Here is a 127,258-nt window from a genome sequence, read left to right as displayed (position 1 = left end):
CCGGTGTTTGAGACACTCGTAACAGATGGAGATGCAGTGAATTTGTCGGCGGACTGGAGCAGTCCAGCAGAGGGAGCCAGAGGAAGGTGTATGGGAACGATCCATTTTGGTTAACTTCTGCTCTTGATTCAAGACCATTAAGCAGATTGATGGAGGAGTGGATGGTGATATGGTTGCATGAAATATAGAAAAAAATACACCACGAAGAGTGATGAAAGGTATGATCTCTGAGATTTTATCTTTCAGACTACATTTATAGAGATGTTATTCTGGAATCCAAGTGATGGATGTCTAAGTGTTAAAAAGAGGTGTAAAGATAATGATGAGCTTTGATGATAATAATAACAATTCATTTTGTGTTGTTTTTAGGCACATTTCACAATTCTTTCCCCATATTTTTTCCCTGTTCTGAACAGGGAAAAAATACATCAGTATGTGTGTTCTCACTCATGAACATGTGACTTTCCTGGAATCTGTGAAGCTGTGAACTGTATCCAATCAAAGCTGTCAGTATGGACAGTAATATATTCTCCTGGTGACAGAGTGGTGAAGGAATGTGTTTATAATTTATTGCCAGCTGACCAGAGTGGACAGGAACACTGGCGCTAAATCAAGACAAATGTGCACATGTGCATCGTTGCATATGTGTGTTAATTTTACTTTGCATTTGTCTGAAAGTGTGTTCATGATTGAACTGTCGTTACGATGCAGGATTAGTTTTAATTTAACACTGTGTCTGTGGGAAGTCTCCAGGCTCTGATTAGAGATCAAAGGGCCTGTGTTTCAAAAAATGTTTCTTCATCTCGCAGGCAAGACAAGTTTAATAAAATGCACAATTAGATAGGAATTTTGGACATTTTCTGTCAACATATGACAACAAAATAGTACTTACGTGTTTTCATTTACGGCTTGAAATTTCACGTGAAATTCAACCACAGGGTTAGGGTTACCAGCACGTGTGCCTGGACCTCGCATGACTTTGGAGACATTATGTCTGTTCGATGGGCTGCAGCGCACCTGGGAAACAGACGAGAACAGGCAGCAGCAGCAGGAGGCGAAGGCAAAAGGCCACAGAAACATTTATATCCTGTTAGGTTGCACTCTCATATGAAATGTTCACTGGACCCACATGTAACAGTTTGTGTGCAGCATTCAGTCAAAACTGACGGGATAACCTATTATAAGACTGTACAGGCCGTTTTGGGGTCAGTGTTAATTTCCCTGCAGACCTGTCACTGTCAAACAGCATAAACAAAGTGAAAATAGTACTCAAATATAGCGGAAGGAAATACAAAACAGCAACTTTTAATAATGATTAGGCTGATATTGTCTATGTGTGTTAGTCCGTCTTTGCAAAATTTGATTTCAGTACCATTTCAACTGGACTAATATGCATTCAAGTCTTGTTTTAGTCAGATAAACATAATAATTAAGTGTTTCTGACATTAGTGTTTATTCCATTAACAGAATGATTGTTAACAGAATAAAAGGTTTTGAAATCAGACTATTAAAATTGCATTTCTCCAATTCAACAAAAATGTTTGTGGAGGGCAACCGATGCACCTGTCGATGCAGCTGTTTGTTCAAACTGCGAGTCTGATTCAAGTCAAACATAAATGTATCAAGCATAAATTGTGCCACTGGTGCCATTGATCGAGGTGTGGCTCAACTCAAATGAGCCTAATATCCATCCATCCAGTGACCCTGGACAGGACGCCGGTCCATCACATAGAGACAAATGAGACAAACAACCACACACGCTCACACTCCTAAGGACAATTTAGAGTCAATTAACCTAACATGCATGTTTTTGGACGGTGGGAGGAAGCCGGAGAACCTGGAGAGAACCCACGCATACATGGGAGAACATGCAAACTCCACACAGACAGGCCTCAGGCGGGGATCGAACCTGGAACCCTCTCACTGTGAGGACGGTGCTAACCACACCACTGTTCAAAAAGATGGTCAAATAAGAAAGTTCAGTCTTTTGAGTCAACATTTTGGTAACATTTGAGAAATCCCACACTGTAGGCCCGAATGTGCTTGCTGACGGCGAATTTCATACACTTGGATATGGCAACATACAGTATTTGATCCAAGAAGACTCATAGGTTAAAATGCATCTGCAGTTTCTGCCTATTCTTTTCTGTGGTCCTCTGGACATGTATCACATTCAGATCTCAAGTCAAGAAGAAGAAAAAAAAAGACTGACTGGAAAAAAAAAACTTAGCTAACAGCTCCAAAACTTTTCAGGTTCCAATGGATTCCAATTTTACTCTTTTGTGATAGAAAGTTATGCCATTTTCCACAAGTCTTTAGCTTTATTCTTTCCGTCTCTTGACAGTTCTGGTTGTGGTTTTGGTGCGACAGGGCAGGAGAATAATTTACTAGTCCAGGGCCTATTCTTTATTGGAACAAGAACAGTGACCTCTAAAATACAAACTGTCAGTTTAAGAATGGAAGTCCACAAGTCAGGAGGTGACACAACAATTTTTGTCTGAACTGGCCATATTTTTCACCAACTTGCAGACTTTGTGAGCACATTTAGCAAGGTAAAATTAAATCATGTTTGACAGCACTGCTGTTGAGAAAGTACATGTACCTCAGAGGTAATTACATGCCCATAACCTGCAGATTTATGATGCTTCAAGTCCTCAGTCATACCTTATCTCCAATATAAACTTTATTGTTATTTTTCTTTATTGTTGATTTGCAAGATTGGACCACTGGATAATTGAACAATAGGTGGATTTATCATGGGATCTTTGTACTTAGATTGTGAGACAAATAAAAAAAAAAAGACACTTTAAAATAGAATTATTTTCCCAGTCGTGATGTGGTTTAAGCACACGCTGGTTAGATTTAGACATGAAATTGATTTGATGACGCTGGGACTTAAATTTACATGACGTGATACAACCTCTTAAATCCATATTGACATATGTAAGGTGGTGTTTATGGAGATGTAGCAGCAAACCTGACTGAATGGTTGATGTTTGCAAGTCTTCTGTTTGGACGAATAAGATGACAAGATGCAATGTAGTTTTATTTATGGCAAGATGAGTCATTCATTGGCCTTAAGGTGGATTTTGGTGATGTCAGATATCATTACTTGGATAAAGTCTATCAAAACCTCAAGTTCATTAGCCGTAGCTCCACCGCTGGAATTACTCTTTTTCATTAAACCTTTAAGATTATCCAAGTCTGGCATCAACAGCCCGATGGCCTTGGCAGCTAAAGTTTTCCTTCCCATGGTCCTTTCATAAAGAACATAGGAACAGCTCTGCTGTACAGGGAAAACTATGGTTTAAAAATCTATGCAGTGCTGAGTAAGTGCTGGACGAGCTTGTGTGCATATTTGCTTTGACAAATACCCACACGGCCAATAGGAACAAGGCATCCAGCCAGACACAGAAGGCAACACACACGAAGAGCTGATAGTGTTGTTTCTGAATTAAATTAATAACATGACACACATTTGCATTTGAAATGAGACCTTTGGAGGAAAGCTGACTCTTGAAAACGTGTTTCCATCCAAATAGGCAGGTCAGGTGGGTTTTAACAGGAAGCTTGTTGTAAGTGAGTATGTAGAGCAATAAGAAGAGATGATGCAGTCCCCCTAGAGGTGCTTTTAGATAAGACTTACTGTCAAACCTAAATGGTGTGTGTCTTCAAAATGATCCAAAGTGTAATCCCCCAGTTTATGCCACTGCTGAGTTGGGAACAAATGTGTTCACATGCTATTGAGATGAATCATGCAGATGAGTATAGTCTGGAGATTATGCCAGTGTGGTCAGCCAGCAAGATGCACCCAATGCATGCGCTCTCACACAATATGACATCAGTTGTAAAGGTTGTTTGTTCATAATATTAATTACTAAGCTCCAAAAAGATTGGATCGTGCTCAAGTTGAAAAATGCAGATTGGTTTTCTTCTTTTCACTGATGCTTTTAACCTCTTATTGAACTAACTTCTCATTGCATGGCTAAACAAACAGCCTCATCTAATGAGTTGTGACTGAAAAGGAGACCAATGGGAGGTATGGAGGCTCAAGTTTGCTCTGCCTAATTTAATGGTGGGAAGAGCAGCTGTTCCATTTTGCCTCATATAGTTTGGCATTCGTGTGATTGTGCTTGTGTGAGTGTGCTTGTGCATCATTTTAAGTCTCAACGTTTCCTTCTCTCTCCTATCCCTTATCACCCTCTCACCATTCCTTCACCAGCTCTCTCTAATTATAAACCCTATCGGGATTTGTAACTATCCATCGTTTATTGCATCGCAGCTTAGATTCAAGGAAAGCTTGGTGTTTTCCAAGTTAAAAGTGACTGGGTGGCTAGGAATCTGCAACACTGAGAGATAAAACAAACTTGATTCATAAGGAAATAACTGTTCTAAGTAGAAATATAAGGAGATGAAAATCTATTTCATGCAATATGAGAAAAAGGTTACTGAATAATTTCATTCAAAACATATGTAGGACACTGCTGTTAGTTTAATCTACAAAATCTTACTTGTGTCTGTGGCTTATAAATCAATAGTAAATACTGAATTGAAGGCTGAGAGTTTAATGCTGGTCATCTCGGAACAATCTTTAAAGAAGGTGGGACCTAAACCACACAAAGTTATGTAGCTTCAAATTTAAACATGTTTATGCAAATGATAATTATGCGTTTTACAATAGAGATCTACTAAGTTGTAGCAATATTGTACAGCAAAATACTATTTCACAGTAGTGGCTCAAGACTGTTGTGAAAGAGCTTGGGATAAGGACAAAGACACGACACCATGCAAGTGATTATTAGACTAATCAAACATTTTCGAATCACTGGAAACAACAATTGAGCGTTCCGCCAGTCTGTTTGTGTTTGTGTGGAGTTACAAACTGATACACTTAGCTGTATCCCCCCCCCCCGTGATGACGACATTGAACGGAGGTCAGACAGACTTTGTATTTAGAATCTCCTGAGGCAGCAATTTGGAAGATAAACAGACCTTCTATCTGTTTATGCTGTGTGCAGGCCTGTGTCAGCCCAGTCAAAATGTGCCATATGCCATTTTGTCCAAATAGATCCACACAGTCTGTGCAAGCGATCGAGCTCTGGGGCAGTCCTGTATAATGAACACATATTACCACCAATTGTACTGTACTACTAAAATCATGGTCACACTCAAATGTAACTTCACTGCAGTTAAATCAGATCAATTCAAATCTCTTTGAATACCATGTGTAACACTAAATAAATTGCCTAATTGGATCATTGAAAAATGTTAGTGGGAGGTATCAGTGAGATGGTCTTCCAAGACATTACATAACCATGAAGGAATTTGCAAAGTTCCTGAAAATTTCAGATCTAAATGATCATGCTAATCATGCTGTGGAGTCAGCACTGATCGCAGAGTTTCCCCCACAGGCCCCTCAGACACCTCAAGCATGCTATCAGGCTCTCATTACTGGGCTGAATAATTCAGGGCTGACACTCCATCACTGATCCATTCACTTGACCCCAGAGGATACAAATCTCTGAGTATCTGGTTAGATATCAGGAGGTTTCTCAGTCCACATCACCTGAACACAGGGAGCTGTTTAATGGATGAGTGTTCTCACCTGTTCAGACTAAATAAATCATTTGTGGAGTTTTGGCTCCAAATGAGCCAGCATTTGATCAATACAGCGGGCAAAATAAAATTACATCCAGATAGAGTCCAAATTCTTCTCCCTCCCTCCTTTCAAAATTCCACCCTGCCTCCCTTTCTTTGTGAAGCTAAGCCAGTCACCAGGGAAAAGAAAGTTGGCTTTTTACTTTATTTGAGAACCAAAAATACATACAATGTCTGCGCTGCTTTACCCACCTCCTTTTCAAACTGTGGCTGGAAGAAAGTCACACTGTCCCCTTCTCTCTTTCGGTACCTTGCATAAATTATCATCTCATCAGCGTGCAATCCCTCTCTTCCCTATAAACAATTGAACGAGTGCATCTTCTGTGTCTCAGTGCTCACCTTTGAATCCCCCTCTATGGATGGGACTTCTTGGCTGCCCAGTGTTCCTAACTCTGGCTTTTTGGCTTATTCAGGCAGGAAATATACTTTCTAAGCTGTGAAGGACAAACAAACAGAAGTGTCACAAGATAATTGTCGGAGGCTTTTGGTGTTTCGGCATATTTGAAAGCAAATGGAAGCATTGGAGCACACGTGTCTGAATGGAAATCTATAAAAATATTCACACGCCTTATATAATCATAAAATTGACACAGGAAGCCTTAAATACTACTAATACTTAAAATACTATGTGTCTGGACTATGTCTGGACTGTCTACTGCAGCCTGGTGTCTGGGTTCTCAGAATGTTATACTTTACAAAAGGTGTAAATGAGAGTTTCTCCCACACCAGCCTGGAGTCATATGACACAAAGAATGGTGTTAAGAGTCTGAAGTGGTCCTAGAGAAGCATTAATATAGTGCTGAATCTGGTGCACGCTCTGATGATAAAAATGTATTTGTGTGTGTTCCCTCTGCACATTTCTATGTCTTAATTAACTGTTAATAAGTGTTAGTTTCAACAGTGTGTTTAAATACACACTCAATGCAGTGCTGCTTTTTATTGTATTTTCCCCTCTTCCTTATTAGTGTTCCTCCTGTTTCTGAGCTAATGCTGTATGTGTTTTCATTATTGTATGTATATTTTTATGTTAATTTCTTATATATATATATTTTTAGCACTTGTGTATTGTATTCAGCTATCATGTATTCAGTGTTTGTGCGTGTGTGTGTTATAGTGCATGCATTGTTGACACCCTGGCATGTTTGGCTCCCTCCTTTTAGGCCAGGGCAGGCTGTGACGAGACAAGGGAAACCAGGATCCAATTTCAGGCTGGATGAGGCTATAAGAGACCAGAGAGCACACTGCACAGACAAAAAGACAGACAGACGGAAAGAAGTAAAAGAAATTGAAAAAGAACATGAAAATCTACGAAGCAAATGCATGAGATTTCAAGAAGATAGCTAAAAGGTAGAAACAAGGGCTGCAAACCGTACACAGGACAGGATTAAAAAAAAAGAAAAAGAAAGTGGTCCTAAATTATCATTCTGTGAGACTGAGACCTATTCCAAAAAGGAGGTGAGGGGACTTGAGAGCATTTGGAAACCCAGAGTTGCTCCTCCTCACCTGAAACCTTATCTTGAGGGGAGGGGGCGACCACTTGGGCCATGCTTGCTGCTCGAAGCAGCGGAGGTGGTATTGGGGGGCCCGCCGGGGGTCACCAGCCACCCCACGTGCACCGAAAACAATCAGTTGCCTCTCTCAGCGGGTCAAGAGCCCACCGCAGCAACTCACAGGATGCAAAGCGGAATTCCATGTCCGGGAAGAAGGTATCACAGCAGCGACATAAAGCAGCGCTGATCAGAGAGATGGAAACCAACTGGTATCTGAAAATGTTCGGGCTGGGCAAAGAGGAGACTGTTGCACATAAAACTGGCATGCCCTACAGGTCAGTTAAACCTTGTAAGAGTGTGTGTCTGTTTGTCTGAGACAGGGCTTACATGGTGGCCATACAGACCTAATTGCTTCTTGTTGAGGCACAAAATATTTTGCTTCCACTGATAAATTAATCTCACAAGTTCTTTGGAGCAAACACTCAGAAGTGCCAAGTGCTTTTGTTCTCTACACATAATTAACACTGATATAAGTGAGTTTGCATGTGCAGCAGACAGCAAACATACAATATGTGTGCATGTGTGCTGACAGAGTATTGAAGAATTTTTGGACAGACTCTTCAGTGCTATATGATGACAAGTGGCTCCCCTTCTTCCAATCATTTCATTTGTGTGTCACAGGAGTCACGCTGGTCAGAATGACCTCCGGATTACACTTGAGTAACACGATCTGGTTGTAATGTTAACAGCCAGCATCTGTCCTGCTGAATTAGACTGTGTTGATATCCATGACCACCATGGTGACAAAACATATGAGGGTCCATGGGAATGTTTTGATTCTTTTGTGGGACTGACAGAGGATGGGACCATTTGCTCTATAATGAAGTTGACTCTTTGAGCTTTTACATACAACCATACAACCTAGAACAATGTTAGTTTTGTGCTGGCGACAGCTGCAGCTCTGTGTCGTGTGTCCTTGTGTGAAGCTGCTCTTGAGGGGAGGGGCTGTGTGTTCGCAGTGGAGCTGCAGAAGAAGTTGTCTGTCAGTGGAGGCGGCAAAGGAGGCGGAAAATGCAAATGAATATCTATTTAGATGATTTTTTGTCAACCTAAATTGAATGATAGGTTATTAAGCCCTAAAGGGAACTTATATAGCTGAAGTGGAAATTATTGAGGAAAAACAACCAACTAACTAACTAATTAACTAACTAAAAACAAAAAAAAATCAGATGGCAAATTGTTGAATAATTGAAAGTGTGGCAGAAAGAGAGGTGGGGTTAAAATCTCCAGAGATCACCAAGAAGACATTTGGGTGTTGTGTTGTGTTTGTACCTACCATGCAGCAGAGTAAACTAAATGAACTGAAGCTCACAGAAACAATTCAATATCTGGGGTGCAGTAACTTCCCTTCTCAGTGACACATTCAGAATGTGTCACTGAGTAGTAAACCATGTGTTGTTTATGAGCACTGCAGTACTTCCTTCAAAATCTTCCTGCTCTCACTGCCATCTCTGTCTGTCCCTGTAATCTGAGAGACATGTGCAAAGGCGTTGGAGTCAGGAATATGTTCCTGAGCCCGTGTCTCAGTGAAACACATAATACTGCATTACAGACATCGCTGCTATTTTATTGTCAGAGTGCGTAGTGTGTCCACTTTATTTGCTATTAAACACAGATTTCCAATGATGACTAGGAATGGTTTATACTTCCTCCTGCTTTCTTTCCGTTGTCCTCCTGCTCTACATCCTAAACATCTACTCTTAAGGTGCCTGGATTTGGGGTCATTTTCTGAGCCTTATTTTGACTTTGGAAAGCTCAATCAGGTGCTCACACATAACTCATCATAACGGATGTTAACAAGTATCTGAGGCACCAGAAGAAATGAGTCCTGCAGCACAACACATGATAGAAAAATCTTTTTGTGTTTTCACAGTAAAAAGTATTTAGTTCTACAGCTCATATTTACATAGAGATCATGCTAAGCTGTTTTTCAAGAAATGCAAAACAGAAGAATCTTTACATGAGATGCATCTCTGGTTTTTGGATGAAAAATATAGCTTATAAATATAAATGATATAGTGGCAAGTGGATTGGAGTCATATTGAAAGAGCTAGCATGATTATTTTGCCCAGTGTTGCCCAGTCTGTCAACATTTTCACAGATAAAGCAAAAAAAGGATGGCAACATGCTTCCACTGCACTGTACTTTGGACTATACCAGTTATAACAGTTTGAGGCATTATTTTTTACATTAATGGTACTAAAAACCTTTGAAAAGCTTGTGCAGTTATTGGGTTGTTGCTTGTTCCTGTTATTAGCTCCTTTTGAGTTAATTTTAGATTAAATAATTGAGGATAACGTTTGACTCTCTCCTAAAGACGAGTTAAATGCCACAAGGTTGTATTTTCAAACGCGGCTGTTAGATGTCATCCAAAAGTCTCCCTGCTGACATGTTAGTGGCCCACACACTTCACATGCTCTTTATCTAATAGCTCATAAAAATATGATGAGCGCTTGTCCTGACAGGTGTGCGAGGACTGAGAAGACGGTGTGAGTGTGTTTAGTAGCTATGCTTCCGAAGCGATGAGCTCAATGGACCGCCAATAAAAAGAACTACACTGTGTGAATTGCTACAAGATTAGCGCAAGCTTCAGACCATCACACATCCACCGCATGCACATCACGACTGATCATTTTGTCTGATCACTACAGGACCCCATTATCTTGATGTGGATTCAGTCTTCTACATTAAAGAACCACAAACAATTTGCTTTGACCTAGAAAAGACATGAGCATGAGCTGAGCCCCTCCAAAAGTTCCCTTCTTGCCAATCAGTCAACTCGTGCCTCACACACAAAGGCATTCGCTCCTCTGCCAGCTCTCCTTACTGATATGGATGCCAAACAGCATACGATGGCAGGACATCCTCTTTCATTTAAATCAGAACAATTGCTGCAATTTTTGGCTCTCAAGTGATTCTGCATAAAAACTGGGGCACAACATAACCACAGAAATGCTTGGTTTGTGCAACAACTCTATAAATAGCCCTTTCTTCACTTTAAATATGGAATATTTTCCCTATGACAAATGATTTGAATACTAATTTGTTTTTGACAAAGACTGACAATTTTCGCATTTATTTTCTTTTAGCTGCTATTGTGCACGTATTGGAGATCAAAATAACATATTCTATTGACAGATAAAGGCAACTTAAGTTAACTTCCTGTCATAGGCATTGTGCTTATGTTGGTTTGGGATCATGCTTTTTTCACATTGTTGCTTTTGTGGCATCAGCAATCCATGAAAATTAATTGGATAATGATGATCACAGAAAATGTTTTAATTAGATGAAAATGCAAGCTACTTGCTGTTATTGATTCACCATTTGCCCATCATCAGAATGCATCATCCAGGTGGTACTGCCTGTGCCAAACCAAGCAAAGAAAAAAAAAAGAAAAGAAAACAAGAGTCCACTTGTTGAAATTAATCAGATAAAACGACACAGACACTCAAATGACTCACGCTGTAACTCTGTAATCTCTTACGTCTGCCAGCAATTACTTAATTAGGCAATCTGAGAGCCAGGAGGTGATAAGCTTCAATAAAGGTACAGTCAGCACAAATAAATGGGCCACTTGCTGGCACACAGTACATAATGATACGTACAGGTTAGCCTAAAGTTTCCAGTGTTGCTGGAACCTCCCAGTGAGCTTGTGGAAGGAGCAAGTGCCCTGAGTGTGTGTTTATTTAAAGCTTAACTTGGAGCAATCTCAGATCTGTTTGGCTGCATAATTCCATAACTTTTTGAGTCAAAATAATCAAAGACAAATTTCTATTCTCAGTGATCAAATAGCCAGTGATCCAGTGAGTCTTGTGGCATTTGCCCAGTTTCCAGTTGGTTAATCTGTCACTGGAGCTAACAGTATCACTGCTCAACTCTGACCAGGTACTGCGATTACGTTTCCTAATACCATTGGTGGCAGGTGTGGCACTGCTGTGGTAACATGACTCTGCAGCGAGGAATTTGATGGATGAAACATAGGGGATGATGCCAAGATTAGCAAGTTTGATTCATTCACACAGTGGTTCTGCTTTAACACTTTTGAGTATGCGGTCCCTCAGCAAATGAAATATGCTAATATTCAGCTAAATAGCTGCATACAGTATTTACTGACAAAGCCAAACAACAAAATGAAATTGAACAGTGTTCTATTCTTGTGCCATTTTGTAAAACCTCCTCTGTGACTTTAGAAAAGAAGAAGAGTCTGCACGGTGGGGTATTGTTCCTTTGATGTGAACATGGAACATGATATCATTGCGCCTCACTCTACTCTCACTTCTCAGCATTAATCTCAGCGTTAATAACAATGGGATTTAGTGGATAATGTAGGTCGACACACTGGTGTTAAACAGGAGCAGGACAGTACCTAAGGGCTGGAGACCGATCACTGACATAATTATTGTTGCCATGGTGTCAGATGGCGAGGAACATGAATATTAAAAGACTACAAGAAGCTCCTTAACGTCAAGCTATCCTCTTCAAAATGTAAAGGGTATTCAGTGAAGTGGTGTGCTGCTGTGCTTGTCCTGTTCCTATCATACCGTACGCACAGGATAATTGTGAGACATATGCAACCATTATACAGGGACTTACTGTGGGGGTGGTGGGGGAAAAATGAAGGAATCAGAAAAAGACAGCTAATTAGTCTCAAGGAACAAGAAGCTGATTGTAAAAGTTCAAAGTGAGAATGTGTGAAATACTAAGTGAAGTGAAGAGGGAGACAGAATATGATTAGAAAAATTAATCATATTTGTGATGTGAAACTGAAAGGTAAGCTTTCTCTCTGCACTCCCCCCCGAACTGTCGGCTCCCCCTCCCTCTGCCCTTCTACCTTGCCTTTTTTGGGTGTTCTATTTAGTGACTCACCTGCCCACATAATGAGCAACTCAAAGGAGATTGTGACTGTTTTAAACACTGGGGACCAAAGTGGAAAAAAAAAAAAAAAAGAAACAAGAAAATCTACGAGAGATGCAGAGACAAGCGACAAAAGAACAAAATGAAAAGCAAATTTTGGCTAAACCGAGAGCCTTCAATGTTTACCCTGCAAGTATTTTGGTTTTTACTGAAACTTGTGAGCATGTTTAGGCTCCATGTGCGTATGGATCTAGTGTCTATAAATACATAATAAACACACTCAGGCGTTGCATAAGCTCAGCTGACATTCCTGCTGCCTGGCAGGATCAGTTTTTCCACCGACTGTGCTGGACTACAGGCACAGCTGCCCCTTTGCAACCTCCCTGCCCAATTTGTATGTGTTTGAGTTTGTACGTAATATCACCTTTGCAGCTTTGGAGAATATTTTGTGGTCTTCTCTGAAAAAAAAATGCAGATAATATTTTACACCCAAAGAAAACTTTTTGGGTGGAATATAGTGTGGCAATAAACAAACATTGGAAGAATAATAATAATAGGAAGAATAACCCCTTTTTTTTTAGGATGTACAATTGTTTCTTTTAATTACCAGAACAGGACTTACGTACACAGGCTTGGATCCAAAGTGTAAAGCAGGACTACCAGGCAGTTGTGTTTCCTGATTGCGGCATAAGAACAGAAAACAAAAATTCCCGAGAAATGTTTTCGTTGAATACCAAAGCAGCGTAAGAGTAGAATTCCTCCATCTGTTTGTGTGTATTTGTGCTCAAATTTCCTGATATGGGAGAATGGCATTCCTCATGATTCCCACAATCCACTGGAGGACCAGACGTGATGTCATTGAACACTCCCATGAGAAGGCCAGAGGTGTGTGTGTGTTTGTGTGTTGAGAGATGGAGGGAGAGGGGAGGGGGGTGGGGTGGTGGTGGATTTAAAGACCATTTTATTTTGTGCTTTACTTTGTTCCAAAAAACACTTTCGTTGAAGTTCGTTGCTGAAGTTGCTGGCTGTGTGCATTTGTGGACGAGTGTGTGTTCATTTTAGGTGTTTATACGGGCAAAACTCCAGAGTACACTTTGTGTGGAGTTAGAAAAAGAACGAGAAGGGAGGATGAGAAATGAAGAACAAAACAGATGATAAATCAGTGGAGATATGAGAGGAAGCGACAAACCAAACATTAGAATTGTATTGAAATAGTGTGAAACATGTTAAAGATGTGATGAAGAAACACTAATCGTAAGAGATTGAAACGTTGGTGCAGGGACAAGCGAGGAAATCAGGAGCATTGAGAGCACTTGTGATGTAGGAAATACTTGGAGACAAAGGAGGGGTGATGAGGAAATGAGAATAGGAGAGAGTATGAGAGGGAATTGGAGAGAAAAACTGGGTAAAAAGAAGAAGAGAGTGAGAGAAACAGACACAGACAGAGGGAGAGAGAGAGAATGAGAGAGAGAGAGAGGGGGAAAAAAAACGTCCCAGATTCCCAGGCCATTTAATAGGAAGCAAAACCAAACTGAGCTTATAATGTAGTCTGGCTGAGGAAGGGGCAAAGTGACAACATGAGTGTGTGTGTTGTGTGTGTGTGAGCAGAGAAGAGGAGGACAGAGTGGGGGTTACATGTGTGTGTTTATCTGTCTCTCAGTCTCTATGTGTGTATGTGTGCAGAGAACATATGTGGCACAGCACACGGAGATGTACATGTAAGGAAAAAAGCTTTTTTTCCTGTGTGGACGCACAGCAGCCTACGTGCAGGCTGGGCAAAGTACGGACTCTGCGACTTGGTGGATTTTTTACGGGTTGGATTTTCCTGCTTATTCTTTATCTTTTTAAAAAGAAAAATATACCTTAGTGGAGCTTGGTTTAGAGAGATACTTTCCTTCGCATTATGCTTTAATCAAATGTTCCCACACTCCCTCCTCAGCTGCTCTATGTAGCATTGTGTGGGCGAGGGGCCTACCTGATTTACTCCAAGCTTACATGTTTGTGGGACACACTAAGAGAAGACGGGTGAGACTGAAAGACGGAGTAAAGGGACGACGAAAGGAGGATGTACCTGTACAAAGCGACATGTCCGGAGATCCCCAACCCCAAGCAAAAGAGCAGCAGGGGTCAAGGTGGAGGTGGGGTCCAGGTTCAAGGCCCGGGTCAGGGAAGGCTGGTCAGGCAGGCCTCCATGGGACCAGGGTCGCGATCTTATGCTCCTCTGATGCTGTGGACGGCAACCAAATCCAACAGTGCAGTGCAGCTCAAACAGCTTGAGGAGTTTCTCAACTTTCACTCGTTGTCGCTGCACAGTACAGTGAGGAGTCAGACTGGCATGATCTACAGGTAACCTTACCTGAGTCTGTGTGTGCATCTGCATGTGACCTTTTTATGTTTGCTCTGCCACATTTTTACGATCAATCTCAGTATCTGCTGTTTTTTATGCCAGAGTTTGTAGACGTTATGTGTTGGAGGGACTTGTTAGTTGTTGCTGTTAGTTTTAACCAGTGGCTGTGCAAGATGTCATGCTTCTGTAACGAGTGGTTTGTCCAAGTTAGTCATACTTTATCTAAAGAAATGTTTGTATCTATTCCCAACACAAAACATTTTATGTGTAGTCAAAGATTTAAAAAAGTTTGTAGAGAGTTTTAAAAAAAATCTGCACTGTGAAGGAGCATTTGTCCAACATTGTGATTTAAAGGGAAACAAACAATTTTATAATATGTTATGCAACCCCATTTCATAATGGAGACTATTGATCTCTGTATGAAACCCGCCAGCCTACTGATCACTGACTGTTCAGAGCAGCTCCGATCTTATCCTACTTTATGTTTTTTGACAAATTCATACATACATGCATACATACATAAATTGATTGAGTGATTTTACTGGATTGAACCAGATTTAACTCATTCACATGGACACACATGTACTTACACACTAAAACATGAGGCAATACAATGAGCACAATACTTAATGTTACAAAACGTTAAAGCGTACATGTGCACATTGTCTTATTATTTTTCCTGATATTATTTACCTGTTTTTTCTTCCCATTTACTCAAACTTACTGTGGCTATAACATGTGCTCTAAAAGCTGCATTTTAAACACCAGCTAATGCATGATGATACAAGTGACGCATCAGTTTATGCACTGAAGTCATTGTATAATCTGAATGTGCACATGTGCAATACTGAATTGAGAACAGGGCTGAATCCTCCTCCAAATGAGTAATGTTGAATGTTAAAAGAAAATGTTGTATTGAAGGCGATCCATTTCATGTTCTTTAGAAGCTGGTGGAAACAGTTGACGCGTGTTCGTTGTTTTTCTTATTGCTTGCCATTTGTGAGTAAGCATCATGTTGGTGAGTGGTTTGTGTGAGTGTGAGCGGGACACTGTTGATCGCCCTCACCCCTCAGGCAAGAAAGCAGGCGGTAGCTGCCTTGGCTGCACTGTGTTGTCTGCAAAAGAACAAGGGAGAGAGATGGTCGTCAATGAAAGATTTTGTCCTTTCATCAAATTTCTGTTGTTGATGGTAGCTTTTTAATGAGCTTAAACCTCTCTGAAATCTGCATGAATGTGCGTGCGTTTTTTATACTTGCATTCACACTGTAAGAGATGCGCAGCAACTGCACCACAAGAACTGCAGAATATCGATAGCCAGGAGTTACATTATCTGTTTAACGTGAAGTACAGGATAAAATAACGAGTCATCGATTTACATTTATCAGTGCTTTTTTAGATTTACTTACAAAAACACTAGCAATGTCCATACTAAAATCTGCAGAGTGTGGTTTAAAAATGTGTGTCCATGCATGTGTTTGGAGAAGGTGCCGACTTTCCATTTCCATGAACTATATTTTGGTCATTCGAACAGGCCATTTGTTCCCCGGGGCTTTCTCATAATTGATTCTGTGCTAAATTCTGCCAACATAGTTACAGTCAGTGTAATAATAACATGCAGTAAACGTATTCTGTTGTTGTGGTGGTAGCAAAGAAGTGTCAAAATAGAGTGAGACTTTTCCATCACTGCCTTTTTTCTTTTTTCCATCAACGGGAAAAGAGAAAGCAGAATAAAGACGTCACTCTGTATCCCTGTGGGATCACTGTGGCTATGGGAGCTCATGCTGTGACCATTTTGCATTTTGAGGTTGGCATATTTCTGTGCATAGTCCTATGGTGACCCCAATATAACACCTCGCTGCTCAGGTTAGTGTGTCATTGGTCAAGATCCATGCGAGGCAGTTCGTCCAGATGTAAAAACTCACCGCGATGAGGAGTGTTATTGTTGTTGTCCTTAACTCTTTAAAGCCTTTTCTCTCATACCAATCACAAAATAAACAGCAAGCTGACTGCAAATTACACTGTTAAGTCAGTTTGTGAACACTCAAACAATGCAAAGTGTCCTTACTGCCCTTGTGTTTTCCTTTAAAACGCCTGTTGGCCATCTGTGACTTGATAGTCTGTAGAAGCATTACCTCATACAATCTTTTTAGCTTGTGGCCCCATGAAACAAGACGTGTTCTCATATGATCCCTTATCATAAGCTGTTGTGGCAAATCCACCACCTTTTTTTAAACTTTGTGGTCTGAAAATGTAAAAAGATTCAAGGTTTTCAAAAGTGAGAAAAAAGAGAATAAATTGCCCCACTAAAATCCTTCGATTTACAACCTGTGAAAAACAAAGATGCCTTTGGCAAATATCAACTCCTTTGACAACAAAAGGCAGCAAACAATCCCTCATTTTTCTTTTTCTATTCTTTTATTGGCATGTAGTCCTTCCCTAACACACATGAACACGGGAACACACAACAGCCATAGTCATGATTTCTATCCTTTCTTCCAAACTTTGATAAATTGTAAGCATTCTGGATATGCATTAAGCATTTTCTCTAAGCTAATGTGGCCAGTGTCAATACTAACTATCCACTCGTGAACTACTCTCTTTACATTCTTAGTGAAGCACGTTAGAAAAGCAGGGATCAGCCACTTTTTCCCAGAAAGTGTTTAAGTGAAGAAGCTTTAGAAAACAATTTTGACAGTCAGCCAGTGCACGGTCCTGAATGCCTCGCCACTGAATAAACATTCAACGCTGGTTTGCTCTGGTGTTCCCTCTGCCTTTGTCACGGTCCTGCTTTGATTCTTTTTTTGTGTAGGTATTTTCAACAGGTCATTGATGCAGTTTCCCCTTTTGTCATCTGGGTAGAAACACAAATGTTAAGCTGAAACAGTCAACCACAGACAAAAACCTTTTAACCTAAATGCCAGTGAGGCAAATGCACTCTGCTGATTCTTTTTATTACTCACACTGAATTAAAGGACATCAATTCAATCAGCCTAGTGGGGAGATTAATCAAAAGGCCATGATATTGTTGGCTACAGAACAGGGAAATGCCTGGCAAGGTAACAGGCAGTGAACAGGACATGTAAGCCTCCGGAGGGGGGCAGATGGAACCATTATGAGGCACATATGCCATGTGCTTTTGGGTGTGTCAGTGTGAATGTTTATATGTGTGTGTTCTTGTATTACTACGGTTGTGGAGACATGAGTCGATTTGCATGCTCACATTGTCCATTTAGGTTTGGTGACAGATGAGCCCATAATGTAAATCATTTGATTCCATTATAAAGAAAGATTCGAATAGAGGTCAACACATCTGAGTGTGTGAATGTGCAGGCAGGCTGGGTGTTTCACAGTCTATCTGATTAAAAGAGCTCTGCCTGCTGATACACTGTAGTGTGACGATGACTAAGACCCTACAGTTGTCTCTCTTTTCAACTATCACTTACTTCTTTCTTTATGCTGCCCTTTTTTGTCTGGTTTTGTTCACAAAACCCTTCATATTATTTGGGCCTCTGCTGTTGATCACATTGCATTTCAAAAACCTTACATTTAGATGTAAAGTCTGAAAAATGCAAAACTTTCGGATGGATTTGCAGTTTCTAGATACAAATATTCCCAAATTTGAAATGAATATTTTGATGTGAGAATTTGTTAAAATGATACATTTAGTACCATAAAGCTTCTGATAACTCTACTGAAGGCTCTCATGCATTACTGCTTTGCATTAAAATTGCATTAGATACACTCCGGCAAATGGGATTTTACACCACACCTGCCTAGACTTCCCAGCCAAAATTTATAGTTGTTTACTCCAAATTCACTCTCCAAATATGTAATATTTTGGCTGAGAAAAAAGTGATAACTAACCTCCAAATACCGTTGCTCTCTTCCACGTGACTTCACGGCAGAAACAAAGACAGAATATAATATGCTGGCTGGTCTAAAAAAATCAGTCACCAGTTGGATTTAACAAAGCAAACTGGTAAGAACCACCCTTTAAAAAGTAGTGCAGGAATTAATATTAATATTCATGTGTTTCAGCAACACGTTATCTGAACCTAACTGATGCAGTGAACAGGTGCTCATTCCCTAATTAACCATGTCAGGATACACATCCTGCGGTGGTAAAAAAGGTGTTACTCTGTCCCAGAAGGAACTTAATTTTTGATCTGCATGAGGAGAATTGCTGAACGTACAAAATTTGGGCTAAGAACTGTCCTATGTATTAATACAATCTGTAAAGTTAGTGACGAACCATCAATAAAAAGGAACAGCTGCACAATATCAAATTAAAATCCCTTCCTAAATTTTGAATAAAAATAGTCCTGTTCTTTTCTATTCGAAAATGCATTTGGTTTGAATTGGGAAAGCGTGCCTCAAATCAATACAAAACCTTGATGAAAAACCAGTACAACTCTTGGTGAATAAATGTTGTAATAATAGTTAATGTGTGCCATAATCAAAGCTAAAGGTTATCCAACAACCTTTTTTTTTTGCCTACAGTGTATAAAAGAGCTAAGATTGCACACTGTTACCAGCATAACCATTTATTAAACTACAGCCAGTCACAATTTCCTCTCACCTCTCATCTCAGTATGAGTGTTTAGACTCTGGTATCTGTCTATGTAAGGAGAAACTTTCCAGGCACGCCGTTTTATTTATGACAGTGTCAAAGGGAATAATTAGCGGGAGTAAGTAGAGATGAACAGTATATTGAAACAAAAACTAAAGAGGAATTCAAAGTGAAACATGTTGATAATATATTTTTGGCAAGTTTAATGTTGTGGTCCATTAGGTGGAGGCCATATTTCTCCCACTTTGTCTGTGTGTGTGTGTCTAGGAAGCTATAGTTGGTAACCAAGAGACTGATGCCAAACCTGTTGCCACTACAAGGGATTCGTAGAGCATAATTATGAGTGGACTCACACTGACATAACACAAACGCACAAACATGCACACGCTCATGCAGATAAATGCGTTGATAGCTCATCCTTTATTAATCTTGGAAAACAAGTGAATATTTAACAGATGAGCTGGTATCCTTTTTAAATACTTAATTGGTCACACAAACCTATGTGTGTGCTGTTTTTGCGTGTGCTTATATTGAGTTGTATATAGACTATACCCTTATTTACTTTTTTTTTGTAGGCATTTTTACTTCAAGATTGACAGTGCTGCATGGCTCAGAATATCTGTATCACTGTGATGAAATGACATGTCAGTCCTATATGTCACATATTAATTCATACAAAACACAAACTGAGTGTTGTGTTGTGGTACAAATTTACATGATGAAAAAATAATTTGCAGTTGGATTTTGTTTATTCTGTCTGTTTCAACTTCTGCCAACATGTTGGTATAGCGTGACTTGATTTAGAGCCTTTTCTGTTTGTAATAACAAAACTAGAAAGTCTAATCAGGGGTTTCATGGCACTGATTACTCACTTAAGTTGTAATTAAGTTACCACGTGTATTTATCCATGCTATTAAGCACAAAGTTGAAGTGCTCATACAACTAATTCCACATCTTAGACTGCTCTATTCCCTTATTTTGTTATGATTGAGAAATATTGGTAACTTTATCTGCTACAGAGAGGCAGACCCTGAGGAAGAGGGGGGCAGGGTGGAGGTGAGCAGGACTCTCCACCCCCTGAAATGAGATACTTGAATATAGGTGAAATATAGGTGTCACAGACATTTCCTTAAGACCTCAGGAAATTGTGTTAACTAGTGCATTGTATGTCTGCCGTAACATGGGCCCTCTCACATCTACAGCATGTTAAAAACACATGCTTACTGTGCAGCGAGTCCTGTCCTATCCCCAAAAGGCACAAACAGATGCAGGCACCAGAAAAATATCCTTTCGTGATACTTTTTAGGTTACGCTGGATGTCAGAAAAACAAGTGCCCAGTTCATGTCCGTTTGCATGAATACAGTGTTTCATTTTTCCCTATTTAATGACTTGCCAGTAGACTGTATTCTCTGCACATGCCATCTGCACCTGACAAGAGGAGATTGGTTTGTAAGGTGGCTTTTGATCCATACAAAGGAAACTCTTTGTTGCGATTTTCTAAATATTCCACAGCTGAATCTAATAGTATAATAACAGACTAAATGGTTCAAGTGAGAACATATATTTGTCGCTTAATTATAAAGATAAAAAGATGATAGAAGGATGATAAAAGACAGTGTAGTAGTATCACAGATACATATTTATTTTCAAAATGTTAGTCGATTAGGACACAGTATATGTTAAATTCTTACGTACAGTTATTTCATGTACCTTTATGCTAAATTTAAAAAGTGGTGACATTGCTGTTGCACAGAGGAGAGTTTTGAGAAAGATGCACAACCCAATAACATAAAAAAAGTGAGCATTTAATCTACGGCTGTCTTACTGTGAATCCTTGTTGGTAATAATGAACAAGTACAAGAGTTGAATCTGATGACATGAAAGAATGAGTGCGCCTGGGCTGAGTCTTTAATATTGATAGCTGATAGCTGATCATTTGTACAGCAGACATATGCTGTACATATAAAATCTGCCCTTATATCACATCATATGTCACTCAACAAACAATGTTTTGTAATTGAGGATTTACTCAGTTGAAAAAAACCAACAACACTAAAATCTTAAATGTTTTTGTAGATTATGGCACTGTGCGAGAAACTAAAAGGTTCACGAAAGAGAAGGATTGACTGTTGAGCATTAGGCAGAACTGCTTGAAGTTGATTACACTTTTAGTCGTCACCCCAGGGAGCTTTCATTGACATATGAATTGAGTAGTTTTTTTTTCGTGCTCCGACTCTTCAACAAACGAACAAAAAGCTGTATACACAACATAGGCGGACACAGTTTTTATTGCATTTTAAATGACAACAAAACTGTAACACATTTTCTGTCCCCAGTTACCGGTAATCATTACTGCTCCCATTGTCGGGCATAAACGGCAGTCCTTTCAACACCTTAGAACCAGTCAAACCTCTCCAGTTCATTTATCTGGTACAGAGTGAACTAATACACGCCGTTAACATGACTCTTGTCAATAAATCCTCCTCACATCTTGAGAAATCTGCTGAACTCTTAACATACTCAGCTATTTTCCCCAGCCACACACTCACTTGTGTCAGCACGAGCTGTGTGAATCGATAGAGACTCAGATTGACCTATTGACATGATCATTCATTCCAGGCAGGAGTGGACGGCTGTTGGGTTGGGCCAGGCTGTCACCATTGATCACTATGCTTTGCTGACCAATATCACTATGCTTTTCTCTGATACTCTCTAAGCTTCAAAAGTGATTGCAGCATTAGAAATTGTATTCCTTTTATACTGAGATAGACATTAACTGAGGCACAGATTTGAACAGGGGCATGTAAGGAAAAGTCTGATGAATATTATCAGTGTAGTGAAGTAAATGTTTGTAATCAGCTGTGAAAATAAGCCACCAAATCTCATGAAAAATCGTGAAATATCTGCATCGGTCCAGAGTACACAGTTTCACGATCAAGACTCAAATTATGTAGTTTTCCACAGTGATGCAGCTTAAATCTTGATTTTTCAGCACATCAACCTTCAACTACTCCACATCTCTGTCTCTACGTCACAACATCCACCTTCCACATCCGTCTAGTGTTCACCCCAGGTGAAGGAAGAAGGGGATGGCAGAAGGTGCTTGTCAATATACCTTCATACAATCTCCTTATGCAAGAGATTGTGAGTTTGAGACTTGTCTGGCACCACAGTCCTTGCGCTTTTCTACTTCTGCTCCCCTCCTAAGTTCCCTAACTGCTTTCACTGTGTGTACACAGTTAATGGACTTGATTTGGTCTTCATGTCTTACTGTTCGTAGGTTATTATTCCCAGCATGTCCTGTGAATGCTGCCTGACAGAAAACAACAGCCTAGGGTTTTGTAGCCACCTCAAAACTTATAACCATGGATTTTAACAGTGCTATGTTTTTGACAAGTGGACAAATGTACTCATGACATGGTTTCTGGTTATACTGGGCTGTAATAAGATAGGCCATTGCTCTCTGTTTTTGGTTCCCTCTTGGTTCTTTCCTTCAGCTCTGGTCTTTAGGTATCACTCCTTGCTCCTCCCATCTCTTGGCATTTATCCATTATTGATGAGAGCTGATAAGCAGTTATTTAGGAAGCAGTTCTCTCCTTGAGTTTAAATGAGGTTACCCAAGGATAATGCCCCAGTGGAGCTTCATCTTACTCTCCCACACTGCTTTACATAAAAGGAAAGGATCCTTGCCAAGTTTGACATTGTGGCTCGACCGCTCACACACATACACACACTCTAATCCATGTATTTTAAATCTATTAACTGATGTTCAAGGTGACCAGTTTTTGACAGAACCAAAGTACCACAACTCATAATGACAGCCTGGATGGTCTGAGGACACGTTTGTGTAACCCCATTAAAAATTTCTGCTAATAGGCGAGTGTAATGTGGAGGGGATGTGAGACTGAAGCATTTTCTGTTCAATTACTTTTTTAAGATAAGTCTTTTAGAGCTTCACCGCTAATTACCTAATTAATAGTGATAGTGCAGTGCACAGGAGGGGTAATAGTGTGGGTGTGTGATGAACCCCTTGAGGAGAAATAGAGACACTTAAAGCATGTTTAACAATTGATTGGTAGCTGTTGGTGGGTGAGGAACAGTTATTTAGTTATAGAAAGATGATGCGAAATGAGACCCCTGGGAAACCAGGAGGGAGATCAAAAGAGAGAAGCCACCCCCAGAGGTGTGTTGTAATTTATTTTGCTGTGTTGTTTGATAGTGATACCACAAGGGGGAGCTGTGGACCAGCTGCCAGCTTGGCAAAAGACATTAAGGCAAAGGCAAACCAGTGTGTCTGTTAGTGTGCACTCATCAGCCATGAATTTAAGACTGTGAGTCTGTAGTCATATCACATTTTTATGTCATTTTGAAAAATGCTAATTAGACGGGTGCAGTGTCATAATTGTTGGAACCACATTGTTTGTTTCAGTTATTGATCACCAGCCACAAACACAGCCTGTGCACAGCTGATGGCTGTGAATCAGAGCAGCAAAAAGTAAATTGTTCACATGTCCCAGGAAATGCTACCATGTGTCCTGCTGCCTGCCCTATGTGTTTATCAAGAGTAAATGTTTTCGCAAAGATTGCTCCTTTTAGAGGTGCTGCAGTTCTCAAAACAAGGTGAAATTGGTTAGAATTTTGCCCACTGTGATTTGAGAGGGAGACCTTTCAAAATAACTTCAAGAGAGGTCAATATAATATCCAGCTGGGCTCCTTTAACAGTTAAACAAATATCTGCTCTTTACTCTAAATTTCTGTTTTTTTGCCTTCACTTCAACCAAACCCAGTTTTCTCAGACCTCCATTTTAGCTTCCTGCTGTTTGATCTTGCCCTTCATACTTCTTTAATTCTCTTCCTCTGTCTCCTCCTTTCTTTCTGCCATTTTGTCTTTGAATTTTTGCTCTTTTGGTCCAGTCATTAGTTGTAGCCTCTATCTTGGTTTTTGCAGTTTTAGTGACATCGCATATCTCTGCTTCACAGCACTAAGCTGGTCCACTGACGTAGGCAAAGTTCTTTCTTCCTCGGATCAGCACTTTTCTTAACTTTCATATATACGTGTGTGACTTCCCAGATTTGAGTCTTTGCCAGTTTGAGTGTGTGCGCGTCTTGGGTAATCTAAGAAAAAGTAATACACTTTGGTCTCCCTCGAGGCCTAGAAAAGAGGAGGTGAAAGTACAAGGGACAGTGTGTGGAAAGTGAAAGATATGTCATAAGAAAAGCCTGGTGCAGACCCTGTGGACATAGATATGAATGCAACATTGTTTAGTGTTTGAGTGACCTCTGTGTAGCAGTGCAGCACAGATGCAGCAGTCCTTTTCTGGTAACTGCAGCCTCCCATTTTAGTGTAAGATGGAGTGTTTTCACACATCCTCCTAAACCACTGAACTCACATGAAGACGTTGGCTTCAAAGGTGTACTAACTGTACACTATCATCGTAACATTGTATTAAATGAATCTACTCCCCCTGCAGGAACACATACCAATGAAAGCAGCCTTTCGTGTTCCACACAGACACGCTCAATAAATCTTGCTTGATGAGTTGTACATTGCACAGATGATAGATGGTGTGAGATATAGTGCAGAAATTCATTGTCAGCACACAGGAGTGATGGGGAATCCCTTATACGTAGATCACATATCATACAAGCATGTAGGCACAGAAAACACACACAGACACACACGCATTAACAAATCACTCCTGCTTGCTTTTGTTAGCAGTCTTTGAGAAGAACATTGTGACATTATGTATTCCCTAACCCTTCAGTGTAACCTTAGCCACCCTGAAGTACCTGAATCTAAAACTAATGCTATGATAAATCCCATTTTAACAGATTTTAACCTCAATCCTATAACAAGTTTTAACCTTCCAACAACTTTCTTATACTGAAAGCAGCTTCTCCATTTTAAGTTCTAAGTCTGGAGACAGAAAGCAAACCTCTTCCTGATGGCCTGAGATCGATATCTTCATGTTTCAAATAAGTACCTGAAGATCTGAGGTGTGTTTTGGCCCTAAACCTTTTAGTAAAAATAGTAAATAGTAAAAAAAATGAATCCGCTTTTCCAAACCAGTCTGACACATTAGTCCTTTAACCGTTGAAAGATTCCTCAGGTAATATTGGGCTGACACCATACCTGACCTGATAATGGCTATTAATATTCAGATTGGAGTTGATAATAACATCCAAACTTCAGGCATGCTTTGTGGTTTTTAACATCATAGAGTAAAGTTGAGCAGAGATTTTTAACCATTCTTCCGTGGCTCCAAAGACAATGACCTTTGTTTTGTGTTTGTTGAAGGAAATTCTAAAACATCTGGTTGTTAATTTGCTCATGGCACTTAATGAGTTTTTATCAGGGATTATAATCCTCTGGTGACATGGTGATATAGATTTGTGTCCCATCCACACTACTGTGATAGCATATTTTTCTGGTTTCCATATTTTGAACCAGTGGGAATATATCAATGTTGAATTAAAGAGGCCCAAGAATTGAACCCTGAGGAACTCAATAACCTTTGTAAGTTTAGAATTGAGAAGTTGTACAAGCTCATTAACTGAAACCATTGAGAGGGAAAGTGTGGAAAAAAAAAGCCTGAATAAATAATCCACTGGTCCTTTCACTGATATGCCATTTTGGAATGGTCTCTGAACATTCATGCACACACAGATATCATCCTCAAAGAACACAGTGAAATGATCAGATAGGACATAATCAGTCTCTACAACCCTGAAGATGTCCATGGCCTTGGAGATAATTAAATCTAATGAATGGCCTTTGTTTTATGTTGGGTCTGACACATTCTGAATCAGTCCATAGTTATCAAAGATACATAACATATTTCTTTGGTTGCTCATGGGGATTGTCATCATGAATGTTAAAGTCAATAACTATAACTATACACTCATAGTCCAGGCAGATTTTTGCTCAAGGCCAAAGAAAGCATTACAAAAGAGAGGGCTATGCCTATAGATATCTAGAGCTATTGCAGAAGTGGATGATGGCAACTGAAAAGCCACGTGTGATGAGACTGTAGTGTGACGTGAAATTTTATATTGTGACTCAAGTTTTAGCTCCTTCGATAGGTTTAAACTCTTGGACTGCATATCTTTGTATGTAAATCTTGCTTTTCTTTGCAGTGGTGACAATTTTAGGAAACTATGGTAGAGGACTGTGCTGAACAACAGACAGTCAAACATCTGAACATCTGACAGTGACGAGCTCATAAGTGGAGCCCTCGCTACCTCATGTGAATGGGAAGCTGCTGTTGCAGGTAAAGCTGCATATTTGTTGTAGTTTCAGAGTAGGACAGTCTCTTTGTACAAAGTCAGCAAATGGCCAAATCTCTGTTTGTTACGATACAATTTGCAGTGTAAAATGGTTCCAAACTCTGCTTTTATGACTATTTGGATTGTTGTCTTAGGATGGCTTAGCTTGCCAGTTTCTTTCATTATCGTAACAACTCAGCAAACATATAGTTAGCTTATTTTTACTGAGAGGATGCCAGGGTCAGGGCCGCAGGATGGTGTGGTGGTTAACACTGTTGCCTCACAGCAAGAGGGTTCCAGGCTCAATTCCTGGCTTCCTCACACCATTCAAAACCATGCATTTTAGGTTAATTGGTGACTCTAAATTATCCCTAGGTGTGAGTGTGCATGGTTGTGTGTCTCATTTGTGGCCCTGTGATGGACTGGCAACCTGCCCAATGACAGCTGGGATAGGCTCCAGCCCCCCCTAAATTGGGTATAGAAAATGTATGGCTATGTTTAAACAAGTTGTAGCTAAACTGCTTGTAAGAGTAGAGATCTGTCTGTACAACCTTTGGTCTGAAGCTTAGAGACATTCTTCTTTCATATTTGAAAAGGTTACTGACATTCATTCTCCTGAACAAACAGATCCAAAGAGATACTGACAGCAATGGTAAAGAGCAAACATTTCTGATAGAAGATGTCAGCTTAAATAAACATACTTTTTTTGTCCTTTGATTCTGTACAAATGCTGCAGTGTCTGGATATTACTGATGTCCGAATAACCCTGCGAGGACAGCGTCAGTAAGTGTTACTTCTTGCTGGTGCAAAAGGTAAAAAAAAACTAACTCATAGCATCAGCAAAAAAGATTCACTTTTTGATGCAGAATAAAAGTAAGTCTTTTCAGCCTAAAGCAACCATTAGGGACACTTCTTTTGTGCTTCACTCACGGTGAGGCCACAATAAAGCACTTATCAGGGGACCTAAGTGGTTTGGTTGGGTGCAAGAGCTCTCCTTCACATGAAAACCTCTTCTTCTTAATATCCTCGGGTGGATTTCTTTTCAACACTTCATGGTGCAAGTACTATTGCTGACGATTATTTTCAACAAATTAAGAAATTTGATTTGAAATTTGAAAGGTCGTAATTTGATCAAATTCTGCCTCCAGAATAGATACTGTTATACTGCATAGTGCATAATTGCTTACAAAGAAGTCATTTTTTACGCTCATACGAAAAGGAGAGATACGACGGCGCCTAAATAATTGAAAACACCTGTGTAAATTCACCACAGAGACATTAAAGTCAATGATAATGTGCTCCGCAATGTTTTTTGCAAGTGATCATATTTAGCCAAAGTTTCAAGACCAAATAAAACCTTAAAGAGTGAAAGGACACTCCACACACACCTGCACACTACATGCTTCACCGCTCCCTTTGTTGTGTTCATTGTGGACGGAATTAAGTAAATAAAAGTATGAAACATAATTAATTTTCTAACTGCCAGTAATAACAAAGCAATTAGAGCATGAACTGAAGCAGGGGAGATACACATCCAACTGTACGCAGGTGTTTGATGTAATCCAATTAACACAATAATAAACTCAGCAGAGCTGGAGTATGAAGCACATGCAAAGCAAACTATTTGTCTTTCTCTCCCTCTGTCCAAACACTACATGCTAGACCAAAGCACGGAAAAGGCTGATGAAAGAATACAAGCACCGACACACGCACACAAACATACCCACCAACATATCTTCTTTTTTTTTTTATTTTAGAGTTCTTCTTCTCACAGCTCAGTGCAATAATTACCAATGAGTAAGCTACATGAGAAACAATTCTTTTTACTACTGGGTTTTCCTTGGCGGTGAGGTGATTGGCGCTGTCGCCTCACAGCAAGAAGGTTCCTAGTTTAAGTCTCAGGGCATTCCGTGTATAGTTTGCATGTTTTCCCTGTGCATAGGGGGGTTCTCTCTGGGTACTCCGGTATTTTTGTGTGGCCCTTTGATGGGCTGGCGACTCATGGGACCCCGCCTCTCACCTAATGGCAGCTGGGATAGGCTCCAGCGACCCACGATCCTGACTTGGATTAAGCGGACATAGAACATGGATGGATAGAGGGTTTCCATTGTAAATTTTGATTTATAGTCAAAATATGTGACATAGAGAAGATAAATAAAAAAAATAAAAAAAACTTCCACTAATGTGCAAAAATGATTTATAGGCTCACTTAAAGTAGATTTTACCTTATTTAAAGACGACTTGATGTGCACTTAAGGGAATGGAAACGCTTTTATGACTCATGTCGGACCTGGCAAAGATTAAAATGATGTGACTCAGCAGCTTTCGGTCTGAGCCAGCAAAAAAAGTGTTTACATGAGAGACCAGCATCTTATCATATCTGATATAATATCCTAGCTATTTACAGAGATTAAAGTAATTTCTGAGCAAGAGCCCTCTTCAGTTGCCTCTTGTGGATGCCCATCACTATTGTTTTTTCGCTTTTAGTTTTGTTCCCTGTTAGAACATCTCTTTCTTCGACTCCACCACACTAGCATAATAGCTTATACTACCAGCCTCAACATAACAACATGTATTCAATTAGTGTCAAAGAAAATATGTCTAATTTGTATTTCTTTGTATTTAGTTTACTAAAACTGAGTGGACGAGACTGATATGTAGACAATACACTTCAGGCCTTGGTCAGATTGCCGTATCGAGATGTTTGGCAGATTGACTTTAAAGAGAAAAAAGTCAAATAAAAAATAGGATATAAATATCCAAAACTATGTTTGACAGTAATTCCACTGACAAGGTAAGAGACGAGCATCAGGGCACTGTGGCAAATAATAATTTGTGGGCAAAGAAAACAAAACAATCAGCTGAAAATTTTAGGAAAGGCCCCTGAATAAGCTCTTCTTCCTGTGGAGAAGGGCTGTATCACCAGTGCATCCATGTAGATAATCATTTACTTTGTTGTTCCCACAATAATCTGTGGAGCTATGTTGATGATTTCTGTCAATTTGTGAACGATTGTGATCACTAGATATATTTGTTTTATCCGTAACAAAAGTTTTACTTAGTTTCATTACATAGCTTCCTGCTGTTTTTCAGTGAACAGACTGTGGAATATTTCCCTCTTCTGACCTGCCAAAACAGAACAAAATGTGCACTGGAACCTCCTGATTTACCAATTAAGCATTTAGTAAAACTATAGCAATGGCATATGGAAGACAGAGATGGCCCGTCATTAGGGGAAGCATGTAGGTCACAAACACAATGTATGAAATAAGATTGAAGGCGATCTCAATGCCTGTGCTGCATGAGGGCTGCTTTCTTTTTCTGCTGTAAAATTTTTCTTGGCTTTTAGTATTTGACGATCTCTTCAAAGGAAACATAGAAAAAGAAAACTCACTAAGGATGCTTTAAATGAACTTTTCTTGTTTGAACAAATATGTTTAATTTTAATTCTATTTTGTGTCTCAGACTGGCAAGCACTCCCTTAATCATTCACTTGTCGAAGAAATGATTTTTAGGCTCCATGTGCCATTACAATACCGGCTTTTGACAGATTCCATTTACTCTGACATCCAGTGTCATTACTCTACTTACCATATACTTTCATCACCAAGGTTACCACTGTGTATCCTTCATTCCTACAGATGCTGCCTGGTTGTTATCTGGCACCTTTATTCTCGCCTGGTGTTATCGTATTGCTGCTTTTTCCCCCACACACATAACGCCTCCATACTGTTTCCATAGCAATGCTATTACTGGGATGACGGCTTTCTCCTGTTGTTACCACTCTTGACTATCAAGTGTCCATTTCTGGAGATTCTCTAGCAGTTAGGGACACTGCTCTCAGCAACAAATAGTTAATTGTGGTTCAGGTTGTGTAGGAGTAAGGGCTTACAAGTTGCAAGCTGGAGAACAACCCTATCATGTTATGCATCCAGGTACAATGGGCACAACTTTATGACAAAGTGTCACCTATAAATGTGGAGAAAATATTTCAAATATTCAATTGTAAATCTTTTGGTTCTTCTTTTTCTCTTTGCTACCTGTAAACACATCTATAGCTGTGACCCTTGATGGAAAAGGCCATGATCAGAGTTTCAGTGGGAGGAAGTGTTATTATACACATGTACACACCAGCAGGGGGAAAATATTTAAGCCTCAGTACAGTGAAGCTCAGCTTCAAAAGTGTGGGGACACAATGAGAGGAAGCTTGTCTTCTGTGCAAGCACATAATTTCCATTCATGATGTCACATGCCTCTTTGCACATATGTTACCATAGTTACCAACCTGGTGATCTTAAATGTTAGGATATGCCACAGATTGTTGTACATGAACACTAAAGTCCACATGATGTAGCTTCCACTGATGTTGCTGTGATATCGCAGTGTTTATCATAATGTCATGATTTCCTTATGAAAAGTGTTTTACAAATTTAAAGGATAAATACAGTTTTGTTTTCGTCTATTCTCTTTTTCAATGGTTTGGCTATTCAGTTTAGCCTGATATAACTGTGTGTGAACCAGCAAACAGTTCATCCAGATTATTACTTCCTTGAGGGTAAAACTTTGTGTGAACAGAGTAGTTGTATTACATAGCACCAGGCCTTTAAGCAAAGTTTTGTAAACCTGATTACAGCCAGAAGTGGGCTTCATTGCACCTGTAACCACACCCAGAAGTAACGTAAATGGGTGTAGCCATACACCTGTTTACTACTGCATACCTGAAGTTATACCATTCTCTAGAGATGTAACTTGAGCAGAAGCAGGATTGTCATGGATTGCTAAATTACTTGTTCACAAAAACAATTTATGCCAAGCTCATAATATATTCAATTTTTTTCAGTGTTTTTTTGTTTTGTTTTATTTAATCATCTGCTCAGTGAAGTTAAGACTTTAACCGGAATATCTCATATCCTATTTAATAATCATGTTGTTACTCAGCCGGTAACTAATGTAAACTGATTAAATATACTCTCTTACACGACAGGACATACAGCTAATTATTTCATGAAAGGTATTTCATTGATTGATGGTGGTGGAGGACTCGGAACAAATTTAACCCAAGAAGCAGGAAGGTGAAAAATGAACATAAAAATCTGTAAAACTTAAGGAAGTAGCTTAGCAAGGTAACTTCGAGTTCAGCTCTAGATTTTCACTAATGTAAAGCTGGTTGACTTCTCACCCCAGTGTATCACCATGGCAACTTATTATGGTAGCCTAACCTGCTCTGGAGCAGGTTCTAGTAAAAGCACCACCTTTACACTGTTAGATTTACTCTGAAGCGTCTTTACAAGAGATGTGTCAGCCACACGGCATGCTTATGTAGCCAAAAAAAGAGATTGGTTTTGCTATAGCTTACTCCTGTTGAATTTTAAAGATGTAAAACATGGATTACTCTCATTTATCAAAATCATTACGGAAATCTAAAAGATTACCTTGCCTAAACTGCATGAAATGATGTACACTCATATTCATGCCTACATGCATCCTATAAAAGTATAAAAACTCCTATACAAACTAAGACCGCCTTGTTCAGCATTTTAGAGCTTGGATGACAGACAATGAACCCAGACAAAATTTCCACTGACACTAAAACACTAAACAAGAAAAAAGGACAGAACAACGAGCAATAGAACACGACAATGAAGATAAACAGCATTAAAGCATTTGAGTGTGCAAGTTGCAGCATGTTATATAAATGAAACTTAACCTGTCTGTTTTGCTCTTATGTTTGGTTTTAATTATCATTACCACCTATTACAGTAAGACAGTTGCCAGTAGAGAGGTGGTGTAGATGAAAGGTCATGGCACTTGACACTTGTTATCCTTACCAGCTGTCTCCAAGCTAAATAACCAGCTGTAATCTAATGCTCCTCAGAGAATAACGACAGCCTCTAAATGATCCTCTCAGGATCATGGCCTGGTGATGACCTGCCTGTGTGTGGAGAGGTGGATGTGCGTATGTCACACAAATTTTTTGCAGTGGTATTTACAATATGTTAATAAGTTGTCTATTGATTTGATCTCCTGTGTTTGTGACAATTGGAGACATACGGAACCAGAAACGCTCATCAAAGATCACAAATTAAGCCTGCATCTGATAATGATGTGTTTGTGTAATCATGATGATGATGAATTTCAATCCATTTCAGAGGGTTATTTATTCACAAGAGAATTACAAAAATAGTCGGGGTAAGAGGTAAGCCGTATCATGTGCTGCAGGAATCAATCAACAGTAAGTTACATAGTTTGTTACACTATCTTGTTCTGAAGTAGATGTGGATTTATTTTAGGGGATAATGTTGATCCTGTGAGTGGAGGTGGCAGCTGCACAGTGCCTGGCATCTTCCCACTGCCACACACTTCTGTGTTCAGCCACCAGATGATGGAAACACTAGCTTTTAATGGGGATAGTTTGTGGAGAGTTGCTCTCCTGCTCATTGCCCACCGCTGAAGACATAAACAGAGCTCACCTCATATTCAGTGATATAGATTGACAACATACAGACAGCACACGCTGCAAAAGGAAAAAAAAGCCTTGAACGAGGACTACTTACTTTCCTTTTCCCGAGTCCTTCAGTATATAAGAAACAAGACCGTCTGATGTATTTTAACAGGGAATATTCGTTTGGGGGTACTTTTAGTGGCCTATAAAATGTAAAGCACAAAAATGTAGCTCAGCGATCAGTCATTAGAATCGCATTACAAGCCTTCTTGAGATCACTTTGTATCCTCATGCATTATGCACACTTCTGTCAGGGTGAAAAGTTGGGGGAGGGGATGGGTGATTTTGATTGGAGACCCAACACACACTTATAATTTGATCTACAGCTGACACTTTGACATATGGGTAATCTTAAGGGAAAGACTCATCACGGCAATACGCTTACAGCTCTTGTACCCTTGACCCCTGGACTACCCTGGTTCAGCAAATTTCATGCTTTAATGTTAGAAATGATCAAGCTATAAATCCCCAGAAGTAACAGTCAATTGGTATCATGGATTTATTTCCCAGGATTCCCTGCTTTTATTAAATAAAAATGCACAGGGTCTAACATGTGCCATTTCCAGCTACACATAGAGTTCTCACCAGGAATATTTGAAGTCTCAATAACTGTGATAAAGCAATATGCTCACGCTTGTGGTATGAACAAAATGGCGCCTGCAGAATTTAGCAGAAAAATGTATGTTTAATTGTATTTGTGAGCAATATTAGAGAGGAGGCATACAGTATTGCTCATTCAAGAATAGACTTTCATTATTATGTTGTAAATACAAGGTTCTCTTTGAAATACCCATATTGTACCAGTTAATCCCACAGCTGTGCAATATATATTATAATATTCTTCTTCAGTTTTTGCTGCGTGGCAGGATGCTTCATGCTGAAAAAGGCCAAACCCATCAGGGAATACTGATGCCATGAAGGCCTGAACATGTTCTGCAACTATATTTACGTAAGAGGTATATGTCAACGTAACAGACGTAAAAAAATGCCATAGATAAAAATTTCTGTCCTTGTTCATGTTATCATCCGCTCAAAGATTTGCTGCCTTCTACTGCTCATTAACTTTCAAATTCTAATGTTTAATCAACCCCTCTGTTCTCTAAATGTGGACTTCATTGCCTGTTAGATGTGATTCAATGCTTGAGTTGTGACTATTTGAACCATGACGATACAGTGTTCCTCGATGGAGTTATTTTAATGTGCAATTGCACAAAAAAACGAATAAATCAAGCTTTAGTTACAATTTCACAACTTACTATGAGCCTGGGTTCGTTGCAAGCTGCATGCAACATGTTTGTCATTGTTCTTCTGTCTGTGCAGGTCAATTTAAGATTTGGATTTGTTCACAAAGGATCCAGATAAAATGCCACTTTAAACATATATGTTTTATAATAATATGATAATGCAATCAACATTTATGTTTGAAGTATTATCTGCTTAATCTTGTGTTTCTTAATCTGCTGTTTGGCTTCCACTTGCCTTGCACCATCCATCTTTTTAGCTTTGGGTACGAACATGGCTGTAGATTATTTTCCACTCCAGTATGACATTTCTTTCCTTTGTCTAATTTGTTTTCAGTGGTTGCTTTTATTATGTTTCCCTTGCAAACGTGAAGCTGCAGCAGAGTGGCTACACCCTCCCGAGTGCAGTGATTGTCAACATTATTTAATTTGAAACCTTTAAATTGCATTTTATGCTTATTTTATGTATGATATGGAGAAAACCATTCTGCTAGAGTATGTTTTAGGAAATGTTTGCATTTTTTTAAATTTAAAATTTATTTTCTTTTGTTTCTATCTCGGGAAAGGGAAAAAAAGAGGCTTTAACAAGGTTTTGGCGCTGATAATTTGAGGTTTTAGAATAATATGACAAAACAATCTCTGACCCCAATATCACTCCTCTTATTAAACTTTTCAAAACTTATTTTCACATCAGGTCTTTTTGGCTTGAGTTTTGCTTTGCATGCAGTTCTGGTACAAGTCTGAGTAGGCAAACAAGTCAGATTCTGTAGCAATATCATCCTGCCCTCACAGCTGCAACAGACGTTCAGCCCATGTGTTTGGGAACAACTCTGTCCTATGGGCAGGAGAAGAGGAGCTTACAGTCATGAAAAAGGCAAACAACCCTGACGCTGCCCTGTCGACTTTCATCATGACACTCAGAGCAGAGCCGTAAACAAGGTTATATATACGGTACAATATGTACTACACTGCTGTGCCAATCACCAGTTTGACATTTTAATTTTATTTTAGTTTAGACATTTTACAATTAATGATATGTCCATTAGCTGTAATTTTTACAGGGACAAAAAAAGTATCATCAAGAAAAGAAATTACATCGACACAACATACATATTCTTAAAATAGAAATAGATACTGGCAGAGAGAGGCAAATTTTGAGCACTATGGTCTGAGCATCGCAACATGTTGTGAGCACATTTGTCTACATTTCCAAGACGTAGTGATGTCACAAAAAGAAGGCAATAATAATGTTTTCCATTGCCTTTTCTTCTGTACAAGGAAGTGTGTCGTGATGCAAACCTATAACCTTTTTTTTTTAAATTCCAAACCATGTTTTTAGAAACATGAAATGTCTAAACCTAACCAACTGCAAAGTCTAAAAATGAGAAGTTCTTGGACAATACTCGATCAGATAGATCTTGTTCTCCCAGCTCCAAATAAGCATGATTTACCATGTGGGCAATGTCACATTTGTAGCAGTTTCACAGAAAAAAAAAAAAGTTAACATGTTACATTACGGTGCTGCACCGTGGTGGTGGTTAGCACTGTCGCCTCACAGCGGGAGGGTTCAAGGTTCAACTCCCGGCTCGGGCCTTTATGTGTGCAGTTTGCATGTTTTCCCTGTGTATGTCTGGGTTCTCTCTGGGTACTCTGACTTCCTCCCATGGTCCAAAAAAAGCATGCATATTAGATTAATTGGTATCTCTAAAATTGTGTGTGTGTAGTTGTTTGTTTTTGTGTGACCCTGTGATGAACTGGCGACCTGTCCAGGGTGTACCTTGCCTCTTGCCCAATGAGCGCTGGGATAGGCTGCACCCCCCTGCAACCCGATCGACAGATTAACTAGGTATAGAAAATGGATGGATGGATGTTACATTACACTGAAAATTTACAATTGGTCCTTTATTGTGAAACTGCTATATTCTTTTTCTGTGGACCAATGTCAAACTTCCTACTTGTCCGCTTGAGGTAGTCCATTATGGATTTTGGAAGTGTGTTTTGAATCATATTCTTACAGATAGATGAGTAATATACCTCCACATTCTTAGAGTCATCAGATAATAGGAGATAATAGAAAAAGGCTGAATACCTCATTTAAACCTATATTTGTTAGTTAGACAAACGTTTTGAGTAAAACCAACTTCCATTATCTCAGTTATGTGTCATTTACAGCTATGTGGAAAAAAGACACAAGTCAGGAGTTTCACACACAGTGCACTGAAATAAATACTTTTAAAAAAATGTAATGATAAATAACTGAGAATCAATCTGAATTGAATCGTGCCACTTAGAATCCGATCTAGCAAGAGACATCTCATGGGGAACTTAACATGTTGAGTGTGGGCTTTTGCTGACCAAGCTTGCAACACAACCCTACACACACAGGTGCAAAAGTAGGACAGAGTCTCTGTGTTGCAGAGTTATGAGCGTGTCATCGCCGGCCGCTTACACAGCAGCTGCTTTGAGACTAAAAACAAAACGGAGACAGTAATCAGTAAAATTGTGAAAAAAGGGCTTAAAGTGTGTTCAACCTGACAAATATTATTTTTATCCACAACCAGCAGCTATTGTAAGTCACTTTGATGGTACGTTAGTTAGATGCCTGGCTCCAAAAATTTCACCCACATCAAAAGTTCATGTGTCGGTATGGGACATAGCCGCAGAGACTCTTTTGAGCTGACTGCTGAATCAGCTTAAATCAACTCAAAGAGCAGATCCGGACATCCGAATGGGTAACAGAAATGATTGTCGCACAACTAATTATTTTCACTGCATCTAATATGTCCTCACTCAGACACACAAAGTCACTTGTTATCATTCATGATGAAAGTACAATGTCGGACAATACCAAACAGTATTTTCAGTCAGGACCACTGACCATACAGTAAAAACCACCTGGAATAGTTTATATTTGGTGGCATGACTCTGCCCTGGGACCTCTCTGCCTTTCCACAATCATATGTGAAATACTTGAGGCAAAGAGAACAGCTGCAGAGTGCCCAGAGTACAAAACACAACAGCATCAACAACATAGAAATAAAAAAAGGAGCAGGTGAGTTGCAACACACTTTGCAAATGAGGCAGCGATGGAGTGGGGGGCTGAGGCAGCTGAATTGAAGCACTCTGCATGAGATTTGCCAGTTGCTGATATTCTGGGGTGTGGGCGCGACCTCGACTAACTATTCTCTCCATAAATGACTAATGATCTGCTACAGTATGACCTCGTAACTTCATCTAATATTGGTTGAGTGTATGACTCATTTTCACTAATTTTTTCGTTTCTCATTGTGGTTTTGACACAGCAACTCCAAATAGGTCATTTATTCCAACACTGTTTGCAGGAAGTACATACTGGTGATAGGAGATTTGGTACCATCAGTTTTTTTTAAACATTAACACCCTGATTGGATTTAGGAAAAGATTATAGTTCAAAATAAATAGTTACAGTGACACAGTTTGAATATCAACGATGGGTTAGTGATGCGTTAGCCTTCATTTCAAGCAGTTTGGTGTGTGTAGATTTAAAACAAGTTCACCCAACGCTGCAAGAAATGCACAGAGATTTTACCCAGCTGCCTTTGTGTGTGTGTGTGTGTGACACTGACTGATGGAAAGTGACATTTAGCACAGGTTCTCGTCACTTACACACACAGTTAAGTGTGTCTGTACACTGTGTGCTGCACTTACTGCAGCACAGTAACACACCTTGGAACCACAGTCCTTTTTCACTCAGCACTTTTCTACTCTTCATTAGAGGAAGGAGGATTTGAGCCAGCTCTCGCTTCTTATGTGGAGTTAGTTGGGTATCTGGCATTCCCCAGTGAAGCAAAATTATATTGATCTCGAATGAGAAACTTTTCCATCAAGCGTAAAACTGGTCTGAAGCTGTGTACACATGCCCTGTAATGTGAGATTACATTGGGCGAGATATTATGAAGTTTACCATGTACCACAATCTTCTACGCATGCATTATACAAAATATTCAAAATACAACAAATTTTGTGACATACTGACATATGTCTTCAAAATGATCAAGAAAATGATGGAGCAGTTTGAATAAAGACTGTTGCTGTTGCTTTTTTACCAACACTCTGCAAGCATTGAGGAAACCAGTTTCTTTAGTTTTTTTAAGGGAAAATTTTTCCCATGACACCTGATACGGCTTCAGCGCAAAGAGTGATTCAAGTTCGGTAATGTTAAGACAGACTGACACTGAGCCAGAAAAAAAGACGCGGTGCAGTTCTGTGACATGATTCAGCATAAAAGCTGAGGACACATCAAAATACCGACACAGATAACCTCACTCTGTGCAGCCTCATTTGAATAAGTTTTCCACCTGCTGGTACCTCTCCTTCTGCCTGTGTGGCCTGAATAAATCTAATGATCAGGCAAACAAAAACAGTTGTCAATCAACGAGGAGCGATATGAAATCAGTTCAGAACCAAAATCACCATGAACAAAAACACCAGGTAAACCTGAAATAACCATTCTGACAAGTGAGAGGTGAGCATCAGGTGGAATGTCTACCACTGTAGGTAATAGACTAATTGAACACAAGTGATTATAAAAAGTGATAGAAAACAAAGGTCTGGCAGGCACTTAGAGACGCTGCTGTCACAACAGCAGCTGCTGATGTTGAGCAAGTGTTTTTATCTTTTTTTTTGTTTATGAATTTACCTCATTTAGCATTTTAGTTTCAAGAACAAAAACATTCACTAATTAGCATGAAATGCAATGTACCAACACCATGATGGACTAAAGCACTGGGACTATTAAAACTTTATATTTTAAAGAACTCAAATATGTGTGAAATAGCCTTATACATTTCAATCCACATGGTGTTACATGCGTCCCTCGTAAAAAGAACATAAATGTATTAGCCAAGCAAACATTTAAAGGGGGTGACAGCTGTGAGCAGCAATGAGGAGATTGTGTACTTGTGTACTTTGATGCAGACTTTGAATGAAAAAGGAGGCTGATATCAACTGAGTTACAATGACATTTTGATAGCATTCCCAACCACGTCTGCTGCTAGCTGATAAAGTCTCTTTGCATGTGTGTCCACATGTATCAACTGTTACATGAAACTCATCTGCTGAAAATGCCAAGAACAAACCAAACAGACCAGTGTTAGCCATTTTTTGGCCTTTGTCTATTTCTCATGATAATATGCTCTGTTTATTCTGTCCAGACACTTGCATTTAGAAACTGACCTTTACCTCACATGGTCACATCTACTGTGTGTAAGTGTGCACATGCACACACACTCAAGCAGAAGCAGAAAGAGAGAAAGTTAGTGTTCAGACCCTTCAGCTAAATGCTCCATTTACCTCCGTTTGACATTCTGTGGAATCACAAGAAAAGTACATCAAATTCACACCTCACTCTATAAACACACACACACACACACACGCAGACATAACACATGTGGTGTTTCACACAAATGCACACACTTGGGTGTGCTTTGAACAAACACACACACAAATACATTAATTCCCTCTCTTCTCAGCTCTGATTTGCCTCAGCCTTCTGTTTTTAGTCCTCTTCCCTCTCATGATTCCAATCGCTCCGCACCTCCCCCTATCTCGTCCATCCATGCTCCTCTCTCTGGCTTTCATTCATCGCTGCCTATGGGGGTTTACATGTACAGTGTGGTTTGAGATTTGGAGGAAAATGATGGTTTTATGTCAGCAGATGTGCAGTGTGTTACTGACTTGCATAAACAGATGCTTTTTCATCTTTTGATGTTGAATGTTTGTGTATGCGCAGCAGTAGCAAAAAAGATAAGTTGGTTCCTGAAGAAGATACATTCTAGTGATTACAAGATAAACACGCAAAACATTTCTGTGTTTAGGGGACTTGTAAAAAAGCTAATTCATATCGACCTCTGAGAGTTGGGCGCAATGTTTTAGGTATTTCTGCATAAGACGCGCCTGCTTTTGCCATTCACGAGTTTGGAAGCTAATAATGGCCCATTTTCCTCAATAGATAAGTTATTGTTTTATGTCATTGTTTCACTTTCCTACTTTTAGGAGTTGTTTGAAAATCTGAAGATGTTTCATGTCACATCTATGTAGTAATAGAGAGGATGGGAGAGGAATATTGTATTGTGCTATTATAAATATCACTGGAGTGCTGATGAAGAATAATAATAATAATAATAAGAAGAAGAAGTAACCAAAAAATAGGTAAAGTGCAGAGTGAGGAAAAGGATAACATTTTCTGTGTTGACATGAACGATAAAGAAAGGAGGGAACTTTCAACGACTGACAGGTGAGAAGAAAGAGTGAGAAGTGGAGAGACAGGTAGAGTGAAACTGAATAGAGAGCAGCAGAGAGCGAGTGGGAGGGAGGGAGTGAGAGAAAGCTGTGTGCTGCACCGCATGCCTCTCAGTTCTCCGAAGGTGCGCAGTCTGTGACGGAGCTGCCCTGCTGAGCAAACCAACAACAGGAGGAAGGCAAAAAGAGCTGAGCGTCCAAAAGGTACAGAACAAACACCAGTGAGCTGGAGAGGAGAGGGTTGGGAAAAGTGGGGAAACTGGGGCACAAGTGACACACATTAACATCGGCAGGCGAAGAAGGAGAGCGTGAGAAGGAGGAGAGGAAGAAGACGTAAAAAGTGCTGATGACAGAAGTGTGGTGGTGCACCCTCCCAGGACCTGAGAGTGACCCTCCCCCTTGTTTCCTCCTTCATCTGTGCCCTGTCTCCTTATCTGTTCTCTGACCCTGTCCCCTCCTCCTTCACCCTCCTCTCCCCTCTCTCTCACATGCCAACGCTTGCGCACCATTCCCACAGTCAGACCGGGGAGAGCGCAGCGCCTGGCTCGCATCTCTGTATCTCTTTGCTTCTCTTTCGCTCCTCTGCCATCACTCTGCACTCTCTCCAACTCCTCTGATTTTTATTCTGCAGCTAAAATCCTGTAAGAACGAAAAAAAGATTCCACAAGCTCGGCATCAGAGACAAGCTACAACAGAAGAGAAAGAATAAATTGGGGAGGCTTTGCTCTTTTCAGGGTTTTGATGACTGACCTGCTCTGCGATCTCTCTCTCGTAGGAAGAAAGCCTGAAAATGGGAGGCTTGATGTGAGCAAAGAAAAAACAAGGAAAAGCTTTTGCAGATCTGATCTGCTACAGAGAACAAAGTGATTAACGTCAATACGCAGCATTTGGAAGTGTACAAATGAAGACTTGATCCATAGACAAGGAACCAAAAGGGACATTTCAAAGAAGCGGGAGGACCTGACCACAGAGTGTGAGGAAAAAAGGGGAGACTTTAAATAAAAAAAAACACCCTCTTTGAGACTTCAGGCTTCCCTGCCAGTGTCTCTTCCCACTTCATTCATTTTTTCTCTTTGTTGCGGGTTGTGCCACCGTCGCTGAAACTCAGCCATGCAAGTGTCCATCGCCTGCACGGACCATAACCTTAAGAGGGGGAATGGGGACCACAGCAAGCAGAGCGCCACCAGCCCCAACGTGGTGAACCAGGCCAGGGCCAAGTTCCGCACCGTGGCCATCATTGCTCGCAGCTTCGGCTCCTTCACCCCACGCCACATCTCACTGAAGGAGTCAACAGGGAAACACACGGGCATGAAGTACAGGTGTGTGAGCGTCAGAGTTAGAGATGTGTGTGCTGAGTTCAGTGGCTGATGAGAGACAGAGAAATTAACTATGTTGTGTACATTTTTTCCTCTGCATTTCTTTTCTCATCCAATCTGCTATATCTTCATTATTATTTTTTTCATACTCTGAAGGCAACTCTGTTCCTTTTTTTTGCCAGTCAAGTTTAAGGGTTTAAAAAAAGTTTGTGGAATTGAAAAGCAGATTGTACAGAAACTCTTTTGCACTGTACAAAATCAGTATTGTTCGGCAAGTTTTAATGGAATCATAGAAGGACATGATATGCAATTATGTTATATCAGTTCATATCAATCAGTCATTTTGTTTTGTTCGAAATAGTGATCCAAAAGTTTTTGTGTTATTTGTGTGAAAGGCTTTGTCAAATGAATTGGCAACGAATCTGTGTTAAGTTAGACATAAAATAATGTTCTTTTATGTCTTGTCATTTTGTGTTCATTTAGTTTAATGTGGTGAAAAAAAGAATCATTGTAAAACTTTTCACATACTTTTCAAACTACAGATATTTCAGTGTTTTTATGGAAAAAAGAAACCGCTTTCTGTCCCACCGATAATCTGATCCACAGGCAGGCAGCTACCACACAACCTGCTTCAAAATAAACACTTGCGCGCCCGTTGTTTGAATCATATTGTGTCATTTCACAAAGCTGTTCTCTCTGGCACCATCTAAAGCATCCTCTGCCAAGCCTTTTTTATGCTTTCGCTTCACATTTCAAACCTGATCTGCAGTCTCCAGTCTGATCAGTAAGCTGTAGAGGAGCCGCTCATTCAAAGTGGATGCCACAAGCAAAGCCCGACAGGTTTCTGAAGTTTCCTGCAGGCTCATTCTCTATTCTGTCTATCACTCCTTCTGACTTTCACCCTATGTGTCTTAGTGTCTCGCACAGATGTTAAGTCTATCTTTTTTTCAGTCCTTCTCACAAACGGTGAAACTCTCATGTTTTTCAGATACCTTAAATAAAAGAGTACTCTTCTTCCTCTGCTTTTTTGTCTCCCAAACACATTTTGTCCCTTTCCCTGAGGTTTTGCTGAGATAGCTCTGCAGTGTGGGAAGTGTCTGGGTCTGGATTTGACCTCAGCAGTGCTGTGGCTCAGCTAACTTGTGTTTTTGACCCCTCAAGCTGTAAATCTTTTGTAAAATCGCGTTTCATTGTCTTCATGTTCCATTACCATGGTGAGGTCAGAATAGAGTGTATGGGTCACAGTGTCTTCCAAATTCCGAGTGTTTATGTGTGTAGTGATATGACAGTGACAGCACACTGAGGGTAAAAGATCTACGTACTTGTAAATGTTTTGTCTCTGATAAAATTGGCTACTGATACAAAAGGATTTTGTCAAATCTAATGTGAAACTCTCATGAAGGGATAATATAATCTATTTTAAAAAATATATATTTCTAACTTGAAAAGAAGAGTGATAAAGGGTTGAACCAATATGTTGTATGAGTGACTTTAAAAAGGTAGTGAAGGGTCATACATCTGGATCCACGTTATGGTAGCTCTGTTTTTCTAAATGTTTCTTTTTGTCAGCATGTACATGTAGTTTTTTCTACATGTAGCTGAGTGAAATAATGTAGAGGAATGTTTTATTTGTAATTTGGTGATACCTTATCAATGTGTAGCAAATTTTTATTTTGGCTATTTTGGCTGTTACAGTGTGGCAATCTTCAGAAGTTCACTTACATTGTCTAGACTACCTCAGAGTCTAGACAATGTGTAATGTAAGTGAGCTATGATACTGCGTAACCAGTAATGGGAGCAGGGAGACAGTTGAGCAGCACTGAGGCTGTGGCTCTGTGCTCGTCACTCAGCAATGGAAACCATAGATGAAAACGATGAGCCAAACATGGCCCGTTTACTGCGGAGGCTACCTTTTGCTACACAGATTGAAATTAACGTGATGCTTACTGTGCTTCGTTTCTCTTGCGGCAAAAAAGAAAGAGCTTCAGTTGAGAAATGTAGAACAGGCTTAGTGCCATCAAACTAACTTGGTTAAAGGTTGTTATTTACTCTCTAATTTAGAGTTTTGATCAGGCAGAAGTATAGCTGTCAATTTTTGCTAGAGCCATTCTCTCCTCTGTACACGTTTATCATTTCTGACTTTTGTTTTTGGATGTTGGAACGTTAAAAGAAATTGTCCTGCTAGCAAAAAACTGATTCAGTTTGGACGAGCTAGATGTGGAAACCTATTGGAGAATAAGCTAGTCTTTGAAATGTGTCCATAAACCTCACAATGTTGCATTTTTCATTAAAATATTGAATGAGTTAAGATAAGCAATTCCCCATTACCCTGAATAGGATGAGAATAGGTACAGAGAATGGATGGGTGGATGGACGGATGTCCATCTGTGAGTGTTTATGTTCATGGATCAGCACCGTTAAAAGGTTTTGACCCGCACATTGCTTTATAAAGTGTAACAACTGTTTAAGATATAACAGACTGATGACAAATTAAGATAACAGATTTAACGATCTCATACATTACATTACTTGGTTGCTAGGCAACCAGTTAGCAACACACAAAGTTGCTAGACATGTCATACTAACACGCAAGTATTCTTACATTAAAACAAACATTTGTTAACTTATTATCTTTAGAAGTGTTACGCTCACTATTTCATAACTATCAGTATCTCATTCATTGAACACTCACGGATTTATATACTTCAAGGATTAGAGTGAGTAAACAGCTGTTACACGCATCTCAACAAACTGACCAAGAACTGACAGGCAACGGCTAGTGAAGGGAACGGCAACGGCAAAGGAAAGGAATGGCAATGGCAACTGCATAAATGCAGTTTGAGAACTTGCTTTTGAAGGACTCCGTTGTCACACCCACTGTGCTGCTTTCGTAACATGACAAAAAAAAAAACAACCACACGGGAGTCAGAACAGTAATTACAGCCACTATAAAGGCTCACATTCTTATGTGAAACACTCTTCACAAAAAATTTGCTAATAACATTATGTAAATTGAGGTTGTTGACATGAAGAAGCTTGCTTTAGAGTATCTGGCACCTATGATTTGATGTATAGTAAAGACGAAGTGCTGTGAGAAAGTTTTCGGTACTGGGCTGTTTGAAAAATAATTATTGCCATGAACTTTATTCAAAGTGTAGTGAAGTGGAACCCCCCCCCCCAAAAAAAAAAAAAACTCTTGGTGTTGCTTGTTGGTCTCACAGTTGATGAGCAGGGAATGTCTCATTTCTATGGGGTTATTGCGAGTGTTGCTGTATATTGCTGATGCAGAAATCCCTGTGTGTGCCAGGATTTTGCAGGGTCAGTCGTGTTTGTCAGCATAAACTATGAAGCAAAAATAAAGAGCATTTAGGGTATTATTACCATAGGTTAACAGTGAATGCATGTTCTGACTGGACAGTTACCAGAACAAAAAAAGCTAAGCTGTTTTGATGAGTTTAGTTTCACAGCTTATTTATCAAATTTGGGAATCATTCTGTGTATCCTAAGTTGATATACAAACTGAGCTTCAAGGCAATAAGAATCAACCCTTACATACATACAAATGGTGTACATGCACCACAGCTGTACCAGCCCCAGCCCCCCACCCCGCACACAGCCTACTCCATAGGAGACTGCTGCTAACCATATGCCTGTCAAATTGTCATTAAATGTTCAGTAGGCAGACGATGGTGCAAATTACTTCTGACAATGGATGGAGTTTCTCCTCACTGCTGTGTGGGAACAATAAGCAAGAAGATGCAGAGAAGGAAGAGACACATGGAGACAGAAGGAGATGACAGAGATGACTGTCTTCTGCTGACAGAGAGGGACTCTGTGGGATGAGTCCCTGCCTCTGTGGCCTCCAGCTCCCTTTCTCTCTCTTTCTTTCTTTTAGTTTCAGGAAATGAACCAAGGGTTGCACACCATCTGCTCTGGCACTGCAGTACAAACAAAAACATGAAAAAAATGAGTATGTGTTGGCTTCTCTCTCTCTATATATTTTATTTCTCTCTTGCAGCACCTTACAGTCCAAAAACATGAACTTAGATAACACAGCAGGACAGGTTACTTTAACCATTTACTTTCTCTTAACACCAATGTGTTAACACCTTGTCTTTTAATATTGTGGAGAATACTCGATAAATAAAGACAAAACAGTCTTAAACTGACTGACCTGACTGACCGCAGCTTTTATTTATCTCCTTTAGAAGCTGAAAACTTCTGGTCAGTGAATATTGGCAGATATCTGTCGTGATAAAGAGCTGTCGCATTGAACTCTGCTTTCCTAGACAGAATTTTTCCACCTGCTTCGGCAGAGTCTTGTAATATTTGCATGACTAATTCATGGACTTGTGTAATTTTGTTTTCTGGTGCATTATGCAAGCTTAGTAGAAAATAGTTCAGTATGGCAGCTGGGCAGCAGGGTAGTGCAGACCAGGGCGTGTGTGGAGGGGGTAGAGGTAGTAGATGCAATGCTGTACATCAGAATGAAGTGATTCCATACTGTATTGTGGCACAGTTATAAACTCATCCTTTGCCTTTCAATGCGGCAGCACAGCTAAAGCAAAAGGTTTCACCAGAGGAGTTTTTTAGTATGTGGAAAAAGTTCACCTCCTGCCATCCCACTGGTCCTCTGTGGTAAGAGCTCATTCACCTGATAATGATTTCCTTTTACTTGCAGACATTCACTTAGATGAAAGTGATACACAGGAGATTTGTTATGTGAATTCTGCATGTTCTTGCGCAGTAATTGCCGACAGAGCGCAGCTTGTTCCTAGTGTCCTCTTTCCTGAATCACAGTGGGTTGTAATAACGAGCACTGAATCAGTCCGAGTTCCAAGCTCGGCTGCATTTGAAATGCCCTGGGGCCCACAGTGATCTCTGTGTTGTCTCCTCGTTGGATTTAGATCTTAGAGTCTTAAGATCTTGTTGGGTTTATTGCTGTACTTAGAGATAGGGAAAAGTGGGAAATAGTGTGAGTCTAGATGGAGAAAGTAGGATAGAAGGAGCAGGAAGTAGGTATAATTGATTAAGGAAAGCATTAAGAAGTTGGCTTGACTGCTTGACTTGACATTTTCAATCTTTTATTAAATCATTGGACACTCACACAGATGTGTGCAGTGCATTTTCAGAAATGTGCTTGTGTGATATCTATTTGGCATTCTTCTCTGTTATTTAACTGGTATTGTTTCTGCCACCTTTGAGGGGTGACAGTTTATCTTATAGGGACATAGTTCCAAATGATCAAACAACAAAGCATCTGCTGCAACAGCTTCTTTTACAAACTGAAACCTGCATGTGCCATCTTCCATCTTGAATTTCAACGATACATTATTGTATATGCATCTGGAGACATGTCACACTGATCGATACTATCGAACTGGCTACTCATGTCTGAACAAATTATTAACATGATTGAAACTGGATTTCAGTTGGTTGAAAAAACAGAACTCCCCAGAATCTGGTAAGATTTTTGTTCCTCCCCAGGTTGTTATGCCCTCTTCATGTTACACCTCTCTCTTGCAGTCTGCAAACAAGCTCCACTCTTCAAACATACTGACTGCACACAAGCTTTAGCCTCTGCTTCAAACTCTTCTGTCCAGCTGTAAATGTTCATCCACAATGATTGAACGATTAAGGGAAAAGTTGCTCAATAAAGGCTCGGAAGAACAAGAACTGTGAGCAAACAACATTGATAAGTTAATTGAATTTTACTGTACAGATTTTAAAACTGCAGCATGATGATGCTGTTCAAACGTTCAATTACTGGATTATTATTTATTAACACTCTTACATTATGTCAGTGTGTAACAGTCTGCAGTACAGAACCTTGAGGCTCTGGATTCTCTATGCCTGCTCTTTCTGAACACATATACAGAAGCATACTATTTCTACTTGTAGCAAAGCTTATCAAAGAGAGCTGCACGATGAAGAATGAAAAGTATTTACCTGAAGTGACTGCAGCTGTGTGTGGCCCTTTAACAGCAGCTGGCGGTGTGTTCTCAGGTCACTGCTCACAAAGGTAACAGGATGGCACTCAACAGTTTTTTTTTTCAAGGCTTGCTACCACCTACCTGAATGGTGAGTGTACACATCTGTCAGTGTACGCTGACAGATGTGTGCAAAAACACACACATGCAACCAGCAACGTGTCTGCCCGTTGTATATGAGTATATGTGTTTTTTGCAATGGATATGAGTTCAGTGGGGAAACAGAGAAAGATGAGAGGCAGTAGATGCACGTGATGGGAGGACTTTAATTGGCCACTGAAAGAAGCTAAATGTGATTGAAATTCACATTTGTTTCTGGAGAGAGAGTCTTGAAGTAAAGAAAAATAATAACCAACGGTTACATCTGATGTGCCTGCCTGCAAGTTAATTTGTGAGGATGCTTCACCATGGGCTGAAAAACACGAAGGCTTTGTGAGAACTGGCCAAGCTTTGGCATCATCTAATTCACTCACAGCTAATTTGGCAGAAGAGGCTTGTTGCCTGCTAAGCGCTTGCACAGCACAATGGTGTGAAAGGCCAGTTAAGCAACTACAGTAAATGTTTCTATATGTTGTGCCAAACACTGAGGTGGTAGCAAAATGAGAAAGATGATAATGAATAAAAGTGATTTTTTTTTTCTTTTTTCACACTGGTTTTTCTCCAAAACAATAAATGAGAAATTCTCAATGGCTTAAACCAACACATATTCTGTGCTTGTTGCTATGGAAATTGTGCCCTTGGTTTTGTAGATGCCATCATTGGATTTGGAACACTTTCAAAGACTCACACACAGCTTGCTTTATCATATTTGTGGGGACTCCTTTGACATGATCCTTTTTCTAGCCCCTCACAGTAAACGTAACCATCACAGCTTAATACTCTAGAGTCGACGGATGCAGCGGCGTGTCAAAATTACACAACCTATTTAAGATGAGGTAGCAGCAATACGCAGCCTGGCTGAGTCTCCGTTTCAATTTGTGTTGAAAGTGCAGACAAACTGTATACCAGGTTTAGAATTGTGTTGAACCAGACTTATGATAATAAGTAAAGTCATACTTTTTCCTGAATGTTGTTGTCACATTTGGTGATGAAAGAAACGGTAAAAACTGGCAATTTTAAGGAAAGTGCTCACTGTGGCTTTCACAGAAAAAACTTTTGCCTGCTCAGATTTGATATTTTTTGTGTGATTTCTGTATGAGTGTGTTGAGGTAAGTGGGAGCAGACCTAGAAATCACTTTGTGGGCTGGTAATAGTGATTTGGATTTAATGCAAGCAGCTACAGGTAGCAAGTGTAGCTCAATGGACAGAGGACTGACATGTGCCCTTTCAGGAGAACCAAAACCAGATGCGTCGCCGAGGTCAGAATCATGTGTAGTAGTTTTATCACACGAGCCCGGAGGCCCGTCAGGAGGGGGTTGCAGTAGTCAAGGCAAATAATGATCATGGTTTGTACCAGGAACTGGATAGCTGGATAGCCCAATAAAAAAAACAACCTGAAAAAGAAAAAATATAGAAAATGACTCGAAAATGAATAAATTTGTCTTAAAAAAATGGAAACAGAAACCTCATCTAGTAGAATGGCCCCTTCTGGTGATCATTTTCAAAGTAAATCAAAGTTACAAAATCCACCTTTAGTTTTCTGCACTCCAGTTCTTTTCTTTAGTTGTTGCTCTAAATGGACTACGTTCAGAAATAAGTGATAATTGGAGATTTCTGTCCATTTTCTTTCACTAATGTCATCTGCAGATCAGGAGGAGATACATTGAGTTGGTGAGGATAAATCTCCCTTTAACTCTCCATTGGTGACATTACACCAATGGAGAGTTAAATAATGAAGAACGATCCCCAAGGATATCAAGACATCACATACCAGTGAATTAATTTTGAATGTTTAGAGACACAAGTCATAAAGCTCAATTAAAGTGGTGCAGGATTGATTAAAGGAACATGATAAAGAACAAGAGACAGAAGAAAAACAAAGACAGTCTCTAAAGGGTACAGTCTCTTCATATTGAACTGTGGACAGAATATCAAATTGTGATTATTGTTGGTTGTCTGTGACCTGTAGGGGAACTATATAACAGTGATAATATTGTTAATTACAGTGGTGGGTCTCCAGCTGAAACCGGGTTACGTGTTACGACCTTTTATTTCTTATGTGACAGCACTCGATAAAAAGAATATCTCTCACTGCATCTGGAGTCTGTGGCATTTCATTTTGTCAATGATGGTGGCTTTGATTTAATCGTAACAGCACAGTAGATACAATACCTCTAAGCTGAGGATAATGCGGTAATAAAGTAGTGCTGAGATAGTTTGTCAGGTTTGTTTCAAGGTGAGGAGAGAGAGGGATCTAAGTCAGACTTTGGAAGTTGCAGGAACCTCCCCAGTCCCAGCCTAAAAGTCCAACCTTGCTGCATAAAAAGTGGTGATAGCTGCAATAGTAAAACGTTTACCAGCACTTCTGTCAGTTTGTATCTCAGTAAACCAGTAAAACACATGACCTCTATCAGTGAGATTATCACTGTGGTGTTTTTATGAGCAGAATACAGTGTGATGCATTTTTCTTCTTTATCAACTTTTTTTTTAATAATTTTGAATTTTGAATAACAGCTTGCCTGGTCAGTGAGCAAATCCAACTGGTCTTCTGACTTGCAACTGGAAAGCTTTGGATGGGACGTCAATCCAAGCATGATGGAAAGCAGTATGATATAACAGACAAAGATGCCAAGGTTGTCACTGTAACAATCACTGTGACAATGTTATAATTGCTGGTGGGCCTAACATGCTGATCCTTTGAAAAGAGCAGTCCTTTAATTCTAAAACAAAGCCCTGTCCTCCCAAGGAACATTAGTTACTCCCAAAAGCTTTCTTAAGTCTGTAATTAGAGCTTCATCAGTGGCTTCTTAGCTATTAGCAAAAACAAGATGGTGTCTTTCCAGTCATTTAGAGGAGTCTATTTTGGGTTTCTGTTGTTTTTGTTTAACAGCCTCATGTTTGCTTGGTTGTAGCAGCAAAGCAGGACAGATGTGTATTTTGAAAGTTCAGTACAAGATGAAATATTCTGTTTCGCTCTCAGACTCATTAAAGAATAATCAGTTGGATTTGAGGCTGGTGTTGGATCTTTGCCGCTCTTGACTTGACTCCAACTGAACATTGTTGGACTGTACAGATGATGAGTGGATGATTCTCAGAATATATATTACGCAAACTCTGCTCCCCCCTCTTCTCCCATTTCTGAAAAGTGCATCCAAAAAGCAGAGCAATCAGTAAACAGCCAGCACAGCCCTCTCAGGCTTCCGGCTAATAATCTCAACATCCCAGCAGCCATGCCTGGGCTGAAACAACAAGCTCATCAGAAAGACTGCTGCATTTGTGAGAGCTGAGACTTTCAGGATACTTGATTCTGTCACACCACATCTCTTGGTGATACTTTCACTGGCTTTGCCTAAATCAGCTGATTCTTGTCCCACTGCTCAGGAAACTGGGGATTTTACATGTGGACAAGTTACTCTGAAATCATGGCATCTCTTCTGGTGTTAAATCTCTGCTTGGTGCAGTGATAAATCAAACAGTGAATGTTCTGCTTCCACATTAATCAAAATTAATGAATAATACAGATTGTATCCGTTTTCGCGTGCACTTCAGTATTTAACAAGCTCCCATAAATGTATGTTCACCACATAGACTGTTTTGTACAGTCAGTAAGAGGCAGCCAGGTACCTCAAGCGCTCTTTTTTCTCTCCCGTCTCAGCCATTGATTTGGGGGCTTTTCATTCTCTGAATATGAATTTTCTTACATTGAATATTCCTTTTTATTAAGATGAAAACCCCAGGGGTGCCTCTGCATACAACTCCCCTCAGACAGAACGGTGTGGTTTTAAATTAGATCTGCACAGAGCTTCGTCTCACACACATATAATGATGACTATCACACCAAACTTCAGCTGGAGAAGAAAGAAACTTTATAACTTGTACTACTCCCTACCGCTAGTTATGATCAAGAAGCATTTGTCTTCATAAATAAGGGTCATTTGAAGTGCAGTATCCTTTCCTGAGCGAATTATAAAAAGTGATACAAGAATGTTTTACGAAATATATTTTCATGCGTTTTACAGGCACGACACAGAGTATTTTTTTTGTCATTACTGATGAAAGTTACAAGTGGCATAAGGTCATGTGCGTTTAAGGTCCAGTTAAATGGATCAGTGGAGCTGTAACCACAGCTTGACTCCAGTTCATATGTAACCATGCTGAAAGAGCCTGTGTTGTTCTGTGAATTGAAACAACCCACATGACTTAAGCGGTTATGTGGCTGCTTAATTGTTGGCTTTCTATTTGTTGACAACATGATTCCATGATACACTTGGGCTGGATGAGCACTGCAGTCATCACTTAAACAATAGGTGACGCTACTGAGAATAAATGCACTACTGCATGACTGGAATAGCAAGAGCAGAAGTAATTTGCCAAGATATCATTCTCAGCATGCGGTGTCAATCACAAGCTAAGCTTTCTTCCACATCTATTATTTAAAAAAAGAAGAGAAGCATGATGGAAGCCTAACTCTATGTTGTGATTATCATATGAATATTTAGAGCCGTTATGTAGAATACGATAATCATAAAAGACTGTAGCAAATAATGTTTGATGAGGATGTTTCTCAGTGTAATTAGAGGAGAAAATGCAGGAGTGTTTACTCTAAAAATGAAAATGATCTGTTTTTATTTCCTCGCAAAAGCACGTAAGTTTGAACCAGGCATAAAACTAAAGTCACAAGCAGCCAGTACAGCTGAAATATAGTAGATATTTAAACTGCTGCACATGCACGTGCTTTTTTAATTAGTCCTTTATGTTTAATTTCAGTCAGAGGTGTTTTTATTTTTGTGGACAGCTTTTTTTCTTTATCTATCTCTTCATAATTCTATACTTATCTCTTGGTGAAATGTTAAGGATGCATGGTTTGGTTTTTTGCTGAATCAGATGCAGGCATATAAAATCAAATGTGTACGCGGCATGATTTACGACAACATGACATGCGTTGATCTTTTTTACATTATATAAAAATGTTTACAGCCAGCGTGATGACAAAAAACCTCCAACTGCTGATGCACTCCTCGTTGCCTTTTTGTCTTCACATTTCACTGAGTTTGTGACAGTATAATTACACTTAATAGCAGTCATTGTGGTGCAGAGAAGAATGTCATCAGATGTATGAGGTGGAATATGAGCGAAGGTGACATCTCCAGTGATGTGGTGCACATAACATCTTGGAAATATCATTATTCATTGTGCAGCTACGTGTATGTATATAACCAACTTTGATCCTCTAAACTTGCAAGTCCACCATTTCGACAAGTAAAGTGGGCTCCTGGTTTTCAGACCATACAAACATAGAAAAGCAAGAACACACACACAGAGACTCACACAAATTTGCTTGCCTTACAGATGTTCCTTTTCAATCTCCCTCTCCTCCGTCCTCAAATTATACCCTTTCGCTCTCTTTTTTCCTTTCTTTTCCTTTGCATCCTTCTCTTCCCCTTCCGTTCCTCTGTTTCTTGCGTGGCAGTGGCATACAATACGTTATATTTGTGTTGCAGTGCAGTGTCTACTTAGCTCTTCCATGTCATAGAAAATCTCCTCACTGTGCCCTGAGGCTGATGTCACGTTTTCTGCACAGTTTACTCACACCTACACACCCTGTGTGATACGTACTCGCATGTAAAATGAAGACACATGTTAACACAAACACATTTCACTGATGTTTTACACAGTTCTTCTATCAGCTTAGAGAGCAGGAGAAGCTTTTGACTCACTGAAACTCACTGCGTGTGAACGCTTTAACACACTTTATAACATGATCTCACTGTGAAATAGAGCTGAAACAATCATCAGAAAAAAAACCCCAGCTTCTTTGATAATTTATAGTTTCAAGTTATAAATTCCATAACCTTCCAGTCCTTATCTCTCTTAATTGTTTTGATTCCTCTTACGTTCCTAATCTGTTAAGATTGAATATATAAGTTTTGATCTTAATTAGATAAAAACAATCACCTGATGTCAACCTGGGAAGTTGTGATGTTCATTTTTAACATGTTTTTTCTCAAAGCTTTTTCTAGATTATAATGGAGTATATTACTCATTTAACTAAGCTCCAGATGAATCAATGCTGAAATGTATTGTTGGTGGAGTTTTTTTAAGTTTAGGAAATACGTGGTTATGGTTACATTTTGAATAGTTAGGGTTAGGCATGAAAACTCCATGTTTAGGGTCATAAACCTTGCCATCTAATGGTTTTTTTAAAAATCTCTTTACTGTGAAACTACTTAATTTTAGCTCCGCTCAAAACGTAGCTATTGAGCATACCGGAATGAGTTTGGGCTATTTAATGAGATTCTGCAAATTTTTCTCATTTTCTGCTTCTCTCTCGCACATGCATTGATTTACACACAGAAAGGAACAAAATCACACGAGTTTAAAAAAAGCACTCATTGCATGTTATAGACCTTGAGAAGAGTCTTGAGGGGAGAGCTGCTTAATTAAAGGGAGATAATGGTGAAATGAGCATGAGTGGGCTGTGAGGTGTTAAAGACAGGTTGAGTAAACATAAGCAGGGTGGGATGACGAAAACTGGATGAGATTAATTGATTGAACAATGGAGATAGATGTGTAGACAGGTATTCAGTCACACACTGAGCTTGAAACTTACTCAGCTAATTTTTTTGATATGACGTAGATGAATTTGTTCTCCCTCTGCTCATCCTTTTGAGATATCAGGTGCTATCATTAAGGCTGGCAGAATATACAACACAATCTTACTGAAGAAAATCTTTACCTCCTCTCCACACTGTGTTACTCTGTGTATGTTGCCAGTTCTCAGTCGGCCGGACAACTCTGCATTTTGTACAGGCAGCTACAGTCCTGCCCCCATGGGGGACTGTATAACATACACTCACTTATTTGGGTAGATGTAAACACTTCCCACTCATCCACTAAGGAGCAGTCCTGCTCAGCTTTGGGGGCGTTAATGGGAAAAGTGTAAAACTAAAAAATATAAAATACCAAAAGTGTGTTCACTAAAACAATGCAGACTGCTGATGTTATTTTAACAAAAACTCAAAACTACTTTGCTGTTAGTGAACTTAGAATGACCTTTAAATTACATGGAAAAAAAATATATCATGTTACTTACAGAGGTTTCTGATTGGGTTAAAACCAAAGAAAAGTTGCAGAAAAAGCTGACCTCACAACTGAGCACATGGTGAATAACGACAGGTGGATACTGCTACAGATTCCTGAATTGATTCAGTTGGGTTAATTCAAGTCATTCAGCTTCAGTACAAATTTGGCTTGGCTTTAAGAGAGGTTTCCATAAAAAAAAGCTGCAAAAATAGATAAATAAAATAGCATTTTTGGTCAGGCCACTGTCAATTTTACTGCTTGTGTCATGTTTTCCCTCTCTGCACAGACAGTACTGGTTTCTTCTCAACACGTGCCTGAGTCTCCATGCTTAATATCACGATGTCACTAATTTCACATGACTAGACATGATGTAGATTATGTTGAAAATGGCATGAAATAAGAACCAGTTTTGGATTTTTTCAAGGGAAAATTAATTTTTTAAACACAGCCCTTTGAATAACCGGCTTTTAGTCACACTTTATCAAAATTGTCTCTGGTAAAGGAGGTTGCACAGCTTCTTTCTGCATCATAAGCATGGATTGGTTAAGAAGCAGGGCAGGGGCTCAGTTTGTTTTAACAGGAATCGTGGGCCTTGCATTTACAATTGCTGAGACCTCTGCCGTGAGTTTCACTAAAACATTACGTGAAAGCCTGGAAAGTGTACCATCTAGAGGCATGGAGTCAAAAATCAAATCAGTGAAATCAATCATACACTCCCACTCCCAATCAGCCACACACTATTGGCACATTTAACACTTTCTTTTAGATGTTTCCCTTGATGGCAAACAAGCAACTTTCCTTGTTGGGAATGATGAGAGGGTGACCCTTATTCACATCTAGTTGTGACTGATGGATTTGATCACCTCCCCTCAGTAGGCACTCAATATCAATGAATATGTTAAGCCTGTGGATGGGTTTTTCCTTGCAGACTTTGCTTCACCTCAGCCCATGAAACCTCTTGCAAATGGATCCCTCGTTGCACAATATGTATGATCTGCTTTGATCATTTCCATGTGTGAAATGTTATACAGCAGTGCCAGCCTGCACATTTGCTGTTTGTTTCATTGATGACTGCAGCACCTTGCATTGTGGATTAGTCTTGCAATTGCCTTCACAAGCGATCACCAATCAAAGAAACATTCAAAAAGGCATGAACCGAGCTTATGTGCAAAGATCTGAGTGGCCTTATTCATTAATTTGGCTTGGATATCAGCATTCTTCTCCAAATCAATAAGATCATGGTGTTCGTCTTTGTTGAGTGTAATACTTGGCGAGCCAAGATGTGTTTCCGAGTTGAACTGCTCTGACCAACCTTGAGCCACAATGTGCTGGATGGAAATCTCCATTACTGAAACTGTGATGACTACTGGACTCATTGGATTCTGTTGCTAACAAAGACATAAAACTGTCATTTGTCTTTGTGTATATAGCCCAGCATCACCTTGCTGTCTGTCCAAAGGATAAAGCTTGCTATTGATTTGAAACTATATGTCCGAGTTCACTTGGCTGACAGTTTTTGGATTTTATCTTATGAAACATTCATTTGTGAACAGACACCATAATTTGCATTTTTATAAAAGAGGGTTTAAAGGAGAGGGAATATTAAAACAAGGGTTGTTTGTCTCCCTTGCCTCTTTGCATATAAAAAAAGTTGCAAAACAAGAGACCAGGGAGAGCAGGGAAAGAAACATTGTCCTCTCTTTTATATTTGGAGCCTTGCAGCACTTGAATCAAATATGCTGACCTCTCTACAATAGGCTGCACCCTTTAAACTGAGTCCAATTTCTCCAAGCCAAGCAAAACATCATCTTGTTTCGCTGTCGCATACTCTTGGAAATTAAAACATTCTTGCATTGTAAAAGAGGGCATTCTCAAAAGCTGTATACTACATGTTCACTTAAACTCCTTACCAAACCATCTAACCAGATCCATCTCTCCGCTGGGGATCAGCCCAAGTGATTTTACTATGACACTAAAGAAAGATGCTTTCAAGCCTTGTAGTGCTCAAGTGTATCCTAAAAGAGTAAAACAGGTTTCTTAGATCGCATTCTGCATCAGACTGGAGTGACGGCTGGTTTGGACGGGGAGCGTATGGCGGTTGATATGTTGGTATAGGTATAGGTATGACAATGTTTCTTCTGTTTTTATGATGTTTATGTTGTAAGCCTTGTGATCTTCAGAATTTCTTTTTGATTTACCTACATTATTGGTGGTGTGTGTGAGGGACACAGGCATAAAAAACCTCTCATTTGCCTATTAGAGTTCTCACCAAAGTTAACTGACTGGTAAATTACGTCTTCTGTCCTATTCAGTGTGTCATCAGGACGAGTCAGTTGCCTCTGTGCATTCCTCACACTCAATAGCAGCTGCAGCTGCCTTCTGTATAGCTGATTCTGCATTGGCTGTTTCAGCATCCCTTTCTGAATTAAGTGCATTATGTGATGCCTCAGACTTAGCCTTTTTGTAACTTAATGTCCATTTCTCTTATTACAAAGGCTATCTTGGCTTTTGCAGCTTGTGCTGTTGCTCGAGTCTTTACTGAAGCTAATATAGCAGATGACCGTATTAAATCACAAGACACTCTTGAGCTTGATGAATAAGACAAACGCATAGAGCCTGTTTCAGTGTGATCTTGACTTCATGTTTTTCTGCGATTTCCTATTCAGAAAATTATTTTTCCACAATTGGTTACTGTATCTTCTCTGTTAAACAAACATCAACGATGGATTTTTATGAGCTGTTCCTTTATTAAAATTATATATATATATATATACATATTGTTATATAAATAAAACAAAAAATATTGTATTTGTCCCAAGCATAGAACATAATACATATTAAGTAATAAATATTAACGTGCAGTTTTGCAGTCTGCACAGTTGGCTGCAGCAGTTGCTGTGTTTGAGGCTGTTAATGCGGACTCGCATGAATCTGAGTCCGCTAGAGGGATGGCTGGTGAAAAGAGTGTCCTGGGTGGGCGGGGTCTTACCGGATCTTTGTGGCTCGTCTGAGGTGAAGGCTCAAGTAGATCTCCTTGATCTAGTCGTGGGAGTGGGGAGCCAATGATCCACTGTCCAGTCTTGATGACCCGCTGCAGTTGTTTCTACTCAGATGCAGTGTGGCTTACCACAGCGTACATCCATAGATCAGGACACTCTCTTTTGTGCAGTGATAAAAGTTTTTCAGCAGAGGTGGAGGGAGTTTGTTCCTCCTCAGCCTTCTCAGAAAAAAAGAGACGCTGCTGGGCCTTTTTAATAATGTTGGTGGTGTTCACAGTCCTGCCCAGGTCCTCTGAGATGTGCAGTCCGAGAAACTTCAAGTTAGTGACCCGCTCTACTTCTTCACCATTGATGCTCAAGCCTGAGTGCAGTGTGGTCCTTGACTTGAAGTCAATGATGATTTCTTTTGTCTTCTTGGTGTTGAGGTTGAGGTGATTGTCACTGCACCAGGCCGCCAGTGCTTGATCCTCCTCCCTGTATGGTGCCTCATCATCGTTGTTAATCAGCCCCACAACGGTTGTATCATCCTCAAATTTGATGAGGGTGTTGGAGCCATGGGTGGCAACGCGGTCATGGGTGTACAGCGTGTACAAAACTGGACTCAGAACACAGTCCTGAGGAACACCAGTATTGAGGACGATGGTGGAGGATGTGGAGGTGCCTTTCCATTTACCTTTCCACATTTAAACATACGTGTTTGTCCACCTCTTTATCCCTCCATCCTAGTTATTTGAGTCTGCAGCATGTAGTGTGTGCCGATTAGGTCCCTTTGAGGGAACATATGATTAGTTCCACATGGCAACAAACAGTACTCTGCTAATTGTAGCTTTAGTGAACGACCCCTTTCCTTTCTCCTGTTTTCATTGTAAGCCCATGATTTTATTATTTTCCGTGTTTCTTCTTGTCCATTACCCTCAGAGTGGTTCAATGCCTGTTTTGCAGTGATATACAGTTTGTTAATATGTACACTTGCATCTTGCAAACCTTTTTTTGTTAGATTTATACAGCAATGAATCCCAGTGGAAATTACATGTAATGGTCTCACTTTATAAAAGAAATGAGGGTTCATTAGTGCTCAGACTGCAGCACGGTATATTTCTGTTTCTATCACTTTGCAAGAACTTCCTATTATAGGCCTAATTCATCACTTTATTATGTTAAAAAAACATTATGTTTTCATAATAGAGATATTACATGCACACCTGGCTGATACAAATCCACCAAGGGACTTGGGTTCACATAAACCTTACACTGAGTACACGGTTGCCCATCTCTGTGCGAACAACACACAACAAAATGCTACCGGCCTGTAATTAAACCTTAGACCAATTTCCTCTAGGTTGTTGCAGGTGCAGTTGGGCACACAGGGAAAAACTGAATCAATGAACTTTAGTGATGAGATGGTAAGAAACTGTGTTGCTATCAGCAATAAAACCTGAAATAGACTGGTCATGAATTATCACTCAAGTGGTCATTAAATTGGTATTTAAATAAAGCAGTTGAACTAATTAATCTATATTGCCCAGCATAGTAACAATGTGGAAAATGATAATGAAACTAACAGCATGACAAAGTTCATGTTTTGAATATTCTAAAAAAGTCTGTAGGTATATATGTAAATGAAAATAATTCTTTAGATATTGGATAACATTAAGGGTCTGATCACTCTTTTTTTTCACTGACCCACGGTTACATTTCTGTTGAGAACAAAAAGTATAGCAATAGTTCAGAAATATCAGATGGGAAAGAGATCCAGTAGCTGCAGAAGCATCTCCAAAGGCAGCAAGAATATGTCTGCATTCAGTCTCATGAGACAATACACACAACCCTTGCCTTAGAATTTGCTTATAGCCTGCTTGTCTTCTGTAGTATGCATAATAACACAAAGAGTCTTCTCTTTGTAGATTTTTTTGTTTGTTTATATTGTTCTGTTTGTTCTGACATAAAAAGAGAGATGATTTTTTTTAAAGGGATTTTACCACATGCAGATAGAAACAAACAAGGGCTGCTGCAACGTACCGCATGACCGAGCGAGCTGTTGCTGATGCTGTTCTGAATTATGCAGAATGAAGCAGGATTCTGTTTGTGTGGTCAGAATCTATGTGAGCTATTTTACAGCTGGCATGTTATACTATACTTTATAGGCATCAGATGCCACAACTCTATCGAAAGCTGGAGCAATAAAGTGGCTTCAGGGCTCTGACCCACTTTCCATGTCAACATTTGATGCCAGATATAAACATCACCTTATTACAAAGTCCACATTACAAATTATGAGGGCTTGGTCAAAAAATGACACTTTGGTATTTTTCATGGACATAATGGTGCCCCAATTGCAAAAAAAAGTTATAATATACAGAAAATGTAAAAGAAAACAGGACACAGTAATTTGCAAATCTTATAAACCAATATTCATATACAATGAAAAATTAAATGAAAAAAAACACAAGATATTTAGAGTTAGATATTTTGTTATTTCACTGAATACATATTAGTTCAACATGACTCATGTTTCAAAAGGGGCAACAAATGCTGGAATAGTAAGTGGCACAAAAAAAGAAACAGCCAGAGAAACAATAGAAGCTTGTGATAAATAGATGAATAACAAAATGAAATATAAATCAGCTGACAAACACGTCAAAAGTTGAAGTGTGCCAGACTGTAAAGTATGGTAAATTTCACCAGGGTCACCATGAGTGGGTTTGGGCGTTGTTTCTGTAGCTTAGCAACAACTTAGCTGATGAGTGCACATGCAGCATTGCCAGGCAACACAGGATAACTCTCTCATTAGACAACATGGAAAGAAACTTGCAGTCAACAACATCTGGGGTGTAGAGACGCTCCTTCTCAGTGAAATGTCCAGGATTCCACTATCTGTTGTTAACAGGCACTGTAATCCTCCTCCTTCACTGTTACCTCTCTGTCTGCAGTCTTTATCTGGCCATATAGTCCTCAAGCTGAATAGAGAGGTGTTATAGTTGTTCCTGCAACCATGTCTTGCTTAAATAATAATATTGTCTTCCTGATATTCCTGCCGTCTCTTCATCAGGGTCCAATCTTGTACATTTTATCTGCCAATGATTTCACGCTTCCCATGATGATCAAGAGATGAAGTGGTTTAACCCTCTTTCATCTTTCTTTCCACTCCATTCCTGCTCTACATCCTAGATGTCTCCTCTTCAATTCATCTGGATTTAAAGTTTAGTTCCAGGCATTAGTTGGGCTTTGAAAAGCTCAGTTAGCTGCTCCAACAGGTTAACAACTTCCCTCTTGCTATGGTTAAATATCATAGCATATGTAAAAAAAATTTGTCAGTTACCAGACGAAATCCTTCCAGTAGTACAGCATCCAAACCAGAAAAGAAAAACAGTTTCAGAAACATGTGTTCTCACAGAAGAAAAGATCAGTAGCAATTCTTAAGAAGATGCCAAAAAAGACACAATATGTCCAGATGTACTGCAGCAGGAGCCATTGTGGAATGATGATCGCATAATAATCCAAATTTTATTTATTTTCTAAACGCACCTTAAAGGGATACTTTGTGATACTCATCTCAACATAAGAGCAGGCAAATATACTTAGTTCTTTTTGTAACAATCCAAAACAAATTGTCCAGACAAATACAGTCCAGAACATTATTCAGCATTCTCAAAAAAGCATATGCTGAAACCTTATCATGCTAAACTCGAGCCTAGCAAGCAACAACAGGCCATATTGACCTGAACGCAATATTCTTTCTCATGTCTAAGATTCATACTTTAAGAAAATAATGGCACACATTAACTCGTATTTTTACATAAGTTCTGTGATAACTCAATTCACGTCGACAGTAATGGCAGAGAGAAAGAACCAGCTGACAGGGTTTTGAAGATTAAGTTGCCCTTTAAAAGATCTGCTTCTTTATTTATTTTAGCTTTCCATCCACAAGATTAGACTACATCCCTTCTTGATTTCTCAAAATGCAGGGTGGACCAAGGGTCCCGTTCACTGAACATTCCTACATAAATCTTTCATAAAAAAAATAAAAAAAATAGCAAAGGAATTTTAGGCAGGGAGGCACCCAACTGGTGGTAGTTGACCATCACATCACATCCTAAGTTATCAGAGACAACATCTATGTCACACTTAGATGAGGCAAAATGCGATCCTGACACAGTATCCTCTAATTAGGCCTATCACACACTTTTTTCGTGATACAGATCTGTCCCATAATTTGCTCTTGTGGAATAGGTGAGTCACCGTAACTATTATCTTCCAGTGTTTTGCAGGCTATTGTATATCTGCTCTTCTCTTCATGCTGCAGAAGCATTTGGCAATGCCCATTTCTCAGGAAAAGAATAGTGGTTTGGTGGTCATTTGCTCATATTCGAGTAATCATATTCTCACTCATAACAGAACAAACTCAGCTGCATGGAAGAGGGTGGAGAATCAGAGCATGTGCTTTTTATTATGCCATATTAAACTTTCTATAATCTGCACAATCAAATCAAACTAAAAGACTAATGATTCCAGAAATTCAGCTGAGTAGTGCCAGATATATGAAGCGAGTCTGCCCTGACGATGTAGCTGGTTCTTTCTATGCTTGACCCAGAAAAGAAAAAAAAGATTATCATGAGGAAGGAAACACATTCGCTGTGGGGTAGATAGACTAGATAGGGTCTAATTAGATGTACATTTCTTACACAACATTCCCTGAAAAAAAGAGAACACTCGGCTTTGCTTTTTGAATAAACTGTAACCTCATTCAAGACATTTTTTCCCCCAAAACACAGCAACACTGTTGCACAGCTCGCAAATCCAAGCAAAGTGTCAGTCAGATTTAAGGAAAATATATTTAGTCTGATGTGCTGTGATATTGTTAAGGGGCCTGTCATCTTGTGTAAAACTGTAACCAAACCGGAGCAAATTTGACACACTTTGAAACACAATCCAAATACACACATACACATAAACACCCACCTCTAATTAAGCATAGGACTGGCACATACAGACTCACAGACGCAAGGGGAGCAGCTGAATTGAAAATACTCGTGGGATGTGGAGAAAAGGCGAAGCCTGCACATTTTCAGGCCATCACAGGGTGAGCTGGGAGAGTGTGGGACACAATCAATGAATCCTACAGAATAGTAGACCAGATACGCTCCAGTAGCTTTCTTTAATTTACAGCGTACGCACACACACACACACACACACACACACCGTAGGCATAGATACAGGCACAAATACATGTCCCACTGATGTCACACACAAGCACACACACTGTTTTAAAGTGCACACTCAGTTCAAATGAACAGTTTAAGACATGCCATAAAATTGCTATGGTCCATAAAAAGCATGATATACTGTCAATATAACAGCACAGACTCTTCCAGTGGAGAGTTTATTCACACGGTATTATTACTGTACTTATTGGCATTTTAAGGTTATTATGACTTCATTGTTTTATAGTGGTATTAAAGGTCTCTTAACAAAAGTGATTTTTTTTTGGACTGTCATTAATGGTCACGCAAAAAGATACTGCTGGAAATGTATTTTCGGGGACAAATAAAGCCTCGGCAAGAAAATGCTTGCTTTCATGAGAGGCGAAACAACCTTAAAGGGTGACAGAAAATTGTCTATTTCTCCTTTATTTGAAGTTTTCTCTGATTTCTCTTGCTTATTGGGATTAATTATTATCATGTGATTATTTCTTCAAAATGCTAAATCAGTCCATTACCATTTGTAATGTTTTGAATGTATGACATAGGCAGGCATGTTATTTGTAAGGCTGGAAGATCAATAATCAATAGAACTGCACATTATAAGGAAGAAGGTGACTTTCTAACATTTAGACTGAACCACTCATCAAAGCAGTGAAAATCATGTAGTTACTGCTGCTTAAAACTAAATTAAAACTGCTGCTTAAAACTAAATCCTATGAGAGATCAACAAATGTCCTCAGCTCTTTGATTAAATTCCAGAGTAAAAAAAAGCAAATCCTACATTAATTGTTGAAAGTTGTTGAAAACAGAGAGTACTCCAAAGTAAGCAGTGGAAGCAGCAGTGGTAAATCAGTGCAAGCGGTAGTCCATGTGCTTGCTTGTGAAAGTTATTAAGACACAGTCAAAATGGACAAATGCATATTGTGGAAATTTGATCCATCGTTAATAGGAGTTGCAGTCTATAGCGCCAACACTGGGTAAGGTGTACACCTTGGACAGGATCATCTCAGCGACACAAGAAGTGCATATTAACTCCAGAATGAAAAGCACCATCCGTCTCACAACAGGACTGTTTACTGCACTGCTGTCCCACCCTGAGTGGTGAAACTGTGGTGAAAGGATCCGTGCTTTCCTTTGTTGTGGTAGTATTAGTCAGATTATTACCGTAGTTTTCCTCAGAGGCAATGTGAATGTGACAAACCACAAATCCCAAAACTTTTCTTGTGATTTTCATTTCCAAAACACGAATATGGGAATGTTTTGTTGTGAAGCAACGCACACGTGAAAAACATCCACATTCTCATGCACATTTCTGTATGTTTAAAACATTGCCTCCATTGCCCTAAACTTGAGTGATAAGTATATTTGTTTATATATTTAAGCAACACAGTATCAGTAGCAAATATCAATAGTCCTACATGTTCTGCACATGTTCTACATTACATCCCTTCCACCACTGCAAACTTTTCAAATTCCTGCTTTTTATTTATTTGTACTCTCCGGGTACATCCAAAAACATGCTCGGTTAATTGTTATGTTAATTGCTGATTCTCAATTGTCCTTGGGTGTGAGTGTGAGTGTGCATGGCCGTTTGTCTCTGTGTGAGCCTGTGATGGACTGGCAATATGTCCAGGGTGTAGCTTGCCTCGCACCCAAATACAGCTGGGATAGGCTCCAGCTCCCTCGCGACGCTTAATTGGATTAAGCGGGTATAGAAATCAGATGGCTGGATGTGTTTTCTTAAGTAATGCATTAAATAAATAATGCATTACTTATGAATATGTAATCAAACATGTCCACCTCGTCATATTTACACATCTCTACATTTTTTCCATGGCCATTTTGGCAGTGCTAATTGAGTGAGGGGCAATACTGTGAAGTCATTCTCTTTCCTTACTTGCATTTCTCCAACTGCTTCTGGGATTTAAACCACTAATCTTCTGGTGACAACACCACTTAGATGCAGTATCTTTTAGTTGACTTCTGGCTACGTTCGTCCCCATTCTTCTGTCCTTGGCTGGCTCAGCTCCGAGTCTCAACACAGGGGAACAGATCGACCTTGAGGTCCCCTTTGCGACAACAGAGATGATGAGTAGGTGGCTAAACAGGCAGACGTATTCTTGGACATCAGTCAGAAAACAGTTTTATTTCATAGCTGTTGGCCTGTCATAGTTCCTTCTCTCCCTTCTCTAATTTGTAAATGGAATCATGCAAACTCCTCAATAAGTGGCAGATCTCAGTTCATTTGGCTGTTTGTCCTCTTATAGAAATATGTATTTTGCAGAAATCTTGAAGCAAGATTTATATGTAAGGAAAGGTTGTTTTACAGAACCTCTGTCTGTCCTGTTTTGCATAAGAACATTTTGAAAGTTTACTTTGTGAGAAGGCGATTAATTCCTCATTCATCTGCAGAGAACTTCAGGCAGAAAGGCTAATCCTTATTCAACCTGGATTAGTGTTTTTATGAGTTTGATTACTGTGAAAGTTGCAAGTAGCATCCTCAGTTTTAGCCCAGTAGGAATCTGCTATTAGTGTATTTCCCCAAAAACTCTTAAAAGAGGAACAAAATACAGAAGGCCCAATTTAAGTTCTGCTGTGAAATAACAGTTGAAGGCATAATTTGTCCTGAGATATAAATGGATAGACTACATTATGAGTTTACTTTGTGATGTGTGACTTTATTTGCTGGTGGTCAAAATGAAGGATAAACATGACATTGTAAACATAAAATATTGTCGAGTAAATTGTGAAAGATTAGATCATTTTTTGTTACAGAGGAGGCGGAGTGATACGCCTTACACCATAAACTGTAACTGAAAACAGAGCTAAAATGCTTGGTTGATTCACCAAAATTTAGTTCACAAGGTGATTGATATTAAAACCAGAAGATTTAAAGATTGAAATGAATAATCTTGCTGGTTTTACTCTCAAAAACTTTGATTTTGAGGGGAATGGAGAAAACATTTGATTATTTTTGGAATGTTTGCAAACCAAATAATCATTTAAATAATTGAGAAAGTAATCCAAATAATTCAAACTGTTATTCAGTCTGATATCTAACAGTTGGTTTCCACTTTCATCAATTAAAACGGCAAGAAACATTTTTTACATGAGTAATGTAATTTATAATTGTAGTTATATATCATAAGAGTTATGAGGAGCATTTTTCTGAAGTATGCTGATTGCTTAAAGTACTGTTTACTGATAACACTTGCAATTGACTTCCTTTTCACTCAAATACCACTGAAAAAAACAATTGGAGTCAAAAATGTTTGAATTTTTTACTTTTACTCTAGTATAACTCTCTGAATTCATCTGTCATCACTGACAAATTAAGATTTGAATTTGCCTGGCTGCTGACTGGTTTACTGCTTTCAAATGGCACTTTTCCTTTATACCTCTGCAAATGTGAGGATGCAAGGATTCTGACAACATTCATGTTTGCAGAAGGCAAGCACATAGTCAGAATATGACATATATTATGGTCAAATGCACAAAATAACCTAGAAAACAAAAAGACAACCACAGAATGCCCTTATAGTAAATTAACCCCTTAATATGTCAGACTTGACTGTCAGTCATCATCACTTGAACTACAAGGGACCATTGGGTGAATGGGTGCTTCAAACCCTGAGACAAAAAGTCAGTCGATGAATCACAAAAACAGATTACACCAATAAGAATAATTCGGTCCACGAACATCAGACTTGATGTGCTTCGTGTGATTTATGTCTTGGCTAGTGAAAACTATTTGTAAAACTTAGTGTTAGTTTGTCTGTGCAACACACAGTAAATATCAATCTAACACATGCACACAATTTGAATCTCATTTGTGCTCATGATTTTTAATTAATTAATTCATTTTTATTGATTTTTTAGATTTTACTCAAATATGGCTCCGACTGCTTAAAAGTAAATTGTTACTGATTTGTATTGCATGGGTTTTGTCCAAAGCTGGTGTTCTGCCACATGTGCGATGCCTGCTGGTGATCAAAAAGTCATTTGATGACGGTTTTGGAGACATAAAGTTTACTTTTACAGTGCTCAATACTCTCTTTGTAATTACAACAGAAGAATCCCATAACAATTAATGGAAGAGCATCTGTACTGTATTATCTTCAAATTGTGTGTATATGTGTGTGTCTTTGTCTTTGCTATGTTGCTTCAATCTCTGCCAAAAGCTTAGGAGAATCTTATTTTGTATTCCAAGGTTTTCTGAGTTTGTCATTTCAGTGTCACAACACGCAAGCCACACTGGCTCAGTGTTGGGGTTTACTTTGATATTGCAAAACAATCCTGCATGATATTTATTGTCTGATACAATGCCACTCTATGCCAAAAGAAAACATAGTTTCAGCTATTTGAACTGTCTTTGTCAGCCTTTCGTCTATTGTCTGTCTGTGAGAGCTCTTTAACTGCGGCAGATCATCACAAAAATATAATCCGCTGCAGAATGCCCCTAAACTACAGTGTTTGGCAGATGCTTGATATATCTCCAGTTAGCACCACTAAGCACCCCTGAGAACAGATAAACTGATTTATGAGGCCCTGTTCTGGGATGATGAAGATAAGCTTGGTTCAGTTGTTGCAGCAGAATTCAAAGAGAAAAGTGATAGGGCTGCTGATGAGTGTTAGAGTTATGGAACCTGCTTTGTTGAAACTGCTTAACTTGCTCATGTGTGCTCCGTTGGCACAGCTTTGAAAAACAGTCAGGCTCTGTTGCAAACCAGGAAGACCTCTTCACAACAGATATCCGATCTTACACTGGTGGACTGATTCAAGCCTGAAGTGTGAGGCTCTTTTGCCCACGCTGCTGCTCTGAGTCACCGCAGGCACAGATGATGTTGTGCTTGGTTGTGTCCTTCTGCAACCTATCAATTGTGCCTGCAACGTGCACACACTTAATGGTGCCACCTGATTTCTACACATATGTGATTGTGTTGAGAAAATCCACTGAGCTCCTTATTTCTGTCTTTGCCTCCATAACCGAATGTACAACAGTGTCACTACTAAACGTGTGCAAACACTCTCTGTAAGCATGAAACTGTTAGTGGGGAATTTGAGTATCCAGCTTAATTTAGACTTGTCTCGAGGAACAAAATCAAGAGGTATGTGTATATTTGAAAAGGTAGAGATGGCTACGTAAGGATTCATTATGGCTGTTGGTGGTATGTTTTTACTGTGGGGGCTTAATTACAGTGCACCACAGGCTTGTAATATTTCCCAGTGCAGCAAGCATAACCCATTCCTCATGTCCACGTTAGACTTTGATAAATTACTTTGAAGTTCTGAATCTGTTTTCCAGGTTTAAATTTAAATGAGAGTTTTACATTCTGTGTTGCTGTTTTTTTAATTTTTTTGTGAGGTTTATTTTTTCATGTGACAGAAGGAACTGTTGATTTATTTTACTCCTTTAAAACTAAATGTACTGATTTTATGATTATGATACGTTATGATATGAATTGATGTTGCACTTTATGGCCCAACATATAGTAATTAATACAACAGGGATCGAGCAATTCACTTGCTGCACAGAATCACAGAATGGGTATAAATGAAGTACTGCGCATATTTGTGGTCCGATTCAAAATCCCACGTGTACAAATTCATATGTGCACACAAGCAAAACCATGGAACTCCACAGACTTACTATTACTGCTCTTGTTACAGTATGTGTTCTATTAAGGTGTCAGTAGACTGATTGTGCTCCGTGACAGTCCCATTGTCCCTGTTATCCCGCTCTGCTTGCAAGGTGACAGCTTTTCTATTTCTCCCATACAGAGCCTGCTGCTTTACTCTGCCTGAATGTAGGCGTTGCTCCTTGGGTTCTGATGTTTGTACAGATGCCTGTAGATATGGACCCGCTTGCACACTCTTGCTTCCAGCTCATCAATTTTCCAAATGTGCTGCTCGCAGAGTGTGACCGGCCACAGAAATTGGGAGGTGCACAACCTCCTGAAACAGAACCAAAGGGCCGAGTAAACCAGCTATTGCGATATCACTTTTGTAAGAAGTTAAGAGTGACAGTAGTGACCACAGACTTATTTTTAGGAGACGTTGCATTAGTGTGTTTCTCACATGATGAATTTGTTATCGATAAAACTGATTTGAAATGAGGCATTACCAAACATTTTACACTGCAAGACACGTGTGTCTTTGAATTTAATAACCAACAAGCGAAGGTATTCCTTAATCCCTTTTTCCCATCTGAATTTAAGAAAAAAGGGACGTGTGTAATGGAATTGGGGTAAAGTCTTTTCCATTCCAATTTGTCCTCTCAATTTTATAATAGGTTTTGTTTAGATAGGTTTAGCTCATTGGATATTACTGAATTTGCTTTTTTTTCTCGACTTTATCTAAATAGAATGTCATGTGTGTCAGCAGAGTTTTTTTTTTCAATGCAATCTCTGTGTTAATTACTCAGTCAGTTATATATAGTGAGATCATTTGTCCACACAGCATGATAATTCACCAAATATGTCCTAGGAACTCGAATAAGGGCAACTAGATTTCTTCAGTTCATAACTGAAGAAGCCTTTCGAATGGCAAGTGAAACATTTTCAAGAGCCATGAAGAAGAAGTCCACTTGCCCTTATTCAAGCTCCTGTTATTACCATGACCTGGATGACAGAGCATCTACACCTATATGTCTCTCTTTTCTACTCAGGTGAAATCATTAGGCTTTTTACCATTTGCCTGCAAATATATTCCAGTCATTTGCTGTTCTAGTTATATTGTGTATGTCATATAGATATCAGTCTGTAGAATATATGTCAGATGAACAGGCCTCTATAGAAGTTGGCCCAGTTATTCCAGGTGGTAATGCTAAGTCAGCAAAGATGTGACCTTAAATCTGTGATTGAAGAGGAGGAGGAGAAAAAGAAGTCAGCATCAGCCATGAGAAAAAAGAGAGAGGGCTTAACTATGTCTACTTTTTTATTGGCCTATTTCCAACTTTGCCACTTAAGTCCATGAAAATGTAATCGGTAGAGCAAGGTGTAGAGTTTTGAGTTGAAACTTTTTTGGCACTGGTCTGTGGGACTCATTTCTAGTGTTTACTAAAACGATAATTCCACATTGAATAATTTTCTCAACCTGACTCTCATTGGCTTCAGCTCTTTTTCTGTGAAGAATACAGCACATTTCCCAACACATCTGTATTACTTATGTGGTGTTCAGGTCCACTGGACCCGAGGATAAAAGTGTGAGAACAACAGGTAAAAAAAACAAGCACAGCAAACCTCTCTGCTACCATATATTTCCACACACTTACCTTAAGACACCAAATGTCTTGCAGGAACATGCAGAACATACTTCATCACTGCATATTGGAGATGGGACACTAATGAGCTTAGCTTTGTGGCCCTACAACTTCTCATTATAAATACATGTGTGCACTAAATATGTGTGTGCAACCAATCTTGATTCACTTTGGTTCAGATTGAAAAAGTAACTGATCTTTTTTTTCCAACTGAAAAAGGTCACCTTCCAAAATCATTAGCAACATGATATGCATGATAAGATTTGAGAGTGAAACACACAGGGCAACTGCAGCTACTGTACATGTGAAGCTCTGTGAAACTTCAGTGAAACAACTAGTGAAGATCGCTTTGTCTTATGATAATTATATATATCTTGTTAAAACCGATGCTAAGTAGGCTGCGCTTCCCTCCAAAAAGAAAATAAAAAAGAAACAGTCTGCTGGGATTTTTTGTCGTCAAGGATCTGAACAGCCAGCACTCAACTGTTCTGCGTAAACTCAGCTGCCATTTATTTGGTGCATTCAACTTAATGTGGCACTGGGTAGTGCTGACTTCAAGCAGCAACTTGTAATGTTGAGAAGAACGGGGACTGATTTTAGTCCGCCCCAACTCCCTCTCTGCTGTGCTTCACCTCTGCCCCCAAAACTCCACCTCGCAGAGGAGACTTTCTCATACATCAATAAGCCCAAGGGCGGCTGCAAGGTATATCTGCTGAACAAAGAAGCAGGTGATAAAGAAAGAAGGATGCTGTTTAGTTGGACTAAAGGCTCTGTTAAATAATCGGGTTGTGAGTTTCGGCGAAACGAAAAAAAAAAAGATTTGTCTTCGGGATGTGTACACAAAGCTTGTTCTGAGATGTCATGTGGGTGAAGATTAAAAACTTCACAACTCTTGCCCTTTACTTTCAAAGTTAAAAGCTAAAAGACTCACAAACTTGTTAAATTGCAGTCCATACAAATATTAATCTTGTGACAAGATTAATCACAAGCTAAAAAGCTGGAAGCATAACTTATATAATAACTTATGGATTGATTTATTTATTTATTCATTTTTCCCCTAAAAAGTGTAGTGAAGGAGCTGATGGACAAATCGGTGACAGATCTATGGTGATGACTGCTGACATGCAGGAGAGATGCGGAGACCAAAAGAATGTTTTGGCAGATGAAAAGAGAAGATGATATTGCTAAAGTACTGGGGGTATTAGAGAAAGGCATTACTGTCCATCATCAGACAAATGAAGACATGTTTAAAAGGAGATGAATGGGCCCATTGATGGAGAAGGCTGGTTATGGTAGATCTGCTTTGAGAGGTGGCTTTGCAGGGGTTTATGTTTCAATAAATATTTGATGGGCAAGGACGGTTGTATTAATGTGTGTGTTCAGTAGTGGAGGGTATAGGCATTTGCGTATTAAGAGCCATTTGAAAGGGTTTTTTAAATGAGGGAAACAATCACTTTCTCACTTCATCTCCCTCGTGGGGGAATTTAATTTTCTCCTCTTTGGAATCATTCTCACATCCAATGTACTGTATTGTCCTTTTCACTGCCATTTCTTCATCTGTCTTCATCTATTTGCGTGAAAGCTGCATAAGGGGGTTCATTATGTAGGCTCAGCAGCATAGGGGCCAACCAAGCTTATCTGAGCAAAGTTATTTGTTCATTTATTACTTCTATAAGCTTAGCAGAGCAAAACCATCTGTGCCTGGGAGTTTGAAAAAGCTATTTTAGCTTCAGTTCACCACTCCCCCATAAAACACAACAATCTGTAAATGTATGAAAGTTTGTTGCTGTTGAAGAATGTTAAATTGATTAGGAACCAGTGTTGTGATACCTGATTAATTACAGCTTTGGAGCCACAGATCCAAATGACTAAAGCTTTAGGTTGTTTTTCTCTACAGTATCCACTCAAGAGATCCATAGCTATATGCTAGAGGTAAACCATCTAAAATCAGTGTAAAGTTGTTTTAAGGTTAATGTGTTAAAGCAAAAAGCTCCATAACAAGCTCACAAAAATGTTTTTGGCGAATTTGCTGAAATTATTCATTTTGTCATGACAAACTACATGCAGCCCTTAATGACTAAGGACACACTTTGTCCAAAAATGTTGAATGTCCTTTCTGTGCAGTTTTTAGGTCAGTGAAGACTAAATGCCTCATACAAAATTGATTTTTTTTTAGGGTGGCTGGATTTTACGCTCAATTGACTATTCTAGTACGGAGGTACACATCAGCACTGAATAATAAAAGTGCTTCTGACTGGTGAACAAAAATGAAAGATTGCTGACAGCTGTGAATAATGTGCTGTACGATCAATAAACAGGGTTATACGCCTGTGAATTTGATATTAGACTGAGGCCATGTGTGTGTCTAATTGCAATCTTTGATAGGAAAAAAAAAGAAAGAAAATGTGAATTTTCATTTCACGGTTGGATACTTTGAGGGCTGAACTGTGCGTACTGGAACTTCTAAAAAGTGACCTCAAGGGTGAAGCGCTTCAGCAGGACGAAAATAACTGTGATGAACTTTAGAGAAAAGGAAGGAGGAAAACAAATGTGATCCTTCGTTTTGCTACATTGTAGGTGTAATTTAACTTTTAGACGAGTTGTTCAAACCAGAACTGTGACACACATAATTCTGTGATTTATTCAACATGTGCACAGTATGACACACAGTGGCTTCTTTCTTGCACTTCTTAAAGGGGATTAAAATTGGGAGGCTTATATATAAAAATGGAAACTTCTATTTTAATTCCAGATCAAATCCTTAGCACATTCTTTTAACAAGATTTGGGAAGTGTATGTGTAAAAGTGTCACCATAACATATTGTAAACTCATCTCCCATGTGTACTGTCTACAAGCTGATGAATTGGTTTCAGTTTTACTTTTGCACCTGCTTGAATTGCAGGTTTGCTTTAGAAGTGTGTATGTGAATAAAACTGAGTACAGTTTTGTGGGATTAAGGCCACATAGGGACCAGAGCCCAAACTCACTGAAGTGACATGTCATTTTCTGGCGTCATGGGTAAGTAGGGCTTTGTTTAAGGTTTGAACAGAGGTAAGGATAAAGGTTTGGGTTTGGCTGCCTGTTATGAATGAAAGTCAGTGCAGTGCCCTATTCAGGTATCCCACATCAACTTGTGTGTGTTCGTGTGTGTGTCTGCCCAGTGGACACTGTCATAAGAGGCCGACATGACAGGACAATACATGTTCCTCAAGCTTGATTGAACATGACACAGATACCCACAGTGAGCTGGAACAGAGGAGAAGAACAACCTCTGCTGTAAAACTGTAATCCGAGAGTGGAGCTATACAATACACATTTTCCAAAGGCTAAACAGAAACTGAATATCAGAACCAGTTAGAGCTGTCTAAACCAGTTTTAAGATTAACTACAACCCAAATGATATTTGCCATATGGTCTAAGATGTCACTGACAGTGATGAACCCACTCACTCTTGCTGCTCTCATCACTGTTCGTTTCATTTTCAGCTTTTGGTTGCTATTGAGTAAAAAGGGAGGACATTTTAAATCTACCACATGAGCAAAGACAGATTACTGATTCGCTTTTTGGAGAAGTGCATGTGTATGCAGAAGATGCCTGATTCCTTTTTTGTCTCTTCATACAGGAACCTTGGAAAGTCAGGGCTCAGAGTCTCGTGCTTAGGGCTGGGTGAGTAACGTCAGCTTCACTACCTACACATTTTCACACACTCCCATCAGGCTTTGGAAATTAAACAACACAAATTACATAAATGTAAGAGATATACAGTACAGTGCAAAAGTGTTGAGTCTTTTTTAAGTTTTCTTTTAACATGAATGGCTTTATCACTCATTTTAAGCTTGGTTTTTGTGTCTAACCATTTTCAGAGATATATTTGTTTGATATATTTGTTAAGCCACTTAACTTTGACTTGAATCATTCAAGCATAAAAATGCTAAAGATAAATCACTTCTAAAAAACAATTCTCAAAGAGCTTTCAGTCAAACACCTGACTTGTCTTGGCCTGATGACTAGTGTGTCCTTAAATACCTTGAAGAGACTGGTCAAACAGAGGACAAAGATGTGGCCTTAAAGATATCTACAGTAGATGAACAGTATCTGAAAGTGAGGTGCTTTGGAAATAAGTGGAAAAGATTCAGCAAAGACCTGACAGGACCTGGGAGATGCATCGGGACTTTCGGTTGGCTTTCAGTTCAGTAGAGTTAATCTATTGTTCACTAAAGCCTCATAAGAAATGGTCTCTATAAAGAGTGGCTGTCAAAAAGCCATTCTTTAGGAAGAAAGAAACGGCTGAAGAATACCAAATGACATAAGAAGAGGACTGAAAATCAGTGGCAACAGGTCTAATGGAGCGATAATTCCTCCCGGGTGTGGGATCTTTTTGATGGAGAATAAAACAAAAGGAAGCCAACATCTAAAGAAGAGCTTTGGAATGTCCTTAAAGTCATATATGTGTGTGTATGTATATATCTATATCAATATATACATACATACATACATACATACATACAATATATACATACATATATATATATATATATAAAAAGCAAGCTCTATTGCTGATAGAGCTGAAATGGACAACACACACCACTCACACACACCTAGCCTTTGGCCAGCATTTCTATTTCTGTCACCATGAACTGCTCTTAAAAAAACAAAAATACATTTTTTTGTGTCTGCAGAAAATAACCAAACGTTTCCTTCAACTTTTATTGGAAAAACTCTGGGGAAGGTTGCCAAAACTGATTTTGAGAAATAGAATGCAGTAGAAACCTGGAGCACACTAGGACTAAAACATACTTTCCCCAGGAAACTGTTATAGTTATACTCGTGCCAGCATAGACACACTGCTTCCATGCCACGATAAAGACAGATACAGGAAATATAGGAACTGTTTTGTAGGGTTGACATGAATAACGTTTTAATCAAGGATTCATTCTCTTTGAATAAAAAAGTGCTTGATCAAATCGTCAAAGATTTCATTAGAGTGCAAACTCATTCTAGTAAATGATGAATATCTCCCAACTGATTTGATAAGCGCTTCTTCAAAATTCCAAATTTTCAGACTTTTTTGAGTACTGGGACTTCATTTTCTGAGCTCAACTACCAGCCAAAACAGTCACACACGAGACATGTTGTGCATTTATTCATGATATAAGGGTCCTTTTTTTGATTTTAAGTCTCAGAGAAGCTATGGATTATCATCAAGTCAGTTTAATTGAGACTGAAATATGTAATAGATTTTTCAGCCTTATTTCTTGTGGAAACCCTCTGAAACTACATATGCTGCTCCAACCATAGTGGCTCCACTTTGATATTATTGATAAATAAGTCATTTAGTAACATCTCAAGAGTCCTTCCTCACCACTAAAACCCATCTTGTTGGAAAACGAAATTTGCTCTCAGCCAAACATTGCTCAACATTAGTTGAATAAGAATAAATAAACATGGATCAGATGATATACAGTATATTGATGCATTATTATCTTAATTGTAGCCACACTATTCGTCACATTTCTACAGAGCTGTTCCGTGCTGTAGAGATTTGATTATGTGTATTCAGGAAACTAAAGTTTCAAGGTCATGTCAGGATGTAAGCTGTATATCAGTATTCAACCTGACAGGATTAGGTAAACCAACATCCTGGTTATTATCCCTCTTCAGAGAAGGCCCTTGAGGGTGAAGTTCAGACAACAACCAATAAATTGGATCAAAACCTCCTGTGTCCTCATGGGACATGAGCTTTGCCTGGCTTAGACAGACTGACCTTCATCTTAATGTTTCAGAAGGTTTTGAAAAGGCAGCTGAGTCAGGGCTGCACGAAAAAGTTTTCTGTAGCTACTTTCGATGTGTTTTGTGCATAGTCCCTCTCTAACCGGCACATCCCTGTAACTGCTATAAAAATCCTGCTTGCATAATACTTACATAATACCCGACTGAGTTTCCTTATATTTACAACTCCAATTAAAACAAACAAAAAAATGCAAATAACAGAATGCAGTAATTTGCAAGGCAGCTTCAAAACCTGGAACGGGGGTAACAAAAGGTTGGAAAGGTAAGTGGCACTAAAGACAAACAGCTAAAGGAATATGTTGAAACTAGTTATGTTAACTGGCAACAGGTCCATGGTTGGGCATAAAAAGAGTACCTTGGAGGGGTGGAGCCTCTCAGAAGTAATTTGCGAAAAACTGTTAACTAATTGTGGTTCATTACAACGCAGTGCCACGTGAGGGCTAGAATATCATAGTTATCCAATATTGACTTTCAGCCATGTCCCTTGTGCACCAGATCCTCAGGATCTGTTGACAACATTGAGATGACAGAATATTCAAAGTCTTCATAATTTTTCTCAATACTATTGCCGTCAAACTGAAAATGAACTACTATTTTTCATGAAATAGTAAAATGTCCCACTTTCAACATCAAGCCTGTTTTCTATGCTCATGTGGTTCACGAGATTTACAACTCATTGCATTCCGTTTTCCTTCACAGTTTAAACAAGCACACTTGTCTTTTGAATTAGGATTGTAAATACACATTTTAAATAAGATGCTTATGCTCCAGTCCAGATGACGTTGTTTTCAGGGAAGGTCTTCCATATTTCAGCAAGACAATACGAAACCACATGCGGGGTCCATCAAAACAGAATGTAGTTGTAGTAGAAGAGTCCAGGTGCTAGACTGGCCTATCTGCAGTTCAGACCTTTCATCACTTGACATTTGGCTCATTGTGAAACACAAAAGAAGGAAGGATACATGACCCTGTTCCAATCTTTTTGAGCAGTATTGCGGCCATCAAATTCAAGATGAATTCACTCTCATCATTTGAGATGTTCTATTTTCTATTTGAATTAGATATTGGTTTCATATTTTAACAACTTTTTGGGAATTGGGGTCGTACTGAGGAGCTCTTGATAATCTTGTATGGCAGAATACATAGGAATTTCAGCTTGGTCAGTTTAAGTTGAACTAAAGGTCCTGCAAAACACATGTCAGACGTATGCCTGTGGCAAATACTGTAAATCATAGAATAACAACAACTTTAAACAGTGGTGAAGAAAAGAGACCTCGCAGCTGAGGCAGAATAACTTTATCTTATTTTTTTCTCGGTGTAACTGCTGGGTCACTTCCAAAGATGCTTTTTGTTTGTCAGGGTCTAATGTCTGGATTCCACTACAACTCTGTGTCCTGCTGCCAATCGTTGTTCGTGGTCTGAGAGGTCTGACTCAAACTGGTTGAGCTCAGTGCAGGAAAGGTCAGCATAATGCCAGCAGTCTGCCGCATGCTGTGCCTCAGGCAGATATGATGCAGGCAGGGGAGAGAGGAGGAAGAGAGTAAGCAAGAACCATGATGCAAAACAGTCTATCACTTAAAAGAATCACAGGGAGATCAGAAATAGATAAGGATAATGTGTGTGCCATATCTGTGTGTGTGTGTGTGGCATGTGTGCAGCTTTTCTGACGCAAATCTTCTCTGCTTGCGATGTCACTGTGGCTTCGGTGCTTAAAGTATTTCATAAAAGTGTGAGAAAAAGCATCCCACTTAAGATTTTAATTCCTCTCAAAAGACACAAAAACTGGTCTCTTGCACAAAAATGTGAAAGGGTTCCTAACTAAATGTCAGCATGTGACAAGTTAGGAGTGGGAATCTGCTGTTCTACAGTTCTTTTACGGAGAAATTTACCAGAGCAAACACCCACCCAGAGACACACAGAACATGCATGCAATCATGTTAATTCACGACTCAGTTATGTTTGTAATTGTCACGAGTTGTCTGAATGTCGACCAAAAGATGTAACTGTCGCAGGAGTTGCATCTTCCAAAGAGCAAATCTGCAACTGCAACATTGTCTCACCAGCACCTGGAGCATTTGCATAAATCGTCTTTCCTCATAGAAATTCTCCTCAGAATTTTCTCAGCCTACAGTTCCACTCTTCATTCCACAATATGCAGCAATAGGGAGACAATAATCCTAGAATGTGGCCACTTAAATGTGTATGATAGGCAGCAAAGTGTAAAAGCAAACACACACACAAGAAACCATCACCTTTGAACTGTTTTTCTTGGTGTTTATGTAAGAAAGAACCTGGAAAGGTAGATTAATTTAGATTGTCTGTGTCATTATTCCAGGTACAGAGTGAAGTGCTGGCAGTTTGGTGATGTGACAAGGTCAGGAAAAATGATGAAGAAGAAGAAGCTGTTTTTTGCTCTCCTTTCTGTCCAAACCCTCCCCTAAGATATTGAAAAATAAACTCCACAGAAATCCATAATAATCAGACTTCTCCACAGCAAGCACATGCTGTGCAAATATGTTCGGCACGATTAAAATCACTGAGGCATCTGAATATTCTTAATTCATTTTCAAACATTGGTGACAACAATGTCAGAGCCAGAAAATGATGAGAAGAAGTCCTGCAGCAGATGGTGTGGCTTCCACAGAGCTCGTATTTCATGAAGTCAGATTGGGATCATGTGAGGACACAAAAATCCGCTGAGGATCTGTGGCATGTTCTCCAAGATGCTTGGATAAACATACTTGCCAATTACCATGATGTTTTTTGAAGTGTATGGAGAGAGCCGGTCCTGAAAAGGCAAAGGGCTTTTCACACTAAATATTGATTTGATTTAAGTTGTGAAAGTAATGATTAAGCAAGCAATCATTTTTACATTATAGTTTATTCAAAAATTGACTTGTTTGACTCAGTAATTGGTGACCTTTGGGCAATGAAAACATACAGTAGTTATGCCTTGAAAAACACTATATTATGCCTTGAAATAGACCCTCTCATAGCATTTACAAAATTTTATTTTTCTATATATGGGATTAACAGCAAACAATCTGAAAAATTCTAATTTCAAATCAAATTTGACAGATTTGATGAAAGAAGCCAGCTAACCTGATGTGGACGTTTCATTCACATGAGAAAATATTCAGAGGGATACATTAGATTTCTCTCTTGGTTTCATTTTCACCTTTTCCCACGTCTTACTTCCTAAAATATACTTCTTCATTCTTCTTCTCTCGGTGGCCCTGTGGGCACTATTCTCTCAGGGCCCAGCTGCTACTATAATCAGTCTGTTATTTTGTTAAGAGGTTTTGGGGTGGGGGGAGTTGTCTGTGCTGAAGCACAATCAGGAGGGCTTTTACACACTCACACGCACGCATTTACTTTCTAATGAACGTTTAACTAGTACGAAAACCCAAAGAAAAGTCTTTACTCTTCAATGAAAATAAATGCAAACCTTTCTTGTATTATATAGTGTTCAATAAATACAGCTGGTTGTTTTTCTTGGCTTTGTGATATATTTTATATCGCCCATTCTCTGAAACTAACGGCATGCTTGTTAAAATTCAATTTGTTTTAAGTTAGTACAACAGGCAACAGTCACAGTATTTCATTCCGTTAACAATAAGAACCACATTCAAACTCAACATGATTTACTATCACCTCAAAATAAATCCACCTGATAATGTCCCATGCTGTGTAACAGCACTGTCTATCAACAGTTAATGAAGACTGAATCAATTACAAGTATAATGTAAATAAGAAAAAAAGATTATTCAGAGCGAGCAGTTCAGAGGGTGGATTTATTGGTGTAAATTCATCAGGACCTCTCAGCATGGGTGGTCTGCAGCTACAGAAAACACACTATCTTCATTTACTGACAACAGCTAACACAGTGACCACCTACAGAGGCGGGGGGTGGGGGGGACCAGTCTGCAGTGGCTCGCTGTCAGGGCACACAGGCTCCAACGCTGCCAATTATTTGCAAGTATGGAAAACGGTGTTTGTGTGTGTTCACTTTTGCAAGATCATTATAAGTTGCTGGCAAAATCAATGCAAAAAAACCACATAGACACAGAATTGAAGATTACTGTTATCTGAGACTTTTTCTGTCCCTTCTATATAGTCCAGGCATGATTCAGGTCCATATCTTTTCTGTGCCGCACTGATGCGACACTGTCGATTGATGAATTCTTAAAACAGTTCTTGCGGATCATTTCCTGTGGTGTATAAGGCAGGAAGCGGGGGATTGGACTTGTGACTGCGTCATTGTGGTACTTTTCAAGGAGAGATACAGGGGGGAGCAATATCCTCTGATGTGTTATCTACTTTCATTTTTACTTTACGCTCATCCTTCAAGATCACCATCTGCATGGTTCAGCATCCTAACCGTGATTTCATACTTTATACTGGTTCTAAAAGGATTTGACATCCAGAGTTTTTTTATTCTTTTTTTCTAATCTATCTACCTTTTAAACCCTCAGTAGAGTATTTCTTAATGGTCTCCTTTACAGGTTCTGTCTCCTCTAATGGTGATGCCTTAAGGATTAGATTATGCTCTGATCTTAACTGAAAAAAAACACATCATATTTAATTTTCAACAAAACTCTTGAGGCAATTTTTTTTTATGCAATTGGCTTCTTTGCTGACTGTAGTTTTCACACATATAAACCAAACTATGACTTGCCTTTATATGAGTGTCATCTACATAAACCTATACTTGCGTCACTGACTTCACCATTTTGTTGGAGCTGGAAATTGGTTGAACAAGCCAACAGAAAACCGGACTTAGCTTTTCCATCTGCAGCCAGACTGTCTGAAAATGCTGACAAAAGGGAGTTAGGAGATCAGTTAAACTGAGAAACTAAAGTGAAAGGCTTTGTCTAAATGTGGGCCATGTATTAAGCTTTTCAGCAGTTTACACTCAGGTTAAATGGATTCACATATATTTAGAAGATATAAATGACATCTTTTGCCAAATCTACAAGTCTGCCTCATCATTCTCTTCATCTCATATCCAGCCTGTCATGTCAGTTTGTCTGGTTCCAATTGAGCTGGCAAGTTAAGAGATGGGATGTCATTGAGAAATGAAAGCAGAAGAATATGGCTAGATAGAAAAGAATGAAGAAAGGGAATTGTCAAAGACACCCTGCTATATAGGTGCTTTTATAAGTAGCTGGTTTTAGCTTATACCTCTCAGTTTATCAGGCTTATCAAATTTGCTCTAGTTGCATAGCAACATCAAGTGACACTTCCAGCAATTTCCACCAGCAGCTGCCAATAAAAAAGAAAAGACTGGCTTGTTGTTTGGAGGGCTTTCATTTCCATCAAACAGAAAAACCAGCCAGGGCGAGAGGAGCAGTGGCCTTGACATTAGAACTCTGCAGGGTTTGCATCCCACGCTGCGCCTCAGACACAAAGCTTAGAGCTGCGACTGGACATCGTCAGCTGTGATTACATTTCCACCACGCCAGTCAGCTTAAAGCAATGATGGAGCGCATACACAGACACCCACATGGATGCACAAATGCTCTCATTGACATGAACACACACCTACCTAGGCAAAAATGTAGATGCATGTGTGGATAGGAAGTACCAGACAGATGCATGTAGCACCTGTACTTTAGGTGTAGTTGAGGCTCACCAAAGTTGACATGATCGGTGTTAGCAATGTCCAAAAGCAACTTCCAGCATCCGACAGCGATTGTCAGTGCTTCACCCAGTAGGTCACCGGCCCTCTTGATAATTATTCTGCTGATGATGCATGTTGAAAACTGCATCTTCCTGCTCCTCATTAGGGTCAAGATGATATAGTATGCATCAACAGAACCAGTACGTTGTCAGGGTGTCATCTGTAAATTAAGTCTCAGTGGAGTTGAGAGTGTCGCAGTGTATAGAATAATGAGGTCTGCAACATCCTGTCTGCTGAGATGAGCAGAAGCTTTTGTGTTTTTTCACCGCCGTCTCTGAGCCTTTGTCTCATGACAGCTGAGCAGTGCAGGTCAGCTAAATCAGAGAAATGACTGTTCATATGGTGACAAATTACGAGCACTGGGGCACATGCTGGATGAGAGAATGGCAGATGAAAGATTCAACAGATTAAATAGAGAAAAAATATAGGAGGTGGGTCTCATGGCCTGAGGAGAAATTAATAAATCTGCAGAGAGCACTTAAATGGTTGGCAGGGATCAATATCTCACAGAAGGAAGACTGAGAGGCTATGGCCTCCCATTTTTTGAGTAGAAAAGTTCAGGTTCACCCAAAGTTGAAAAGTTTCCTCTTGCTTTTAATGACACCAGTGGATGTTAATTGAACTAGTGCTGACATTGTCTGCAGGTTATTAGTGATGTATTACCTATAGATAATTTAGTTACACTTTTACAGTAATTTGTCCATGAAATACATTTTAGGTTACAGGGTCAATTTTGATCCCAAGAGAAAAGTACTTATATGAATAGAATACAAGGCTGATGTTAACACAGCTTTTCCACCAATATTGATCGCTGTTTGCAATGACCTGACAGGCTTTATTAAATTTTTTTTCTTTGTCCTTTTACTGCCTATGTGCAATTTGTGTTTGAGTTGGAGTTGTGCTGAAACCTGCCTTTCGTCAATGACATTTGGAGATAAGTAAGCTTGCAAGCTGGTGTTGTACACTGTTGGGTCTAAATGAACAAAGAGAAGAGCTAAAGCTTGGGAGCAAGTACAAAACAAATTACAGGCAATGTCAGGGAGCACCTTAATTCATTGGCACATTGACAAAAAAACACTGTAGTTAGTACAGTAATTTTGCTCCACATAATTAGCACATTAAAATATCCTCAGAGCATGTATTGTATTTGGATTAAACTTCTTCTCAGTGCATAGAATACATTAACACTAATGTTTATGTACTTTATTTAATTAATTTTCTTTTTTTCTTCTAAAAGGAATAGCAGTTAGGGCTGAAATGAGGATCTTAAAAATATTTATATGCTAACTACATCTTTGCAAGTTTTTAATTGACATTTATTTTTAGTTTGTTAAACACGTGATCAGAATTATTGTATTTGACTATAATAGAAATGTCTAGAAGGATAACATGACTCATACATAATTGTCTGAAATGATAAAGTCGATAAAGATCTAAAACATCTGAAACAGATGAAAGCTTTTTCTCAGTAATACCATGGACCATGACCAATCAATAAACTGTGATGTACTCCAAGTACTTTAAAATACAAAATCAGCTATTCCATTTAGTGTTGCAAAATCAAAATATTTCCATGGAAGCTCTCGTTACAGATTTTAAATAACGTTCGTCGTGTCTTGTCGTGCAGTGCAGGGTTTCTTGCAGTCAGAAGCTTTGCTGCAATAAAAGGTGCTGCAGACACTTTTCTGATAAGAATGAGTGTTTTTATTTCATTTTTGTTATTGTTTGACAGGCAGAGTGCAACAGTTTTAGATAGTTAGAACTGTTTTGACAGGATCTGAATGGAAAGTCTTTATTCCACAACAAAGCAACTTGCATTCTCACTGAGGAACTGTGCTGAGGATTTAGTATCTCCTCTTGATGGGTGTCTCAGCCTTTTATCTAGCTTTTCAGCAGTGTTTGGAGGGCAGTCAAGAGCATGTTGTCAGAGGCACACACATGCGCACACTTGCTCATATTGACGGGAGAGAAATGGCTTTCCAGATAGACAGTAGCAAACTGCAGCAGTCATGAGTGAAGACCAAGTCATTCTCACAAGGTGATCCCTCGATGCTAAGCGGTAACTCTGAACGGGACAGATTTTTCTCTTGGGAACTTGATAGCTTCCTCTCAGCTGGTGTCACAGCCCAGGGATTAGTTGTGTTTACTGCAGGATGTCAAACACATAAGCACAGAGACACTGACAGAAAGGACCGACAGGATGGAAATGTTTGCTGGTGATATGATGACATGACCCCATCTCTCTCTCCTTTCCAGGTACATGGGTGACATTTGGAGGACAGATAACAGATGAGGTAGGAATTATTATTATTAGCTGGTTATTGATGTCACTGTAGTAGGTAATAATGAGTTTGTCTATAATGAGGTGCAGTAATGAGTGCTAAATAATGCAAAAAAGACCGACATTAAACATTGAATTTTAAAAGCTTATAACACCCAGCTGATTTGAATGTTATCAGAACATGAAATGGCCACTATCACTTGTTATCCCGCCCATAGAGATGGTCAGTAGATGCCATTCTACACCCTCTGCGAGGCTCAGTGCTGTACACTGTTATAGGTGTTTGGTTTTTTTTACATTTTCTGTACATGAATAATCACAGCCTTCTCATAGAGTTAAGTTCAATGATTGTTTGGACCAACTCAAATTTCACAGTGCACTGGTGCTTGATAATGTGCTTATTTTCCATTTTTCTCAAATCATTTGACCAAAACCATCCTAGATTCTGACAACTCAAGAAGCCGATAAAGAGAACTCAAAGTAACAAATTAAACAAAATTGTTAAACTTGATCGTTTTGATGTAGAGGATAATGATCCAATATTACTTCTCTGTGAATGGCAAAAGCAAATGTATTAGTATTAGTATTAGCAGTTCATTTAAAGGTGGGGTTAGAGGGGAATGATAATCAGTTTTTTAGGTGAGTGGCTTGATTTATTTGAAGTGCTAAGATCTACATTCAAGTCTGATTATGTTTAGTGTAACAAGTATAAGATGAAAAAAGATATTTTTGAGGACCTCAGAAAAATGTCAACAAATCCATGTATACAAATGGAGATATTTAAAGATCATTGTTCCTCAGTAGGAACTGATCAACAACACTCCAAGAGTGAGATACATAATAGTCAGCAAGGTTACAAAAGGAACTCGTGTAATAACCAACAGCTCAGTGCCGATTCAAGGCCTGACTTATACCAGCTGATGTTGTTTATGAGTCCTCCATCAGGAAAACACTGAGAAACAATGATGAGCATGCCAGGCTGCAATAAAAAAGCTACTACTCTTTAAAAAAAAAGTAAAAACAGTGCAGCTCATCTGCACTTTGCTAAAGATCGTGTGGACAAACTGAAAGGCTGTCGATTCAGATGACACCAAAACTGTAGTTTTTGGTTTAGTGAGAGGAAAACACTACATTTCTGCACTGAAATCTTATCCCATCTGTGAAACATGGTGGTGTAATGCAGTTATATAACCTTACAAACTTTCAAAGACTACTCTTAAAATGACAGACAAGGGACATACTGTGAGGCAACTAATGATGCGTTCATGTGCCAACATCGGTCCCCTTTGCGCTCTTCTTGATGGACATTAATATGCTCTGATGTTGCTTTTGGAGTCCTGGCCTTTGACATCACACACAGATGTGATGAGCACACTTAAAGTGACACAAGAGAGAACAGAGTTCATCCCAGAGGACAAAAAAAACCCAGAAAGCTTATGTAACAGCATTATTTTTCTTACCTCAGGGTTTTGTGCCATCAACTCACACCACTCACATGGTACCCCTAAAGCTTAGCGCTCTTTTTCACTTCATTATGATTGTCCCCAGTGCCAGTACAAATGTCACCAGTATTCCTCAGAGACTTGGGGCGACTTGAACAGCTGAGTTTCACACACGAAAGACTGGTTGGCTGGCACAGAATCAGTGTCAGAGATTACATGATTGATCCCAGTGGGGAAGGTAATGTTGAAAGGAATATTTTTGTTTAATCGGGGTGTGTGAAGTATTTATGAATGGTCAGTGTCTCACCTGCCCGCAAGGTGTCGCAGTCCACACAGGTTCAGACATTCTGTGCTGGAGGAAGCGAAGAGCTGTCCACTGCAGGTAAGGCACCGATTACTTATGAGTACTGTATACAACACCCCCCCCCTCAAAAAAAAACAAAAAAAACAACCCGATACCCGACCCGATACCTAATATAAAATTCTGCCACATCATAAGCACGACCATCTCGTGCAGTGCTGTTGGGTTAAAAACTCCTGTGCTGCCCTGTTTAATGTCATCGACATCATTGCCCCCCTCTCAGCAGAGTTCAGTGTCTCTATACTAATTGAGAAACGCACAAATGTGGCACACAAATACTTGTACCTCATCAAATCTATGCGAGAGGAGCACACTGTCTTCCAGAGACACAACAAAAGCCCAATTTGTTTCCTTCTTTATTTGCTGTTATTATCTAATACAGAATTTTTCATGGAATGTTTTCAATACATGTTTATTTGCAAGCAATGGTATTAATGATATGGGACAGGATGATACGGGCCAGGATGAAACTCCCATCAAGTATGTATGTATGTTTGTTTCTCTACATTCTCGTCTTGACATTAACTTGTTCCCAGACAGGAAGTTAGGTACGTAAACACTGCTTACTCAAAAATGATAGTGAATTTGAAGAAAGTATCTCTTCATGTTGACTCTGATGCAGCAAGTTTGGAGTTTGGCAGAGGTAGCACAGTCATAAAGCCCTCTTAAGGCTGTGTGGGCTTTATGTGGGAGGCTACCGCAGCCTTGATTCTTGGGTTTTGAGACAGAAAGTATTTTTTCTCATCACATCACTTCCATCTATGGAAATCCAATTTTATCCAGAATAAACACAAAGAAAGATGCCTGAGGCATAGCCGCCCAGGTGTTCCTGCTCCTTTACAATGACTCAGTGTTTGTCTATAGGTGAGCGCAGAAGTACATGTGTTTTATGTCCGGTTTAGGTACTTGATTTGCACACAGAATGTTTCTGCAGTATGTGTTTGACTTCCCAGAAGTATCTCACCATCTGAATGCCATCAGTCACATTCAGTTTATCAAATGGGTCTAAAAGTCAGAAATAGTCAGAGGAGTAAAGCGTGATGTTTCATCACCATCACAAACTTTCTGACCCATTAAATGTCACATTAAGCTCATTTTGACAGTGACAGGCTGAAATGAAGAGGAAGAACACTCTCCTCTTAATTTTTTTCATGGCACACCATGTGCACTACTTTGTCTTTATTTCCTTTTCCACCGGAGAAGAATTTCTTACATTTGTTTTTGTGTTTTACCTAATGCTTCTTCTCTTTATTAACAATCACCTTCTTGTGCCCCCAACAGTTAGTTTCCCATCTGAACTCATCAGAGCTTGGTAAAGATAATCAAATGCTGATAATTTTCTTTATCCATCTTCTTTCCACAGTCTCTCTCTTCTTATTTGACCCCCTCTTTCTTTAACCTCTGCATTATCCAACTTCAGTTTTTTTTCTGCTCTGTTTGTTTTGATAGAAGTCGAGGACACAGCGACTGAATGAAGCACTTTGAAATGTAGACATTGTTCTCTCTGCCAGATTTCTTCTTTCCTCTGAACTCTCTGTGAACACGGCAGATTTCCCTCTGATAATGATGCAGTTCTAGCAAAAGGATGGATTCTGGAAAAGTACAGCTTATATAAAGTGAGAAAAAAATAGCGCTGGCTCAGGCAAAAACAGCAGACAATGAACCGTGTTTGTAAAAAATACATCACCCTAAAATTATGGACTGTTGTGATAACTGGCTAACTCATATTATGTCATTTTGACATGTTATTATTCTATTTAAGGTTTAGAATGTGATGCGCAAGCCTGCTTTGATCTATCTTAACTATGTCAAGGCAGCCTTTCGGCATCCCAAAATTTGGTCTTATCTTAACATTGATAATAATTTTTCCAAAGAGATCCTAACACCTTGTGATTTAAGAACTCAAAGCAAAGTAAAAAGAGGGAATAGAAGCACTTTAAAAGTGCAGTATATCCCCTGAAGTCTAAGGCTATTTTGAAGCTTTCACCAAAAAATAAATAAATAAAAAGAACATGTAAAAAACATTGAATTCACTGAGTAATAGTTACACAACTGAGAGGCCAAAAAGAACAACCTTGGGCTAACTTTTGGGGAGATTCTTTGTAAAATGTGTACTTACTTCTGCTTAATGCAACAGAAGCCAAGCAAAAACATCAGTTTTACTTATACTGATGCTAAAGTGCCTCTTCTTTGTATGTGCCTCTGTTGGCACCCTTAAAAAAAACCTTTTTAATAATAGACACTGCCTGGCCACCTTACAGGGATCTACATGATGGAGGAGGTAATACTATGGGTTGGGTTGGTCTTTTATGTACGATCAGTGCACTCCTAACATCAAACTCTCAACTATTTACATTTAAGACCAAGATTATATAGAACCCTGCCAATTTTTTTTTATCAGTCGTGATATTTTTAGTCGACTGATTTCTTTCCAGTACAAATGACACCCAATGATTCACTGAGAGGATAGAAGAGCCAAACGCAAGACAAAGCCAAAGAGAATCCAACAGCTGATGTTTAAAAAAGAAAACAGAGGTCAAACACAGGTAATAAGACCATGAGGCAAACCCTGCAAAGAGCAGGGTACAAAATTTGTCCAAGATTTAAAACACACCATCACGAGAACAAACGGCTGGAAAGCTTCACACTAAATGCAATCTGGTAAGGGACACAAGAAAGCAAGGATTATAAATACTGGGGTAAGTGATGACTAAGAGAACACAGGGGTGAGGAAATCAATAAAACATAAGACAGCTGTGAAGCAGAGCCACCAGGAGGCCCACCTCACTGGCTGTATTTGACTTGCCCACTTTCACTAAATTTTCTGTACTGTAATCCATCCCTTTTGTACTCCATCCATCCATTTTCTATACCCGATTAATCCATTTTAGGGTCACGGGGGGCCTGGAGCCTATCCCAGCTGCCATTGGGCGAGTGGCAGGGTACACCCTGGACAGGTCACCAGTCCATCACAGGGTCACATAGAGACAAACAACCATCCACGCTCACACTCACTCCTAGGGACAATTTAGAGTCACCAGTTAACCTAACATGCATGTTTTTTGGGTGGTGGGAGGAAACTGGAGTACCTGGAGAGAACCCATGCATACACGGGAAGAACATGCGAACTCCACACAGAAAGGCCCCAGCTGGGAATTGAACCTGGAACCCCCTTGCTGTGAGGCGATGGTGCTCCCTTTCGTATTAAAGTTCAAAATTTCAACTGAAACTAATAATTTACTATATTTCACTACAAACTGGTCATGTGGTAAACCAGAAGTAGTGAACAGAGGCTGTATAGTAAATCAGTCAACATTAACCATGATGCATTGTGCTCTGGAGCCAGCAGCAATGGAGCTGATGGAGCATGCTTGTGCTACCTACAGCTACTGCTTGCGGATGCAAATAAATATCCTCAGACCTGCCAACCATTAAGTGGCTTGTCTCTTTTCATGTCTGAGATGTAGGATCTGGGCAAATAATTGCAAAATATGAAGAGAAAGCACATTTGAGATTTAAGTTATTCCATCTAAGAAAATAAACATGTTAGCGGTAAGTTGTGATGTAACTTGCTTTTTGAATATGTGCACTCTGTCTACAACAATGGGGCCACAGGGGGTCTAAAAGTAGTTCTTTGACAACAGTTCTTTTGTTCTGACATTTTTTATTTTTTTTAGTTAACATCAGTTATCCATCACATTTTCAACACAGTGGAGATTAGATTTGCAGCTGCAATCAGGGCTTGTGTTGATAAAATCCAGTACTAAAACCCACAGATTTGTGGCACAAACCTTTACACCATTGCTGTGGAGATGTTATTTACAACAGATTATCGATTACTGAAAAGAAAATACTTATGGAACTTAAGCGTGTGACAATTTTCAAAGTTTTTTTCTAATCTAACTCCACTGATCAGCACCTCATGACAATTTATGGTGTACTATGCTTCTTCCGTTAATCACAACCTGTTCTCAAACAGAACCAGCAAACTTGTGATGTCTATGCATCTATCCTGCCGGCAATTATTTATGCTAATTAAATGATTGATGAATAATTAACTGCATAATTATGAAGCACCGCTGCATTCAAGTGTCTGATAGTCATCAGCTCAACTACCCCACCCCTCGTGAGTCTTCTATACACTTAAATGCTCTGCCACTAATCTTCAAAAAATTATTTTCCAAGTGATATTTTCTTGTGAAAAAATTAAACTAATGTATAATAGAAATAGAAACAAATAGAAATTTCCAGGAATTTCAAAACCAGTCAAAATGATCATTCACTGTGCTGTAAATCCAAATGTGGCAGGTGTGTGAATAAATGGCCTGTCTAATTTTTTGTCACTAAAAAACACTGACAAAACAATTCTATCTTTTGGTAACAGGACATGATTTTTCTTCAGCGGCATTTGTTACTGTTTGACAAAATGTTTCACTGGCCCACAATCAATACTTTTCCTCAGGGATGAACAACTAAGAATACACAATAAAGATCAATGTTAAGTTGTTGGGAGATGACACGCGTCTCTCTTTTGTCCTTAAGACTTTTTCCTGCAGTATGCTAACGTCATCTCTGGCTAAAATATAATTTTTGAAAACATCACTTTTAACACTTTGATGGGAGTTATACTCTCACTGTATTTATGATAGCACTTTAAGACACAAATGAAACGCACACACAGACATGCCCTCCCACACTTTTTCTCATATCTCATCCACACACATAGACACAGGCACATCAGCATCACGGACACAGATCCACAGCATCACAGTCCCATCAAAACTCCACAGGGAAATTATGGCACTTGGAATTCCCTTAAAGTCCCTGTGTAATAAAAGTAACTACAGGGAAATTGGATCTTGGTCTGATGATTTATGGTCACCATGTCTGCAGAAAAATGGGCAGAATTTCAACACAATGTAAACACACACATACACAGATTTATGTAAAGTGTGAGTAGACTAAAGAGGTGTAAGCTGACACTGCTGTTCATCATGGAGTCAAATGATTTCTCAAACGTAATCACTTTGTTATCCCAGATGCTCAATTAAGCTTTCGCATCAACATATTTAGAATACAACCACAGAGGGTGTGTAATTGTGGCATCAAAAGTCGGTCATAATTGTGTTACTACATAATATTCAGGTAAATTCTTTAGTCTTTAGACTTAGTTTTCATGGTGTTTGGAAAAGAAAAACTGGAGCCAAGGTTTAACTATTCAATATTAGATGGAGGTCACATCTAAAGCTATTAGACTGCCTCTCGAGCGGTTCTGATGAAGAATACTGAGAAAACATCATATATATAATATCCTGCATTTCTTTTAACTTTTTGATTGATTTCTTGATTAATGATACACTATATTGCCAAAGGTATTCACTCACCCATCCAAATAATTAAATTTAGGTGTTCCAATCCCTTTCATGGCCACAGGTGTATAACTTCAAGCATGCAGACTGCTTCTACAAACATTTGTGAAAGAATGGCTCGCTCTCGGGAGCTCAGTGAAGGATGCCACCTGTGCAACAAGTCCAGTCGTGAATTTTCTTTGCTACTAAATATTCCACAGTCGACTGTCAGTGTTATTATAACAAAATTGAAGCAATTGGAAACAACAGCAACTCAGCCACAAAGTGGTAGGCCATGTAAAATGACAGAGCGGTGTCAGCAGATGCTGAGGCGCATAGTGCCCAGCCCTAACCCTAACCCTAACCTTAACCCATACATCACCAAGTGCAATGTAAAGCATTGGATGCAGTGATGTAAAGCATGCCGCCACTGGACTCTAGAGCAGTGGAGACGCGTTCTCAATTCTCCATCTGGCAATCTGATGGAAGAGTTCAGGTGTGGCGGTTGCCAGGATAAGAGTACTTGTCTGACAGCATTGTGCCAAGTGTAAATTTTGGTAGAGGGGGGATTATGATGTGGGGTTGTTTTTCAGGAGCTGGGCTTGGCCCTTAGTTCCAGTGAAAGGAACTCTGAATACTTCAGCATATCAAGAGATTTTAGACAATTTCATGCTTCCAACTTAGTGGAAACAGTTTGGGGATGGTCCCTTCCTGTTCCAACATGACTGGGCACCAGAGCACAAAGCAAAGTCCATAAAGACATGGATGAGCAAGTCTGGTGTGGAAGAACTTGGCTGGCCTGCACAGAGTCCTGACCTCAACCCGATAGAACACCTTTGGGATGAATTACAGCGGCGACTGTGAGCCAGGCCTTCTCGTCCAACATCAGTGTCTGATCTCACAAATGCGTTCTGAAAGAATGATCAATCATTCCCATAAACACACTCCTAAATCTTGTGGAAAGCTTGCCCAGAAGAGTTGAAGCTATTATAGCTGCAAAGTGTGGGCTGACCTCATATAAAACCCAATGGATTAAGAACGGGATGCCACTTTAGTTCATATGCGTGTAAAGGCAGATGAACGAATACTTTTGGCAATATAGTGTATGTGGGGCATAACTATGCACTCCTACCCAGATTGTATACTGAGTTGCTACTGAGAAGGTGAGGCTTTTTGTGTCTGTTGTTCAGTTTTGTCATTATCTTTAGTATCATGTATAAAAATGAGCAGCAGTTGAATTACATTCATGCTCTGGGGGATTCCCTGAGGTGAAATGCTTCAGTAATGATATTTAGATAAAACATGAAGCTACACTGCTTTGATGATGTGTCACATTTTTCTGCTTTGATTGATGTTTTGGTAAGCCTTTGACACTGTAACTTTGAGAACGCATTGATATTTATCAAAAATATCTTGAGAAATCAAAATCCTATAGCTCTATGATGACTGATTTAATCATCACAGCTTTAAAAGACAGACTTTCAGGTTTAATGAATTATAGATGAATAACAAATTGTGCAGCCAGGACTTTCAATATCCTCTCCTGATTTCTTGGCAGGTTGCTGAGCAGCTAATGACCATTGCCTATGAGAGTGGAGTCAACTTGTTCGACACAGCTGAGGTCTACGCAGGCGGCAGGTCGGTTTTCATATAAAACTCTGAATGCAGCTCAGCTCAGAACAGGCAGGTTTTAGAGTGATCAGATGCAGGTGTGTGCCCCCTACTGCAGCCCCCCAGAATGTTTTTCTATTACTTATGTATGACCCAAAAGTTTAATGCACACTATTCACAACTTATTCTTCAGATAAAGTTCTAGATTTCTGTACAGCTTCTGATTGTTTATGACCCAAAATTAAGTTTAGACAAGTTTAAATGGCATGGATATTATTCTATATAATAAAGGTGAAATCCTTTTTCAAGAAGCAAATTACATTGTTATTATTTGATCACTATACATTATCAAAAACAAATCAGAAAATATTCAATATTCCAGTTTTTTTCCTGGTTATTTTCCTAATTTCCCAAATCATATATTTGGTGACAATTTGCAGAACTGACTCAACAACCCTAAGAGATACTAATTTAGCTGCTGTGAGTAATGGTTGGAGGAGGACCCAGCAAGCAGGAGGTAGGTGAAATGAAGTCATAAACCAGAGGGAGCTGACAAAGCAAGGAATCCAGAAGTAGAAAACCAAATAAACGCAAAGCTGGACAAACACGGATATCACAACAACAAGGATTCCAAAGAGGAGGCAAAAACAAGGAGTATAAATACTCCTGCAGAGCGACTGCAGTTGAGACAAGAATAAGGAGGTGCAGCAACAAGAGACAAGGCACTGGTGACTGAGGGCATCTGGGAACAACGACAGGTAGAGAAGCACACCAAACTCAGAGACAGGGATTAGACCAATAAATAGAACCTGACATAATCAAAAGAAAAAGAACCAACGCCAAAACCTATGGACCATAACAACAGTACAACAAGAGTCAGCTGATCCTGGGTTGGCCGGTTGGTCTTGGATCTTTCAAGCAATTTCAAGGAGCAGCGTTGTGTTCCTTGTAATGCCCCTTTCTCTTGGTTCAAATCATGGTTTTCATGGCTTCAAATACACCTTTTGACAAAAAAAACTTCTTTGAAAAAAACCATGCACTTTTGAAAATTTCATTAAATTTGACTTATAGATGCCGAAGAGTCTTGACACAGCAAAGCTATGTTATGAGTTGGAAGAGACAGGCTCAAGTTGAGGAATGACAAGCAAAACACCTTTGCATCCTGATACAGTGGGCTGCAGGCAAATAGGATATCATCAACTGATGGCAGTGATCGATATTGCCGATATCTGGTTGATTTTTTTCTCTAAAACTGACAAGATTTCTTAAATTGTTTTTTTTTTTCTTTAAATAACTGGGTTTGCACAGCGGTCTGTTCAAGTTTAATGACAATGAACTGCATACCTGGATATATTTATTACTTTCTAACAAATTGCAATTTAATAAGAACACTTCATTTTTGTTGCCTTGCAGGGCTGAAATCATTTTAGGAAACATTATTAAGAAGAAATGCTGGAGGTAATGTGACATTAATGTGTGTGACTGTCTCTGCATGAGAGAGAATAATGACTAGCAGATGACATGCATGTCGTGTGTGTGTGAAGCATGAAACAACTGTGTTTCAAAGTACATGTGAAAAATATTAACACTGATCCCAGCTTTGTCAGTGTTCTGCTTTAATTTGTCAAATGAGACTTTATCTCAACTGCTTTGTTCACACAAACTGCAACGGTCAATGTATGAAAGTGTGCCCGCAGGCGTTTTAATTTTCTATGAATTTCAAATATTCTTTTTATGTAGTCATTCAAACATGCCCTGTTGTTTTTATCCTTGATCAGTTCTGCGGGAGCCAGGGAGGGGAGAGTTACACAAACATGAAAGCAAGTTCAAGTTTAAAGCTGGACTGTTAATGGTAGTTTTTTTAGGTATCGTAATCTCAGGATTAAAGAGACAACTGTAGGTTGCGACCTGATGTTTTCTAACTTTAATGATGAAATAACATGGCATCACATCCTGATTTGCTTGCTGGACTATTTAATCAGATGTGGCATCTTTTCACTAATTTTCATTTAAACACACGCAACAGATATTCTAATGCACATACAAGTAGAATTGCATCACCCATTTCTATTTAATAACTTTGAAATTGAATCTTGTAGGTAATCGGAATGTAACTGAATAATGAAATATGAAGCAGCTGATGGAGCTTCTCTCTATAACAATCATTTTGACCACGCTTTAATTGGTCAGAGTGAGGCAGTTTTAAATGTCTGAACATTTAGCTGCTGGTCATTAGTACTAACTTGATGCTCGTGTCATGTACAACGTTACACCAGCAGACGTTTTGATGGCGGTGTAGTTATGAAACACTGAACCTGACAATTCAGACGGAGTGTTGTCTAAGGATGGATTTATAAGTGGAGGAAAGAACAGGCGGCTTAGTGCGATGATAATCAACTTGGGCTAGAATAATGAAGCTAACAAGTCATGCAGCTCTGAATAGATGGTTGGCGGGCATAGATTATTTGGCACATGTGGCTTATTTGATTAGCAATGCTAAAACTGCTGCATTATGAAAATGATCAGTTCAGTTTATCCTTTAATGGGATGATAACACAAATCTCATTATCGCTACCTCATGTTAGGCTGAGGAATATGTGGGGACTTAATTAAACTGAGGATGAATAATGTGACGAGGTGTCACCAAAAACTTTTAAGCAACAGCACATATAAACATTTGTTGTGTGAACCATCAATTAATCCAACTGTTTCACTAACCCAGACAGGAAATTAAAGAACTACAGGCTTATTTTTTCAAATATACAACTTTGAGAGGGTACAGGACAAACTGTAAGCACTGCTGTGATGTAATACTATATGCGTGTCTCAGTAGGAAAAACAGACTTGTTTTTGTTGAATTCCATCAGCTGCATCAGTTTCAGGGTCTCGGTTTGCTCATGGAACCCTCTTATCACTCTTCCATAACACTGGATCCCTTGAATAGAAGGCAAATATCATTACCCAGCGAACATCAGTTGGACTGTGAAGTTGTGTCTCAGGCCAAAAATGTTGCCGTAGAAAGACACCAAAATCTGTAACATGGTGAGGCAGATGGTCAGAGAGAACATCATGTACAAAGGCTAGCTTGACTCTATGTCATTTGTGTACATCTAAAGTCGTGTGAAAAAAAAACTATTTATTCACTATTTAAAAAAGAAAACACTGTCACCTCATTATTAGGGATTAGAGTCTATGGTAGTGACGTCACACCGGGATCTAATGAGCTCTCTAAGACCTACAGAAATAAGGCCGTGGAGTCCAACTGTATGTTTTCGTCAAGGGTTTTAAAAAGATATTACAATTATGTGAAATAAAGCACTATAAAATATACATACATGTATATATTCTCTAAGTGGTGTAGATTTCAAACAATTTAAAAAAAAAGCAATGGAGCAAAAGTACAATTTGATCCTTAAAACGTATGCAACGACCTTGTGCTCTGGACAGATGAGACTGCATACCTCTGCCAAGGCAAGGTGAAAAAAAAAGAAGAAAACTTTGATCCACTGACAGATCAGGATTGACATCAAAAGAGTATTGATTATAAATTGGGCCATGCCCCACATCTGAAAACAGAAGGTATGCAGAACTTTATTTAACTGTTTGGAGCGATCCTTCTTTCAAACAAACAAAGTGAATCAACAGCATAACCTTAATGGTCGAGGTGAAGGCGGAGCTCTTCCGCCACAGTAACAGTGGACATGTTCAACGGAACAAACTGAGCATTTTGCATTTAAAATGACAAACGACCCACACTTATATAGCACCTTGTAACTTTGTTTAGGTTCTACAAAACACTTGAAGTTTTTCTAATTTCCCCATTCACACAAACAACATATGCTTTGTACAGTAGTACGTCTGCACAGGGAGCTCAGTGCTGCATATGATGAGAAAAGAAAAGGTATAACAAAGAAACTGCTGCATGTTATGTTAGGGAGCAGACTGAGCCCCCCCCGTGTCACTCACTCGCATCGTGTTCCTTCTACTTTTTCAGGCGGTCCAGCTTGGTCATCACAACAAAACTTTACTGGGGGGGAAAGTAAGTAAGAATTGGAAAACTCATTTTCCATAACTGAAATGTCAAGAAACAGAAATGAATTTTACATTTAATGTTTATCCTAAAAAAGAAAAAAAATGTGTTTATTCAAATCCAGCATTGTTTACATGAAAGTTGATCAGTTTTTGTTGCAAATACCTACTACTGGTTGAACAGTGTGAAACCAGTGCAAGAAAATGAATTGCATGTCTAAATCTGTCTCATGTGAACAATACAAACAAAACAGGGACCTGCTTGCAAAGACTTGACTCCATACAAGTGGTCCTAGTGGTGGTTAAACATTATTTTGATGACAGTTTAGTAGCACAGGCACCATTTATCACCATTTATCAGAGGGACACACACATTCAAAAACTCAGCAATATGTTTAGTAGAAAACATATGGATTATTAGTCCAGAACTTGGCCGAAGTCTCTTTAAAAACAATAGAAAATAAACTTACTCTTGTATAATTTGACATGAGCAGGGGTAGGTCATGTCAACTTGTTTTATCAAACATATTTTATTATCCTCACATTTTTATTCAAAGAAATTGTAAGTTTTAGCCTCTTAATGCTGTGCATAGTTTTTCTCTTAGTGTCCGTATATCCATTGTTCTCTGTTAGCAACCTGAGAAACAACCTGTAGAAGGAGAATAAGGAAACCTGTTTTATAATGCACGCACACACACACACACACACACACACACACACACACACACACACACACACATAGGCTGTCATGCCCCACAGTAGACTCAGTCCAACTGGCTCTGGTGATAAGAAAGGAATTATTCTTTCGGTGATGAGCACATCTTCATTCTTGTGAGGAAGTTTCTGTACTCAAGTCTCTCTTGCAGCGTTTGGATGCATAATGAACAGCTGAGAGCGCACTGACCCATTTACATAAAGCAGCCTGAGATGTACATTTAAATTATGACATCAAAAGTGACTACTTTGAGTCAGCCACATGATTGACAGTAGAAATCAGTTTAGCGCCTGAATTTCTATGAAATATCGTGGAGAGACGGTTAAATGTATTTTTCCTGCCATACTGTAACTTTCTACCATAACTTTGTGTGGGAGATCCACTGTCCGCAGAAAGTTTAATGACTCTTTAATGACCTTAAACAGAGTTAATAGCTAAGAGAAGTGGAGTTGCATGGATGTGAACAAAGAACTGACATACAGCGTAGCTGATTTTTCTAGTTTCTCTGGTTTTCTTTTCTATCAGAGCAGAGACAGAGAGAGGATTGTCAAGAAAACACATAATTGAAGGTGAGGCTATAAATTTACATTTTCTATGAGGTTATTGTTAGATCTAAGCAAGTAAATGAGCCTTCTCTCCTTTGAGAGTTTGAGTTTTTGTCTGTTCAGTCTTTGCGTATTCATGTGTTTCTCAGGTCTAAAAGGTTCTCTACAAAGGATGCAGCTGGAGTATGTAGATGTAGTTTTTGCCAACCGTCCAGACAGCAACACTCCAATGGAAGGTGAGTTGGCTGATCAATATTCACCTTTTATATATCCAATATTTTCCAGCTTAGAAGCCTATGTCCTGAGGACCGTGTCTGACTTTCAGATGATGGAAGTGTAAGGAAAACACATCCGTTTACAGCTTAAGTTCATCCTGAAAATATGCACCACATAAAATATTTTACATAGTAAGTTTAAGGAAAATAATGTGATTTTTCAACTATTTTTCATTGTATTTTAGCTTAAATTTCTGATAGACACAAAGATCTTTGAGATTAGACCCAAAAACTCCATAATAAAGCAAATGTAGCCATAGTGTATTTGAGACTGAGAAGCTTCTTCGGTTTTTAATAACTAGTGTCTGACAATATTATGGAATGGATACCTACAGACATCAACCTGTATAAATATCATGCCTTTCATTATATAGTATGTTCCGAGGGTGTTTCTGTGCGTACATGAGGAGATTACAACTGGAACAGTCAGAGACTGTAATTAGACTTGATTGCTTACTTTAGCTATTACTGCTTCAAAAGTTGACTGCTGACATTGATTTATTTCCAAGTATTGAGCTTACTATTCCGACTTCCCCCCTGTAAGAGGTCAGGCGAATCAAAATTCTCACAGCAAACATGATGGTCTGCAAGCTGCAGTGTTCACAAAAAGTCGTAGCGCAGCCAGCCACAACCTCAGTGTGATCCTGTCCTTCAAATGAAGTATGGGATAGCTTTGAGGTGTGCGGCTCAACAATTTGTGATCCTCCGCTGCATCAAAAGGACTCGGCTGAGGTGATCAGGATGCCTTTGGTCGCCTTCTTTTGGAGGTTTATTGGGCCACTGGGAGGAGAGCCCAGGCAAGGCCCAAAACTCGATGGAAGAATTATATATCAAACCTGGCCCAGGAATTTCTCTGCGTTATAATTAGAAGAAAATGGACGGATGGATTTGTTCCTGTCGACGTGGCTTAGAAACGTATAAATCCCTTTTCCCTTATACAATTTGTTGTTCTAATTTAGAAGCTGAAAATGTCCTAATTTTCAAAAAAGTTTATTCTTGAATTCATCTAACTGTTAGTGCTGTTGATCTTTTTCTTTTTTTAAAGACTAGTTTTACACTCTGTTCTTTTTCGTGGCCGGAAATTGTGTCAGGTTGCATTTAAATGTGAGCACAGTATTTTGTGAAAACAGAGGGAGGAGCGCAGGGAAGAGAATAGAAAAGAAATTAGTTGTTTTCTTGTCTGTAGTATGTTATTTATCTTGGCAGGATGCTATTGAAGGCGAGTGGCTGTTAGTTATCCTTTGCCAAACTAAAAGAAAAACACAAGCCCCTTTTTGGGTCCTCTTGAGTTTGTATGTGTCTGTGCTAATCAACTTTTTAACTTTTCCTCCATCCATTCTTTTTCATTGCTGTATTACCTCAGATTGTCTTTCCTGTACTTCTTTACTTCAACTTTAGTATCCCACATAATCTGTTGTCCTGCCAAGAGTCACTTAAGAGGAGTGAAAACAAGGGTCCTGCCACAGTAAACGATAGCATTATAATTGGAGTGAGAGCTGGGCGATGATGAATAACCTTAATGACAGTCCTAATCTGAGTTTTGTTGGCTCTGAATGCTGTTGGCTTGCCAAGTCAGCAATTAGTCAGCTAACTGTGCCATTAAAAATGCAGCAGCTTGGACGTGATCAGAGGGGCTTCGGTGTATGAGCTTGTTAGTTTTGTCTGCTGACTCGTTAGAAATGGATGATGAGCCATCAGCAGGTAAGAGAATGATGTGGGTGGCCTTTTTTTCCTTATCAGTTTATTTCAAAATGAGAGCAAAATGAAGTCACTGTTTGTTCAAAGTCACTTTCTCTTTCTCTTAGAATTTGCCTTTTTTTCGTTGTATTTCCATTTTCCAGCTTTTAGACTGATGAGCCTGCAGACGAACAGAACACGAATCTCCCCCATGTTTAGTCTGTTTGTGTTTTTCTTGGTTTCAGTCATCTCTCGCTTTGTAACTTATATTAAGAATATGTAACATAAAACAGGGGCCTGTTATTATTCTCTCGAATCCCTCCTCTAACCCATACTTTTGTGTTAAAACCAAGTAAACTAGAGTAGAACTGAACCCATTACAATGATAAACCCTGTTACTTTGGGTTTATCTGTTTTATCTGTGTGATTTACTGTAACTAACAATGCCTATAAAGTCTTTTATTAAGTTGTTTTTTTATGTTTCAGTGATACTGTATGTTATGGAACAAATCAACAAATTGTCCACAGTCCAGCTGGCTGATATCATGTGGCAATGTGCACTTTTCCACAGAGATTGTTCGAGCCATGACCTATGTGATAAACCAAGGCATGGCGATGTACTGGGGGACGTCTCGGTGGACTGCTATGGAGATCATGGTAAGCAGCAACACACACTTTGAGAACATTAGAAATATTACAGAAGAGAGCAGATAGAATAATTCACAATGCTCAATCCAGTACTACATAGAAGCTCATTATTCATCAAATCAAGATTGCTGAAATTAAATGAGAAGAGTTAAAAAAAAAAATCTACCAATGAATTCACAGAAGAGCTCTGACTATAAAACAGGTAACACAAGAACCAATCAAAAGCAACTGTAATTCAATTCAATTCAATTCAATTTTATTTATATAGCGCCAGATTACAACAATTGTCATCTCAAGGCACTTAAGTAATATAGTCCAATTCAAGCCAATTGGAATTCAATTCATTGTAATCATAATCCAATTAATTCATATAGAGCTAATTCAAAAAATTAATATCCTAGCTAAGGAAACCAACAGATTGCACCGAAATGTGTCTTCAGTCCAATCTCCCGTCCTGAGTGTGCCTGTGGCAACTGTGGAAAGGAACGACTCCCTTTTAACAGGAAGAAACCTCTGGCAGAACCAGACTCAGGAAGGGTGGCCATCCGCCTCGACCAGCTGGGGTTTGAGAAGACAGAAAAGAGGGAAAAGAGGGGGGAAAAACACCATAACGCCATTCAAAGGATATCTGTTGGAACAGGGAAACATAGGTTAATAACCACAATAATGTCACATGTACATAAAATCAATTTTGAAATTAAACAGGGGGAAAAAGAGAGCAAAGTGAGGAAAGGTGTGACAGATGAGGTCCCCCAGCAGTCTAAGCCTATAGCAGCTTAACTATGGGATGTTTCAGGATTACCTGAGCCATCCCTAACTGTAAGCTTTATCGAAAAGAAAAGTTTTAAGCCTAATCTTAAAAGTGGAAAGGGTGTCTGCTTCCCGGACATTTACTGGCAGCTTATTCCACAAGAGAGGGGCCTGATAACTGAAGGCTCTACCTCCCATTCTACTTTTAGAAACTCTGGGAACAACAAGTAAACCTGCAGTTTGGGAGCGAAGTGCTCTGTTAGGAAAATATCTTACAATTAAATCTTTAAGATATGATGGAGCTCGGTCATTAAGAACTTTATATGTCAGAAGAAGAATCTTAAATTCTATTCTGAATTTAACAGGGAGCCAATGAAGAGAAGCTAAAACTAAACATGTCAAGCTAAAACATGTCAGTATGTGGTATCAAGCTGTAATATTCACAAGAGCAGGGCTCAAATGTTTGATTATACATACATTTAACAGGATGGATATAGATTAAAAATATCCAATGGTACAAATGTAATAGATATAGAGGTTTGTGAGTTTATCAAATTATTGGTACTGCATTGTGTTGTTCTACTTATGAGAACATATTGTGGTGGATACTTTACTGGAGTGGATAGGTGTATGAAGTAATGGAAAAGTCATGGTATTTGGAAATTATATTATGATATGTAAGAGGTTGATAGAATTTTATAAAAAGAGGTAAGGACTATAAGAGTTTCTTAATTCTGTGCACGTTGCACTGAGATGTGGATTAGATTAGTGTCATGGCATTTATTTCAGGTAATGAGGGAGTTCTGTTGAGGTTTATTGGACTCCCCTGCATGTTAAAACCTGACACCAAACGCTCCTGACTAAACATCAGTGTGTGATGAGTTGAGATTGATATCAGAATGAAAATGACTTATTTTTTTCATTTAAATCTAGATTTTTAAGAATCATAACAAATTTGTGTCTGAACAGCACAAAAGGAGCAAAATTAGTGACTCTAGCTACACTGAATGTTACACAGTTGGGAGCCATCCACACACCTGCAGTTCAGCTATTGTAAGCAGTTTTAAACTTAACTTTGTTGGTTAGAGGTGAGGAGTAAAATTAGTCATTTTTTCAGAAAGTTTCTGGGTAATGTTTCAAGTAACTTTGACAGACTATAGTTAAAATTTTACTGACAAGACTAACAGATGTGAGACACTTTACATGGCAGAAAACTGCTGATTTAGTGATGGCAAAAACTGACAAAAAAATCATAAATGCACTCATTATGGAATTTGAGTCTTATTCTCATGCCTTGAAGCCATGTTGATGTTAGCAGTTGTTATCTTGTTCCATTTTGGACACATTACTTTGGACAATTTATAGTAGAGTTAGCAACAACTTAACTCAGACACAAAATGTGACTGTACACCCCTTCATCTTACATCATACATACAGAGGACAAAATTATTTTGTTTAATTTATTCTATTTATTTTTTAAAGTAAATAGATTTTAAAGCTGTTTGACTAAGCAAAATGTAATTTACATGAAGACATGCTTTGAAGGGATAGTTTGGCTTTTTTGAAGTGAAGTTGTGTGAAGTATTTATGAGTACTTAGTACCTTTATTGCAGTAGGCAGCGGTCAAAGGAGTCTCTGTTTCTCCAAACAGAGATGAATTACCTTGCTGAGTCTGCCATTTGGTTTATCAGACTTGCTGGATATCTACACCCTGGGCATTGCTTCTACTTTGTCTCTGAGTTCCACATCTGCTATCAGCAGTTCTTCTTCTGGTTCAAACAGATATCCGCTTATATCCACTGATAAAGGCATATTGTTGTCTTCGCTTTCATAATCATTCATTTTCACTGTCTCGTAGATGTTTTGGGATTAGACTGGTGAAACTGTGAGTCACAGCTCATCAGCAGCAGAATACGCTGGGCAGCCGTAGTACACTCAGTGATGCAAAGTAACACGGATGTTTTTTTTTGAGTACACAACGGTCTGATGCAATAGTGATGCGTCGTAAAAAGCTCTACGATGTAGTAGTTGCTGAACTGCAATAACATTTTTTAGGTTTTAGTTGTTTTAGGGCACTTTTCTTTTGGTCCTGTTGTCAGTTGCTTTTTGCTTGGCTCCCCCATAACAATTCCTCCCTTCTTCTCCTAACAGACAACAGCAGGCAAGGTACTAACTACTCAAAAGTACTTCATAAAAGCCCACTTAAAAAGAGCCTGAACTTTCCATTTTATGCATAAATTGCACAAGTATGACATTTATGACTTGATAAAGGGCATCTGGCATAACCACCAAATGATAAAAAAATGAATAGTTAAAAAAGATTTTGTCACATGTAGTACTTATGTTAAACATTTTAAGGTTTTATGTGTTTTATTAAACTCTTATATTGTACATATGAGGATGAGGGTATTCATATTTGCCTTAAGAAAGTTTAAAACCTAGTTTAAAATCTGTCTATGTAGCAAAGGAAATAATTGCCTATGCTGAAGCTAAATGAGAGATGGATATAATAAATTATGTTTAATACTCACTTGGCACTGAAAGTGAAAGACTAAAGTAATTTAGTCCCATTTGTGAAAACACTTGCTTCCTAGGGAAGCACACTGTGGTTCCTCCTCCTGTCTAAAATAGTCTGCCTCTTGTTTCAGCTCTCACCACAGTATGAAAAATATTCACACAGCAGAGACTTATTATATAAAACACACCTACAGTGACTGTCAAGGACACAGCACATTTCTCCCACTTTTTCTAAGTACAATACAATGAATTAACATCCTCTTTGTAATAGGGGAAGGAGCAGATATCTTTGAAGAACGAAAGCCCAGATAAAGGCTGTATAAATTAGATAGCATCAATAATGAAAGGGGATGAACAGGGCCTCTAAGTGTACGTGACAAGTCAGCAGTGGAGTATACATGCACAAATGCCCGCATGGCTGCGCACACACAGGCCAAACTGAAGGGCAACTGGTAATTTGTAGGTTGAGTGACTGCAGCAAACCAGGTAAATAAAAGGGTGTTTAAATGTTTGCGTTTGTGTGTGATTTTAGATTTGATATATTCATGGGGCCTGAAAACTGGGAGTTCAGTATACTGGTAAGGTAAGGCAAGGTAAACCTCATTTATAAAGTACATTTTAAAGCCTAAATTACAAAGAGATTTTTCATCCTAAACAGGTAAGTCAGACACAAAAACACTTGGAGATAGGTGTTCATCTATGGTTTATAGCATCCCAGAGAGCTTGCTGACCTTTTAGTATATGCTGTCTTAAAGGACTGAGGGATGTTATAAGAAATCTGATTTGGGATACAAAACCGAACTTCAGTTTTAGAATAATTTAGCTGAGAAAAATGGAGACATCTCGTCGCCATACACAAGAAACAAATTCTGTCATATTTGAGACGTCTCTAGTCTTTACAGGTAGGTAAAGCTTTCACATGCATTACAGTGATGAAATACATCACTAAATGTTTGTACCAGGTGCCCTAAGAGAGCATAAACAAAGAACAAACAAGTCCAAGTATAGATCCCTGAGAAACTCCATAACTTAAGGAGGAAGAACTATCATCAAAAAAAAATTCACCACTTTAGGTGAAAAGAGACCCACTTTAGCACTACGCTAAAGCAGAGAAAACTCGGACTTGTTACCTACACACTGAAAATACAGTGAAAAAACTGTATTGTTGCTGATATGAGATCCATATGATGACGAGCAAATGTTTTTACTTTGTATTTTGCTGAGAATGACTTGCCTGATTCTTACCATACTCGTGTAAAATAGGCGCCACGACAAAACTCTAAATGCCTTGTGGCTGCAAAGCAGCTTGAGTGGCTCTCGAAGCTGGTATGAATGCTCTGCAACATGGGGGCCAAATTGAATGTCATTATATTCCATACGCACCACGCACATACAACATCCCTGGTGAGAAGGACCTAAAATGGAAATTTCACCAATAGCTAAATGCATGAGAATATCTTGTGTTGTGTTTATGACAAAAAACCTGACTGACATTAATCAAATATGCCCTTTTTTCCCTAATATTTCTTATAGTTGCTTACACATAATTTTTTTTCTCAAACCATAGATGTTAATGGCAGCTCAGAGATCGGTCAGGGATTTGTGAACAAACTTGATTTAGGTGAGGAGTGTGGCCAAAATAGAGGACCTCTAATGTTGGAAAGGGTTTTTTGAGGCACTGCTGTATGGTTAGTGCTAGACCGGGGTTAAGGTTACAGCAAACAGAAGATACACTATGCAGTACCTCTTGAAGATAGAAAAACATGGATGTGTGTGTATGCGTTTTTTGTTGATATTGAAGCACACAGAGAAGGATAGATATATAAGAGATTTAAATATGACACCTCAGAGAGTTGTGATGTGGAATATTGAGTATCCTGCTGTGAGCTGTGCATTTACATTTTTGCCTCGGCCCTTGAAGCAGATTAATTCCTTATTTCTTCCCTGAGTTTATATCATCACTGCCCATTGTTTCTAACCGCTCTATTACATACCATCATTTTTTTCTACATTCTTTAGCTTTCTCCCTGTCTTTATTTCGTCTTGCGCCGTGACAGACAACAATCTTGGATTTCAATTTAGGATACATTGACAGAGAAAAAGAAAAAGGTTTTAATACTGCATCCGATATCATGATGACCATCGATTCTCTGTCTGCCTTCTCTTCCATCACCAGGAGGCTTATTCTGTGGCGAGGCAGTTTAATCTGATCCCTCCAGTGTGTGAGCAGGCAGAGTATCACCTCTTCCAGAGAGAGAAAGTAGAGGTGCAGCTGCCTGAACTTTACCATAAAATAGGCAAGTATGCATTGTGATCAATCATTCCATTACTGACAAGTCGACTGATTAAAGATCACATTTTCCACATGTGCCCAAACTTGGAGTAAGGATTGTAACCAAACCTCTTAGTGAAACCAATACCGAATGCATAGTGTGCGTACTTAATGTTTACTTCATATATTAAGCTGTTTTTCTTATATTCATAACTTTTTTTTTTTACCTCATTGTAGCTTAATGTTAACTGTGCTGCTGCAGTAACAAATCAGTTTCTCAGATGTAGGATCAATAAAGTCTTACTTTATTTTATTTCATATTATGTCATCTTATCTTTCTTCGGTTTCCATGGTGACAGGAGTTGGAGCAATGACATGGTCACCGCTGGCGTGTGGCATCATCACAGGAAAATATGAAAATGGCATCCCTGAAACTTCAAGGGCCTCCATGAAGGTAAGCCTAAAGGTCGTCTGCTTCCTTCCCCGAATTAGGTGAATCTGAGTTACAACACTGATCCATACCTTAACCGCTTCATTCAGAGTAGTAGGGCTTGTTCAATTTGCTACTGCAAATATTAAAGTTGTAGGCTTTAAGGTTCTTTTTTTAATGAATTAAATTAAAATACATTCCATTCAGACTTTACAGCTGTTAAATGATCATTAGCTGGACAGCAATCCCCTACATGGTTCTCTCAAGAGTTTGGGCAGGCTTGTCCCGCCAGAGTCTTTAGAGCTGTCAGTGCAAGCTTAACGAGCTCCAGTATTGTAGGTTTTCCAACCTTAGCTAAGTTGATCCACAATGGTTCAATGTCAAAAAGATACCAGTTTATCAACAAAGAGTCGATTGTGTGAGCAACACATCAGAGGAAGTGAGATCAATTAAACAAGGGCCTGGTATGGTTGTGGAGGAGAAAGAGCCAACATCCTAAATCCAACTCAATGAGTATGTATGTCTGTGCTCATTATATGTGTTGAAGAAACAGATCAATACAGTTTCTTCACTGAAACAATTAGATTAAATGCCTTGAGGACTTAGGACTTAGGCTAAATCTCTCTTCAGTCAATATTTCTTAATCATACAACAGACTTCGAGTGCCAACAGATTATCGCATCATACAGCCCCCATCTCGTGATCCTGCTCCTTAACTCTTCCCTCACTTCTTTTTCCGCAGTCTTTTGCATCCTCATCTCATGTATCTTGCTAATATTTTCCAACCCTCCTGTAGATCACTCATTCAGTTTGTTTCCTCTCTTCTCTCCCACCAGTCCTATCAGTGGTTGAAGGAGAAAATAGTAAGTGAAGATGGGCGGAAGCAGCAAGCCAAGCTCAAAGAGCTCAACCACATCGCAGAGAAGCTGGGTTGCACCCTGCCTCAACTAGCTGTGGGTAAGACATCTCTGTCCTGTCACAAAAATTATTATGGATGCATCTTAAGATGAGAGCAGAGTCTTTTAATATAAGACACGAGGAGTCAGTAAAATAGCAGGTTCACACAACTGATATAGGTAAGTCCAGGTTGAGGACATAGAAAGATCAGCTGTCTTTGTGATCTGTTTCAAGACCATCATAATCAGTACTGTGCCATCATGTGGACACTGTCTTCATTTCAACTTCCTGTTGCTCTCAGCATGGTGTCTGAGAAATGAAGGTGTGAGCTCAGTCCTTCTGGGAACATCCAACCCTGAACAGCTCACTGAAAACCTTGGAGCCATACAGGTAGGAACATGTAGAAAAACACACACTCACCCTGCTGTTTTGATCTGAATTTCCCTCATTTGCATCCTCCACTAGCCTCCACTTATGTGGATCATGCGTGTGTATTAAATGTATGACCATGTTGAATTAAGAGTGATTAAAATCATGATTTGTTTACCCATAATGTTATAAGGATGAGGAAGAAGCCATCATTCGTTTACAGGAACCCTGCATACCAACCTTAATGACCTTCTTTACAGAAACACACAATGTTGGGCTGACCTGTTAAATCATGCCCCAGTTACAGCATAACCAAACAAGTTTAATATGTGTGAAATAAAAATATTTTTATTGGTTAAATCTTTCAGTGTGGGAGGGGGGTCTGCAGGGTATCGAAAATTGTCACAACAGATTGTTAATTAACAGATTTCACACCCGACCACTGCAAAGCTGTTCTGGGGATTTGTCACATTTAAACTCACAGAAAGTGCTTCCACTCAGTTGAAAAAGGCAGTTTACAGAGTGTGGGAATGAAAGCAAATGTAGTGGATAAGGATCAGTAATCCAGTATTGTGCTGCAAAGTTATAAAGACCTGTACCATATGCCTCTTTCGTAAGTCCAATTCATTTTCTCCCAGTATTGTCCCTTTCAGTCAGATTTGAACCTTTTGACCAATTTTTTAGCCAGTCAAGACAAAAGGTAACCTGCTAACCACAGCACTAGACACAGGTAAAACAGAGCAGTCATTGCAAGGTGGCAACCTCTTACAGCCGGTTCTCACTCACAACTCATCACATACTGATGCTTGGCCAGGGGCCCACTGCATCTGTCTTAAGAGGGTATTCTTTGCCTTTAAAGCCAATGTGCTGGGTATCCAGACATAGTATCATGACAGTCATGGGAATTAGCGCAGTGGAAACTTGGAAAGCGATGGTAATGGGGAACCACTTGGATTGAAAATTGATACAAATGGATCTTGAGCAAACGTCAGTATTTGACAAGTTGGTAATGAGAATGTATTGCTCTGTAAATACCATATTTTCTGTTCCATCTCTGCTTTCAGACATATTCAATGATTATTTGTCTCATCCAGGTCCTTCCTAAGATGACCTCCCATGTGGTGTCTGACATAGACCACATTCTGGGTAACAGACCATACAGTAAGAAGGACTACCGCTCTTAGACGAGGCTGGTACCTTCCTACTTCATCATACTGCTGCCCTGGACCTTCTTTTCAGTGTTCATGTCCATGGTTCTCTCCTCGGGCCTCACTTAGGTCCATTCCTCCTCATCCTGGAACAAAAATGGCCTCGCTAAGTCCAGCATTACATATTCCGAGCGGGTCTGTTTGAGCCTTCTTCTGCTTCAGTCAGCTCTGCCAGGTTCATCTCAGGTGCAGTCCAGCTCAGCCAAGAAAAGCTTAAACGTTTGCAGCCTCAAGACTCAACTTATTGGATAAAAATCTTCTGCCCCCAAGAGGAGGTGTTACACAATGGCCCACAGATATAACTATGCAGAGCTTAGAGTAGTCTATCTTACAACTCAGATTCAGTGACATGCTGACATCATTGAGGCATTTTGATATTCATTTAAAGTGCCTTGCTCAAAAGCACCTTGAATATTCATCTATCAGCCCATTTCTCAGCCGCTGGAGTCTACCTATTTAAAGTCCGGCCCTAAACTCACAAATAATTCAATTTGAGAGCAAAAGTCAGATTTGCAGGATATTTTATTTATGAAACTCACTGCACCATAGCTGAATGCATCAGTGCACCCACCTTAGATTTAGGGATTAGCTGGACCTCAGATGAGTGGGCATGTACGGGCTTCAGCTGCATGCTGAAGCAAATCACTTAGTCAGTGCTTTCATTATATGCGATGCAGTGCAGGCAACAAAATGACCACAAATACTTCAAACTATTACCTCCTGTGTTAAAGGTGCATACTTAATTCATGGGGTAAAATTTCTTCCCATGAAATGCGGTCTTTTAAAACAGAGTTTTATGAATATGAATGAGACTATTAGCTTGTATTAGCTTTCAGATACTTACAAAATGTATCCGCTCCCATATTTAGTACTGTATAGTGAAAAATAGTATTCAGTAGATATCATATCCTGAGCATATCAACCAACAGTTGCATGTCTCCCTGCTATAGTGTGCCTCTTTCTTCTCTTTGACAACATGCACGGGATAGTAGGACATAGAGTACCTGCAGGAATGGGACACTGCTCGGAGGGCTTGAGAATGAAGCATGTCGCCCTCTTGTGGTCATTTTTTTGAGGAACCGCTTATCTGCTCCACAACATGGAGGAGTGAAATACTGCCTTGCAAAAACAAGAAAAGAAACAAGTGGACTACTGTGTTTGCATTCATGATGAAAACCCTGCCCCTCGGCTTGTGAACTGAAACTGTGCGGCTCATTGCTTCAAAGAACCCTGAAGATATGGACTGAAGCATAATCTATGGGGAAATGAATGACCGTCCTGGTTGTGGCTATAAAACTGCAAAACCTGCTTGTTAATGGCACAATGTGGCATACAGACAAGGCATTTTTGGATGTGGCAAAGATTATAATATTTATTCTGGAGTAATCATTGAATATAAAATTAGTTTTGAAATATTGTTCTCTTTAAAGATGTTACATGTATACAAAACATCACGGCATACCTTGTAACATAAGCAAAACTATCAAGAAGTCTCTCTTGAAGACTTACACTGTACTGTATGGAAATGATATAAATATAATGTAAATAGAGTTATTTTATTGTTCCATGCCTGTATCACTGTATTCGTTGCAGCATTTGTGTCTTCATCCCTTCCCCCTCACTCAGCCTGACTTCACAACCTCGAAGTTTTTGTTTCTGTATCCTGAAAGATGTTTAGAATGTTTAGATTTAGTTTGTTTTATTGTTTCTGCATTGTGGAATTAATTTTGAATTTTGCATTAATCTTTAGAATTATTGGGGGGGGGGGGGGGGGGGTTAGTAACTCAGTGACCTCACTTTTCTGTGACTTAGTGACCAGACTCCACAGGAGTTCCTGGTTGTCGCTTTCATGCACTGATTTTGTTCTGTTTCATCTGGAAATCAAGCCATCGTGGAGATCAGCAGAGACGTTGGCCAGGTTCTAGCTGAATCGCTTGTCTTGTCCTTGGCGCACATTTGTTGACTTGCAGCATAAACACCCTCAAAATATCAGCAGATGACGACAACCTCCGCTTTTCCCAAATGGCTGCACATATTGAGAGAGAGGAATCATATTCTGCCTTTGGCTCATGATTTGCTTTTAGAAGACAGCAAAAATCAGACCCTCCTTTTCTCCGTGTGAAAATAGTAACTGGAAAAGGGACCGTTTTCTCCCTACTATCAGTTCCTTTCAATGCAACTCCTGGTGGCAAAAGCATGTGATGTGTACGAACATGTACTTTAAGTCTGCGTGCAAGTCAACATGTTGCCTGTCAGTTTGAGTCAGTAGCCAGCTGGCAGAGTGCCTTGTCTTGAATCCTGCTATAGATTAACATTCAGGGATGTCTTTCATTACAGGTTGGTAAACGGTGTTTGGGTGCTATAGAATAGTACCAACAGAATAATGTAAGAAAAAAAGGAACATTTACACAGGTAACAGATACATCAATAGATTGCTGAATCAATTGTCTTTTATGTCAGTTTATCAAAAGACTGAAAGCACAGAGCAGTGGAATAACCACAGCGCAGTTTCTGAAGAGGAAGCCTCCTCAAAGTAAAGGTTATATTGGTCAGTCTTGGCCCTTATTTCATAGTCAGACTGCGGCATTTTTATTGCCAATGTTATCAAGTTCATTATCATAACAAATATTTTCACTTGAATATCCTCCTCGACCCCTTGCACTCTTCCCCCTCCTATCCAGCCCCACCGAACATGCGGTCACAGTTTGTCGTATAGTTTCTTTGAGACTGCATGGAACATAGCGGTCAACTGGCTCAAGGGAAAACTACAGTAAAAAGGCACATATTTGGACATTTTCCACTGCACTTTTTAGCCTAATTAATTTCCCCTCCATCTTAAGCTTTCAAGAACTGCGACTGAGAGTTTTTCAGTAAAAACTGCTACAGACAAAGCTGAGGATTTTTTAAGCCTTATTTATGAGTGGGGCTGCTTGAGTTTATTTATTTTTTCTCTCTAATAGGCCTAAATCTGATTCTTTGATGCGTTTTCTTTTAACCGTTTGCAGCACAAAGCGTTAGCTTTGACGTGAATCATCAGCTTTACATTTCGCAACAAACTGTGATTCAAGACAGACAAGCAACACAACATTAGAATAGATTCTGTGAAATATGCGTTTCTTACTATGGCCTCATACAGTAAACGCTGCAAACTAACTTGTCTGTTCTCTGACAAAACAGCGACTTCATTCTCCCTTAAACTTGTCCACAGCTTTACGAGCTGGGAATCAAACAAAAAGACTAAATTGAAACAAAGAAACAAGCTATTCATTTGATTTTTCTGTTCGTATTGATTCAGTTTAGATATAAAGAATGTGAAAACCCTGCATCTATTCAGATGTAATGTTATCTGTACAACAGATCAATGTTGTTTCGTACAACATGTTGATGTGTGGATGGAAAAGCCTCGACTGACACTCTTGACACTTGTTTTGTTTTTTGTGTGTGACATTTAAATCATCAGTGTACCGTCTCCTCTGAAGAGTCATTTATCTGTAAATATTCTATATGAAAGCGCAATTATAATTAAATGCATTGTCATCTGAAATGTTTCAGTGCAGTTCAACAAAATGATGAATGAATGATATACATCAGACAGGTTCCTTTACTCACAGACTTTACCAACTTAAAGGGGTCAAAAACTCACTGAACTGTGCACACACACACACACACACACAGAAAGTTTTCCTGTTTGCTTTATTTGTTACAAAAAGACGGACCTGGAAAAACATCCTCCAGACATTTGATCATGAATTTCATGAAACTGAAATGTGATATTCCAATCCCCTGACAAACCCAATTTCTAACCCAAGTCAAAAACAATAAACTGTGTACTTTTTAACCTCCCCTCCAACCCAGTCCAACCCCCATCGCTCCATGCCCCTGCATCTACTTCTTCCTCTTTTACTTGGAGCCTGTGGATAGCAGAGCGATGAGCCCTGAGGAGGCACTGATGGACAGGATGTAGTTGCTGGGAAAGGGTGGGTTAAGGAAAAAACTAAAACAGTGCTGGGTCACAAATCATCCACAACATCAAAGTTGTAAAGTATGAGACCCGAAAACAGGTAATTAAAAATGATTTAACAGATTTGATGATTATGACCACTGGCAGTCCACTCCTCACACATAGAAAGCAGACCTGTGTGAGTTTCATCTTTAAGCTAAATTAAACACTTGCTTTCATCAGGCTCAGGTTACACAAATACGACTGAAAGGATACACAGTGGGGTTGAAGTTCTTGAGCAAGAAGAAGGAGGCGACGATGACGAGAACCAGGAAGAGAGTGTTGTTGTAGAAGATGGAGAAGGTGGTGGCCTCGTAGTCAGCAACCTCGTTTTTCTTCCACAGGATCCTGGTCATAAAGGGAGAAGAAATCTCTCTCATCACCATCAATATACACAGCCAAACCTCGTGTGTACGTTAACGCTTGGACAGAATATAGTCTGAATTATGTACCATTTAAAAAAAAACATGAACATAACAATAACACTCTTTATGGATTCTGAACTTTCTTCAAGACATGGCCAAACTGTGACACAAAGCTCCAACGTGCAACACAGTTAGTTTGCTGGAAGTTTGCTGAAGCTAACCTCAAAACAACGAGGCACCACAACACAAAGAACAGACGCGGGCCGTTTGCAACATGACCACCATCTCACCTCTCGTCTTTCTCCTTGCGGGACATCTTGCGGTTGTCTGCCTCAGACAACTTCCTGGTTACCTCCTTGGAAACAGCATCCTCACGTTTCTGGGCAACTCTGGAGGACGGGGAGAGAAAGTTAGCAGGCATTAAGAGAGCGTAAAGTCAAAACGGAGTATTTTGATCACACAGCAGCTCTGTAAACAAATATGTACTGACAATAACTTTAGGAAAATGTTGCTTATTTGGCCAGCTTCAGCTGGAGTGTGATGCACACCAGATGACTCCTCAATAACTGCTGTACTGCTTGTTAGTAAAGCCGATTCAATAAAAATCTCAATAACATGAATGCACTCCAGTTCAGCACAGGGAATGCTGCTTTATTGCCCTTACTTGTGTTTGAGGACAAACTTGACGTTCTTATAAGCAAACGCGACCAGGTAGGTGCTGACCAGAGTCATGACGGCATACAGAACTGCAGACTGGACAAGGTCCATGTGCCAGATCCTCCAAAACAGCCCTAGAAAGACACAAACACACAGTTTTACTCCACTCATATATAGAAACTCTTTTCAAATGGAACACCCAACCTGCACTAACTTGGCACTCTCGTACCTGTTCTTGTACTCTGTCATTTAATGTAGATTTTACAACGTAAGCCATGGTTTCCTACTGTACAAAAGCTTGAATCTCTACATTTATGAGCCATTTTGGACAAAAGCAACTGCTAAATGACTAAATGTGAATAAGAAAACACAGAGCAGAGTCAGAACTGATTGCAGTACAATTATATAGAGAAAATAATAGAAGAGAAAATACAGATTGCTTGTTATATGCACTTCCATATTTGTGTTTAACACAGTGAAAATCTCAGTTTCTAACCAAAAAGAATCAGTCACTGAAATATTCCTCTGTAATTAAATACTTATCTATGTAAACAAGAGAATTGTTGTCAAAGCTAATGGCTTCTTTTGGAACACGTATGAAGCGTTTATGTGGTTTCAGAGAGTTTTGGAGGGGATTGTTTGGTCAGTGCAGACTGCATGGAGTGTCCATAAAGCTGCTTGAGTAATGACTGATTCTAGTTGGCAAATGAAAAAGAACTGGAAATATCTCAGACTGGGCCAAAGTTGGACAGTACTTTCTGTATGACATTTTATGGGGTTCTAAGAGTCCTGACTTGCTGGCTTATTACCGTTGTCCTAAGGTAACCACACTCCACATCAAACGTAGCTAAATGTACTACGAGCTAACTTCAGATCATTTACAATCACCATTTTCGACATTAGTACTTTACAACACATTATCCTGTCTTTAAAACATCACGAGGCATTTCTTTTCAGTGTAGCTGTGCTGAAAGGCACATCTTTGGGGTTAGTTTTCTCACTTTTCCTCCTGCAGTGAGTCAGTGTTAGCTGAGCCAGTTAGCGTCTGTGGTACTCACAGATGGGGATGGCAGAAACGATGAGTGCATTTCCGTAAAACAAAGCTGTAGACTTTGCCGACAGATTTCTGCTGAAGTCCTGGAGGAGAAGGTCCTCTTCTGACTGCTGCTTGCTGCTACCTTTGGGCGCCATGTCTGTGAAAAGACCGGTCTGTGTGCTGCTCAGCTCTGGGCACAAGAGGACTGACACGTCGGTGAATGAGAAGGAAAGGGACGCGTCAGCATAAACCCGGAAGTACTCAAGCGTCCTCCAGCGGTGTTTAGACGATGAACGAGGTTTTCTCGCTTACTGCTGCCCCCTGCAGACAGACATAGAAACTGCATATACGTATAAGTGCCGTCATGGCTGCTTTTCTGATGTTTCTGCAATTCACCTCTTGATTGTGGACTGTTAAAATGTATCTAATTTTTTATTGTAATGAGCCATCTTAAAAAAGGAATAAATATGAGACAAAAACAACCACCTCACTTGTTCATTTCGTGTTTTTACATTTATTGAATTTTACACCTAAGTCCCCCGAATCCTAAAGCATAACTTATTTAAATGATTAAGACCACATTCTAAGATTTCCATATAATTATATTGCATTTGATACTGTTACGAATTACAAATAAAAATATCAGCAGTGGGAATAAAAAGCTGTTTACCTTAATATGTGCTCATATTTGAGAGTTTTTTATTTTTTTGTTTTACATGCATACTTTTTGCTTATAATAATATCATACACTCAAGCTGGAAAGACTCCACAGGATTATACAAAACCTGATTAGTTATCCCAGCATGACTCGAGAATATTCCTGTGATGTCAGGGAGATTAGGCTTTATCAGTTTTCAAGTACCCTGTGCATGTTCATAGGGCCTCAGGTCAGGTCACTGTGGAAGAAGTCAGTTAGCAGGACTCACTGGCCCTCTTTGATCCTCGTGAAATTCCTGTGAAACCTTAAGGTGAGTTTGAGCTCATTACCATGCTGCGGTGTGAGGGTGGAACATGTCTCTCTCTGACTTCTACTTCCTAACAGTCGAGTCTATGTGGTGCAGGTGTCCAACTCTAAGGTAGGAGAAACAAACAGAGAGATGAAGATTTCAAACACCATGGTTGGCTGTGTAGTAATATTCTCCTCTTTGTTTGATTACAATCACCCATCTCTTACTGCTGTAAATCTCTAATTTGGCTTCATTAGCAAATTTAACTCATATACAAAGTGATATGTAGTTAGTCAGCATGAAGTGGCTTCGTTTTCCCTGCTGAGGAAAGGTTTAGAGGTGCTACTTATTCTCTGAGACTGCAACCAGACAGACTTTATTTTGCAGGTCTTCTGCTGATCAGATTCTATGCCTGAGTGATCAAGTCACTTCTCTATCTCTCTGTGAACAAACATATTGATCTTCTGATGATGTAGTCAAATTTTGTCTGCCAGATAGAGCTGATCCAGTTTCTGCAAAATGTTTTAAAGTGTCATGCGTTGTCTACTTAAAAGTCTTTAGCCTAGCAAAGGCACTGAGAAAGCTTCTGTGTGATTACAATAATGGTCAGATTTCAGACACTTTTACTTTTGATGCTGGGTTCCCCCTCTATCGCACAGCTATTCAGGAAGCAACATCTCACTGGAAATATGAGTCATCACTATAGCCGTTGCAAGTAATCAATGACTGCAGGTTGGTTTACTTCATCCATTGGTGACTACATCAAATCCATCTGAACATTGCCTCAATGGAAAGACACGACTCAAGAAAATCTGACCTTTTGTACAGTGGAGTAAACATGGATAATGGCAGAGATTTGTTTCAGATTGATTACCGACCAAGGAATAGTGCAGAATCTTAAATGCTCCTTCTTTATTCTACATGTAAAGCCGAAAATGTTTCAAATGCGTCTCCATCCTCAAACTCTCTGATAGTTTCCTGGTGTAGGTGTAACATGTGTTAGACTTACCAAACAGTGTAAATAATATCTAACAGACAGTTTAAGCAGCTCTCGGAAAATACAAAAAGTCCTTCTTTACCCTTGACATTTTAAATTAATCACTTTCCTTCCTGTTTGACCTTTCTCAGTTATGAGTTTAAGAAACTCCCAGTGCTTTCCACCAACTTAAGCGGAAAACAGAAATATGTTTCCAGCGCGGTTTATAGATCCTAAAATCTGGGAAAAGAAAATCTAACATCCATCTGTTGCCCTTTTCATCTTCTGTGGAAGAAATTAAAATCTCTGGATTATTCTCACTGGCATTACAACACATAGTTCAGATAAAAATGGCTTTCATTTTGCAGGATTCATCTTTAAAGGAACTACAAGTATAAGCACTCGAAAAATAATCTCTGAGACTTTTTTATTGAAGCTGACATTCAAGCAAGTATGTGTAGGATTTGCAGTTTGCCCACTAGAGGTCAACATCTACCTTCTTCTACTTATTCATGGGCAGGCTCTTTGTGCAGGTCTTGAATTTTCAGAATTTCAGAATTCCATGACTCTTGTTTAACGTTTTTGAGATTTTTCAAAGCAGCAGTTACAGAAAGTCAACAGAACATTATTCAGTGGGAAGGTTTATTGATTTTTTAAAAAATCACTGAATGATTTTCAGCATCAAGGTAAAAGTTTGGGATGACATCTTTGCAGGCAACGGCGATGAGCAAATATTATCTCCTCCTGAAACAAAATCTCAACCTTGTGGAACAGCTAAAAGAAATAGACTTCCCTCAACCTCACAGCACTCTGCAGATGTTCTCCTTCTGAGTGAACACACATACTCAAAGTCCTATTTTAAACTCTTCCCCCTCACATCCTCATCTGACAAATGTGTCATGGTCTATGGTGTGCGTTTGAGTGTGACCATGCAGCCACAGATGCATGAGCCATTAAGGGATGAGCCTCTTCAAAAGTCCCTTCCTTTCCTTATCTCAACCAAACCTTTCACACGCCTGCTGCTGGGGACGTTTCAGGACTGTAGAAATAAAACAGAAAAAGAAAGAAAATGAAACAGAGACAGATATTCCTTCTGCTGCTGCAGCTGCCACACTGCTTAACCCCCTGCTGAGCTATTTTCTTTCCTACTCAGTGGCAGCAAGCTGCATGCATGTGCAACTGAGCGAGCGTATTTGTTTGCTAGTGTGCTTGAATGCATTGCGGACGGGCAGGTTTGCGTGATGTCCCTATCTTTAAATGGGGATAGAGCTTAGGGATTAACTTTGCACTTCAGGGGTGCAGGAAGGAGGCAAAGCGGAGGAGCAGGGGGTAGGCAGAGATGCCAAAAGCCCTGCCAGCGCTACTGAGCGCCTGGCAAGACTGGTGATCTCTCTACCTTATGCTTATGTCTGTGGCTGCCAGATTACTTTGGCTTTGGTGACATCATAGACTTATCCAATAAAGGGCAAAACACATATAAACTGACCACCCCATCTGGAGAGAAAAAATTGAATACCGTCTTAATCGGGCAGCTAGTCTGGCAGTGCTGTTACATTTAAACTACCTCTGATTACACCCTAAGGAGCATTTATGACAGATCACCTGTTAGAATAGTGAATTCATTTTTCAGTAGTGTAAAAAAAACTTTTCTTTTGTTTTCTTATAAATTTCTCATCACCGTACTGAAGCAAAGCTTTAGAAGACCTACATATCTTACATCTGCTCTGCACTGTGCCTGCACACCTTGTAAAAATATCTGTATTGTGACACTGACGGTCTAATACAATGAGATTAATGAGACTTTCTACTTTTTGATTAGTTTTTTATACAGTGTTTTCCAATACTTATGAGCCACTCCCCACGTCTTTACATTTTGCTTCCTTGGACTCAAACTTTCTTTTGATCTATTAAAGTGGGTTTGAATGATAGTTCTCCAGGCTTTATGAAGGCCTTTCATTCTTTTTTTTATTTTACATTGGCTTCTTTTTCCAAAGTTGGACATTCTGTCCTCAGACTTACCATTTTCAGAGAATGTGCTCTTTTGTTTGTAAGCCACTTCATAGAAAAGCATCTAACTCAAGGGATGAACCAGTGCTGTGTCTACACACAACAGACAACTTATCAAAGAAAAAAAGCTAAATTGTTACTTTTATCACTTTTTTACAAGAAAAGAGATAATTTGTACCAATTTCTTTTAGATGCAAATATTTAAAAAGTCCACAGATAACACAGTTTGAGAGGGAATAAATACTATCACAGCACCAGCAAGGCGATTCTTACAGAGCGGTTACCTCGGCACAGTGTGCAGTTTGTCCTTGGAGAGCTTGAGGAAGTGGAGAACAAAACGAGAAGTGGCAGGCCTTGAAACTATCTTCAGCAGATGAACAGTATACATAAGTGAAGTTCTTAAGAAATTGTTTTTTTAAATATCCGGCAAAGACCCATCTGGCCCGTCAGTTGATCCATCTACTGAAGCGTCATCAGAGATGGTCTCCATGGAAGGGTGGCTGTCAAGAAGCCATTCTTAAGTAAAGGAAACAGGGAGAAAAGGCTGAGGTATGCCAAAGGACACAAGGTCTTATGGAGGGATGAATCCTCCCCAGAGCCCAGACCACAACATTACTGAAGCTTTTTAGGATCATTTTGACAAGGAATGAAGCAACAAGCAGCCAACATTCAAAGTAGAGCTTTAGAGTGTCCTCCAAGAAGCCTGGAGAACTATTCATTTGCACTACGGTTCAGGATGAGTTTAACTGGACAAATTTTGACAAGTCAAATATTGACTTTCAAGTTTGGTAGAATTGTGCAAATTCAACTCTATTTTTCTATATTTTTCCATGTATATGCTGAGTATCCCATTCATGTTTGCACACATTCCAATAAATATCTGCACCCATTTCTCATTTTCCTGGTAATACATAAATAAATGAGAGGTAGCTCAAGATTTAATAGTTCAACAGACGTTTAATTAAAAGAAGCTGTACAACAATACAATAAAAATTCTCATTAACATGGACTGAGATAGAATCACAAATAAAGAGATTTATTGGATATGACCAATGGATTTAAAACAAAAGTGGTCATAAGTCATTTTCCACAGTTTTGGATATTATGTAATTCCCTTACCACTGCAAAAATAATTCACTAATAGTACAAAGCAAAGCTGAGCAAGCGTGTGATCAGAGTGCATCATCTGGCAAAAAAAGAGGAACATTTTTCCTTTTTTTTTAAATTACAAACATGTGGCATTAAAGATCCTAAGTTAGTGGTTTGGGGGAGAGTTCCTAGTTTGTTTAGTTTTTTTCATTATTGAGAATATTTGGTATTCTAAAGTTCCTCTTTTATATGGTCCCAAAGGGTATCTGACACAACACTATTTTGCTAGCTACAGCTGAAAAGGAGCTGATGTTTGCACTTGTGACAACAGTCAACTGTTATACCACACTGAAATACTTCCTCAGTGTCTTTGTCAAATATAGCTTATCTCCCAGAAATAAACGCTGCAATGAAATAGCATACGTTGCTGGTATTATTCAATTATTCTAAGTCATCACTTGGCACAGCTTTGCAGAGATAGCAATAAACAAAAATAAAATACATGAACCCAGAAAAAAAAAGCTAATGCTGACACTGACACTCATGCTTAGTTATGGAGAACTAGGCAAATACTTCTAAAAGTCAAATGGAAGAGCCAAATCCCACAAGTTTTTGAAACTGTCATTTTGTCAAAATAAACCCAAAACAACCGACACAGCCTCATGATAATGTGTAAAATATGTGTAAAGGCTACAGTAACATGAGGTATTCTTCCCTGTAGTTTCCATTGACTGAAGTCCACGTGTGACAGAGTGTTGGACAGTTCATAGTGAAAGTTAACCCAGGAGACAAAAGTTCATCTTCTGTGTGTGCTGTGTCATTAAACAAATTTTCAGATACTGGGAGAAAAGAAGAAATGGTGCAAAAGTCCGCCATGTCTGCTGCAGTGGACGTTTTAACACCCTGTGAAGAAAAATCAAGATTTTGGTGAACAAAACTTCCACTTCTTTCACACAAAGTTTAAAAAAGGTGTGAAAGTCGAAATTTTCCCAAAAAGGTATTGGAAAAAAAACAAAAATAAAAATGAAATACACTAAACCAGTTGAAGAAACATCCCAATTCAGTACATGCCCTTCAGTTTAATTATCTTATCATTTTCACTTATTACTCATTTAGATTTCGGAAACAAAAAACATTTGGTCAACAAAACTAACTGGTTAAGTTTAAGAAAAGATGAAAAAGGTTTAAATGGATCATTTTTACAATGTTTGCCTCTTGTTACTCTTTTTTTAGCCACCGCACTAAAATAACACCTCTGGAAAGTGTAGCCAGTTTAACTATTCTGTGGTGGGAAGGTGTGTAACTTCATATCTTGCTGTGAGACGGGGCTTTAACATGTCTTAAATATTCACACAGGAGCAAAAGAGCAGGGAGTATCATCACATTCGAGCCAGCTCTATTTTGGTAAACAAGTCCGTGGGGTTTTCTCAAGGGCCAAGTTGGCTATTCATTTCTAGAGCCAGTGGTTGTTATTGGGATTGCGAGGCAATCCACCAACAGAAAATATGTGCTCAAATAGAAATTGGTCAGAGTGGTTCAATGTGCGACAAATTCTTAATGACACAAGCGTACAGTGATGTTGGCATATGTGATATAAATTAACACCTATTAGGTGGAAAGAGGGATTTGGAAAATGCCATTGTTCCATCCACTTGAGACCACTGGCTTGACTCCCACTTCGCACAATGTTTCCCACAGTCTATTGACTTTTCTATTTCCCATCCTACTTGTGATTCCTTTCTTTTTCACTCTGCTCCCACAAATGGTTAGAGATAGATACATGGTTCACGTTACACAATCTAATACTTATTCCTTACAAATAATAACAATGTTTCTGGTGAGACTGTACTTGTCTGGACCGACTCTGGGCTGGGTACCAAGTTAAGGTCAGCAGGTTCTTCCTGATAAAGTTAATTTTGTCTTTATTTATTGCATTTTTTTCTTTATTAAATTTAGAATAGACACACGGGGAACATGTGATTTATGTATGCTAACCTTTAGGCTACAGGGGCACCTGTCACCACTATGGTTCACCAACTGTAAGTAGTCACTACATCACCAAGCCTCCAGCACTGCATTCCTCAACGATCTGCCACTTTCTGGTGTGACAGGGCCTTGATTGTTTTTTAGGGCATAAAGACATCGGGGAAAACATCGACCCAACCACGCGAATACGCCCAGCAGCTCCACATTCACCCATTTGTTTCCCCACTCACAGACATTTGCTCAGACATGGTTGCATGTTTCTCCACTCCTATCTCCTTTTCATCCGGTGATTTATGCTTCCCCTTCGGCTAAAAGGCACAGAGTTAAACGTGATATGGTGGAGGTGGGTGCGGAAGGTGGAGGGGTGGGGATCTCTCATATAGAAAAAAAGGAGGGACATATTTGTCCTTTCAAAGGATGCTGGACATGTGTTTACACTTTGGGCCGACTTTCACCATAAATAGTTTCCTCTGCCTCAGGGTTGCGCGCTTGCATGTTAACCTCCATACGAGCATGTGTGTATGTGTGTGTATGAGTGAGACAGACAGAGGGGAAAATGTGGTGGGTTAAAGCAATGAAGTTTCATTTTATGATTTTTCAGGAGTCAAAATACATAATAATGCAAATGCGCATGAGAACAACACACAAATTCTCGAACATTTATTACACATTTATAGAGTTTGTACTGAAAATAATAACAGAACCTTCTAAAAATAGTCATGGAATCATCATTAAACATCTGCCAGTGGTGACAGGATTTTCTTTGTTCTCCATGCAGCCACAGCCTGTTTAAAAATAATTTCTGAATCGAGTATCATTTCGAACTTTTGAAGCCTATTTCTAGAAAATTCCTTGAAACCAAAGGGCATCAGAGGCAGAGTTATGTAAATATTTTACATTAAAAAAGAAGAAGAAGTTATCTTTACTGTGTTTATATGTTTCCCAATTGATGACGCACGGGATGGTGTTTGAATCGCATTGTAGACGTGGTGATGTAGCAGCAATCAGACAGAAATTATTTATTGGGTCAGCTAGACCCAGGCGTGAAGATTCAAAGACAGACTGTGATGACACAGGCCTCAGCTTCCAAATTTAGCAGTGTTATGGTGACCCTCCAGACAGAGCTCAGTCCCAAAACAAACGCTGACATGGTTCTATTCCTTCACTCCAATAACTCCCACAGCGTCCCCATGCAGAAACAAACTGATGAGATTATACTCCTCTGTTTTTCAGTGTGGACACACAGAGGGAGAATAGCAGAGGCCCAGCAGTCATCACTTGAATATTATTATGAGAGTTTATATTCTTGAACAAATCAAATAATATGAACACTTTCCACAGAACATTGTGTGTTTAGCTCATGTCCAAAGACACGAAGGCTAACCTGCTGCCAAGTTGGTTTCTCACAGAAGCAGAGCGAGAGCAAAAGATGTTGACATTTTGGCAGAGGAGGGAAGCTGCTGTTCCATCTGCATCTGAAAGGTCACTGCAGTGGGTTTTAGAGCACAGTGTGTGTCTGACTGTGTGTATGTGTGCTACAGTGCCTGCCAAAAGCAATGTGTTTAATGTGTGTGCCTTTCTCATCAATTCTGTGTGAAAAGAGCAGAGGAGGGCTATAAACAAAGATGCTGGAAGTGTTGGGCATAGCACAAACAAAATAGTAGGAATCCACCCCCTACCTCTCTCAGCGAAACACACATGACATTCACACATTCTTGCTTTGAAGATGTTTATACGAACTATGTGGGGAATCGGCTTGCAGCATTTTTGGTAAAACAGGCCTAAACAGATACTCCTGATCATCCTTCGAGAAGGGCTACACATGCCTCTCAAAAAGATGGCAGTAATCTAATTTTGAAGATAATTTTTAGTCTTTTGTCAGGTGACCAAAAGAATCTAATCTTTTCTTGCATTCCAAATTTATTTAGCTCTAAACTAGATTTGGTTGTTTAACACTCCAATATGTTCACCAGCTAACTGCTAACCCTTGCTAACTTTGTGGCCTTTAGTTCCAAAAAAGATATACAGTTGGATAAACAGAGCCATTCAGTAAAACAAATGCTTGCTGCGGCTGACACTAATCATTGAGCACAGGAAATATCAAACAAAACAATGCAGCCCTGAAATTTCCTGCACATTTTCAGGGGGCAACGTGAGAGAACAAATGTGACTTGCCTCTGACGCACCAGCATTTGCACAGTTTACCCAGCCGGCTTCTTTGTATGAACTCAAGAAAGTGTCTGAATGAGTCCATGTGTGACTAGAGCAGGTAGTAGAAAATTCCACTCAGACTCCACTCCACAAGATTTTCCATTGTGACAACACAGCTGAGGAGGAGAGTCTCCTGCTGTGGAGTGTATTCGTGAACAGGCAACTGGGAGCAAAGTCTGTACCTGACTGTTGGGAAATTCTCTTGTATTCCTGTTTGAGAATGGCTATAGATATTGCTTATTAGCACTTTAGCTTTGCCATCAGTAGCATTAAAATTGTTAGCATAATAATAATATAATAATAATAATTATATAGTAATAATAATAATAATAATAATAATAATAATAATACTGAGTCGAGCCATGACAACATGGCCATCGTTTCTTTTTAAAGGTTTCATTGAAGTTGTACTGACCACAGTGGAGCAAAGTAGGATGACATGCAGCAAATTTGGATAGCGAGGACAAATGAAACCTTTTAAACTCTGAGAAAATGCAAGCATTTGTTCCATCCATGGTTGACTAACACAGTTGTGTGAGCAGCTGGTGGTGAACTGGTATCAAATGACACAAACTGTGGTGGCTCAAAAGAACAAACCTTTTGTATCGATATGTTGGGAAGGCTCAATTTAACTATGATCTCTACGCTATGTTGTTGAGGAGGCTTGACAGGTGATCTACTTTTGTCGAAACAGCTGAAATGATCTGTGTCCAAAATATGTAGCCTCCCTTTCATAGCGGTATCTGTCCTGGTGCAGTGGAATGATCACTTTACAGCCGTGTGGTTACAGGTCTCTCATGATCCACACCAAGCCTCATATTTATACTGAAAGACTCAGACGCACTTATGTAACCACAGACACGCTTTTCACAGTTTCAAAGACAATACATGAATAAACACAGCTTAGCGAACAGTGTCAGGATGTTTTATTGATCTATAGTAAGACAAATGTACCCTGTATGAAGTATGTTTGAAGTGTGAAAAGCCACAAGTTTAGTCAGACTTTACACACTTGGTGTGAGAGCTAAGCTTTGTGTTTCTGGAATTAATTCAAACTCTTTCAAGCAGAATGTCAGAAGTGCTGCTCATGATGCTCGTGGATGAAATATCGAGGTGCCAGAATATCTGCAAAGAATGCAGTTGAGTGACTTTACACTTGCATCTTTCTTTTAAAGAAGAGTCTTTTTGATCTCGCTGGATGCTACACTCATGAACTATTACTATTCCCATATGTGAGACTGTGATTCTCCTCTATGAAACAAGCAGTTGACAAGTCCAAGGTCCAATTCGGGTGGAATTTGTGGAGTGATGGTTGGTGCCTTTTACTTTTCCACAGAATATATCTTTTTAAATGAAGTCTTATATGAAAATGGAAAGTAGCTGGAGTCTTTGATTGTGTTTGCACACAGCTGTGCAGCTTCATACATCCTGAATATGTGTACAACAACTCCCAAACTCCCCCGTTACAAATCTGATGGAATCTAATGGCATCTGTGAGAAGCAAGTCCAATCAACAAAGATCCCAAGCCAACCCACAGAGCTCTAACTGTCTAACGCTAACTTCCCTATACCAAACACCCCAGAGTTATCATGACGCTATAGTTTATCGGTATATGTATGAACACGTTGCAGTGAACATTCCTGGCGTGTTTGTGATTTGTGATCGAGAATGATCAAACATGTAGCTGGAGCACATATGTGAGATTACGAGAATTCCTCCAAGGTACATTGTGTGTCTGAACCACTACATATAAAAAGCAGGATCAAAGCTGGAGAACTGCTGCTGCAGACCGACATTCTGATTCTATCACAGAAACCATCAATCTTAGATTTCTTTAACTTGACACACTCTTCGTTACAAAGGAATTAATGTTGTCTATTCTGTGTGCAGAATGTTTATTCTACCGTTTGGCGGACCCTTTTTCTACAGTTGGGTCTATGTTGTGGCATCATAGAGGCAGGTCCTCCAGTTGAAACAATGCTTGTTCATACCCTAAAATATGACCCAGAACAAACTGGAACAAAATCTGAATTATGTATATGAACGTTTCCTCGTCAGTGCAGGCTTCTTTCTTAAGTCTTTTGTTTAAGAAGTTACAAAGTCCTCAGAAGGAAGTCGATGCTGCGGCTACATGCAATGCTCTGAACCATACACCTTTGTGTAACACAAGATCTGGCCCAGTTTATGACATCTGTTTTTTCACTACTTAGTCACATTCAGTCAATACCACAACAGCAATTTATAAAAGCCCCTTTGTCACTTCTTGGCTGGGTTTAAACAATGAGATTGGTTCAGGTTAGAAAACTATAATGTTCAGGGCTACAATACAATCTCGATACAGTGTGATCGTCACCTTGCTGCATACCATTATGCTAGTTGTCATGGTTACTCGTAAACACAACACGTTTCAACAAACTTTTATAACTTCCTGGATGGCTTTAGGCAACATGATCCCCTTTTAAGCTTAGAAATTAAAACTACACAGGTGTTGTTGGAAAACGGTCATGGATAGGGTCAAAATACACACTTACAACACGATTGTCACCCTCTTGGAAGCCATTGTCACACTTTACACACAATTGCTCTCATGTTCACGAGAAGAGATGCAACTAAAGCTCTTATTCGGAAAAGAACTGATGCACATTATGAATTACTCACAGCAATAACTCTCACACTCACACCCCAACGCCCCCAAGAAAATTAACAGAAGGTTGATGGAAATATGACCTGACATGAAATATGAGCTATTGATTCGTGGCTTTGGACATTACACGCAAGCCTGCTTATGAAGAGGAAAAAAGTTTGCTTTGGCAAACTCAAGGTTGCGTCTCACTGGGATCTGAATGTTTATGTTCACTAATCATGGTTTGACCTGGTCTTCATTGACACATCAACATTTAAAACAAATACACATAAA

The 127,258-nt window shown here is 39.2% G+C and overlaps 2 protein-coding genes across 2 annotated transcripts; one reads left to right on the top strand and one right to left on the bottom strand.

Annotated features, from left to right (window-relative positions):
- Nucleotides 1-40,423: 40,423 nt before the first annotated feature.
- kcnab1a (potassium voltage-gated channel subfamily A regulatory beta subunit 1a) lies at nucleotides 40,424-112,604 on the top strand. Its single transcript, XM_072392725.1, has 14 exons — nucleotides 40,424-41,587; nucleotides 73,841-73,884; nucleotides 83,948-83,985; nucleotides 92,682-92,761; nucleotides 94,148-94,192; nucleotides 96,729-96,773; nucleotides 98,004-98,047; nucleotides 98,173-98,259; nucleotides 100,547-100,632; nucleotides 106,067-106,187; nucleotides 106,522-106,616; nucleotides 107,429-107,549; nucleotides 107,791-107,879; nucleotides 108,953-112,604. The coding sequence occupies exons 1-14, from the start codon at nucleotides 41,379-41,381 to the stop codon at nucleotides 109,040-109,042; spliced, it is 1,194 nt and encodes a 397-aa protein (XP_072248826.1). The 5' UTR covers nucleotides 40,424-41,378; the 3' UTR covers nucleotides 109,043-112,604.
- A 138-nt stretch (nucleotides 112,605-112,742) lies between these two features.
- On the bottom strand, nucleotides 112,743-115,370 carry ssr3 (signal sequence receptor, gamma). The gene is made up of 5 exons (XM_072392726.1): nucleotides 115,147-115,370; nucleotides 114,096-114,222; nucleotides 113,722-113,820; nucleotides 113,283-113,414; nucleotides 112,743-113,033 (listed from the first exon to the last, which is right to left on the bottom strand). The coding sequence occupies exons 1-5, from the start codon at nucleotides 115,277-115,279 to the stop codon at nucleotides 112,967-112,969; spliced, it is 558 nt and encodes a 185-aa protein (XP_072248827.1). The 5' UTR covers nucleotides 115,280-115,370; the 3' UTR covers nucleotides 112,743-112,966.
- Nucleotides 115,371-127,258: the final 11,888 nt, after the last annotated feature.

This window comes from Leuresthes tenuis, unplaced genomic scaffold, assembly GCF_036924035.1.
Source record: "Leuresthes tenuis unplaced genomic scaffold, fLeuTen1.0.hap1 SCAF_9, whole genome shotgun sequence".
Lineage (NCBI taxonomy): Eukaryota > Metazoa > Chordata > Actinopteri > Atheriniformes > Atherinopsidae > Leuresthes > Leuresthes tenuis.
Note: the sequence above shows the minus strand (reverse complement) of the source record. Positions and strands in the feature narration are given on the sequence as shown.

Excerpts from the sequence above, each read along its gene's own strand:
- kcnab1a (XM_072392725.1), top strand. The coding sequence starts at position 41,379 with ATGCAAGTGTCCATCGCCTGCACGGACCATAACCTTAAGAGGGGGAAT. Across the intron at positions 41,588-73,840 it reads CACACGGGCATGAAGTACAG|GAACCTTGGAAAGTCAGGGC; the intron begins GTGTGTGAGCGT and ends CTCTTCATACAG. Across the intron at positions 94,193-96,728 it reads ATTAAGAAGAAATGCTGGAG|GCGGTCCAGCTTGGTCATCA; the intron begins GTAATGTGACAT and ends CTACTTTTTCAG.
- ssr3 (XM_072392726.1), bottom strand. The coding sequence starts at position 115,279 with ATGGCGCCCAAAGGTAGCAGCAAGCAGCAGTCAGAAGAGGACCTTCTC. Across the intron at positions 114,223-115,146 it reads CGTTTCTGCCATCCCCATCT|GGCTGTTTTGGAGGATCTGG; the intron begins GTGAGTACCACA and ends GTGTCTTTCTAG. Across the intron at positions 113,034-113,282 it reads AAGAACTTCAACCCCACTGT|CAACTACATCCTGTCCATCA; the intron begins GTATCCTTTCAG and ends ACCCTTTCCCAG.